The sequence below is a fragment of the Schistocerca americana genome, chromosome 3 (assembly GCF_021461395.2).
Source record: "Schistocerca americana isolate TAMUIC-IGC-003095 chromosome 3, iqSchAmer2.1, whole genome shotgun sequence".
In the NCBI taxonomy this organism is placed as follows: domain Eukaryota; kingdom Metazoa; phylum Arthropoda; class Insecta; order Orthoptera; family Acrididae; genus Schistocerca; species Schistocerca americana.
Window position 1 is genome coordinate 360,186,703 of NC_060121.1, and position 144,179 is coordinate 360,330,881.

At 41.4% G+C, this 144,179-nt stretch overlaps 1 protein-coding gene across 1 annotated transcript; it reads left to right on the plus strand.

The window, feature by feature from the left end:
- The first annotated feature begins 10,606 nt into the window (after positions 1-10,606).
- LOC124605844 (calpain-7-like) lies at positions 10,607-109,231 on the plus strand. Its single transcript, XM_047137775.1, has 12 exons — positions 10,607-11,117; positions 44,676-44,836; positions 47,919-48,114; positions 61,510-61,823; positions 62,448-62,580; positions 69,647-69,837; positions 75,831-76,058; positions 79,691-79,935; positions 80,306-80,511; positions 91,372-91,580; positions 93,088-93,320; positions 106,717-109,231. Exons 1-12 carry the CDS (start codon positions 10,892-10,894, stop codon positions 106,859-106,861), a joined length of 2,487 nt encoding a protein of 828 aa, XP_046993731.1. The 5' UTR covers positions 10,607-10,891; the 3' UTR covers positions 106,862-109,231.
- Positions 109,232-144,179: the final 34,948 nt, after the last annotated feature.

Below are 144,179 nucleotides of genomic sequence, written 5' to 3' on the forward strand. Positions count from 1 at the left end.
CCAAATCAGATAGCCGCTGTAATCCAGAGAGAATTTCCTCAGATCCAAAGCGACACACGTCGTTAGTGCCGACATGTGCCACCACCTGCAGCTGGCTGCACCCTGTGCTCTCCATGGCATCCGGAAGGACCCTTTCCACATCAGGAATGACTCCACCCAGAATGCACACGGAGTTTACACTGGATTTCTTCCCCTCCTTAGCCGCCATATTCCCTAAGGGGCCCCATTACGCGCCTAACATTGGAGCTCCCAACTACCAATAAGCCTACCCTCTGTGATTGCCCAGACCTTGAAGGCTGAGAATCAACCTCTGAAACAGGGCAGGAAGCTACATCTGGATCAGCCAGAGACAGTGCCTGAAACCTGTTTGTCAGACGCACCGGGGCGGCTTTCTGATCAGCCTCCGGGGACGTCTTTCGCTGCCTGCCACGCCTTGGAACGACCTCCCAATCAACCACAGGCGAGGGCTCAGCCCCACTGCGGGCAGCAACCGAGGCAACTACAGCGGCAGACCGATCTGGGGACAGACGGGACGAGGTTGACATCCCCGTGATACTCAAGTCTGGCTCCCCACGGTGGTGCCCATTGGCAACAGCCTCAAGCCGTGCGACCAAAGTCAGCGCCGCTTGAAGCTGTGAGCGAAGCGATACCAACTCAGCCCTCATCCGAACACAGCAATCACAGTCCCTGTCCATTCTAATCGATCTTGAACAACAGTTACTGAAACATGAGTCCGTGCCTAGATAATGCAAGGGAAATACGCAAAGAATGTATTAACTAACCCGTATAAATGCCTAACGACTGCGCTACAATCTGCCTGAATTTACGATTACAGTAACTAAAACTCGAAATTACGCCACCTATACGAAACTCACGCGCAATTTAAGTAAGAATATACGAAGTAAACACTAAATCGCGATGCTGCAACTCTCAAATACTATAATACGCCCGAAATTTATGAATTAAACAATGCAAGTACCCAAAAACACGCAAAGAAATTAAGAATTAAACTATGTAACAAATAAGTAAGCTAGGGGCTATATGACGTGCTGCTGCAGCTGCTTATCCAACGGTGGCAGGGAGCAGGGAGTTTGGAACAAAATCCGTTATATCCCCCCTTAAAAAGATTTGTTGGCCAATCAGAGTCGCAGGCAGTGGTGTCATGTGAATTTGGGGTGTTCTGGTGGTGTGTATGTGTGGCGCCATCCATTGGAGATAGTGAGTGATGAAAGAGTGAGATCGCTGGCAGCGTGCTAAAGGGACTTTTAAATGTGCCATCTCCCTCGTAGCTGTGTGCGGCACATGACACACAGGGTGCAGTTGATAAAGATACTATCAATACCGTCCTCCCTCCAACAACTGTGTGCCATGCTTGCATGTGTGAGCAGGCAATAACGAGAGGGAGATATGCACCATGGTGGTGCTGCTGTTGAGGTGCCGGCCACGGTGGCTACCATTGCAGGTTCGAATCCTGCCTCGGGCATGGATGTGTGTGATGTCCTTAGGTTAGTTAGGTTTAAGTAGTTCTAAGTTCTAGGGGACTGATAACCTCAGATGTTAAGTCCCATAGTGCTCAGAGCCATTTGAACCATTTGCTGTTGAGGTTGGCTATGGCACGATGGCAGATGGCACCAGCCAACCCACTCTGTTTGTACATAGATTGAACAGATACTGTAAAGGACTTTGTGGACAGGACAGAGAAGGAAGCGAAAAGATTTGAGGATAATCTCCCTGATCGAGGTTTCATGAAATCATTTATGAGGTAACATAAAGATCAATTGGCCAATGTGCCAAAACATGAAGCACTCCAGAGCCAATGTAACAGCAAAGACCACCCCCTCCCCCACTTATGTTGTGATTAAGGCTTTACATTTATATCAAAGCTGGACCAAAGGTGGGCCAAAATATGCAAGATACAATCGGATTAAATCTGGTTAGTTTGATTTGTTCTGCTTCGAGGATTGGGTCCTTACAGTTGCTGTCCCATACCTCAATAAGCTACTAGGGAAAGAATTTCTCATTGGAGACAATTTACCTTTGCACCCATCTATAGATAACCAGTTAAGCTGTTTTAAGACAAAGTCAAGATTTATGTTGCTACCAGCAAATTCAACACACGTGGAACAACCACTGGACGTGACATTTTTTCAGCCTCGTAAGAGTACTTGGCTTCAAAAATTAGTGGAACATAAGTAAGGATCAGGAAGAAATTAGGCAAAGCTCCTTCCAAAAGATAAATTTCTTCTGCTTTTGAAAAAGTTGTGTTACTCCTTGAAGGAAGAAAATTTTATTGCAGGTTCTGGGAAGTATAGTATTGCACCTCTAGACCACAATAACATTAATTCACTGCTCCCAGGTACTGGTATATAGGCAGACAAAAACGAGGGTATGACCTTCGAAATCTTAGGAAAGACTAGACCCCAAAACCAAGGAAAAAGGACAAAAGTAAATGTCCAATGTGGCACAAGTGTTAGTGTTGACTAATTTGAGGATGTGGATAGGGAGGAAGTAGCCCCCACCCCCTCATACTTCACTTTACAGTGTGCCAAGCCTTTGTACATCTAATCAGGCAGGCCGAAGTAACGAAAAAAATGCCAAGAAAAACAAAAATTTCTTTATGCATCATCAGAGGACGGCGGTGCCTACTAAATGTGGTACGGCAATGTACACCTGATTTTGTCATCTTAGGATTCCTCTGATCAAAATGAAAATCCCGGGATCTCCATAAGCTGAGCTGACTATATGGTGGTCAAAGTATATGGAAAAATAATATCTTTTAGAGATTTTGTTTGCAATTTTAGTTACGTTATTGGTGATTTCATTGGAACATGTGTAAAAAGATTTCCTCAAATCAAAAAGTCCACAATGACCAAAGAAGAATTATTTGCCTTGAGAAACGATGTCCTAAAACTGTCATCTCCAGTTCTCAGTTGAAGTGCTCATTTCAAAGGTTTGCAATGTTTTGAAGACAATTTAATAGTGTATTAATGATACAGTATCAGGGTCATGGTAAAGAGTTGGGTTTTATTTGCTCACCTTCAGCTTGAATACGTTGTGACATAAATTTTTTTTCTAAATTTTACTTATTTCTTACATTAATAAACCATTATCTTGTAAAATAAATGTTTATCCATTTATTTCCTAATATAAAAATATTTCATAGTTTCGGTCTACCTCCCTTTGATTTTAAAAGAGACATCCATGGTTTTATAACAGTCTTTCACCTCAGTCTGCAGGCTGATTAGAAACACCATGTTTGTATTTTTTTTAATTTTATTGAAATAAAATAATGTAATAATAGTGTCATAAGCTGATAGGGGCAAAAAAGATCTTTGTTTCTGGTAGTACTTTTTTGTTTTAACTTAACAAATAATATTTAAATTTTTAATTGGAAGTCCAAATTTGTTTCTGTTTGTCTCATTTTGTGGTAAAAGATCGTTTTTACATACTCCAACGCAAAGGCATGACATCATATGTTTTCTAGAGTCAATGGCAGTCGCTGTGGAAGACAACAGCTTTATCCAAAATTTTTGAGAAAGTAATGTATTCAAGAGTAGCTTCACATATCTGTAAAAATGAAGTACTAACAAAATGTCAGTTTGGTTTCCAGAAAGGTTTTTGAACAGAAAATGCCATATATGCTTTCACCAATCATATGTTGAATGATCTGAATAACCGATCACCACCCATTGGGATTTTTTGTGATCTCTCAAAGGCTTTTCATTGTGTAAATCATGAAATTCTGCTAGGTTGGTTGGTTGGTTGGTTGGTTGTTTCGGGGAAGAAGACCAGACAGCGAGGTCATCGGTCTCATCGGATTAGGGAAGGACGGGGAAGGAAGTCGGCCATGCCCTTTGAAAGGAACCATCCCGGCATTTGCCTGGAGCAATTTAGGGAAATCACGGAAAACCTAAATCAGGATGGCCAGACCGTCGTCCTCCCAAATGTGAGTCCAGTGTCTAACCACTGCGCCACCTCGCTCGGTCTGCTAGACAAGCTCAAGTATTGTGGCACGAGTGGGACAGTGCACAAATGGTTTAATTCATACCTAACTGGAGAAGTGCAGAAAGTTGAAATAAGCAGTTCTCATAATATGCAAAGATCAGCACATTTCTCAAACTGGGGAACTATCAAGAATGGGGTTCCACAAGGGTCGGTCTTGGGTCCTTTGTTGTTCTTAATATATATTAATGACTTGCCATTCTATATTCATGAAGAGGCAAAATTAGTTCTCTTTGCTGATGATACAAGTATAGTAATCACACCTGGCAAACAAGAATTAACTGATGAAATTGTCAATAATGTCTTTCAGAAAATTACTAAGTGGTTCCTTGTAAACGGACTCTCACTGAATTTTGATAAGACACAGTACATACAGTTCCGTACACTAAATGGTATGACGCCATTAATAAATATAGGCCTTAATCAGAAGCATATAGCTAAGGTAGAATATTCCAAATTTTTTGGTGTGTCCATCGATGAGGGATTAAATTGGAAGAAACACATTGATGATTTGCTGAAACGTTTGAGTTCAGCTACTAATGCAATAAGGGTCATTGCAAATTTAGGTGATACACATCTTACTAAATTAGCTTACTACGCCTATTTTCACTCATTGGTTGCATATGGCATCATATTTTGGGGTAATCCATCACTGAGGAATGAAGTATTTATTGCACAAAAGCGTGTAATCAGAATAATAGCTGGAGTCCACCCAAGATCATCCTGCAGACATTTATTTAAGGATCTAGGGACATTCACAGTAGCTTCTCAGTATAAATATTCTCTTATGAAATTTGTTATTAACAGCCAAACCCAATTCAAAAGTAATAGCAGTGTGCATAACTACAATACTAGGAGAAAGGATGATCTTCACTATTCAAGATTAAATCTAGCTTTGGCACAGAAAGGGGTGAACTATATTGTCACTAAAGTCTTTGGTCATGTACCAAATAGTATCAAAAGTCTGACAGATAACCAACAAGTATTTAAGAAGAAATCAAAAGAATTTCTGAATAACAACTCCTTCTACTTCATAGAGGAATTTTTAGATATAAATTAAGAAAAAAAGAAAAAAAAAACAAAAAATTAAAAAAAAGTTGTTATATTAACTTAGTTATGTTGTTATATTAACTTGATTACACCATGTATTGGAAAATTTGACTTGTTCCACATCATTACAAAACATCGTATTCATGATCCATGGAACTAGTATTAATCTAATCTAACCTAATCAAGTACATACCTTCTTCAGCACAAGAAACCAGATGCTATTCAGTTCCACACAGTCATTCTTCGCATTAAAATGATTTGCATGCTTAATAGTCTCTATAGTCTCTCTCTCTCTACACACTTCGTAATACCTGCTCATGGCAGATGTGACCTCAAGCTGGGTTCACACACACATCTAATGTGGCGCCATAGCTGGTGGCTTGTTGTAGTGGCGTCGTGAGCTACCATTCACACAGGAGTCCACAAATTATACGTGGTTGCACAACTTTCAATATGATGTCAGTCGAATTATATGGGTGAGTATGAATGTTATAGTGCAGGTTATGGTCTTAAAGCTGTGACAAGAGTCCAATCCAAGAAAGAGGAAATCCTGATATTGGATCCAAAAATATATTTCACACAGGTATAAATCAAGAGAAACAAACTAATTTACAAAAGAAAAAATGGTAAATTAACCAAGAGCTGGCATGTAAATATCATCTGCAGACACAACGGTCTTCCAAGATTTTAGAATCTTATTATACCGCTATTTGTTGATACAGACAATTTGAATAACTAATTTTTAGTTTAACAGCTGCCACTCTGGAGCTGTTTCCTGCTTATAATCCACAGTTTATACGATGTTTGGTCTCACAAATTACAAAGTTTATATGACACACTTTCTTGGTTATATATATCAAGTTTATTTATTTATTCCTTCATAGAATATGTCATTGGTTTGCAAATATTGCACATACACACACACACACACACAAGAACACATACACACACACACATACACACACACACACACACACACACACACACACACACACACACACACACTCACACACACACAGCTGCAGACATAGGTTGCTGTTCTTTTAGTTCTAGAAGTGGACGTGTATCTGCCAACCATTGTTTTCATTTTTTTTCAGAAATAAAACAGAAACGCACTGAAGTCGAATAGAATCCAACAGCAATTACTGCACAATAACTGCGACAGAAAGCTAGTGTTTCGCAATACAGCCGCCAGATGGCAGTGGCAGTAGGAAAATGTGCAGCAGACTACAACCAAGCTGAACTTATAGTGGCCTGACAAAAGTTGCATCCTTTAAGCTACGCCACTAAAATCTGGGAGTTCACATAAGCAACTGCAATGCAACTGTAGTGTGCCACTATCTGTGGCGACACATTTGTTGTGGGTGTGGACCCTGCTTCAGTTTCATTAACTCGCTTCTAGTGGTCTCTTGGTTGCAAAGTGTGTTGTGCAATAGCCGATCTATGTATTCCTCCCCTTCTACAGTTGCCACCACGTTCTTCCGCTGTTCTTTTTTGTAGTACACGTGTACATGTCTCCGCAACTACACTGCATTGTATAAATTCTTACTTTTTCCAGTGATTGGAGATCATCTTTTGCTGACTTACGATACTTCTGAATTTTTCAGGTGGGTTTGTAGTAGAGACATTTGTAGCGACTTGTTGGGCCGAGGTTGACACACGCAACAAAAGTCTCACAACAGATAATGGCATACTGCAATTGCATGTGTGAACTCCAATTTTTAGTGCGCAACTTAAGAGACGAAACTTTTATGACGCCACAAAAAGTTCAACTTTGTTGCACCTCTTTCCTTCCACCACTGGGGGCATTATTTCGAAACACGAGCATTCTGCCACAGTTATCGTGAAATAATTGCAACTGTACTTCATTCGATTTCAGCGAGCTTTTACTTTATTTCTGAAAAAAGTGAAAACCGTTGTTGGCATGTAGAGTTTCGCAGCGTCTGGAACTACAAGAATAGCAACCTGTGTTTGATTTTCTACAGCAGCAATGTGTGTGTGTGTGTGTGGGGGGGGGGGGGCAGTATTTCCAAACCAATGATGAATCTCACAATCTTAAAAGATTTTTAGATAAGTAAATAAATGAACTTAATATGTGTAACCAAAAAGGAGAGTCGCATAAACTTAGTGATTTGTGATGCCAAACATTCTATAAATTGTGGATTATACGCAGGAAATATCTCCAGAACGTAATTTGGCAGCTGTTAAGCTAAAAAATAGTTATTTTAAATGCCTACATCAGCGAATACAACGAGATTCTAAAACTTTGGAAGAATGGTGTGTCTGCAGATGATATTTACAAGTGTTGGTTAGTTTGCCACTGCAAACTCTGAGTGTTATTTCTTTTATAAATGTGTTTTTCCCTTAATTTATCCCTGTGCAAAATCTATTTTCGGATCCAGCATTTGGATTTCGTCTTCCTTGTATTTAACTCTTCTCACAGCTCTAATGCCATAACTTGCACTATAACATTCATACCCGCCCATATGATTTTAATTTACCCCATATTGAAAGCTGTGTAACTACGTAGAATTTGTGGCGTCCTGTGTAAACGGTAGCTCACGGTGCCACTACAGAAAGCCACAAGCTGTGGCGCCAGATTAGATGCGTGTGTGAATCCGGCTTAAACGATAAGTTGCACGAGTGCCTGCATTGACGTCTCGAACTTCAACCAATAAGCAAACCCAATGCCTATCTGCACCGAAGTGCAACTTCTTGTGTGTCCACATGATGGTTTTTTTCTGTTCATCTTTGCACATGAGCTTACGTTATAACAGTGCATCTAATCAGTCGCATTTATGCACGCGTAATTGCGCGTTGCTTCCTGCGTTAGGTGGCAATCTCTTGCGCTGTTTACTAGACGACGGGCATCTGGGGCCCATGTGTATTTTGTTCTGTACCTTGTAGTGTGTTGAGGTTTTTTTTTAAGGTGATATGTTTGCAATAATGTCTAGTGGTTCCAAAGAAAGCTCGCTGAAATTTATATGTGACTACAAAGAGAACGCGTATGGAACACGACTCCTGAAGATCATTTCAATAAAATTTTGAGATATGGAAGATGGGGGACATTGATGATACAAAAAAATACGTAACTGGAAAATGCAACATCCATCCTAGTGGATTCTGAGGTCTGTAACAGCCCTGAATTCGTCCAGTCCAAGGATGTTAATCTGCACAGGATCTTTTATGATAAGTTCTGTAAACATTAAAAAATACAAATGACGTATTGAAAGCCAATTAACCTTCACATAAGGACTAAGAGCCTCCATTTAAGTATTTCTCTGTTTCTGGAATGGCCACTGCAATGCTTTGTTTTGAAATGCTCAAACTAACATAAAGTTTCTGTATGTCCATCTTTCGTAGAATGGTTGCGGGTCTCGGTTGTTCGGTACAGGATGTCAAAATAAACAGCTTTCAGCTGTCCAGTTTCCAAACTTATTTTGCTTGGCTACCAGTTTCGGTGATTTACTACACCATCTTCAGGCCCATGACCGACATGTAGGAAGATTCCACCTCTATTGTGATAGAAACATGGACCTTGATGGTTAGAGGTATCGCTTTAGCAAGCAGAAATCTGCTGATACCAGTATTGCTGGTCCGCGTTTTTATCACATCCCGAGGTGGAATCTTCCTACACGTCGGTCAGAGAACTGAAGATGGTGTAATAAATCACCGAAATTGGCAGCCAAGTAAAATAAGATTGGAAACTGGACGGCTGAAAGGTGTTTAATTTGAGATCCTGATATATCGTCGGTTATCACCTATGAAATGTTATTGCCAGGTGCCATCCTTATCGCCGCAGTTTCCCGAGCAGAAAATCTAAAATCTCGCAAACAAAACGTTGTCGTCACGTTGTATTTCTTGTGTCTTTGTTATTAGTTACTTTTTTACCCAAGGTCGTCTTTGAGTTTTCTGTTTTTGTGGCCTTTTCATCACAATAAACAAAGCACCAACCCTTCTAACAAAGAAGGAGATGCGTTGCATATCTGCGTTCTTTCCACTAATTTTTGTGGATACCCTTTCATTCCTACGCCTCTGCGATTGCGCACGAGGAAATATGCATCGTGTGAACCATGGAGGTAGAACAAGGGGAGATGGCGCTACGGACTTGCGCTGTACGTTGTTTTGAAGCCAGTGGGCGGGGCCTGCCGCCATCTTGGATCCCCCAAAACATTAGCAGACGAGTGTTTACAATTGCTTCTTGTTCGTTATTTATGTCGTGTGCACGTGATATTTGTTTTATATAGTAAATGTTACACGGTTTTAGTGAACAACACAGCATAAGGAACGCAACTTCAAACGTTTTTCTGGTCTTAAATGCGTATTCGATACAGTAATACGTAAAAATATTACGCTTCTTGCCTCAGTATTGTAATTCCTTTTTGTTTATACACTTCGAATAACCGAGAAGAGACGTATGTGCTATGAAAAGCGTGCTTTTGTAATCAATTTCTATTCACTTTCATTGTGTTTGTGTCGATGATTGATAAAGCCAGAACTCCAAAAACAATGATTGATAGTTTAGAGGCACCGATTTGTATTCGTTGCATTTTCAAGTCAAATGCAAATTTTAAATGTTCACGTTTGCAAGAAACTTACCTTATTTCCTTTGGTGTCCCATAGATGTATGCAGGGATGATATAAACAAGTCAGCTGTCATGTCAACAAAGTGAAAAATACGTTAAATTACGAAGGAACAGAACTGAATTTAAGATTGTCAGGCCCATTGCAAATTCCACATCTGCTTTCTTTTTAAATTGTACCTACCAAATGACATTCAGTGTGGCAAAGAACAGAAATTTACAGGGTAATACGACAACACAGTGATTAATGTAATGATCTAAGCCTGGACTTCGATAGGGAACTTTGCTTTAACAAATACGTAACCATTTAAGTACTTATAATTTAACCACTGTAACAGGTGTTCCACACATTTTACTTAAGATTTAATTAACTACATGTAGTTACATTAGTTTTATATTAAATTATTGCATTTTAAAACATTAGTCTCCATTTCCAGGATATTTCTTGCCAGGACTTTTCAGTTACTTCAGAATAAGCAAACAATGAAAACCAAGTGTATTGCTCATTTCCAGAGAGCTCTTCGCCTTGGATTGATAGGAAATCTAAAGTCAAATCACAGAAATAAAACCATACTGTAAAACTTTACAGTGCATCAGAATTTCAAGTATATATAAGAAAATAGCGCTTGAATAAGTCCACTTACGACTGAAATGTGATTTGTTTAAAATTTAGACTACATTCAGAACGATTAGTACACCCGTAAGCGACGCAAGCCGGCATTTTTTATCAAAACACTTCACGAGTACACGGAATCAAACCACCAGAAGCGAATGTTTTGGGGTAGCTAACATGGCGGACCATCTCTTGGGTCGGCTTCAAGTTTGTGACGTCATGACAACTCCTCTTATTTTTACCTCCGTGGTGTGAACATATTTTTCTTTTCTACGAAGCCGCTTTGACTCCGCAAGTTGTTATGGGCGCTGCGCATGCGCAAACGGCTATCAGCTGTTGTGAAGAGGTGTAACCAAAGTATGTTTATTTTTGTCTTCAGTGCTACGGACACAGATATCAACAGTACGCTTAAAAAGTGACATGTTACTTTTTTTATGGAGAGTTGGCTATTAAATGACGAACCGTCTTTTGATAGGAATATTGCTTGAAATATTAGTACATGAAACTTGAAGTGCTTACCGATTCCCTGCTGCCATCGCGTAATGGTGCACGTTTTTACTTTTGTTATTTCTTTAACATGACAGTTTGAGTGAAATGCCGATTTATATTTGTGACTGGTAGCTGTTGTTGGTCTTTTACTAATATGAGTTGCAATCCTGAAGAACTCATTGAGGATGCCGTGACATCCTCCACAAGAGCTGTGCAGTTTGACAGGTCAGGTCAGCATGAAATTGCAGCTTATTATTATCGTGAAGCAGCAAGGTTCTTAAATGTAGCAGCTGGTAGCTCAGCGGATGCAGAACAACAGGAAACTTGGAGGACAAAAGCACGTGAATACGTTTGCAGAGCGATTCAATTAGATAACCTCGGTAAGTCATTCAGAACGACACGTTACATTTTTTCCTCCATTACCAAAAATGCAAAGATTAGCGAAACTCTTTAGGGGACAAGTGCTAGGTTGTAGGACAAACAACAAATGTGTAAAAATACAGCATGATAAAGGAACATTTGAATCCTTGATTTACTTTGTGATAACTCTCTGACACTCCAACTAAATTTTTCCCCTCTCGTGCACTGTGCAAGCTTGCTTAGTATATGTGTAGATGCCTTTCTTGAAGTAGACATGAGTCTTACAGTAAATGGTGTATCAGAACATGGTGGTTAAATCACAGCACTAAAGCATCCCCAACAATCATGTTCAACTAAGGAGGGAAATATATAATTTTGCAGAATCGTGAATGCTGTCACAGTTACACTATGCAGAAAATTTACGGGTTAAACAATGGTAAGATGTTTACCAAGAACACAAAGTATATGAAAACATACTGACTGTTAGCTTTTCTCTGGGGACACAAGATCCCTAGACGAAAGCTAACAGGTAGTATGTGAACAAGTGCCCATAAAAAGCTTGAACAGTTTTGTAGTAGATGAGAAGTGTAATTCATTCCTAAAATATTACTGTAACACTATGTAACCAGAATGAGATTTTCACTCTGCAGCGGAGTGTGCGCTGATATGAAACTTCCTGGCTGATTAAAACTGTGTGCCGGACCGAGACTCGAACTCTGGATCTTCAGCTTTCGCGGGCAAGTGCTCTACCAACTGAGCTACCCAAGCACAACTCACGCCCCGTCCTCACAGCTTTACTTCCACCAGTACCTCATCTCTTACCTTCCAAACTTTACAGAAGCTTTCCTGCGAACCTATAGCACTTGCCCGCGAAAGGCAAAGGTCCAAGTTCAAGTCTTGGTCCGGCACACAGTTTTTTCTGTGAGGAAGTTTCACTATGAAATCAGATTCTCTTCACAATTTGGTAAAAATTGCAGTGAAACCAGAGAAAGGATGGCCAACATTTGAGAGCAAGTAGGCTGTATTGTGCCAGGAAGAGAGGGACAGAGCTTTTGTAATTTGTAGGGCTAGCTCTAGTCAAGACTACTAGAAGGATTGCAAAATTTTTAGTTATGGTGTCAAAAAGCCAAGAACCATACTTTAAGCAGAACAAATTCAGGGTTGACAGAAGCGTCCGATCCCACGCGTCGGCTTTGACCCGTGACGTAAGGGTGTTGTCGTGTGTGACGTCATGACGGCGCGGAGTTTGGTTTGAGTGTGGCTGTCTCCAGTTCTGTTTTATCTTATTTTATTTGCTTTTCTGATCTGTTCGTTCTATCTCGCGAGATTTTTTTTTAAATTTAAAAACACTTATTACTTATTTTAATTATCTGTTTCCTCGAATTTCTGTTTTAGTTTATTATATTTATCTTTCTGATCTGTTCGTTCTATCCCGTGAGATTTTTTTTTTAAAAAGACAAAAAACACTAATCAGCTACTGAAGCATCTTTATCTTCTATGGGTTGCAGGGGTTACGACCCCTGGGGAGGTGGGTGGGTATTCATGCATGGCTGTCTTCACTTACACGTTGTAGCTACACAAGGCATCTAAATTTGTTTATATTTAGTTTGCCCCCCACCCAAAACACCCCATTTCCCGCGCTTGTGCCGTTAGTGTCATTAGGCTTCTTGTGGAAAGTGTGTGTGTTTGTTTTTGTTTCCGCCATATTTGTGACGTCATGGGTCAAAGCAGACGGGTGGGATCGGACGCTTCCGTATTTCCTTACATTCAAATAATAGACCAGTAAATTCAATGAATTCTGCATAACATGAGCAGAAAAACAAAGGGACAAAAATGGGCCATCAAAAGCAGATGCATCAGACATACTTAGAATGATGTAGCCTTCTGTTCCATTTTTGCCCAACCATTTACTAGAGAGATCTTAAAACAATCTTTCTGCCATTGGAAAACAATAACTCTTCAACAGGCCATGATAGTATTTCAATTGGTGTACTAAAATCTTATTGATGTAGCAGCATATTCTCCCACCCCCCACCCCTTCTTTGAACCTCAATTACAAACCCATTCCCCTCCTTGGAAATACGGAAGCGTCCGATCCCACCCGTCTGCTTTGACCCATGACGTCACAAATATGGCGGAAACAAAAACAAACACACACACTTTCCACAAGAAGCCTAATGACACTAACGGCACAAGCGCGGGAAATGGGGTGTTTTGGGTGGGGGGCAAACTAAATATAAACAAATTTAGACGCCTTGCGTAGCTACAACATGTAACTGAAGACAGCCATGCATGAATACCCACCCACCTCCCCATGGGTCGTAACCCCTGCAACCCATAGAAGATAAAGATGCTTCAGTAGCTGATTAGTGTTTTTTGTCTTTTTAAAAAAAATCTCACGGGATAGAACGAACAGATCAGAGAGATAAATATAATAAACTAAAACAGAAATTCGAGGAAACAGATAATTAAAATAAGTAGTAAGTGTTTTTAAATTAAAAAAAAAGAATCTCACGAGATAGAATGAACAGATCAGAAAAGTAAATAAAATAAGATAAAACAGAACTGCAGACAGCCACACTCAAACCAAACTCCGCGCCGTCATGACGTCACACACGATAACACCCTTACGTCACGAGTCAAAGCCGACGCGTGGGATCGGACGCTTCTGTCGACCCCCCTCCTTCAGGTATACTAAGGAGTCTTTTTAGGAAGTACCTTACTACAGAATACTGAAATAATCTTATCAGCAGCTCATTGTATCATCAGTAAAGACTTCTCTACAGAGAAAGCAATGTATGATTGCACAAATTTAGTTCTAATATAATTAAACAAGAATTATTTTGCTGTGGCCATTTTCTGTGATCTTGCCAAGTTATTTGGTTGTGTTAATTGAAAAATTCTGCTTGAGAAACTAAAATGGTATGACAATAAAGCTTGTGTGCAGGGAGACATTTCTTAACAGCAATAAACATGGGGGTCACAGCCTAAAAAATTATACAACAGGAATAATATTAAAATTCAGGGTGGAGAAACATTAAATAAGGGGTACTACAAGGTCAAGTGCTTGACCCACTGATGTTCTTGGTCTACATAAATGATTTTTGCAGGACATTGGTGGACTCTCCAAAAATTGGGATGTTTGCTGTTGCCACATATAAATTGGTAAAGGACCCACACACATCCATACCAGAGACAGGCAGCAAAATATTGGAACAGGCTTACATCTGATTCATAGCAAGTTTAGCACAACTACATTTTTTGGCAAGCTAAATGCACAATAATACAAAACAGTGCACCATCCGAAAACAAATATTATTAAAAAAGAGAGAGAATATCAATTTCCGACATAACGCTACAGCCACAAAACCAATAGGAATCATACACTTCACTCGACCTATATAGCTCAAATGAAGCCCACAATACCAAAAAACCTACATCTGCAACTCCATAAAGCAGAATTGGACGTTTCCTTTGACTAATATGCCTCAAACGAAGACAACGGTACCAAAAAGCAACATCCCCAACTACGAAAAGCGGAATCGGACATTTCCATAAACCTGTACAGCTCGAATGTGTCCCTTGATGTCAAAAAACCAACACCAAAAACTCTGAAACGCAGAATTGGACACTTCCCTTGACCTATATAGCTCAAATGCAACTCTTGATACCTACTGGCAAACCACAAATAAAAAAAACTGCCACCACAAACTTCACTCACCCTGACACAACCAACATCCCCATATACTTCATATACTCTGAACACACCTCATGACAAAAAGAAAACCAATCTAAAACATTTCTATCACTCAGAACAGTCTCATGCACAAAGAAACTTAAAGAGGACCTATAACAAAAGTAATATGTATGCAAAAGTCTCCCGTACGGTCACCCTAGATTTCTCAAACCAGGTTCCATGCCATATCAAACACCAGATGTTGTCGCGCCGACAGTGCCACATGTATAGATCCCTGGTTTGAGATGCTGGGACTCTCGTCAACTTAATGCTTTGCCCGCAGGCATGGCACCTAACATATTCTGTTATTAATACAAAAAGCTGCAGGAAGTTTATTACTGACAACATACCATCACCCGTAGCAGCATGTAACAAAAAGCTGGCAAGCTTATCAGTTAATATTCATCCCTAGCAAAAAACAATAAAAAAATATTAAATTTCATTCCACACGGCAAACACACATCAAAGTAGAGGCCCACTGCACTCTGAGTTCCTCCTGTGAGATCATATGCACTTGGCTGCTTGATGGCCTTACTGAGGCTGAAATAACAGCCTATCTCACTAACCAGGGAGTGATTGCAGTTCACCGCATCATGAAAACGGTTGATAAAGAACAATGCTAACTCACACTCTATTCCTTACATTTAACTATGTGGTACTTTCATCAAAAATTAAGGCTGGCTATGAAGCTATTACTTCAGATGATATATCTTGAATCCCATGCATTGCTATAACTGTCAGCGCTACAGCCACACCTGTGAATCTTGTGAAAATGCTGCCAAATGAATAACCTGCGCCAGAGTCACTAATGAGGATGTGTGTCCAACTCCTTCCCCTGACTGCATCAACTGCACTGGTGATCATGCTGCTTCCTTCTGCGACTGTCCAATCTACCTCAATGAGAGAGCTGTTCAGGAGATCCAGGCGAAGGAAAGAGCTCTTACTCACATTTTTCAGAATATGTTGGCTAGCTGCAAACCTTATACACCACCCTCTGGCTACTATACTACAGTTCTTGCTCTACCCCGACCTATGAAGGACAAGGCTGTGCAGACTTGTGATTTCCAGTTTAGCACCACGTTTGTGAAATTGTCCAATTCCGAGGTCACACACTCATCTTCATGTACTACAGGTGCACGCCATACCAACAAACCTTCACCTGTGCCAGCAAAATTGCGTGCCTCTCAAAGAAAAGTACAGGAATCCAAAAAGGAGTACTCTTGCCACTGTCTGGGTCAACATCTAACAAATGCCAAGTTTCTAAGCAGTCAAACAAAGGCAAATGATCTTCCCCTTCTCCACCTTGGCACTGTTCTTCAATGATGTCACCAGACCATACCCTTACTCGGCTGACATCTGATTCACCAGAACATACCACCAACAAACAGTGTGCTGGCCAACCGAAGGCGAATGCCGACACTTCTGTCAGACTAATGGATCAGGATCCTCCAGTTTCTGTACCTGGTCGTTGTGCACATTCAAATTCTGGCACTCTGTAGTCACTGCGGTGACTGGCCCTTATTTGACCCATCTCCTGTCTATCATTCAACATGGTTATTCTCTGATGGAACTTCACAGCATCAGATCCAACAGGGTTGAATTATAGCTCCTCTTGTGATCACACGTCCAGTTGTTTTCTGCCTCCAGGAAGCAATATGCCCTCACATTCTCTTTCACCTCTCACACTTCATTTCAGTCCATTTTGACCTCCCCCTGAGGTAGGGACAGCAGCTCATGGGGGGGAGTTGTGTCGCTCCTTTGAGATGATGTCAATAGTCACACCATTTGCTTGCACACCTAGTTTCAAGCAGTTGCCATATGTCTCTCCCTTCCCAGTTTCATGTTCTCTCTTTGCAACATCTACTCACTTTCATCTTCTGCTGTCACCAGGGCAGATATTTTGCAACTTATTGCTCAACTTCCTCCTCCCTTTTTGCTGTTTGATGACTTCAATGACCACATCCCCTTTCGGGCTCTCCGTGCCCCAGTCTGAGAGGCTCTTTCCTCGTAGATAATTTCAACAAGCTCAGTTTAATCTGTTTGAGCAGGAGTACATCCACATCTCTTTCCAATTCCAGGCACTGCTTTTACCACTTGAACCTTTTGATCTGTACTGCTCAGCTTGGTCATTGCCTCGAGTGGTTCGTTCTCTCCACACACACTCAAATGACCATGTCCTGTGTGTCATTTGTTTGCTACTGCCTATCCCCTCTGTGCATCCAATGAAATGGCAGCTTTCCAAAGCTGTTGGGCTGCTCTACTCCTGACTGGCTACTTTTGATGAACACCTTTTTCCTACATTGATGACCAGGTAGAATATCTTACAAATGCTATTTTTACTACTGCAGAATGTCCCATACTTTGCACCTCTTCCTCATCATGACATGCCCCTGTCTGCTGGTGGACTTAGCATGCTGCAATATGATCCGCATGCGAAGATGAGCTCTGTGTTTTTTAATGCCATCCAACGATGGAAAACTATATCTGTTATAAACAGCTTCGTGCGCAATGTCGCCGCATTTTCAGGGATAGAAAAAAAAAAAAAAAAACTTGTTGGCTTTCTTTTCAAAGCTCTTTTTACAGTTTTACTCCCTCTTCTGTTGTTGGGGGTAATCTCCACAGGCTTTCAGGGACCATGGTTCATTCCACAGTTCCTGGTCTGACCATAGTGAACAATGTCATTATAGACCCTCTTGATAACTCCAACACCTTGGGCCAATATTTTGCAGACATTTTGAGTTCCACCCACTACCATACTGCCTTCTTCTCTCTCTGAAATGGATGGCGGATGCAAGGACAATATCTTTCTCCTCCCAGAATCCTGACTGTTACAATACTGCTTTTATTATAAGGTAGCTTGAATGTACACTCTCTTCATCCCAGTCATCTGCTCCAGGACCAACTGGCGTTCACATTCTGATGTGCTCTCCTATGAACATATAACCGCATTTGGACAGGTGGCACATTTTCCAGTCACTGACATGGTGCCATTGTCATTCCCATACCTATGCATGGTAAGGACGAACACCTTCCTTCCAGCTGCCACCTAATTTCCCTCACCAGTAGTGTCTGCAAGGTGATGGAATATATGATTAATGGTCAGCTGGTGTGATGGCTTGAGTCTTTGAATCTCCTCACTGACGTCCATTGTGGGTTTCCTAGGCAGCGCTCTGCATATGACATCTGCTGGAGGACGGGCACCATTTATATTACGTACGAGTGGGGCTTACAGGGCTCCTGTCCCTTTTTACCCAGGAATTTTTAAAAGGCCAAGTTTTTGAGGTAAGTGTGGGTTCAGCTCTGTTGGACACTTTTATTCAAGAGAATGGGGTGTCTCAGTATCCTGTGCTCAGCACCATCTTATTTGCCATAGTCATTAACCCTATTATGGATTATCTTCTGCCAGGTATCTCTGCCTGTCATTTTGGTGATGACTGTGCAATGTATTGCAGCTCTCAGTGAACCTGTCTACTTGAGTGGCATCTTCAGAAATGTCTTGATTATCTTTACTCATGAGCATCGACAATGGCTTCCTCTTTTCTGTTGGCAAGACTGTCTGTGTGAACTTCTGGAAGTGCTAGGAGTTTCCTCTCCTATCGCTATGTCTCAGCACATTCATCCTTCCGTTCACTGACACAATGAAATTCTTGGGGCTCATGTCTGATAGAAATCTCTGTTGGTCTTCCCATGCCTCTTACTGGCAGCTCGTTGTATTCACTTCTCAGTGTTGTATGTGTTTAATGTGGAACCTTGTGAGGAGCAGATCGGACCATCCTCCTACATTTAAACCAGTCCCTTTTCCATTTGAAAGTGGATTATGGCTGTATCATATATTCATTTGCATGTCCATCTGTCTTACTGTGTCTTAACACAATCCACCATTGTGGGATACGTTTAGCCACTGGTACTTCTATACTAGTCGCATTAAGAGTCTTTATGCTGAGGCTGCTAACTTGCTGCTATCTTAATGGCGGGAAGTTCTCCTCTATCATTACATGAGCCACCTGCCTTCTATGCCTGATCAACCATCCTGTGCTCCCTTTTCTGACAATTCCCTTGACCACCAGTATGGGCTGCACCCATCTTCTCTTTTGCCTCCCAGAGTTCTTTTGTTTGCTGCTTTGACAGCTTTGCTTTATTCTCCCTGCCACGTTCACCATGGGTGTGAGCTCTTCATCGCCCTGGCCTCATGCTGATGTACCTGTTTATTACAGACTCCATTTGCTCCCTAAGGTCACTACTACTAGTCTGGTGTATCACAAGTTTCTTGCACTTCGTCTGTGGATTGGGTACAGTGGCATCATCTACACTGAAGGTTCCAGGGCTGACCGTGGTGTCGCATTTGCCATTGTACTTGTCCATGATTCACTGTCGGCTTCTTGACCAACGCTCAATTTTTACCGCGGACCTTTACGCCCTTTATTGGGCCACCCACCAGTACCCCGGTGATATGGGCTTCCAAATTATGCCATCTGCTCAGATTCTCTTGGTGCTCTTCAAAGCTTCCGCATGCTGTACTGAGTCCATTCTTTAGTACAATGGAACAAAGACTGGCTCCACTCACTCACTGGGTGGTGATGGTGGTGGTGGCGGGGGGGGGGGGGGGGGCGGTGGGAAGCCGACACGGTGTTCCTGCGGGTCCCTGGTCACATCAGCATGCTAGTAAATGAGGTTGCTGGTACTCCTGCAAAGGCTGTAGCTCTTCTCCCTGTCTGATAGTCATTCTGTTCCTTCAGATGATCTTTGTTTTGCTGTCTGTTATCGTGTAGTATCACTTTGGAGTTCACAATGGTCTTTCTGGTCCAGTGTCCATTTTTTAACTATTTACGTTTACGTCTATGTTTGCCGTCTACTCAGTCAGATGGTTTAATAGATGACATGCATTCTATTGATTGCGTCTTATTTTTTATTCACTGCAGCAGCATGGCAAAGCAAATTTTATCCCTTGTGTGGGGACCTACGCCATCTCAATGATGTTTTGGGAAATTTTCCCAAGGAACATCCTTGTCCTTACTGCTCCTCGTTTGAAGTTGCTTGATTGGGTGTTTGCCTTTTTGCCTGGTGTTTTTATTTAGTACTTGTTGTTTCATATGTTACGATCCTGCTGCTTATGACCATAGCAGTTGTGCACCCCAAAGCACCAACACCGCCCCCCCCCCCCCCCAAAAAAAAAAAAAAAAAACCACACACACACACACACACACACACACACACACACACACACACACACACACACACAACACCATTATTCACGGATCAGAGCAGACTGGTGGAATTGGATGCTTCCAATGACATGTTCACATTAACTAACATATTTCTACATTTAGAGCCAGCTGCCATTCACCACATCGACTAGAAATTTTGTCTAGGTCATCTGGTATCCTCCTACAGTCAATCGATGATATCTTCTCAAACACCACAGTGTCATCAGCAGACTGCTGCTCGCGCTGTCCATGTGTATAGAGAATAAGAGCAGTCGCATCACACGTCCCTAGAACCACTCCTCATTATACCTTTTTCTTCAGTGAATACTTATCATCGAGAACAACTTACAGGGTCTATTTCTGGAGAAATCTTTGAGCCACTCACATGTCTAGGGACCTAATGATCTGCGTGCTTAATAGTCTGCAGTGGGGCACCCTATTTTAAGCTTATACGACATGGTGACCAGGACGTAACTCATTACACATGTGAATAGACATAAATAATAAAAAATATTTAATTTCAGAAGTAATGTGAAAGTAACCGGGCAATCCGGGAATTTAAGTGCTTTTGGATGGGGAAAAACTAAGTATATGACAAAACTAATAATGAAGATGTGCCAAAACAGACACTAAAACAAAAATTCAGCAAACAATATCTTCAGCAATTGACAAAAACACAGAGGATAAAAAAATCCTGCATAAAAACTGGTATCAGAAATTTCACCTGACTTTGTAGCCGAAATGAAATCCACAGTACCACAAAACCACACACAACTCAACAAATCTGGTTAAATAATAGTACACTTGACCTGTGGGCCTATAGATGAAATGGTACCACAAAATAAAAAATTGCCCGTATAACTAACAATGAAAACCTAATCCCATAAATGTAGGTAAAACAAGATCCGTGATACACAGCAGTCACAATCCAGCATAATTACCAACAACAAACAACACAACCCAAAAATTCATAAAGTGCATTAACACCAATTTTCATACACAAGAAACCCACAATTATTCAGATAAACACACAGACCCACATACTGCAATAAAAAGAATAAAACCATAAAAACATACTTACCAACCAAAGTCAGCATAAACATAAATCTAGTGATAGCAAAAATATGTCGTCAAGACAATCCCTTGAATAGTTGGGAATCTCTGTGGATTTTGTTCAACCGATAATTCCATGTATACTGGTCCCTGGTCTGAAAGGCAACAACTTTTGTCAATCTCCTACTTCTCCACAAATGTAACACTTCACACACTGGGGAATTAAACCAAATAACTGTAGGAATTTATTTGTGGTCAACATGTAATCCCCAATTGTGGCATGCAGGGACCTACTTGTGAGCTACATATCCATAACTACAAAAAATGAAACATAAAATTAAATCTGCAACCATAAACAACACACCACACTAATAACTACACACTTAAGAACAAATCTATTGCCCATAACTACCATCATCAAAATAACTTGGTGACTAAACCGCCACAGACTCTTCCGATATTATTCTCACAAACAACACTCAAGAAACTTCCTGGTAGATTAAAACTGTGTGCCCAACCAAGACTCGAACTCGTGACCTTTACCTTTCGCGGGCAAGTGCTCTACCATCTGTGCTACCGAAGCACGATGGTAGAGCACTTGCCCGCGAAAGGCAAAGGTCCCGAGTTCGAGTCTCGGTCGGGCACACAGTTTTAATCTGCCAGGAAGTTTCATATCAGCGCACCCTCTGCTGCTGCAGAGTGAAAATCTGAATCTGAACACTCAAGAAGTCGAGTGAATCACCTTTAGCACCCACAAGCAATTTAGAAACAAGCATCCCACACTAGAGTGCACCACATCATAATCCAACATGCACTCTGCAAACAGGACCAATTTCAACCAAGCCACAGCACCATAACGTCACACAACACAGTTATGTCACAAGTCAAAGAATATAGATGATACCATAAACTTCGAGTGACGCTGTAATTGTTTTAATATTGTAAGCTGTATTGTATCATATTAAGGAAAGTCTTTAAAAAATTCAAAAAGATGCTCACTTCTTCAAAAAATAACTTACACAAGTGAAATGAAATTAGTGTGAAATACTGCAAAAACATAAAATGAAGGAGGAAGCCATGTGTGACCCAACCAGCCTAATTAGGTTCATTGAATCACTAACGGCACTCACAAACATTGTAGAAACAAACATCCCACACTAGAGAATATCGCTCATACTCCAACACACCCTCTGCAAATATGATCAATTTCAAATATGCCACAACACCATGACGTCACACCCAAGATTGCCGTACTGGCAACTATTAATCACACACTTCAAGGTGGCCCCTTACTGATTGGCGAAATTTGCTTTACTTGAGGCTGCTACAGAATGTTAATGCTTGTTGCATCTAAGCTTGTAAGAATATTGTGCACCTTAACAATAAAGTAGCCATTGTGAAAATGATTTTGATTCATGCTTGGCATTGTCCATAGTGATTGTTATTATTATTATTGAGAAAAAAGAGTGAAGAGGCTTTATCTGGTCTTTCTGGTGGCTCACCAATGACTTTTGTGTGATTATGTGGTGTGTGTGTTTATATATATATATGGCTGCCATGAGAAAGGGAGGCTGGGCTCATCCAAGCAGCCAGTCTTAGTACTGGTAGCAAGCACTGCTAGTCCTCATGTACAGTAAGTTCTGGGCATACTTCAGTGACAAATGTGAGATATGCTAACATTGGAAAGTGTGGCTCATGGAAAGTTGTATCAGAGAGCAGAAATATTGGCTTAATTACATGATTTGCAAAGATAAAACAAACTAAGACTCTTGAGACTTGTATTGGTCTTCCCATTTTAACCCCAAAAATTCACAACCGTTAGGTTAGGCTGATTGCCATATTAACACCCAAGCCAACAAGAAAGACTATTAATTCACATGAGTGCTCACAAGCTGAAATCAGGCCTGAAAATTGGAACAAAATATGCACCAATAAGTGTAGGCTGCAGTAGTTATTTAAAGGTAAAGGTAAAGAGCTGTGTCAAATCAGTCTTCTGACTGAATATGCCAACAGTAAACAACAACAGCAACAGCCAATATGTAGTTTAACATCTGAAGAGAAAAGAACAAAGCTTTAAAAACTTATACTGGTGCTCTGCAAAGATTTAAAGATTATAGAAACTAGTGTTCATGTGGAAGTGTTCCCACTCAGGCATCCCAGATGTTGAATATATTATACAAGGGGATTAACAGTAAGCTAGTTTTCAGTGCCTTTCACACTAGTGCCATCGACAGTCTCCTCGCAAAAGCGGGGATTCTCCCTGTAAAAATGTGACGGAGCCAACTCCTGGTTTCTTATCAGTGATGGTTCTAAATCGATAGACAAGGCATGATACATTTTTACGCCTACTGCTGTAATGGAACACCGTTTATTGCTGGGATCATGTAGTGTGTTCACAGCAGAGCTCCTAGCCATTAACAGGATACTCCATTTTGTTACTCGGGCCTCCCTCCACAGTGTTTGTAATATGTACCTATTGTAGTTCGGCACTCTTCATTCCACTCGTCTCTGAAGGAGTCCACTGTCTTACTCCGTCTATGCACCGGTCATACTAGGCACACCCATTGTTTCCTCTTGCATATCGAGCCAGCCCCACAGTGGCACAGTGGGGCTGTGTAGCCAGACTGACAGTATCCCATATATTGTTGGAATGTCCCCTTCTTTTGGCCCTTCGTACTAAGTATGGCATGACAGATTCCTTGTATTTAATATTAGCAAACAATTCATGGGTGGTTGAACTGGTCCTCAGTTTACTGTGTGAAAGTGGTTTTTATTTTCAGTTGTAAGGTTTTTCTTTACTTCTGGAGCAGGGGCAGGGTGGTTGTGGTTGGAATGACCCTTTGTTTTTTCTGGATCTGGGACCCATGACCACTCCCCTTGCAAAGATTGCTCTTTTATCTCTCTGTTTTTCCACTTTTTAGATTTGGCCTACCCTTTTATGCCTTCTACTGTGCATATTTTTAGCTTCCTTGCTTTATTATTCGACCCCATTGTCTGGATCTGACCACTTTTAGCGGATGCCTCTATCTTAAGCAAGTAAGTTTTGAATTGACCTCACCGTTCAGCCCCATAACCTCCGCCCTCTCCCCCCTCCTCAATCAGTCAATAATCAACACTTTTGGTACTTTGTCAATTGCAAAGCGACCAGTATATTACTATGAACATGAAAAGAAAGAAAGCTCCAAAACTCTCTGACTATCCAAAACTACTTTTTCCAGTAAGTCTGGTGTTACCTTACGTTAAGTTTTGGAGTATGAAGTCTGCCTGCAGGATCCTGAAAGTCTCCACTTACTATAATGAAGTCCAGAACTTGGTGTTGAGAAAAGGAGAAAGTAGTAGGAAAAACCCTTTCCATGAAAATGGAGCTTGATACTCTTGTGTAATATTAATGGATCAAAGATTTATCTAGAAGAGCTGCCACTCATGGCACAGGCAAACTGTATGTTTTTATATCTTCAGGAAATATGGATGCCTTTGTGTTAAGGGGGCTATAGTCTCCTTGAAATGATGGCCTCAGCAGGTTAAGAATTAAAGCTGAAGTGGCAATATTTGCCAATTATGAATACCACTACTTGCCTCTTCTCTTTGATGTGAACTTGCATCCAGCTGCTGCAGTAGCAAACATGCTACAGGGGGTGAATATTTGTTCCCAATACCTGTCACTAGCAGAGGTTGCTACTAGAAGGCTCTCACCAACATGGTTACATTGTACCCCTCTGTCTCCTCCTCTGTTGGGACACACAACCTGGTAACATGCTGTGGGGCTCCATACCATCTGTCTCAGGAGTCAAGCCATTGGGAATATCTTCACAACATAAGTTTCTAAACATTGAGCAGAACAAACTGTGGGACAGTCTCTGCTGTCTTGATGTGTACTGCTGACCTCTCAGATGCCGTTCTTTGGGAAATGATTAAAGGCAGATACTCTAGTGATTACTTCCTGATTTGTGTCACCTAGAAGACAGAGCAGTGGCCTAACCAGAGCAGCTAAAACGGATGCACATAATGCCTAACTGGACAAAGTACAGGCAGCTAGCTCTATCTGAACATTGTGACAGTGTCTAGAAATGGATGAATTATATTATGTCCATGTTGTTGTTGTTGTGGTCTTCAGTCCTGAGACTGGTTTGATGCAGCTCTCCATGCTACTCTATCCTGTGCAAGCTTCTCCATCTCCCAGTACCTACTGCAACCTACATCCTTCTGAATCTGCTTAGTGTATTCATCTCTTGGTCTCCCTCTATGATTTTTACCCTCCACGCTGCCCTCCAATACTATATTGGTGATCCCTTGATGCCTCAAAACATGTCCTACCAACCGATCCCTTCTCCTAGTCAAGTTGTGCCACAAACTTCTCTTCTCCCCAATCCTATTCAATACCTCCTCATTAGTTACGTGATCTACCCACCTTATCTTCAGCATTCTTCTGTAGCACCACATTTCGAAAGCTTCTATTCTCTTCTTGCCCAAACTAGTTATTGTCCATGTTTCACTTCCATACATGGCTACACTCCATACAAATACTTTCAGAAGCGACTTCCTGACACTTAAATATATACTCGATGTTAACAAATTTCTCTTCTTCAGAAACGATTTCCTTGCCATTGCCAGTCTACATTTCATATCCTCTCTACTTCGACCATCATCAGTTATTTTACTCCCTAAATAGCAAAACTCCTTTACTACTTTAAGTGTCTCATTTCCTAATCTAATTCCCTCAGCATCACCCGATTTAATTTGACTACATTCCATAATCCTCGTTTTGCTTTTGTTGATGTTCATCTTATATCCTCCTTTCAAGACACTGTCCATTCCGTTCAACTGCTCTTCCAAGTCCTTTCCTGTCTCTGACAGAATTACAATGTCATCGGCGAACCTCAAAGTTTTTATTTCTTCTCCATGAATTTTAATACATACTCCGAATTTTTCTTTTGTTTCCTTTACTGCTTGCTCAATATACTGATTGAATAACATCGGGGAGAGGCTACAACCCTGTCTCACTCCTTTCCCAACCACTGCTTCCCTTTCATGTCCCTCGACTCTTATAACTGCCATCTGGTTTCTGTACAAATTGTAAATAGCCTTTCGCTCCCTGTATTTTACCCCTGCCACCTTCAGAATTTGAAAGAGAGTAGTCCAGTTAACATTGTCAAAAGCTTTCTCTAAGTCTACAAATGCTAGAAACGTAGGTTTGCCTTTTCTTAATCTTTCTTCTAAGATAAGTCGTAAGGTTAGTATTGCCTCACGTGTTCCAACATTTCTACGGAATCCAAACTGATCTTCCCCGAGGTCCGCTTCTACCAGTTTTTTCATTCGTCTGTAAAGAATTCGCGTTAGTATTTTGCAGCTGTGACTTATTAAACTGATAGTTCGATAATTTTCACATCTGTCAACACCTGCTTTCTTTGGGATTGGAATTACTATATTCTTCTTGAAGTCTGAGGGTATTTCGCCTGTCTCATACATCTTGCTCACCAGATGGTAGAGTTTTGTCATGACTGGCTCTCCCAAGGCCACCAGTAGTTCTAATGGAATGTTGTCTACTCCCGGGGCCTTGTTTCGACTCAGGTCTTTCAGTGCTCTGTCAAACTCTTCACGCAGTATCTTATATCCCATTTCGTCTTCATCTACATCCTCTTCCATTTCCATAATATTGTCCTTAAGTACATCGCCCTTGTATAAACCCTCTATAGACTCCTTCCACCTTTCTGCCTTCCCTTCTTTGCTTAGAACTGGGTTGCCATCTGAGCTCTTGATGTTCATACAAGTGGTTCTCTTTATCTCCAAAGGTCTCTTTAATTTTCCTGTAGGCAGTATCTATCTTACCCCTAGTGAGACAAGCCTCTACATCCTTACATTTGTCCTCTAGCCATCCCTGCTTAGCCATTTTGCACTTCCTGTCGATCTCATTTTTGAGACGTTTGTATTCCTTTTTGCCTGCTTCATTCACTGCATTTTTATATTTTCTCCTTTCATCAATTAAATTCAATATTTCTTCTGTTACCCAAGGATTTCTATTAGCCCTCGTCTTTTTACCTACTTGATCGTCTGCTGCCTTCACTACTTCATCCCTCAGAGCTACCCATTCTTCTTCTACTGTATTTCTTTCCCCCATTCCTGTCAATTGTTCCCTTACGCTCTCCCTGAAACTCTCTACAACCTCTGGTTCTTTCAGTTTATCCAGGTCCCATCTCCATAATACATCTATTCCAAAATATTCGTCCCATCTGAAGACTGGCTGTCCCTCGGTACTATGAGGAATGTAGCTCCGCAATCAAAAACAGACATCAGATTTTGTGAAGTTTCTAATACAGACCAGCTATAGAGAGCTTTACAGGTAGCCAGAGCAAAGTGTGGTTGAATTATTAAGAGGAGCAAAAAGAATTTGTAAAGGGAATTTCTGGACTTCCTCAATTATTCCATTAAATCCACATAAACATAGGAGACTATCAGGGCAGTTTATGGGTCATGCATGGGTAATGTTGTAATGCACACTGGAAGTCCAGATCACGCCATGAGGCATAAAGGCAATGACTGAATGCTTTGCAGAAGTGACTGTACCACCTGCCAGGATCCAACCTTCTGGCCGCATTGACGTCATGCATGACTGAGAATGTCCCATCTCGAAGGGGATGCTGGATTCTACATTGTCTATTGCTCATGACATAGCACTTAATCATGATGAAACATGTAATAACATGAAATGGAAGGATATCCCAATTCATGGAGATAAGTCATACAATTGCCATCATGGTGTGCATACGCAACACCTTGCTGCAAATAGTGAACTGGTATCTCTATGGGGTCTCAACTCCAGACAGCTACCTAGTTACTTCCAATGTGTGTTCAGGAAATACAGTTCTGCAATTGATAACATTATATTGCTGGAGCTGTAAATAAAACAGGCTTTTGTATGCCAGCAGTACCATGGTTTGGCGGCTGTCAGGAACTGGTTTTCTGGCCTGCCGATGGGGATGAACAGTGAGGGGAGGGCAGTATTGTTCGTTTGCAGTGCTTTGTACTTAACACGAAATTGGAGGCGACACTCGTGGAAATATTGCCCACGTAAGTGACACTTCTGTCGGATTGGAAATCATCTAATTTGTTACACATTCATGCTAAAGAGTTTTATCTACAATTTATGTATTATTTATTTATCAAAAACAATGAAAAATGAAAGTAGATGAATGTTCAACTTAAGACACTATGAATCACAATTCAAAAATTGATTTTTGTAATCTGTCTGCATATTGCATTTATTAAACACAGCACAGCAGCAGTGCGTACAAAGTGTAATTAACTGTGCCTGAAGAAAATGTCAAAATGATGTTCACTAAAGATCTCTGTCAATTGCTTGATTCAAGATCACCACTACCACCACTTGTGGGCATGGTATCGATGATTACTTCGTCAATGGCCATTTCCGTGATTCTGTCTCATCTCCAACACTGCTGCAGCTGCTGAACTTTCCTGCTGTAGCCTTGCCAAACCTGTGCAGTAACTGAAAGGAAAGCAGCAGTAAGAACACTGAAATTGTCCCCCCCAGGGGGCTTGCCACTCTTTGGCGGGTTCGTGCTTGGCTACCGCGGGCCCCATCCTTTGCAGCACTTTTTCTCTTCCATGCTGTATGTCTATCCTCTTGCCATTCTTTCCCTCTCCCTTGGGGAACATGTTTGGGGTATTATTGGGAATGTTCTGCGTTCTGTCATTGATCTGCGAACAGTCTCAACTTTCTTTTTGGCTTTCTTTGTTTCCCTTCTCTCGTTCCTCCGCTTTGGTGTTTGAGGATCTTCTTTTTCCTTCTTCCTCCCTGTGCGCTCCTGAAGGCCAGTCCACGTGTCTAACGCATAAAAGGTGACTGGATAACACGTAATTCCCAGCCCCAGGTTGACAGGTAGGATTTGCTCGTACCCCCTGGCACAGGTCAGGCCCAGGGAGGGGTGATTTACTGAGCTGTAACCTTCCCAAATTGCCATTTGGTCCCTCCATCAGGTGTTCAGAGGTGTGACCTGAGGTGTGAACGATCACCTAAGGCGGTGCGCCTCCTTGTGAAGGGGGCCCCCAGTTGGAAGGAGCATGCCATCAGTGATGCTGGCAATCATGGGGGTTTTACTCGTGATGAGTCAATCATCCTCTTCATTGATGTTGATGAAACGTAAACGTAATGAGGCTACTGATTCGAAGACCCTTCCCGCTGCACTGCAGTTTCTTGTGGTATCATGTACTGAAGATGGTCAGTCCTTCGCCACGGTCAATCCGTTTATTATTCAGAAAGTCGTTGATGCTATTGCTGGCCCTGTGAAATCCTGCTCTCGTTTATGGAATGGCACTTTGCTTTTGGAGACGGCTTCTGATTCTCAAACACAACAACTGCTTGCTGCCTCGCTTCTCCATGGCTACCCTGTTAGTGTTGAGGCACATAGGACTTTGAATTCTTCCTGTGGTGTAATTTACACCAGGCTGCTTGATGGTCTAACTGAGGCTGAAATACAATCTTACCTCTCTGATCAGGGTGTCATTGCCGTCCATCGTGTAATGAAAAAAGGTCGATTCCTCCTTGGTGCCCACCCGCACTCTTTTCGTCACCTTTGATAGGGTGGTGCTGCCGTCAAAGATTAAAGCGGCTATGAAATCATCACAGTCCAGCCATACCTTTCAAATCCGATGTGCTGCTACCTGTGTCATCATTTTAACCACACTCGAACATCTTGTCGACATCCAGCCAAATGCGTAACCTGTGGCAGGGATGCACATGAGGGCGAATGTCCACTTCCTTCTCCCCGCTGTATCAACTGCAATGGTGGCCATGCTGCCTCCTCCTGGGATTGTCCTGTGTATCTAGATGAGCGGGCTGTTCAAGAGATTCAGGTAAAGGAAAAAAGTGCCTTACCCAGTAGCTCACGAGTTACTGGCTAGTCACAAACCCTGTGTTCTCCTGTCTGGCACCCATACTTCTGTTCTTGTTACCCCCTCGCTCCATGAAGGACATGACCACACAGACGTGCAACCTCAGATTTGGCTCTGAGGTTGTGAATTCACCCAAAGTCAAGGTCGCATCACCTTCCCCCCATCCCACTGTGCAACTAGCCGTTGAACTCTCGCCTAAAAGCTACCCAGGAAAGGACAGAAGGAGTACTCCCGAGAAGACTTCCTCCGTTCCTCCAGCCAAATAATGCCCAAGTCTTCCTCTAACCAGAAGGGTTCAAAGAAGTCCACTAAAGACAAACGGTCTTCTCCTTCCCCAACTCGAAGATCCTGCTCGACGGTGTTGCTACGTGGTCACTTAACCCGGCCGGCCTCTGTCTCGCCAGTGCACGCCACCAACTGTTTTTCAGCATTTGACTCCACAGACCAACCACTCAAGCATGCCAATACTTCTGTGGACCCCATGGAGCAGGATCCTCCTGCTTCTGTGTCCTGTAGTAGCGTCTCTACACCGGCTGTCCCTCGGCGGCCACCAGATTGACACCCCTACATCTCTTCCTCCTCATGACTGTTTTCCAATGGAATGTTCGTGGCCTTTGGTCCTACGTAGAGGATTTACGGCTGCTTCTAGCATCACAGCATCCCCTTGTACTCTGCCTTCAGGAAATGAAATTGCACCCTCAAGACCGCTTTGAGCTTCCACATTATTTACCAATTCGTTTTGACCTTCCTCCTGAGGTCGGCATCCCATCTCATGGGGGCGTCATGCTGCTCATACGGGATGACCTTCATAGTCAACCCATTTCCCTGACTAACTGTCTTCAAGCTGTTGCCATTCACCTTTTCCTTCCCCACCTGACTTTCTCCCTCTGTATCATTTATGTAATTCTGTCCTTCAATGTCACCAGGGCAGACTTCCTTCAGCTTTTTGGGCAGCTACCTCCCCCGTTCCCCCCTGCGGGTCCGGGGTAAGAATAGGCCCGAGGTATTCCTGCCTGTCGTAAGAGGCGACTAAAAGGAGTTTCAACCATTTCGGCCTTCCATGTGATGGTCCCCCTTGGGGTTTGACCTCCATTTTTCAAAATTCAACAGAAGTACGAGCCTTTTGGGGAAGGACGTCTTACGTGGTGTATCACTGGTCCTCCGTGCACTAAGACCTTGGCACTCAGCATTGTAACGGTGTTGTAACCATATCCACTATTCCTCAAATTGGCCCTAAACGCCTGATGGGTTGTACAAGTTACGCCCATAGTGCGTCCCCATCTGCACCTACAATCATGATGGACTTTCCATGGCACCCGAAATCCAGCACGGTAGCCAGCCCATTGTGGTGGGGTCGTCATGTACTCTCTAGGTTGTAGCCCCCTGACAACACAGGGATCGTACTGCCGAGACCTGAGCTGCACCCTCCCACGTCGGCCAAGGAGTAGATGCCCGTCTCTTTGGGGCATCAGGACTCCCGGCAACGATCATCCTGCCAGGTGGCCCTTGCTGAGGCTGGGTGGCGCCCGTGGGGAGAGCCCCTGGTTGGAGTGGGTGGTACTGGGGCGGACGTTTCGCAGATGAAACGTCAACGTGTATCAGGTCACTCTGTGGCCGAGTCTTTTAAAAAGAAAGGTACTGTCTCTGGTTCTGGTTCTCCTGCCCTTTCCCCCTTGGCCACTCCCTGGGAGGAAGGACAGGCCTGCCGGCTTGGGGCGAAGTACTTCCCCCACTATTTGGTCTGTTCTCGGACCGATGGGGGGACGTTCGCCACCTCCAAGCCCAAGTTCTTTGTTCAGCACATTGAGGACATCTTCGGGGAAATCGAGGCTCTCAGTAAAATGCGTTCGGGGTCCGTTCTTATAAAGACCACCTCCGCCACACAGTCGGCGGCGCTCCAGGCGTGCGACCGACTAGGGGACATCCCAGTGTCCATTGTCCCGCATCTGGCACTGAATAGGACGCAGAGGGTTATTTTTCATCGGGACCTCCTGCTGCAATCTGATGAGGAGCTCAGGGCCAACCTGGAGCGCCGAGGCGTGCATTTCGTCTGGCGAGTCCAGTGCGGCCCCAAAGACCGTCGCATCGACACTGGGGCCTTTATCCTCGCCTTCGAGGGGGACGTTCTCCCAGAGAAGGTAAAGGTGATGTGCTACCGGTGTGCCGTGCGACCTTACGTCCCGCCTCCTATGCGCTGCTTTCGGTGTTTGCGCTTTGGGCACATGTCGTCACGGTGTGAGGCTGAGCCCCTTTGTGGCGATTGTGGACGTCCTCTTCGTGAGGAACATATATGCACCCCACCACCTCGGTGCGTTAATTGTCCTGGCATCCACTTGCCTAGATCTTTCGACTGCCCCATGTATCAGAAGGAGAAGAAGATTCAAGAACTCAAAACTTTGGATCGCCTCTCTTATTCTGAGGCGAGGAAGAAGTATGACCGCCTCCATCCCGTGACGTTGACAACTTCGTTTGCCTCAGTCGTGTCCACTCCTTCCACAGTATCCTCACCCCCATCCTGTCCCCCCTCCACCTCCTCCCCCCATCCCAGGTCTACGCCTCCACCTCCCAAATCCCTCCCTTCCAAATCCTCCTCCCCCGCAGCCCCCGCCCCCTCTGCCCCAGGGGCCACCCTTCCTCCTCCTCCCACCCCGCCGCCTGAGAAGCGATCCTCTTCTCAGGCGTCCATCGGGGAAACGTTCCGGACTCTGGCTTCAGAGGTCCGGCGTTCCAAAAAGGACCCCGTGCGTGAGGACCTTCTTCGGGTCCCGCCCACCATCCCTGTGCCTTCTCGGACTTCCAAGAAGGCCTCCAAGAAGAAGTCTCTATCCCCCTCTCCACCCCGGCACGTTTCGTCTGACGCTCCATCCGTGTGTCGCTGCTCCCGGCCGTCCTCAGTTTCGCCGGGACGCTCTGCTGCCAGGTGCTCAGCTGGCCTCTCATCGGCAAATGATGCTGCCCCTCCTACGCAACCCGGGACAGTGGCCGCAGCTGGCGATGACTCGATGGAACAGGATCCGCCTCCCGCCGGTTGTAGCGTTGTTCCCTCGAAACCTGGCCCTCCACGGCCGTTGAAGTGACCAGCTCTTCCCCCGTCTCGTTCCCCCCTTTTTTCTGACTAGCGATGGCCTTGTTACATTGGAACATAAGAGGTATTCGATCTAATCGGGAGGAATTACAACTGCTCCCCCGCCTGCACTGTCCACTCGTCCTTGGTCTCCAGGAAACCAAGTTGCGCCCAACTGACCGTATTGCCTTTACCCACTATACCTCGGAGCGGTATGACCTCACCCCTGTGGACGGTATTCCAGCTCATGGTGGGCTCATGTTGCTCGTTCGGGACGATGTCTATTACCATCCCATCCCATTGACCACCCCACTCTAAGCAATAGCTGTCCATATTACTCTTCCTGCCTTTACTTTTTCAGTTTGTACCGTCTACACTCCATCGTCATCCGCAGTTAGTCGGGCTGACATGATGCACCTGATCGTTCAGCTTCCCCCGCCGTTTTTATTGTTTGGCGACTTCAATGCCCATCATCCCCTTTGGGGCTCTCCTGCATCCTGTCAAAGAGGCTCCCTCTTGGCGGATGTCTTCAACCATCTCAATCTTGTCTGCCTCAATACTGGCGCCCCTACTTTCCTCTCGGACTCTACTCATACCTACTCCCACTTGCACCTTTCGATCTGTTCTACCACTCTTGCCCGTTGGTTCGAGTGGTATGTCCTTTCTGACACCTATTCGAGTGACCACTTCCCCTGTGTCGTTCGTCTCCTGCATCACACCCCATCCCCACGTCCTTCGAGCTGGAACATACCGAAAGTTGACTGGGGACTTTACTCCTCCCTGGCGACCTTTCTGGACCATGATTTTCTCAGTTGTGACAGTCGAATACCTCACGGCTGTTATCGTCAATGCTGCCGAACGTTCCATTCCTCATACTACTTCTTCTTCACGTCGCGTTTCCGTCCCGTGGTGGAATGAGACTTGTAGAGACTCTATCCGTGCTCGACGACGTGCTTTATGCACCTTTCGCCACCATCCTACGTTGGCGAATTGTATTGGATACAAAAGACTCCGAGCGCAATGCTGTAGTGTCATCAAAGACAGCAAAAAAACTTGTTGGGCCTCTTTCACCAGCTCCTTTAATAGTTTTACTCCCTCTTCTGTCGTCTGGGGTGGCCTGCGCCGGCTGTCGGGCATTAAGGCCCACTCCTCGGTACCTGGCCTGACCTCAGGTAATGAGGCCCTTGTTGATCCTGTGGCTGTCTCCAACGCCTTCGGCCGGTTTTTCGCAGAGGTTTCAAGCTCCGCCCATTACCACCCTGCCTTCCTTCCCAGGAAAAAGGCAGAAGAGGCTCAACGACCTTCCTTCCACTCGCTGAGTCTGGAAACTTATAATGGCCCCTTTACTATGCGGGAACTCGAACGTGCGCTTGCACTGTCCCGGTCCTCTGCTCCGGGGCCAGATGACATTCACGTTCAGATGCTGGCACACCTTTCTCCGGCGGGCAAAAGCTTCCTTCTTCGTACCTACAATCGCGTCTGGACCGAAGGTCAAGTCCCCATGCATTGGCGTGACGCCGTTGTTGTTCCTATACCCAAACCCGGGAAGGATAGACACCTTCCTTCTAGTTACCGCCCCATTTCTCTTACAGGCTGTGTCTGTAAGGTGATGGAGTGCATGGTTAATGCTCGGTTAGTCTGGATTCTTGAATCTCGACGGCTACTTACCAATGTCCAATGCGGCTTTCGTCGCCGCTGCTCCGCTGTTGACTACCTTGTGACCTTGTCGACATTCATCATGAACAACTTTTTGCGAAGGCGCCAAACGGTAGCCGTGTTCTTCGATTTGAAGAAGGCTTATGATACCTGTTGGAGAGGAGGTATCCTTCGCACTATGCACAGGTGGGGCCTACGCGGTCGCCTGCCCCTTTTTATTGATTCCTTTTTAACAGATTGAAAGTTTAGGGTATGTGTGGGTTCCGTATTGTCCGACATCTTCCTCCAGGAGAACAGAGTGCCTCAGGGCTCCGTCTTGAGCTTAGCCCTTTTTGCCATCGCGATCAATCCAATTATAGATTGCATTCCACCTGTCTCAGGCTCGCTCTGTGTCGATGACTTCGCGATCTACTGCAGTGCCCAGAGAACATGCCTCCTGGGGCGCTGCCTTCAGCGTTGTCTAGACAGCTTATACTCATGGAGCGTGGCAAATGGCTTCCGGTTCTCTGAAGAGAAGACGGTTTGTATCAACTTTTGGCGATATAAAGCGTTCCTTCTGCCATCCTTACATCTCGGTCCCATTGTTCTCCCATTCGTGGAAACAACTAAGTTTCTAGGGCTCACATTGGACAGGAAACTTTGTTGGTCTCCGCACGTCTCTTATTTGGCAGCCCGTTGTACATGTTCCCTTAATGTCCTCAGAGTTCTTAGTGGTTCATCTTGGGGAGCGGATCGCACTGTCCTGCTTCGCTTGTATCGGTCCATAGTCCGATTGAAGCTGGATTATGGGAGCTTCGTCTACTCGTCTGCTCGGCCATCCCTCTTACGCCGTCTCAACTCCATCCACCATCGGGGGGTTACGTCTTGCGACCACAGCCTTCTACACTAGTCCCGTTGAGAGTCTTTATGCTGAAGCTGCCGAATTACCATTGACCTACCGGCGCGACGTACTGCTGTGTCGGTATGCCTGCCGGCTGTTGTCAATGCCTGACCACCCCTCTTATCAGTCCTTCTTCGCCGATTCTCTCGACCGTCAGTACGGGTTGTATGTGTCTGCCCTGCTGCCCCCTGGAGTCCGCTTCCATTGCCTGCTTCGACAATTGGATTTTGCCCTCCCTACCACCTTCAGAGAGGGTGAGAGCGCGACACCACCTTGGCTCCAGGCTCCGGTTCATATTTATCTCGATCTCAGCTCACTCCCGAAGGAGGGTACTCCGGCTGCAGTGTATTGCTCATGGTTTGTCGAACTTCGTGCTCGACTTGCCGGTCACACCTTCATTTACACCGATGGCTCCAAAACTGACGATGGTGTCGGCTGTGCCTTTGTCGTTGGGGCCATCACCTTTAAATACCGGCTCCTCGACCAATTTTCCAGCTTTACGGCCGAGCTCTTTGCTCTCCATCAGGCCGTTCAGTATGCCCGCCGCCACTGCCATTCATCGTATGTACTCTGCTCTGACTCACTCAGTGCTCTTCAGAGCCTTGGAGCTCCCTATCCGGTCCATCCCTTGGTGCAACGGATTCGGCACTCCCTCCATTCTTTCGCTGATAATGGTTCTCCTGTCAGCTTTCTGTGGGTTCCCGGACATGTAGGAGTGCCTGGGAATGAGGCTGCTGATGCTGCAGCCAAGGCTGCAGTCCTCCTGCCTCGGCCAGCCTCCCATTGTGTCCCGTCATCTGACGTTCGTGGGGTTGTTTGTAAGAGGCTTGTGTCGTTGTGGTGGGATGCTTGGTCATCCCTTCAAGGAAACAAGCTCCGGGCAGTCAAACCGCTCCCAACTGCTTGGACAACCTCCTCCCGACCATCTCGGTGAGAAGAGGTCCTTCTGACCAGGTTGCGGATTGGGCATTGCCGGTTTAGCCACCGCTACCTACTCTCTGGTGACCCAGCCCAGCAGTGCCCTTGTGGTCGAGCATTAACAGTGCGCCATGTTTTATTGTCGTGTCCTCGCTTTAGTCAATCTCGTGTGGTCCTGTCCCTGCCATCTACTTTACCGGATATTTTAGCTGATGACGCTCGAGCAGCTGCTCGTGTTGGCTTGTCCAAGGACATCTAACTCTTTTACTTATTTTATCTGCATCTTTGTAAGGACTTTCTGGTGTCCCCCCCCCCCCCTCCCCTTGAGTTTTACTAGATTCTATGTGCTCTAACGATTGTGACTGGGTGCTAATGACCTCAGTAGTTGAACGCCCTTAAACCCAAAAAAAAAAAAAAAACTTCCCCCGTTTTTGCTACTTAGTGACCTTAATGCACATCATCATCCCCTTTGTGGCTCTCCCAGAGCCTGTCAGAGAGGTGCCCTCTTGGCTGATCTTCTTAACCATCTTAACCTCTTCTGCCTTAACATAGGAGCACTTTCCAGTCCGACTCCTCACACACCTGTTCCCATTTGGACCTATCCTTTTGTACTGCCCAGCTTGCCCATTGTCTTGAGTGGTTCGTTCTTTCTTACGCTCACTTGAGTGACCATTTCTCGTGTGCTCTCTGTCTGCTGACTCCTACCCCATCCACATGCGTGCCTCAATGGCAGCTTACCAAGGCTGACTGGCAGCATTACTCCTTCCTGGCGACCTTCGCAGAACAAGATTTTCCTAGCTGTGATGACCAGGTGGACTATCTTACCAACGTTATCGTTACTGCTGCAGAACATTCCGTTCCTTGCACTTCCTCTTTACTACATCGTGTCCCAGTCCCTTGGTAGACTGAGGCATGCCATGACACAATTCGCGGACAGAGATGTGCTCTCTGCACTTTTAACAGCCACCCTACATTGGAAAACTGCATTCATTATTAACAGATGCATGCAAAGTGTCGTCGAGTTCTTTGGGATAGCAAAAGAGCTAGTTGGATTTCATTCACTAGTTCTTTTAACAATTCCACACCTTCCTCTGTTGTGTGGGCCAACCTCCGACAGCTCTCTGGAACCAAGATCCATTCCCCCATTTCCAGCCTGACAGTAGGTGCCGATGTTGTCATGGATCTTATTGCTTTCTCCAACATCTTGGGCCACCATTTTGCAGAAGTTTTGAGCTCTTCCCACTATCACTCTGCCTTCATCCATCAGAAACAAATTGAGGAGGCTCGGGTGATACCCTTCTCGTCTCCGAATCATGAGTGCTACAATGCCGCCTTTACTATGAGGGAGCTAGATCATGCTATCAGTTTATCCCAGTCCTCCGTCCCAGGGCCAGACACTGTCCACATTCAGATGTGGCAGCGCCTCTCTCTTGCGGGCAAGCACTTTCTGCTTAACACATACAACTGCGTCTGGGCTGAGGGTGCATTTCCTGGATGCTGGTGTGAAGCCACTGTCATACCAATATCTAGGCCCGATACGGACAGAAACCTTCCTTCTAGCTACTGCCCCCATCTCTGTTACCAGCTGCATTTGCAAAGTGATGGAACGTATGAATCATGCCCGGCTGGTGTGGTGGCTTGAGTCTTGCCATTTACTCACGAATGCACAGTGTGGATTTCGAACATGGCATTCTGCAGTTGACCGTCTTGTTACTTTGCCCACCCATGTCATGAATGGTTTTCTGCGGAAATCCCAGACTGTGGCCATGTTGTTTGATTTGGAGAAGGCTTACGACACCTGCTAGAGAACTGGTGTCCTCTGTACTCGTTACACGTGAGGCTTCCATGGGCACCTGCCCTGTTTTCTTCGGGTATTTTTACAAGACTGAGTTTTCAAGGTGCGTGTGGGTTCTACCTTGTCATACACCTTTATTCAGGAAAATGGTGTGTCTCAGTTTCTATCCTGAGCTTCATCCTCTTTGCCATCACCACTAACCCTATAATGGCCTGCCTCCCACCGGGTGTCTCCAACTCCCTTTTTGTCGATGATTTTGCTATCTATTGCAGTTCTCCATGGACCTGTCTCACTGAGTGGCGTCTCCAGCACTGTATTGATTGTCTTCACTGCTGGAGCATCGCTAGTGGCTTTCGCTTTTCCACTGACAAAACAAATGGTTTCTCCCACCATTTCTACATCTTGGGCCTGTTGCCCCTCCGTTCGTTGACTCTACAAAATTCCTGAGGCACATGCTCGATAGGAAACTCTCTTGGTCCTCCCATGTCTCTTACCTGGCAGCCTGCTGTATGCAGTCCCTCAGTGTCCTACGTGTCCTCAATGGTACTTCTTGGGGTGCCAATCGAAGCACCCTCCTCTGTTTGTACCAGTCCCTTGTCTGTTCGAAACTCAACTATGGGTACTTTGTTTATGCATCTGCACACCCATCCCTTTTACGCAGTCTCTGCGTTGCCGTCTGTCAGGAGGTGGCGTCCCTGTGGCATCACCAATGGTCCTCCCATCATGGGAATAAGCTTTGGCTTATTAAGCCTCCTCCGGTGCCTTGGCTGACCTCTCGGCCCTCCCGCCGGTAGGAGATTATTTTAACTCGGCTGCATATTGGGCACTGCCTTTTTAGCCATTGTCATTTGCTAAGTGATGCTAGTCCACCACTTTGTACGCATTGTGCTCAAATTTTAGTTGTCTACCTCTTCCTGCTGGAATGCCGTTTTTTTTTACCAATTTACGTTCCAGCTTGGGTTTGCCATCTGATTTATCAGCTGTTTTAGCGAATCATGCGCGGAGCGTTGACTGCGTTTTACTTTTTATCCGCTGAAGCAATATGGCGAAGGCCACTTAATTTTTCATTTTGCACCTCTATTTTTGTATGGTGTTTGTTTAGCCCTTTGTCCATGTACCTTTTCTAGCTGTCTCCTATTGTCCATTGGGACTGACACATAGTTGTTTCCCTCATCTCTGTGTTTCTGTTCTATAGTTTTGACTTGGGCGAGTATGATCCCAGTTGTTTTTTGTGTTCCCCCCCCCCCCCCCCCCCCCAAAAAAAAAAACACTGATATTGTGTTTTATTTTGGCGCATAACAGTTCTATCAGATTTAGATTTCAGTATTTGGTCGGTCAACAGACTACTTTGTAGCTTCTGCTCTCAGCGATTTTATCCATGACGTACGCTTACACAGCTGGTTAGTTTTCCTTAATTTTAGATAGCAGTTCAGCCTTCCTCATTAATCTGTTGCACTTTATTTACCTGTCTCGCAACCACATTAAAATTGTAAGCCAGAAATCATATTTAGTAGACACTCTGTTCTGTCGACATCCGCTAATTTCAGCAACTTCAAGAACTTTGCAAGTTAGTGTGAACATTTTTGTACTTGAAACTTCCTGACAAATTAAAACTGTGTTCCGGACCAAGTTCCCAGGTTCGAGTCCTAGTCTGGCACACAGTTTTAATTTGTTAGGAAGTTTCAAATAAGCTTTTTGCGTCTGGCTACAAGTACTTGCTGAATTTGTCATTGCTGGATGTTGTGTGTGTACAGTACTGGTTCGAAAATATCATTGTCAAAAAGGAGAATGGCACAAAGACAGATAGATGGAAACAAATGCACCATTGGAACCCCTTAAAACACATAATTGGCACCACCAGAAAAAGAAATGCAAATTGAGTTTACAAATCAATTTGTTTTGCCAGGGAAAGTAGAATGATAGAACATAGGTATTTAAATTTAACTGATTTTTTGATGTTGCTGCAAACATAAATGCATTTCATTTGTGGTAAAAGTAGCAAATACTACTTGCAACAATCGAAGAGTAATTAAGAGATAGTCTCTTGGTGAGACACTGCATCACTGTTTCATTTCCTGTTATTGAATATTTTATACGATAGGCAAGAGGTATTTGAAGTTTGCATATGACATCCTCAAAGTTTTTAATCTTAAGTGGAATCCTCTGGTTTAGTTAATTGAATAGAGTTTCTTCAGAATGGCAATATGTACCCCTCTAACTTTTTCTTTATCTTTTTATCACAATTTGTATTCATTAATAATAACACAACAACAGTGGCAACCACTCTGGTTTTTAAGAATAACTGCACTTCTGTGACAAGTACTTGCAGGAAGTTCATTAAACAAACTTGCCCCAGTGACTTGAAGACACAAGCTTGAGGAACTTAGCAAGTGCTTACAGAAGTTACTTGCCAGTGTACACCAGCCTTTTGTAATATTTTGTACCTAGGGGCAGTTTGACATTGGCAGCACTCAAAGACAAATGAAAAACTGTCAAGCAGTACTGATTTTCTCCACTTCTGGCAGCATTAGTGAAATCACCAGGTTATCATGGCCAAACAATAGGTGACTTTTTTCCCACTTTAAGATCGTGTATACTACTACTACTACTACTACTACTACTTCTACTTCTGCTGTTATTCTTACACTGCTCTGCCAGTGCGGATGTCTACCTGTCATACAATGAAGGTTCTTGGGACTGGTTGTCTTAGTTACTGGTGAATCTTGCAAGTTGGATGTTAAAGATCCATGGAACTTTTTCATTCCTGATGTTTCATCCAGAGCTGCATTGCACATCTTCAGAGCTGCTGGTTCTTCATAGTCTTGCTGACTGATGGGTCAAACATAGGAGAGCATTATAAATACCATGAAAAAGTATGTAGATAAACCATCAAAATTTATAAACATGGGGATGATTATAACAGAATAGAAGCAGCTATGAAACTTGGTGATAAATCGTAGCTCTACAGAATTGAGAGAAAAGTTTTATCTTTAACAATGATTGTCACTACCAATCACATCTAAACTTCTACCATGTCCCCTTTTCACAATACAAACTGTCAGTCAGCAAGAATCTGCGGAACCAGGTGCAAGTCTGTAGATGTCCAATGCAATTCTGAATGAAATGTCAGTAACGAAAATGTCTTATTGACCATGACCATACAACCTGGAATCCAATTTACAATATGTTCTTAATTTATGTTAATTTCTTCCATCTCAGCATTTCTTCACAGTAACTACTCTTTGCTTCACTCTGTTGTAGTTTTCTGCATCTTTCACTGTGTTACCAGCCTGTTTTTCGCCACCCCCCTCCCACCTCTGTTAAGTACAATGCACTTAGCTTTTCATTCTTATTAACTTTTGCATGATGTTTAAGCAGTAATCTCTGTCTGCATATTACCCTGTCTTCCACCTTTAAGCTCTTAAGTTTTCATATCTTGCCCGATGCAGTCCCCAACAATCAGTCTTTCCTTTTCATCTCATGTGGTAAGTCTTCCCTGACCCGCGGTTCTGGGTGACTTTCCCAAAATCTACCCCTTTTTCCTAGACTTCTCCAGTCCTTTTCCTATACCCCTCTTTCCTTCCCCTTCAACCCTTCTGCCTGAAGGGGCTGCTAACTCTGGCAGCTTGCCAATTTACAACAGCCTTCTATGTCTGTGTTCTGCCACTGGTTGGTGAACAGATTTTTGGTCTATCCAATTTAATTATTTTGTGAATATTTATGCAGCTTATTTCAGATAGTACTTATAGATAACTGCATCTCTATGAAAAGCCTGATTTTACTATTAATATTGTCTGCGAGGTCATTAATCTACAACATGAACAACAAGGATAATAGCACACTTCCCTGGGCACACCTGAAGTTACTTCTACATCTGATGATGACCCTCCTTCGAAGATAACATGCTGCATCCTCCCAACCATAAAGTCCTCAGTTTAGTCACAAATTTCACTTGGTACCTTATATGATCGTACTTTTGACAGTAAGGGTAGGTGTGATCGTGACTCAAATGTATTTTGGAAATCAAGAAATACTGCATCTATCTAACTCCCTTGATCCCAATCTTTCAGTACATCATATGAGAAAAGTGCGATTTGGGTTTCATGTGATCGACATTTTTTGGAATCCATGCTGATTGGCATAGAGAAGGTCATTCTTTTTAAGATGCCTCTTTATTGTTTGAGCTCAGAATATGTTTTGAAGATTCTACAACAGATCGATGTCAAGGATATTGGATGGTAGTTTTATGGACCACTTCTACTACCTGGCTTGTAGACGGGTGTGATCTGTGCTTTTTCCCTGATGAGAGAACACTTTTTTGCATGCCATTGTTTGACTTTCTTCAGCCAGCACAAATTTCAAACGATCCAACAATGAAGTATAGTAGGGTCCAGATAGGGTTCTCTTCCAAATAATCTACGAGGATTATGCTTTGGGAATGCCCCCGAGCCCCCAAAAAAGAAAGAAAAGTTGCCATCACTGTACCAGCTGACAAAATGGCCTTTGCATTCTTTGGTGCACTTTCACCAGCCTTTGTCCATTGTTTTGATTCTGGTTTGTAATCACCGATCTCTGTTTTATTAACATCAGTAATTGGTTCAAAAGGTCTTGTGGATTTGCGATTAAACATCGACAGACATTGTGTTAAGATGCGCTGGATGCTCTTTTGGTCGACTGTGAGCAATTGTGGCACCCACTTCGCACACAGCTTCTCTATGGCCATTTTGCGATGCAGGATATTATGTGCTCACTCAGTTGAGTTGCGTACAGTTTCAACAGTTTCATTAATTTTTATTCGTCATCTTGCATTACCATATCATGGATTTTGTCATTGGTTTCCTTTGTGGTGACCTTAGTTACCTGGCCACAGCGGGCTTTGTGTTCGGTGATTGTGCGACCACATTTGAATTCATCAATACAAAAGTAAATGGTCTTCAGTGATGGAGTAGAGACCGTGTGGACTTCATCCAATTCTGTTTTAATTTGTGCGGCAATCCAACCCTCGAAATGAAAATGTTTAATAACAGTATGAAACTCAGTTTTCTCCATTTTCAGTCACAGTTGACACACGAAACAATTCAGAAGGCTGTCGACAGTGAACTGTTCACGGTAAATTGTTGAAATTCTGTATATGATCCTTGCAGTAATGAAGCTTATTGACCATGGAGGTGCAACAAAAATGTTCCATCCTTTCAAGGAAATTCACCAGACGTATCAAATCAGCCTTGTATATGTTAGGGGATGGAAGTTTCTATCGAAATGTCACCACAAGACCTCCAAGGCACGATTGACAAAAACATCTGACTCTCACTACCAGAATTGCTTTGTTGAAAATATTGTGAAAAGGATAGTTGCTAACCATATAGCAGAGATGCTGAGGCACAACAAAAAGACTATCATACAAAGCTTTTGGCCAAATGGCCCTTCATGAGACACACACACCCACCCACCCACAGTCCCAGGCTGCCTTGGCCTTGACAGCCAGAGACTGTGGTCATATGTGTCTCAGTTTGTGTGTGTGTGTGTATGTGTGTGTGTGTGTGTGTGTGTGTGTGTGTGTGTGTGTGCGTGTGTTTGTTTGTTTGTTCTGTGGAAGGACCATTTGACCGAATGCTTTGTTTGACAGTTTTTTTTGTGCCTATCTGTGACCTAGGGTCTCCTCTGTATGCCGAGTAGGAACTATCCTTTGAATAATATTGTCATTATTCCATTCTGGATTTTCCATTGTTAGAATTGGTTTTTGGTGAGAAGTACATTCAGAAATGACCATGCTTCTATAGCCTTCATTTGCATGAAAAGTTTAGAATGTGTTGCAATTTGTGAACCAAATCAGGTAAAGCTCTTTAAAAGTCACCACAACAAATTGGCTTTTCAGAATTGCGTAGAAAAAGAAGAAATTTCTGATAGGCCTAAAATATATTTATAAAATTGTTTTTGTTGTAATTACTACGCAAACTAATCATTACTGAAGACAAAATGGATACCACATTTAAATGCAGTTCTGTGTACAGGAATATCTGTTTGAGATGACCTTGGATACTGTTTCTATAGCGTTAGTCTGTACATGAACAATGTACTTAAGAATACATAAATTCTATTAATTTTTTTTAATGTGCAAATCTTTTAGGAAAAATTGCTGTATTAAATTTTAATACTCTGTCTGCAACTTAGTTTGCATAGACTAGATACACTCTTTGCGCAATGCAAAGATTTACATGCATGTATAACAAATTCAATTAAAAAAACACAAAAACAAAAAAAATTCTGTGCAGATTATACAGTATATGTGAGTGAAGCAGTAGGTGCAAACCTAGTATCACAGTATATTTATTTTAATTTTTCAAAGGTTTTATTGTATTTTTCAGTATGTGCCCAACGCAATGAAAATACTGGCAGTTCTGAAGTGAAGCAGCAGCTTCTGAAGTGCAAGTTTTTATTTCATCAAGCATTAAATGCTGATGAAGCAGGCCACAAAGAAGAAGCCATTGAACTTTATTTAAATGCTGCAGATCTTGGTTTGAAAGCAGTAGGTATAAAAATTTCTTGTTTGCTGTATGTTCAGTGTATACAAATCACTGACAGAACATTCATTACATTTGAGTTACAATGTGTGATCATGTGTTTTTCAAAAATGGAAGATTGTACAGGATCAGAAAATATTTTCTGCCCTTTCCTTCTTGTCCCTAGTAGTACATAAAACGTGCTATTTTATGAAAAAACTCTTTTTAAATGTGATAACTCTACTTTTATAATAATTGAAACTACGGGTTGGAGGTCAGCAATATTAGGAAAAGTATAGATTGCTAGTTACCATAAAGATGGCATTCTAAGTTGCAGAGAGGCACAATGAAAAGACTGTTACACATGTAGCCTTCAGAAAAGAATACACACACACACACACACACACACACACACACACACACGCACACGCACACACACAAGCACACCTCAAGCACACATGACCAACATCTGTCAGTTTGGACTGGAATTCTAGTGTTTTATTTTCTGAAGAATGCTTTGGCTGAAAGCTAAAAGTGTAACAGTCTTTTCATCATTTCAGTCTGCAACTCAGCATGTCATCTGTACAGTGAATAGCAATCTATGCTTTTCATAATACTATTACTACTTTTATAATAATTTGATGAATAAAAAATGTACTCACCAAGCAGCGGCAGCACGTTAAAGAAGATTATAATTACGAGTATATAAGCTATTTTAGCCATTGGCTCCTTCTCCCTGCAGATGGGTTGAAGGGGAAGGAAGAAGGGTGAAGGAAAAGGACTGGAGAGGTGTAGAGAAAGGAGTAGATTTCGGAAAAGTCACCAGGAACCACAAGTCAGAGGAGACTTACCGGACGGTATGGAAAGAAAAGACTGATTGCTGGGGACTGTACCGGATGATATTTGAAAATGTGAGAGCTTAAAGGTGGAAGACAGGGTAATATGCAAGACAGAGATATTTGCTGAAACATCGTGTATGAGTTAATGAGAGTGAAAAGCTGCGAAAAATAGACAGGTCTATTCTGCTACTTCTTGATGAATACATTTTTTACTGTCACTCATCAGTGGCATCTTTTCAGCATAATACTGTATTAACACAAGTTACTAAATGTAATGGAACTGTTGACATGAAAAATAGTGCTGACAGTTGTCATCTTTGCCATGATTCAACAACAGTCATTTGCTGTTAGAATTCATGTATAACTTAAAATAATAAACAGCTCAGTATACTGGTCACATCGTGCAACCTAAATCATGACATTCATCACAATATTAACTGACAGTTACACAATCATTTCTTCAGCATTCACAATGTTTTTAAGGCTATTTTTCCATCTGTGCCAAGCACTACGGTACTGACAGGGTTTTTCTAAGCACATGAGCTATCATAATATGGCCCTTTAGGTCAGCACTGTGTCTGTCCTTTGTGGCTAAAGTCTAGATCAGGGACAGTGGTAGTCATGACAGTGTTTCTCTATTGCTTATAGGTCAGCAACACATCAGTTTCATGTAATCAGTGAGATGATACTTTCATGTAACCATATAGATGTGAGAAAAGAGATAATTAGTTTATAACACTGAATTTGCAACCATTCTCTTGTCCACTGTTAACACAAATATTTGACATTTTTCTAAGTATGTCACGATTTGCAAGGTTGTGGCTAGGTTGGGACCTTATAGCTCAGATTAAATTTATAATCTTGGTTCCCCCCCCCCCCCCCCCCCCTCCCCCCCTTAGTGTGTCACGAATTATGAGGTGGTTTGCTGGAATGTGAGTTGGGTTGTGAGTTGACAAAGCCATCAAATATGAAAGCTAAAAACCTGGTTGTGCTGACAAATATGCAGCATAGCCTGAGGTCTATGTTAGGTCAGAAAGTGACAGTTTTCCATGCAAAAAATTAAATTAATAAGCTCAGGTGTCACATGTATTTGTGGAATAGGAGAACCACATCATCAGTGAGATGGTCACACTGACAATATCAGTACCATGTACTCTTATGGTCTTATAAAGTTGTGCATCTCCCATCCTGATGCAAGGCTTTATATTTGGCACTGCTTCTGTGCCAATTCCAGTGCTTATTTATTCAAAACCTCCTCAATTGAGCATAAGTTGTTTTTAAAATCTGTTATTGTACTGTATAACATGAATTGAACCTATGGTAATGTCATCTCTCTTCAGCAGATTAAGAATGGGGTTGATATGATGTCATGATTTCTCAAGCATGATAGAATTAAGCAAGGAGTACAGAACCAGCATTCAGTTAGAAACTGTGTGTTTGCCTTGAGGCAGTATAACTGACAGTGCACTAATACGTGGACTTCATTCATCGTGTGTTTTAGAATGAGAGCACTTACTGACTTCCAACAAACTGTGCATATAAAATTGGATGTTTATGAAACATTTTCTTGTTGACATTCCCACAGAATGATAAAAGGAAGAAAAGTTCATGATTTCACTACATTTTTGCTGTTCATGCTGTAAAACTTCAGCACCAGACATAACATTTTAATTTATTACTTCTTTATTACTGACTCTAGCTGAAACACTGGTTGGAAACAGTATCCACACATCTTCAGTATCAGGCATGACATCTGTATTTATTACTTCTTTATACTACTAACTCTCTTCACAACACACTTGTCAGACAATATCTGCATATATCACTGAATGTACCTGCAAAAATTATATCATTGTATAACACATAGTTCAGGACGTGATGATGTCATAAACATTAAGAAGCATGAAAAACTTGATTTTACTTAGAGTGAAGTGCAAATTGCCTACATGATGTTCATTCAGTGTTTCATAATGAGAGCACTTAGTGACTTCAAGCAAATTTTAAGAATAAATTCAAACCTTTTCTCACTTCAGGCTTAATTTCAGATATTTGACACTTAATTCATTTGTAAAGTATTCACAGGGGGTGTGATTCTTTAAAGAATAATGGACTGACAGATACCTACTAATGTGTAGTGTTTTAATGGCATACAAAGTTTTATGACAACACTAGATTTTTACTTAAGATTTGTTTTGAAGTATGTTATCCATCACACTTACTGATCATTTCTTTTTGGGTTTTCTTTATTATTTGTAACTGTGTTTTGTAGAGAGCAGCAGCTGTCAATGATCCTGTGCTCCATGCTAAACTTACGGAGGTTACTTGCAATGCTGTGGAACGGGCTGAGGAACTGAAAGGGATTTCTCACAAACCAAAGGAAACTTCAGTCTCTGTCCAACCATCTGTCCCTACAATCCCAGAAGCAAAGAGCCCTAGTATATCAGTGAGAGCTTCATCTCAAAGAGGTAATGTGTGTTTGTATTTATGCAACATACATCAAAGACTGTCTTCCATGCTAAATAATGTCAGCAGACTGTTTTTTTTTTTTTTTTTTTTTTTGTCTTCCTCTAATAAAGACAGACTGCATGATAAGGTCAGTGAACATACACATAGCATGTCTTATCAAATCAAATAGTGGAAATTCCAGGTTGGTATATCAACAATATTAGGAAAAGGATCGATTGCTACTCACAAATTGCAGACACACACTAAGAAAGACTGTTATATGTTTACGGTTTAGCTTTAGCCTTCTTCAGAAAAGAGAAAACACACTCACACACCACACAAAAATAAGCAAGCACACCTCACACAAACATGACCACCATCACCGGCAGCTTGTACTGGTACCAAGATAAACAAGAAATTGAAACATTTAAGTATGAACATGAGTAATCAGCATTTGTTTTTTTCACATTTTGCTGGCTACTTTCATTTTAGGGACACCATTACCCTTTACACAGATCTCAACTGATGGACCAGGTGTATCTATGTGAATGTGTTACAAAGATGCACTTGTCAGTGTGTACCTTTGACAGGTAAAATGTGTCTGATTTTCATGTGGATGATGTATTGCAACTAGACTAGCACTTCACATGAAGTTTCAGAGATTGTCATTACTCTTCTTGAGGAAAAGTAAAATGATCTTCTGGAATTGATATGTACATTCTTTGTATTCCCGTTCAGTGGTGTGAAGCAGTATTTGCCATTGCTTTTGATCACAGATTTCACGAGAGACAATAATTATGGTTGCTTCACCTATTTGTAACTTGTCTGTTGAAAACACAATAGCCTTTAAAGGATCTGAATTAGGAAAACAACCACAGAACACATGCATCACTCTATTCAAATGTAATACATTTAATCTGAAAGTATTTGCTCCTGTATATGACATAAAACTGAATTTAAAGCTTTTCTTATAATGTCTGCAGTATTCCCTATTTTTGGAATGTTTTAACATCATGTGCAGTATACGTAATTATGTTTCTTTATTATTAGTGGGCCTTAATTTCACCCTCCTCCTCCATCCGTCTTCCTCCTCCCCTTATCCTCCTCCTCCTCCTCCTCCCCCCCCCCCCCCTGCCTCCTCCTTATTCTTTATGATTTACTCCTTTATCTTTCTGTAGTTTTCTAACTGTTCAGTTGGTTTTTATTTTTTCAAAATATTTAGTTTCCCTATTGCAAAGAATGAAAAATAATGGGAGATGGTAAGGGAGACTGACAAAATTATGGAGAATACAGACAATACAGAAGTGTCATAATCATAGCGTGGTAAATGAAGATGAAACAGTTTATTTATTTAATTTATTTATTCATCCTTAGACCATTTTTACAACAGTGCTGAACATGCAGATTGATATATTACAAAAATAATGTATGTGTATATAAAACATACACCAGCGTTAAGAAGGAAGCAATGGATTGCATGTAATAAAGATGGAAAGGACCTGCTGATGTAGCAGAAAACATGATGATGATGATGGTGATGATGATATGAAAGGCATGCAGATTAGGATAGGATTAGGTAAGGATAGTGCAAGAAATTGGCCATGGCCTTATCGTTGGAACCAACTCAGCATTCACATGAACAGTTTGGGAAAAGCACGGAAAAGCCAAGTCCAGATGTCTCCTCCTGAATGCGAGTCCAGTGTATTAGTACTGGCTTAACTACTTTGCTTGCTACATGATTTGGAAAGAAAACTGCACATAACTAGTCTACAAGGCGATTAAAACATGCATGCCCAAGAAGTTTAATCAGTGATATAACTAGAACATGAAATTTTGTTATATTACACTCCTGAAAAAATGTGACCACATGAACACATTATATAACACTGCTGAAAAGTATAAAGGCATGAACACCCAAACACCTGCCTACACTATATTCACCACAACTAATCTTGAAATACACTACTGGCCATTAAAATTGCTACACCACAAAGATGACGTGCTACAGACACGAAATTTAACCGACAGGAAGAAGATACTGTGATAAGCAAATCATTAGCTTTTCAGAGCATTTACACAAGGTTGGCGCCAGTGGCGACACCTACAACGTGCTGACATGAGGAAAGTTTCCAACCGATTTCTCATACACAAACAGCAGTTGACTGGAGTTACCTGGTGAAACGTTGTTGTGATGCCTCATGTTACGGAGGCAAAATGTGTATCATCATGTTTCTGGCTTTGATAAAGGTCGGATTGTAGCCTATCGCGATTGCGGTTTATCGTATCACGACATTGCTGCTCGCGTTGGTCGAGATCCAATGACTGTTAGCAGAATATGAAACAGGTGGGTTCAGGAGGGTAATACAGAACACTGTGCTGGATCCCAATGGCTTCGTATCACTAGCAGTCGAGATGACAGGCACCTTATCAGCATGGCTGTAATGGAGCATGCAGCCACGTCTCGATCCCTGAGTCAACAGATGGGGACGTTTGCAAGACAACAACCATCTGCACGAACAGTTCGACAATGTTTGCAACAGCATGGACTATCAGCTTGGAGACCATGGCTGCGGTTACCCTTGACACTGCATCACGGACAGGAGCGCTTGCGATGGTGTACTCAATGACGAACCTGGGTGCACGAATGGCAAAATATCATTTTTTCAGATGAATCCATGTTCTGTTTACAGCATCATGATGGTCACATCCGTGTTTGGCGACATCGCGGTGGATGCACATTGGAAGCGTGTATTTGTCATTGCCGTACTGGCATATCACCCGGCGTGATGGTATGGGGTGCCATTGGTTACGCGTCTCAGTCACCTCTTGTTCGCATTGACGGCACTTTGAACAGTGGACGTTACATTTCAGATGTGTTACGACCTGTGGCTCTACCCTTCATTCGATCCCTGCAAAACCCTACATTTCAGCAGGATAATGCACGACCACATATTGCAGGTCCTGTACGGGCCTTTCTGGACGCAGAAATGTTCGACTGCTGCCCTGGCCAGCACATTCTCCAGATCTCCCACCAATTGAAAACATCTGGTCAATGGTGGCCGAGCAACTGGTTCGTCACAATACACCAGTCACTACTCTTGATGAACTGTGGTATTGTGTTAAAGCTGCATGGGCAGCTGTACCTGTATACGCCATCCAAGCTCTGTTTGATTCAACACCCAGGCGTATCAAGGCCGTTATTACGGCCAGAGGTGGTTGTTCTGGGTACTGATTTCTCAGGATCTATGCACCCAAATTGCGTGAAAATGTAATCACATGTCAGTTCTAGTATAATATATTTGTCCAATAAATACCTGTTCATCATCTGCATTTCTTCTTGGTGTAGCAATTTTAATGGCCACTGTAGCAATTTTAATGGCCAGTCGTGTAGATCTCATCTCTTAGGAGGTGCATATGAAACTGAGAAAACAGGAGCCAGCAATAGAAACATTCTTATGTAAAGACAAACACAGGATGTTTGGTACATTTTTTAACAGAGTAAAAAGTACTCCACAATAAATGAGGCTGTACTGTTTATGTAATCCAACATATTCATTTACACTGCAGAAACACTTCTCGACAAGAAATGAGTTTAATGCTGCTCTAAAAGCCATTCCCTCTCCAACTTCTTTATGTATGCTGGCAGTTCATTGTAAAGAATGACACCAAAGTGCCTCAGAGGTCTTTGAGTGTGAGTTTTTTTTTCTCTCTCTACATGGAGTAACCCACAGTTGCAAGTGTTACAACTACAATAATCACTATTAGTTTGCAGGTTTCCAAGATTAGCTCTTGCCGTCATTACACATTTATATGTGCGTAGGGAGGCTATTGTAAACACACACAACTTGCAGGACTAAGTACTTGCTGTGAGTTCTTGTAGAGCTGTGTAACAAGATTCAAATAGACCCTTCCTGTAACGCAAAAAATGTCATTCAAGAGATTATTTCATTAGTTACAAGGGACTGGAAGTAACCAAAGTAAGCCATTCTGTTACCTTTGAGGAACATACTTTAGAAATGATTTTCAGAGAAAGCAATGCAGAACTGAGTCTCTGGGAATTTACTTACATGGTCTTCCCAGTTTGTCCTGATCAACATATAATCCTGAAAGCTTTGCACATCATACCATTTGTGTCTCATTTCCACCCAGTACCAGCTGGAGATACTGGTAATGATTCATTTTTCCAAAATGAATGTACTTTGTTTTCATTACATAGTCTGTTGGCATTGAACCATGAGTGCAGATACTTTCAATGACTTGATCAGTTGTTGTAGACAGAGATCCTTAACATCACTCACTATTACACTAGTGTCATCTGCAAACAACATGATCTTTTCATATCAGCGCACACTCCGCTGCAGAGTGAAAATCTCATTCTGGAAACATGATCTTAGCTGCAATTTCTGAGGTCTTTGTATCATTTATATAATTATGGCACAGAAGGGGGTCTAAAAGACTACCATATGGTGCACCTATTTTGACTTTCTTTCCATCAGATACTTATCTGATATCATGGTTGGAATGAGTTGATGCAAATTCCACAACCTGTGATCTATTTTGCAAATAAGATTGAAACCACTTATTTTCTATCCCAATTGCTCCCATCTTATCTAAAAGATTTCATAACTGACATTGAAGAAAGTTTTCAAAAGATCTACATTAACTTCTACAATATTATTGTTATTATCTAGATTGATAATTATTTCATTTGTGTTATGCATTATTGCAGTTTCTGGTCTTTTACATGTTTGAAAGTCATGTTGATTAATGTTCAACAGCTTGTGGTTATTTAAGTACTTAGGAGTTTGTTGTTTCATCAGTATCTCAAATACTTTAGAGAATGGTGAGAGGAGTGATATGGGCCAATAATTTTCAAATATATCTATTATCACTTTTGAAAAAAAGGTTTCATTTCTGAAGTTTTTAATCTGTGGGGGAATACTACCTCAGTGAATGATAAATTGGCAACATGTGCAAGGAGCTTTGCAGTTTGTGAAGTCGTACAGATTGTAAGTGACACTGGTAGCTCATATATATGTGCTGACATTTTGCATTTGAGGCTTTTAATCGCCTTTACTGCTTTTCCAATTTGCAATGAAGGCATTCTCCAGGAGGTGTTTTAAAACTGACTAAAGGTTTCATAGATGCTCCTGAGTAGGGCCCACCCAGATGTCATGCACGTAATTGACACAATAAGGAATGTCCTGAATCAACTGATCCAAAAACCATAGATAAATTCAAGGCACAAACAAGGTTCCACAAGGCAAGCAAGTAAACTGGTAAAGTCCAAATGGGTTCTTAAGGACCAAGACAGTCTGAAGAACTGTGTCCAGTGGCAGCTGCAAGTAAGCATGGAACAAGTTGATGCAGTATGCTCCTAACAACTTTGCCAACAATTCCACCTGCCCTGGGATGGAATACTTATCCATGACAAATTGCACATTGATTGTCAGATTAAAATTGCCAGATTAGATTAGATAGCAATAATGTAGAGCTTCCATCCAATGTCATATCATGTGAGCAATTTAATACATCTGGCCTATTGGAACATGTGCAACTGCACTTCAGGGCACAGGAAAGCCTTTTGGAAAGCACATTGCAATCAGTGTTCGAGGAAATTAAACTCCTTTGGTTGCCTGTAGTGTACTGCAAGTTGAATACCATTGAACTTATTTGTGCATTTTTCAAATACAAGTTAGCAAAGGAGAACAAGAATTTCAAAATAAATGGTACTTTACAGTTGTGTCACTAAGCTCTGCTAGTCTTGTACACAACCTTGAAAACAGTTATGCACAAAGAGTCGACTGTCTTGACATAGCAACAGAAACATTGCTGATCCATGTAGACGACTGCAATAGCAGCAACGAGACTACAGCCAGCAGTGAAAGTGATTGAAGTAGGTTTTATTAGATTTATCATTCTGTACTGCGAGGTTTATTTGAGCTAATCGACTTTTCCATTTACTGTTGAACTGTGCCATACAAATGTTCATTTATTGTGAGCTGCTTGCATATTGAGCATTTATTTGTGATTTTGGATATTATTTCCCTTTACTTCCAATAAAAACTGAATGCGGCAATGCTTTACTGGAATTTGACTATGAAATTGCCGTTCTTCGCTGAAGAACACGTGCTTGTGGCGCATTAGAACAATGGCAGCACACTGGTGTAAGCAACTAAGCTTCACCACAGCCTCGCATGTATTGCAGCTACTAACACAATTGCTTTACAAACTCTTAAATAACAAACACAAGGAGAACCTTCAACATCGCAGCGCGTCAGCAATCGTTGGTTAATATATTAAAAAACTAGAAACCCACCTCGATTGCGAAAAAAGCACCTAGTGTTAACTACGCTGAAACCTAGGTTAATAGGTGCTTTTTTCGCAATCGAGGTGGGTTTCTAGTTTTTTAATAAAACACAAGGAGTACTCAGTAGTAAAGACATATGATGTAACCAACAAAAGTTAAAGCTCAACACTGGTGCCTTTTCTGTCACAGTAGCTAGGACAGTAAGCTCAATCGCAGCATCTTGCATTTGATGTTGTTGTGATGAAACGAGTAATCAGAAAATAATGAAAATCTGCCTGTAAATAGAACAAGGTTGTATCTTTAGACTGTGCAAAGGAAATTTTTCTCCTATGTACAGTCTGGTTTTTATGCATATTTAAAGTTGACACTCACCGAAAAAGCTAAAAAAAAAAGCACAGTTTCTCTTAAATATTATTGTGTATGTCGGCCCCCTCTCCCCTCCCCCCCTTCCCCCTCCCCCATTCAAACTAAGATGTAATATTCATACACATTTAAGTAGACATTTCCACAATTATGACAGGGTACAACACACTGATGTTTGTAATGCAATATGACCAGGATATAAGCTCAAAGTCAGGGGTCAATCATTATCAAATGGGTAATAGTCTGAACCTTAGGATCTGGAGCAAACTAGACAATCACATCATGAAATTGTGAGTCTGCATAAAAGGTAGCACATTTGGAATATTAAAAATGACACTTGCACAAGAGGCCCTGTAAATCGGTGATCCAGGCTGCATACGACTGCCCAGAGTGGTTGTGGTGCTAGTGAAACTAAAACTGTGCCACCATCGCGTGGGTTTTATGTCTTAAATACTGCATAAGCAACCTAAAAAGCTCTTCAAAAGGGAGTTTCTCGGGATTGGTGAAGGGTCTCAAATTTTGGACAGCTTCATATAAACTCTCACTGCAGGATGACAAGAAGTTAGCCTTAACAGCTGGATCGAAGATACGCCTTACCTGGCAGTGGATTAAGAACTGGCTCAGGTAATTCTCCCACCATTCCACTGACTCATCAAAACCAGCAAACGGGGCTGGGGTGGTGGGGGCTGCGAAGAAGACTTCACAGCTGACACCTGATCCCCCACTGGTGAGGCAAGGGTGCAAAGGAAGTCCACATTCTGGTTTATCTGTGCCTGCATCTAATCCTGTTGCTGCTGCTGCAGATTTTGCTGCACCTTCTAGAGATGTAATTGTTCCTGTCAGCAGTGCAGAAATGCCAGGTCCATGGTGGCCCAAGTTGAACACCAGGAAAAGTGGAAAAGAAAGAAAGATATGGGCATCACATGCATAAGAACAACCTTCATCACCAGTTGAATATCTGCACCAGTGTGACAATGCCACTACACTAGGCAGTTGGCACGGATACTTCGCAGGGTGATGGTGACTAAATAATTTCTGGCAAAGATAACCCCATGAGAGGAAAACAATCCTGCCATGTGAGTCAATCTATGGGAATCAAAGTGTCTGAACTGACATATGAAGTGGCTAGGTACTCTCGTAGCTAAAAGTATTCATGTCCCATCAGGATGGTGCGTGGATTCTTAGGCAGAATAAGAGGAATGAGAGAACAGAACCTCTTAGAAACTGTTATGTTATACTTTAGTGGAATGACTCCTTGATAAATTCCAGATACAAGTTCTAACCAATTCTGGAGCAAGTCAAACACTTCAACTGTTCACAATGAAGACATAAACAAAAATCTTGAGGCCAGTTCTGAGGTATTACTTTCAAAAGTTCAATTACGCTATGTTGGTAGTAGATGGATGTAGACTGGAGCTACACAACATCTCAGCAAAAACTTGTCTACCACTCTGTAAGAACTGGGTACAACAGCAGTCAGGGGTCACTTTATCCTCTTGATTAATGGTGTCAGTGGTGCCTCACCTCAGGGGGTGTGGCACTTGCACAGCTAGTGGTTGGGCGGCACCAGTTGCTGTCTTACATCCCTGGAACTTCCTGTGCTTACTTCTGCACCTGAACAATTACCCACTGCTGCGATACCACAACATAGAAATGGGCACAGAAATAACTCAGCACATGGCTGGTGTGGAAGGCTAATGACTAAGCACTCTGCAACAACACGTGGCACGAAGTGGAAGCTGAAGTCCATGGTGATTGAACTCCACATAAGCATTGGCCCACCTGACCTACTGCCACCAGCAGGTAAACGCTTCGGCCAGCAGGTCTACTCATACTACGTTGTATACACCCTCCATGGCAGACTTCAGCACTCTGCTGCTGCACTACACATACCAGCTCATCTGCCTCCATCACAGTGTTCATTGGCGAGGATACTGAAACAATTATTTGAAGACAGTTTGAATTGACTGCAGTCATGACCCTTGTATGTGGTGATCCCCAAATGTGACACAGTACCTGAATTTGGCAAAGTTTTCCAGAATTGACCTTTCAGCACCTTGCTGCAATGTATATAGCAAAAGACTTTTATCTGAAGCTGAACTTATTTCTGAGGACAAACAGAACTGCCTGTTATCCATTAATGCAGAGAAATTGGTATTCATTCACCAGACTTGCCTCTAATTCAGTACATGTGCTGATTTATTTTTGTGTTAAAATGAATAATAAACTGTGTTTTGATTTGAAAACTTTGTCATTTTATTTGTGTTTAGAGTATCTTACATGTGAACTAAGTAAAGTCAGTTTTGTGAAATTTTCATAATTTTCATAATAACTTTGTCATTTTATTTGTGTTTAGAGTATCTTACATCTGAACTAAGTAAAGTCAGTTTTGTGAAATTTTCATAATTTATTGAAAATCTGCTATCTAGTGTCAGGCCAGATGGTAAATTTAGGCTCGATACTGGATAGTTGCCTAATGTCATTTTACCTCTGATCTAAGTCCTTATACTGAGTAGATCATAGAGTTTTGTGTAGGAAATCTGATGAGCACTATGGCTTAAATGGTAAAATAGGGATGTGGCTGAAGTCATTTCTAGATGACAGAAAGTGAAAGGTAGTGTTGAAATAATTCTGTTTTGTCACTCTCACAGTGAAAGGTTGAGTATCACAGGGCTCAGTGCTTGCTCCTTTACTATTCTTAATTTTTGTAAGTGATGTGCTGTGCTGTATGAGCCAAAAAGCACGCTTCACCCTGTTTGCAGATGACACAATCATTACAATTGTCAAAGGACCCAGCTGCAGCAAAGAAAAAACTGTTGCCACTATATTCAAATCATCTGTCCCTCAATGTGAACAATGTTCAGTTCATTCAGTTTCAGACAGCACACAAAAAAAGAAAATGCTGAGGTAAAATGTTGTAACAAAGAAATATTGAGAGTGAGTCTTCCAAACTCTGGGAATACCTATACTAATAGCAACCTGAACTGGTCAGTTGACTTCATCGACGTATGTAAGAGACTGAATTTGGCAGCCTTTGCCGTTTTCTCAATTGCATCTGTTTGTGACCAGGAAACAATCAAGGCTACACAATTTGGATATTACCATTCATTTATGACTTCTGGAATTATAGTCTGAGGAAACCAGTCACAACCAAATAAAGTCTTAATGACACAGAAGAGAGTCATCAGAATTATGAGTAGAGTCCATCCTAGATGCTCTTGCAGAAAAAGCTGGGTATCCTCACCATGTCATATCAATACATTTGTGTGTGTTGGTGTCTTGTCAACAAGAATTGTATAATTTACAAAATTAACAGTGCATATCCTGATCATGATACATGAAATAAGCTTAATCTTCATGAAGATAAAAAAAAAAAAAAATGGGATGGTGCAGAAGAGAATAAGTTATTCAAGCATAGAGGAATACAATAAACTTCCAGTTCGTGTCAAGTAAGTTATTGGGGATATGTATTTTTTGGATAATTCTTTCTCATCTTTACAGGAAATTTTTGACAGTGTGTAATAATACTTTGTGCATTGTTAGTAATTTTAAGCATTGCTGTGTGAACTTACTGTATATCACTGGTATCTCACTTTTTAACAAAACATTTTTTTAAAGAATTAGTGTGTTAAAGTTGTTGTTTGTATGTGTAACTATTATCACTACAGTTATCCAAACACTTGGACCTCCCTTTTCTTGTATCTGTTCAATATGATTTAGATTGTAAGCCTTATGACCTTTTACATATGTTTATTATTGTAATAATCTAACACAATCTACACCTTAGTGATACATACACATTAAGAGTCTGTGGAACTTAAAACTAAAATAAATAAATAAAACTAAATAAAAATCAAATACTTTTAGGGCTTTAATTTCTAAACATATTCTGTTCTAATCTTATTTAGTGTTTCCAGAATGAGATTTTCACTCTGCAGCGGAGTGTGCGCAGATAAGAAACTTCCTGGCAGATTAAAACTGTGTGCCCGACCGAGACTCGAACTCGGGAACTTTGCCTTTCGCGGGCAAGTGCTCTACCAACTGAGCTACCGAAGCACGACTCGCGTCCGGTACTCACAGCTTTACTTCTACCAGTACCTCGTCTCCTACCTTCCAAACTTTACAGAAGCTCTCCTGCGAGACATGCAGAACTAGCACTCCTGAAAGAAAGGATATTGCGGAGACATGGCTTAGCCACAGCCTGGGGGATGTTTCCAGAATGAGATTTTCACTCTGCAGCGGAGTGTGCGCTGATATGAAACTTCCTGGCAGATTAAAACTGTGTGCCCGACCGAGACTCGAACTCGGGAACTTTGCCTTTCGCGGGCAAGTGCTCTACCAACTGAGCTACCGAAGCACGACTCGCGTCCGGTACTCACAGCTTTACTTCTACCAGTACCTCGTCTCCTACCTTCCAAACATTACAGAAGCTCTCCTGCGAGACATGCAGAACTAGCACTCCTGAAAGAAAGGATATTGCGGAGACATGGGTTAGCCACAGCCTGGGGGATGTTTCCAGAATGAGATTTTCACTCTGCAGCGGAGTGTGCGCTGATATGAAACTTCCTGGCAGATTAAAACTGTGTTCCCGACCGAGACTCGAACTCGGGAACTTTGCCTTTCGCGGGCAAGTGCTCTACCAACTGAGCTACCGAAGCACGCGAAAGGCAAAGTTCCCGAGTTCGAGTCTCGGTCGGGCACACAGTTTTAATCTGCCAGGAAGTTTCATATCAGCGCACACTCCGCTGCAGAGTGAAAATCTCATTCTGGAAACATCCCCCAGGCTGTGGCTAAGCCATGTCTCCGCAATATCCTTTCTTTCAGGAGTGCTAGTTCTGCATGTCTCGCAGGAGAGCTTCTGTAAAGTTTGGAAGGTAGGAGACGAGGTACTGGTAGAAGTAAAGCTGTGAGTACCGGACGCGAGTCGTGCTTTGGTAGCTCAGTTGGTAGAGCACTTGCCCGCGAAAGGCAAAGTTCCCGAGTTCGAGTCTCGGTCGGGCACACAGTTTTAATCTGCCAGGAAGTTTCATATCAGCGCACACTCCGCTGCAGAGTGAAAATCTCATTCTGGAAACATCCCCCAGGCTGTGGCTAAGCCATGTCTCCGCAATATCCTTTCTTTCAGGAGTGCTAGTTCTGCATGTCTCGCAGGAGAGCTTCTGTAAAGTTTGGAAGGTAGGAGACGAGGTACTGGTAGAAGTAAAGCTGTGAGTACCGGACGCGAGTCGTGCTTCGGTAGCTCAGTTGGTAGAGCACTTGCCCGCGAAAGGCAAAGTTCCCGAGTTCGAGTCTCGGTCGGGCACACAGTTTTAATCTGCCAGGAAGTTTCATATCAGCGCACACTCCGCTGCAGAGTGAAAATCTCATTCTGGAAACATCCCCCAGGCTGTGGCTAAGCCATGTCTCCGCAATATCCTTTCTTTCAGGAGTGCTAGTTCTGCATGTCTCGCAGGAGAGCTTCTGTAAAGTTTGGAAGGTAGGAGACGAGGTACTGGTAGAAGTAAAGCTGTGAGTACCGGACGCGAGTCGTGCTTCGGTAGCTCAGTTGGTAGAGCACTTGCCCGCGAAAGGCAAAGTTCCCGAGTTCGAGTCTCGGTCGGGCACACAGTTTTAATCTGCCAGGAAGTTTCATATCAGCGCACACTCCGCTGCAGAGTGAAAATCTCATTCTGGAAACATCCCCCAGGCTGTGGCTAAGCCATGTCTCCGCAATATCCTTTCTTTCAGGAGTGCTAGTTCTGCATGTCTCGCAGGAGAGCTTCTGTAAAGTTTGGAAGGTAGGAGACGAGGTACTGGTAGAAGTAAAGCTGTGAGTACCGGACGCGAGTCGTGCTTCGGTAGCTCAGTTGGTAGAGCACTTGCCCGCGAAAGGCAAAGTTCCCGAGTTCGAGTCTCGGTCGGGCACACAGTTTTAATCTGCCAGGAAGTTTCATATCAGCGCACACTCCGCTGCAGAGTGAAAATCTCATTCTGGAAACATCCCCCAGGCTGTGGCTAAGCCATGTCTCCGCAATATCCTTTCTTTCAGGAGTGCTAGTTCTGCATGTCTCGCAGGAGAGCTTCTGTAAAGTTTGGAAGGTAGGAGACGAGGTACTGGTAGAAGTAAAGCTGTGAGTACCGGACGCGAGTCGTGCTTCGGTAGCTCAGTTGGTAGAGCACTTGCCCGCGAAAGGCAAAGTTCCCGAGTTCGAGTCTCGGTCAGGCACACAGTTTTAATCTGCCAGGAAGTTTCTTATTTAGTGTTGTTTTATTTCTGGTTTCTACATACTGGAGTTTTAAATATTGGAAACATGATTATTTTGCCCTCTGTGCTTTATTATTTGAGAATCCCATAATCTTGACATTTCCTCTGTGGAAAGTGCATGGAATTCTTTCTCTGTTTGACATGTCTGTAAAAATATAGAATACACATTAAACACACAAAACAAAACAATATTCTTAAAATGAAAACTGTTATGTAACTGCATGACTAAAACAAGAAAGTTAAATTTCGGTGTTTACATCATTATTTCACTAGCTCTATAATGTATATGATGTATGGAACAGTTGAAAATAAATATCCTCTCATGAAACTGCTTGTACACAATAGCACAGCCGTATGTTATTTGAATGGGTTACAACATCTGACGACACTTGAAAAATGACAACATTTCAAAATTGCAATCACAGTTAACAATGTTTTAACAGCCAAAACCAGAAATGATTTCATTTTAAAAAATCTTTTTTTTCTTTTATATCTTAGGAACTGGACCACAGCTTCATCGTGGCAGCAGTGCACATTTGAAAATTACTGGACAAGATACTTATACAGAAGAAGAGAAACGAGTTTTATTACAGACTTCAAATATAAATGGAAAAGAATATGTACCGTTTATGAGTGTTGATTTATCAGAACGATTCCAATATTCGTTACCATACACAGACCGTGATGGTCCACTGCCATTGTCACCAAAACAGCGGAAGGATTTTGCACGATGGGCTCGGCCAGAGGAATTCTGCTCAGAACCAAAGATGGTTGTTGGGTCACATGTTGATTGCTTCAGTATCAAACAGACAGTGAGTACAAAAACATTCTTCTTTTGTATATTTTCTACAGCTAGAAAATGTAGATATAATGTATTCAGATTTACTTTACATTTCCTTTACTATTAGTCTCAGGTAAGATATTTAGTTAGTCTTCAGAAAATAAGCTGAATGCCGTGCATTTCTATTGGGAATTTTCTTTATTTTTTATTTTTGCCTTTTTTTTTTTTTGGTACCATAATAAACTGTGTCAATCAATCAGGCATATGCTGTTTTAGAGGGAAATATATAAGTATTTACATCTGCTGTGAAAGGAGGTGTCTTTCGTTCAAAAGATTGGTACTTAAAATTTATCTTGGTGGGCATGAGATTTTACCTGAGGCAGTTAAGACTAGCATATTGTGTCCTTCATTTTAGTCATTATAGTGACTGTTTTAAATATGAGTATAAGAAATACCATAATCACTTTTAATAATGGTGAGTACTGCTCTGAGTTTTCCTTTTACAGTGAGTATGTTTGAGTGTTTTCCCATTGTTTTTTTTACAAATTTCTATTCTCATCAAGGAAGGTATCAGTCGCTAATCTAAGACACTACAGTTTTTTTGTGAAGAACCCAGCACATTCACAAGAAACTTATGAGATGTTTCTATTTTCAGGTCATATCTGACTGTTCTTTTGTTGCATCATTAGCTGTCAGTGCATTGTATGAAAAGAGATTTGGCAGAAGCCTTATAACATCCATTATTTATCCCCGTAATAAGAAAAAGCAACCAGCATACAATCCTTTTGGTGAGTACTGCATATTGTAAATGGCCATTACCAGTTTGTGCTTGCAGTATTGTGATTGTAGGTAATATTGTGACTGTTGGGTTGGTGACTAAGAGGACAGAAGTCTGACTGCAAATTCAAAGGTTCAGTGTTTGATTCCCAGTTGTGAATAGTCCACCTTTCTATAGATGCCAAAAGTAGTGTGTTCATTTGTTGTATTATGCTGAAAAATATCATTGCGTCCATACTACATTTGCTCATGTCTCCAAGGATAAAGTTCAAGCTGTAAAACATGGTGTAAACATTGCCCACTTGTTGATCTGCAAAACTCGAGCCTGTATTCTTGTGGACTTTACTTTCATATTAGCTCCTTTATCATATCCTTGGACTGTACAATCCATGATGTTTAAATTGTTTTCTTCAAGCGCTTTTATTATAACCTTCGACAACCCTTCTCCAGTTGTATTTCTCACTACTAAAAACTGAATGAATTTTTTTACTATGGTTGGAACTGGAACAGCCGACACCTTGCTGTAACAGATACACAAACTCATTTGTTCTTGATGACTGATGTCTGGGATGGAATTGTGGATGACAGCATAATATTTTGCTGCTCGAATATCACCTAGCATCTTTCCCTTACCTGAGGGAAAAATTCCATGTGGGGGAAAAATATATATAAAAAAACAAAGATGCTGTGACTTACCAAATGGGAAAGCACTGGTAGATAGACACAATAAAACGCACACACACACACACACACACACACACACACACACACACACACACACACACAAATTTCAAGCTTTCGCAACCCATGGTTGCTTCATCAGTAAAGAGGGAAGGAGAGGGAAAGACGAAAGGATGTGGGTTTTAAGGGAGAGGGTAAGGAGTCATTCCAATCCCAGGAGCGGAAAGACTTACCTTAGGGGGAAAAAGGACAGGTATACACTCCAGCGCACACACACACATATCCATCCGCACACATACCCATGAATACAAATATAGTTACAACTTATCTAACATTTCAGTCACTTCATTTTGAATTTGCAGTCCAAGGTAGTAATAATGAGCCTCCTTGTCATGAATACAATGTAGTGTTCCTTCATCGGTGCATCGAAAGATACAATTATTTCTGTCGGTTTCAGGATGTTTCCATTGTCAGGTTGGTAAATTGTTGACAAAGAACCCCGAAATGCTGAATTCATTTGTGCTAAACAGTCTGTCACTGCAACTATTCTTGCTGAAACATCTTGCCATTGTTTCTTTTCTTGACTTATTCATGCTTTGTCCATGTTGTCAATGGTGCAGCTCTTTCTTAGCCTTAGTCGTAATGGAGTAGCTCTTTTTTAGCCTTTGTTTCAATTCCAACCATTCCGTTTGGTGAAGGATAAAATATGATCCTCCAAGCATTCATGTTTTTGAAGGGCATCACTACGATGACTCCATGAGTAAATAGTTCAGGTTTGCAGAGTTTACTTGCTACATGTGGCTTGTATTTAATTTTGAAGATTTGGTAACAGAAGCAGTAGGTGACATCTTAAGATTTAGAGTAAATGAACCAAGTTCTTGAATTAATTTCACTGATAGCAAAAATCTTTGGAAAAGTGCTGACCATCTTCATTTCTTGGCAATGTGAGTGATGAAGGAATTTCTGGAGGACCGTTTTGTACCAGAATTTCCATCACTGAAGCATTAGTAATATCTGGCCAATTTTTCTGCGTAATTCAAATCAATTGCCAGTCCCAAAGATCCGGCTAGATTTGACTGTGAGGGAGCTAGTGAATTTCTTTTCGAATCTAACCTTTCGATGTCAGTTGATAAAAACATCACCACTGGCTCAGATTTAGCAGTAGAATAAGTAGACTGATTGTCGTCCTTACTCAAAGTACTTCAGAAGTTTCTTCCTCTTTGCTTTCATCCGTCATTCACCGATTGACTCTGCTTTTGACGTCTGGTCAAACAACTGCATTGAGCGACTGCACAATAATTTTTGTAGGGCACTTTTTTGTGGTAATTGCAATTGCTCCTGTAATTTTCTTTTATGTTTTTTTTTTCAGCTCCACCTCTGAATCTTGCCCTCTGCCTCTATCAGGGCTTGCTGTGATGCATAATTGATTACCTTAGTCTAAAAGAAAAAAATGATATTAAAACTTGTAGACTGACTCTCTGGACATATCACTGTTATCAGTTTGCATATCAGCAAACAATAAATAAAGAAAAACTGACGTCTTTGATGTTAATGTTCACAAAATCAAAAACTCTGTGCACCCTCAACTTACACACAATGAGGCGTACAAATGTTTCATGTATAACTGCTATCCCGTCGCCTTTGCCAGCTATCAGTTTGGGCTGGATGAGGGACAGAGCCAAAGATAGCAGCATTCCTACAGAAACACCTGTGCTTCTAACTTTTAGCTTCTCACTTTAGCATCACACTGGATCCAACATTGCCAGATTTCGTCCAATATGAGGCTGGTGTACTACGTAAGCACTGGTCCCTCTGTCCACCCATATATGTAGTATTACATCCATAATTAGACCAGAGACAAACTTGCTTAGCACCACAGAGCAAATAAAATTTCATTAGCACAATTTCTTTGCATTCATGAACTTGTACTTCCTGTGTCTAGCACCACTCTCCACAACTTTGGCGTGAGACCGCTTCAACTGTGAGGCCTATAGCTACCACTACAGTTGATACACCCTCATGACGGCCCTGCATGAGGCAAAGGACTGGGAACAGAGCTGGAGTAAGGATGGATGAGGATATTGCGTAGCTTGGGTGGGTGGTGGAAAATCACTGTGGGAGGAGTGGGAAGGATATTTTTCAATTCAGTGCATGATGAGAGGTAGTCGACACCCTGGTATAGAATGTGATTCATTTGCTCCAATTCAGGGTGGTGCTGAGTCATGAGAGAAGTGCTCCTTTGTGGGGGATAGTGGATATGTGGGGAGTGGTAGGTGAATGGAGAGACATGGCACAGGAGATCTGTTCCTGAATGAGGTTGGGTGGGTAATTGGGTCTGTGGTGACCTCAGTGAGACACTTGACGTATTTGGAGACTGGCTGCTCATCACTGCAGATGGGACAACCACAGGTGGCTAGACAGCGTGGAATAAACTTCATGGTGTGGAGTGGGTGACAGCTGTCAAAGAAAAATCACAGAAAGGATGAAATAGAAAAAGATGAAACACAAGTGAGTACGGCCCTTAATGATAGATGAAAATGAGCTAAATTAATGTGAAAACACAGTGAGATCAAAGACAGACAGACAGATAAACAGATGATAATAGTAGGATGCAGGTCGGTGGGTGGAGTTGTGTGAAGAGAGGGCAGAAAGTGTAATTGCAGTAAATTGGATTAGTATGTGCATGCTTGAACAAGGAGATTAAAGGGGAAAGGGTTATGTAGAGGGTGCAATGAAGTGTGTATGGTACAGGAAGGTAACAGAAAAGCATGCGAAGATATGCAATGCTGAAGGTATGTAATGACATAAATTCGAGATTCCGGGAATAATTCGATCAGTGAGAAGAATGTGGGGCATGAGACACTGCACCTACAATCCACATGGGCATGTAGTCATGTTTCGTGTGTGGATGAGATCATTCATAGAGGGTGGGTAGAAAATCAGAGCCTGTGTGGTTCTGAAGGTGACAAAAAAAACATAGGAAAGAAGAGTAGGATCTCCAGTCCTTCCTCCATCCTAGAACAGTTGCCCTGAGTCTACATCTCTCCTTATCCCCACCACTCCCCACACTCCTACCTTCAAGATGATTCCTAAAGCTCATATAACAAACCACCCAGGACACACCATTCTGGATGCTTGCTGCGTCCTTACAGATAGAATATCTGCTCTCGTGGACAGTACCTTCAGCCTATTATGCTGAATGTGGCCTCCTATATAAAAGACACCAATCATTTTCTCCACTGACTCTCCACACTTCCTGCTCCTTTACCATCTGGTGAACTGCTTATCACCGTGCATGTCACCTGTCTCTACATTAACATCTCCAATTCTCATGGCCTCGCAGCTATTGAACACTACTTTTTCCAATGCCTGACTGACTCCAAACCTACAACCCTCTTCCTGCTCACCATGGCCAACTATGTGTTCACTCATAATTACTTATTCTTTGAAGGCATCACCTACGAATAAACTTATGGTACAGCAGTGGGCATCTTAGGAACTCTATCCACATCCCTCCAGAACCTCAACACGTTCTCCCTGTTCACTTCATTTGGTCCTCCTAACCCCAACAAACTTCCCTCCTCGATGTTGACATCCACTTCAAGGATTGCTACATCCATATCTCCGTCCACATCAGACCTACCAACCACCTACAATACCTGCAGTTTTACAACTGTTGACAATTCCACACCAAGAAGTATCTTCCTTCAGTCTAGGCACCACTGAAGCCTTCACAGACCAAAATTACCCTCCCAAACCTGTCCACAAACAGGTCTGCTGTGTGCCTTGTCTCTCTTCCAGTCACTTACCCCACTCACCCGCCACATACCCACCATATGTCTGAAAATGGTTCATATGGCTCTGAGCACTATGGGACTTAACATGTGAGGTAATCAGTCCCTTAGAACTTAGAACTAGTTAAACCTAATTAAACTAAGGACATCACACACATCCATGTCTCCATGTCTGAGGCAGAATTCGAACCTGCGACCGTAGCGGTTGCGTGGTTCCAGACTGAAGTGGTTAGAACCGCTCGGCCACAACGGCCAGCCCATCTGTCTCCACCAGGATTTCGGCTACCCCTTGTTGTTTCTTAAAATGAGAAACTTCCTCCCCACTGTCCTCCCACCTGTCCCACAGTGGCATTTCTGGTGATCTCCCAAATTACAAAATATTCTTGTGTGTCCCTACTCCACCCCTGTTCCCAACCCTTGCATCATGGCTCATATCTCTGCAATAGACCTAGATGTAACACCTGTCCCATACATTTGCCCGCTGCAACCTATTCCAGTGCTGTCACAGGGCCGGCCGCTGTGGCCGAGCGATTCTAGGTGCTTCAGTTTGGAACCGCGCTGCTGCTGTGGTCGCAGGTTTGAATCGTGCTCGGGCATGGATGTGTGTGATGTCATTAGGTTTAAGTACGTCTATGTCTAGGGGACTGATGACTTCAGATGTTAAGTCCCATAGTGCTCAGAGCCATTTGAACCATATGCTGTCATAGGCATCTCCCACTCATTGGAAGGTAGGGCTACCTGGGAAAGCTGGCATGTGATCTACAAACTAATTTGCAACCACTGTGCTGCTTTATACCTGGACACGACAACTAACAAGCTGTCCGTATGTGTGAATGGCCACTACCAAAATATGGCGAAGAGACAGCTGAACCGCAAGCAGCTGTATCCTGTCTTCACCATGTCCCTGCATGCACAAACAGATGGTCAGATGTCCCCCCCCCCCCCCCCCCCCCCCCGTGCTATCCTTCCCCTACCCTGCCTCTCACCTCTCACTTCCCTCTACTATCCATGCCAGGTAGATTGTTCTCATGTCAGATGCAGTTGTGGTCAAGGCACAAATGTGCGGAAACAGTGGCTGCGAATTTGCGCGCACACGCACTCACGCTTGTGCGTTTGCGCATGCACTCACTTGCGCTCATGCGTTTGTGCTTGAGTGCGCACGCACATGTGTGTGTGTGTGTGTGTGTGTGTGTGTGTGTGTTACTACTGCGGGAGGGAAACCTCTCCTGAAACTCTAAATATTTTAGCATTCTTTTTTATTGTGCTGTTGGCAACTCAACACCACCTTTATGTGGTGAGTAGCAATCTCTCTTCTCTGTTATTCCATCCTGGGCTGAAGAAATTTTAAGAAATCATTGTGTGTGTTAGTTAATAAGGCGGGGAAAAAATTCTTCTTCATCATAATGGTTGTGGTCCACAGTGCCATGTGCTTTGTGAGGTTTTTGATGGAGAAGACATACAACCTTTTTCAACACAATAACTCGTACAAGTCAGCCTGACTCCTTGCACACCATTGTGGGTTTTTGGCTCGTTGTTCCAGATTGTTCTGGTGAGCTTCAATGAAACTGAAAACTGGGTCCTGCACAGACTTTTTCAGATATGGTAACAATCCTAAATTCTCCTCATATGAATGAGTCCTGTTCTGACACAATGATTGTGAGAATTGCTGTTTTGTGTGATGAGACTAGTGATTTACAGTCATTAAAGTGGCTGTCACCAAGCAGAGTCTTGGATGGGGAAAAAGCCATTGTGCAGCTCTGCTCTGAATGTTCATCCAGTGCAATTTCCTCTGAAGTGAGAAGAAGAAGCTTTGACATCCTGTCACAATTTCTGCTTTATATTCCAGATTCTTGGCAGTGAGCTGGGTGAACACAAGCTCATTATCTTGAAACAATATTATTTTCTTTTGTGTACATGTATGATGGGACAGTCTTATTGAGGATATCAGGCACTGTCATAAAACTGTGATGGTGCACTTACAGAATCCAGTAATTCCTTATTGGGAAGACCTTTCCATTTCCAAAGGCAGTCAACACCTTTCCCTGCTGACACATTGATACCCTATGAATGAGATGGTCTCTATGTTGTACCAACAGCTCTGTGGATACTATGAACACTAGTCTACACTCCCAGTCAGTTGCTTCACCTCTCTGTTCCATGTCCTCCCATGATCTGTACAACGCACAGAAGTTTTAAAAAAAGTTATGTGTTCAAGTTTTTATCAGAAGTGTAGCACTAGATTGTAATTAGGGACATCTATACTCAAACAATGACCTCTTTTTTTGCTTAAAAATTCCATTATTTTTCTGTGGTGCAATACGGAGATACATAAGGATTGCACCAGTGAAATTATAGACTCAGGGATGCATACTGAAATGTACAGTCACTCCCTTCTTATCAGAGCAGTCAGAATGGATTGGGAAACACTCCCCCCTCCCTCCCCTCCCCCCCCCCACTCTCTCTCTCTCTCTCTCTCTCTCTCTCTCTCTCTCTCTCTCCTCCTCCTCTCCCTCTCACCCATTGTTTGTGTGTGTATCTCTAAATCTAAGCCTCTTGCTATCTTATATTTAAAAAGTTTTAATTTTTTTTAAATTGTCCATAGGTAAATACATGATCAAGCTACATATCAATGGAGTCCCTCGTAAAATCATTATTGATGATAACCTTCCACTGGGAAGAAGAGGAGAACTGCTGTGCTCATATTCAACAAACAAAAATGAGTTATGGATTTCATTGCTGGAAAAAGCCTACATGAAAGTTATGGGTGGATATGACTTCCCAGGATCAAACAGTGTGAGTAACAGTGTATTTGAATTAATAATTGTTGTAGTAATAAATGAAAGATACTATAAAGCCTGAAAACAATAGATATAAATTGAGTTTAAACATGTTAACGTAGACAAAATGGGTGTAAGTGCCAAAATAACGTATAGAATCGATGTAAATGGAATTTGAGACAGTTGATTACATATATTCTGAGCTGTCAGTGCCAACATTACATAATGTATTAGAGAAAAAATTAATTAATAGAAAGTAAAAAAATATGATGTCCATTTACAGTGTTTTATAATTCAACTTAGAGTATTTGTAGTGAATCCTGCACGCTTGGTAGAACTCCGAAAGTTGCACCCTCCCCCTCACCCCTTTCATCTTTCTGCATTTTTTTATGCACATCTGGCAGGTTTTATGATTTTGTGAGAAAGTTTAATAAAACTGAAGCACAGTGAAACCGATACAAGAAGTTCACAGATTGAACTTTTAGCCCAGTGACCAGCAAAGAAACCTAACCATTTTAGAGTTTCACTGAGCGAGGTGCCACAGTGGTTAGCACATTGGTCTCACATTCGGGAGGATCACTGTTCAAGCCCACTTCTGGCCATCCAGATTTAGGATTTTTGTGATTTCTGTAAATCATTTCAGGCAAATGCCGAGATGGTTCTTTTGAAAGAGCATGGCTGACTTCCTTCCCCATCCTTACCTAATCTGACAGGTCTGCTGACATTGCTGTTTGGTCCCCTCCCTCAAATCAATCAATCAACCAACCTTTCATAGTTTCTTTCACCCTAGACTAACAATAAAATACCTAATACATAAGTAAGGCCTACTTCCAGTGCCACTGAGACTTGCTGCGACCACAGGAATGTGTATTTGGGTGTCTTGTGTGGTTGCATTATGAATGTATCTACTGTTGCTAGAGTATGAGCAAGAGGCTGAAAACTAGTGTGATTACTATATCTCTTATGTGTTTCTATGCACCATGAATTGGAATGCAGGAGGTGAGTGTTTTCCCTTCCCTTATTCCACATATTTTTCCAGCCAGGGATTTCTATTGTTGTTAATCATTTAACAAAAATATTTAAGCAAAGAAAATCTCAAACAGAGCAATGCAACTCTTAAAGAGAATGTGAAAGTTTCAAGCAAATGGTAATATGAAAGTTATGCAATAATCATGCTGAATCAAGAGGAAATGATTAGCTAATGCGAAACACACAAGACAAGTGATTTCCTCTGTTTGAGTCTCCAAACACTGCTCTGCAAAACTCAGAAATGAAGTAGATAAAGTAACGTAAGATATTGACTACTGGTCGATATGACTGAAAGTGCAAGAGCACGTTGCCAGAGGTGTCCCTTCATGCACAGAAAGTTGGATGTCACATGGCCTAAGGCCAGTATGACTATAGCCCCAAATGGACCTGTCCCCACAACACAAGGCAGTCTGTTTCAACCAGTGAGCAATGTAGTGCACTGTAGTGGTATCCTCCATTACAACATGACCAGGAGACAACATTCAGATGACTTCACATGGGAAACAATCATTGGTAAACTGGAAGGAGAACAAAGTCTGATGAGTGTAACCCAAGAGTTTGATACGGTTCACAGCATAGTTTCATATGGATAGGGAACATTCCAAACCACAGATACTGCTGTCCACAGGAGAGGATGTAGTCATACACAGTTAACTACAGCAGTAGATGACCACTACTTTGCGCAGCAGGCAAGAAAAGGTCCACTTCCAACAGCAGGTGCAGCTGCAACCACGATTAACAGGACTGCAAAGTGTACAATCTCATGCTCCACAGTGGCATGGCGACTGCTGGAGATGGTCTCTTTGCTGAATAACAAGTATGTTATGTTCTGTTGATACCAGCACATCAGCAACATCATTAGCTATGGTGCCAAGAGCATAGCAGCTGGAACAAGGAGGAATCTATTCGCTTGCTGTCTTCGGACGGGAGCAGATCCAGTCTGAATAGTAATTCTGGATGTACCCTCATATGGAAAGATGTGGGAACGTGTAATCACACAGGAGCATTGTCGAACATAATCGTTTTGGTAGTTCAGGCATCATGGTGTGGGGAGGCATAATGTTGCATGGCATACTGATCTTCAAATGTTTGGACACTTAATACTCATTGGTCAACTAGTCACTCTGCTCCTTCCCCATGTGCATCTTTTCAGTGGTGCATTTTCCCTTGACTTCATTTTTGTGGATGAAAATGTAAAACTGTATTGAACAGCACAGATGGAGGAGCTCTTGGAATGAAAGGATATTCAGCGAATGGACTTAAATTCTGTTTAGCACATGTGGGATGTGTTGGGGAGACTTATAGCAGTCAGCATGTTCACATACACCAATGACCATCCAGCAGTTGTCTGCCATGATGGTGGAGGAATGGAATGCTCTATCACAATAACTCCTTACTAATTTTGCGTCCAGAATGCAAGCTTGTTGCAGAGCATACATTACTGTCTGTGGTGGTAACACACCCTATTTAGAACCTTGTCCCACTGTTTGGAATGTCTATGGGACCATCATAAATCATGGTGACGTCAGTGTAATTGTTTTCCTTGAATAAATGTGTCAATTCTGTTTATCTCAATATGTATTTATTTCATTTACCTTCTGAGCTATACTGTAGCAGTTCTTCCCATGTATGGTCCAAGTTTCATTGAGCTATGTTACTTGGCAGTGAAACATGATGCGTAAGTTGCCTTCGTCCTTAAGTTTTGCACATCGATGTATCATTGAAAGCAAAGTTCAGAATCAAGATTAAACTATAGTACCCACCTTCCCTCTGCCCCATCCTTTACAGGTGTGTACATGTCCACGCGCGCGCACCCACACACACACACACACACACACACACACACAAACACACACACACACACACACACACACACACAAACTGATTGGATAAGTCACTCAATATTTATGGGAAGGCAGAGTCATACATATTGGACCATGCCTAGTAAAGCATTGCTGCGTTCAAATTAGCCTTCAGGGAGAAAACAATGATACCTTTTTGACACGCCGTTTTTGTGCCCTCTGTCATGTGAGCATTAGACTGGACATAGGAACATACAGTACTGAGTATACTTCCAGCCTCTGTGCCAGGGTCAGTCTTGCCACTCAAGTGAGAGCATCTCTTCAAAAACAACTTTCTGTCACCATTGAACTGTAGAATAGTAGCACCACAATTTACCTGAAGCTATAAATTCATATGAATTTTGTAGAGGAAGCAAATATGACTAGTCCCAAAAGAGTGAAACAGGGCTTCAACGAGAACCCTACCTGGGCTGCCATGAAGCCTTGGCTTATTTTGTGATAGTTATATATGTCTAAAAATTAAGTTTATCAGCAATGTTTCCATTGTTTAAAAATTAAGTTTGTGTAAGTATTGTAGGTTCAAAATTACTTTAAACAATTGCATCCAAGCAGAAAGATCTTGTAAACTCTTCTGTTGTTTTCCCTCACTGTTTTTCCAACATGGACTCACCCAAGTGTTTTCTCAGCGTGTTTTGCAGAACTGTAGGTGTCCTCGAAGTTCTCAAAGAATGATTTTTATTTAGCTCTTATTTTCCCTTAGTGCATACAAGCAGTTCACCAAACGTACCCACAAATAATAGGGTTGTCTGTAAAATAAGGTTCCCAAGCTCAGCCTTGGCTTGGCAGCTGTATGTGATGGATCTCCCCCTTGCTTCGCCCGCCAGGTGTGAGCTGCACTCGGTGATCCGTTTCCTGTCTGAAAAAAACATTGCGCCGGCAGAAATCCATTCCCAGCTGTGCGAAATCTGTGGAGACAAGTGTATGAGCATACAGCATGTGCACAAGTGGCGCAGAGTGCTCAAGAACAGACATACTGACATCCATGATGAGGAGCGTTCCAGACGGCCATCTGTTTCTGATGAAACAATTGCAAAAGTGGGGCAGTGGTGCTCTCAGATTGAAGAGTGACAGTTTGTGAGCTCTCCGAAATGATCCCTGATGTCAGAAAAACCTCTGTTGACAAGATTTTGATGAAGCATATAGGGTATGCTAAGGTTTGCGCAAGGTGGGTGCCAAGAATGTTGACTGAAGACCACAAACATTAATGCATTGAAGCGGCCCAAGAACTTCTTCAAGATCACGTAACTATGACGAGGAATACCTCGACTCCATCATCACTGGAGAGGAGACGTGGGTGCACTACTGCACACCCAAAACCAAAGAACAGTCCAAACAATGGAAGCACCTAGAGTCGCCGAGTGAAAATTCAAACAAATGCAAAGTGTCGGCAAAGTGATGGCAACAGTGTTTTGGACCAGGAAGGGGGTATTGTTGTGTGAGTTCTTGCTCACTGGTACAACAATCAATGCTGCCGGGTACTGCGAGACACTACAAAAATTGCGCTGTGCAATTCAAAACAAGAGGAGGGGTATGCTGCCCAAGGGGGGCGCATTTGCATCAGGATAACGCTCAACCACACACTGCTAAAGCCACCAATGAGCTCATTGCAAAATTTGGATGGGGTATTTTCAAACACCCACCCTACAGCCTGGACTTAGCCCCAAGTGACTACCATCTCTTCTCTGACATGAAGAAACACCTGGGTGGAACACATTTCGGTGACAGAGAAGAGCTGGAAGAAGCAGTTCTCAGGTACCTGCGTGGCTTGGCGGCAGATTTTTTTACTCTGGCTTTCAAAAGCTCATACACTGCATGCAAAAATGTATTGACTTCAGTGGCAACTATGTAGAAAAATAGGTTAAAGTCTGAACTTTCCAAAAATGTATGCATTCGTGGAGTAAACATGTTTTACACTGTGAAAAAAAAGGGAACCTTATTTTATGGACACCTGTCGTAAACTGATGCAAATAATTTAAGACATAAATTCCAACCTATGTAAGCAGTAGAGGGAAGAGCTAATGTGCTAGGTGCCAGGATATCTGAAGACAGTGCGAACTGAGTTATACGACAGAATATCTTGTGTAATAGTATTATGGAAAGGATGGTTGCTACTCACCATATAATGGAGATGCCAAGTTGTAGATATGTGCAACAAAAAGACTGTTGTGCCTATCTGTGACTAAGCATCTCCACTATATAGTGAGTAGCAACTATCCTTTTCATAATATTGTTACGTTCCATCCTGGAGTTTCCATTGTTAGAATATGTAATGTAGTTCACAAAAAGATCTCACAGCATGTTGTAGAAGGGAAACGTAACTCTTTATCCATTTCCATGTTCTCTGTTGTCTTTGAAGAGAACTTCTCTTGCAAAGACGAGATACTGGTAGAATCAGCAGTGTCCTACTCACATTGTACTGTTTTGTAGCTTCCTTTGTTTTATCTGTAAAAATAGGAGAAAATTGAGCTTATTAGGCACCTTATGCTTTATTTCAAGTGAAAATGTGGTAAGTGTGGCACAAATTTAGAATTTTGTTCTAGCACCAGAGATATTCTGTAATTTAACATTTAATTTTTTAAACTAATGTGATGGCTGGCAGGATCAACCAGCCACATATACCGGCATTGTTATTTTAAACGTGAGTTTCAGTTCCTCTTTTAAATAAACATTTAATAGTAAGAGTTTTGAGAGTCAGTGGGGATTTGTGTTTTGCTATTAATATAAAAGTGCAAATGAAATGCTTTACTGATTGAAACTAGCTGACAGATTAAAACTGTTTGCTCGACTGAGACTCCCACCCACTGACATGTCTTTCATGAGCATGCTGTATTGACTGAGCTGCCCAAGCATGACTGATAATCCACTCCACAGCTTCAGTTCTGCCTGTACCTCTGCTCATTTTTAGAGTTTTGGATAATAGTTTTTGGTGGTACATTTAGCACATCTTAGGTACATTAATGACACTCATTTCATTTTGTATGTCATTAGGCAGTGATGACTGGGCTTTTAGCATCTGATCCAAAATCACCAACAAAATCTTTTAAAAAGTTTCATTTGCATATTACATTTGTAAAAATGAGAGAATTTCTTGCAACCACATTGTGATATTGTGTTTCAGAATATAGATTTACATGCACTGACTGGCTGGATACCTGAACGTGTGGCTATCAGGCCCGGTGAACCTGATTTCAACAGTGATGCTCTGTTTGATAAATTGTTAACTCGCATGTCAAAGGGTGATGTACTTGTTACTGTGGCAACTGGAGAGTTGTCAGATGCAGATGCAGATCGCACTGGACTCGTTCCCACTCACGCTTATGCGGTACTTGACACCAAGAAAGTGAAGGTAACTTAAAGAAGAAGCAAAGAAAATTTAATAGGTTATAAAATGGAGGATAATGCACAGTACTCTTTAGAGGGATGGATGTAAAATACTCACCTGCAAATAAAAAATAGAAAATTGGAGTTTCCATTGTTAGAAAATTGGAAGAATATTTATAGGACACAATAATTATAAAAGTTCATCTGTTCTCTTTCTTGCCATGGACAGTGATGCCTACTCTCCAAAGCTACAAATGCAAAGTGAATTTCATTTGTATATGATGTTACAGTACTTCTATGCTGTTTTCTTACTTTACTTTAGATCTGTTGTGTGTTTTGTTTAGTGGAAATGTAGAGTAACAGATGCACCAGAATTCAGTATTGCTGACAAAAACAGATGTGCCCAACTTAAATAAGATATCAGTAAAACTAACTTTTATTTGTATTTAAGTGACGTTCAAATGCTGTAGCATATTGTACTTCCATATTAGTACCTGCTCTGCGTTCTTTATTCAAGTTGTGTTTTGCTTAGCCAGGCTTTTAAGCTGCTTTTAAAGTTATGATAAAAAATAATCTCCTCAGGGGACACTGCCTTAACCTGGCACTGTTTGTGCAATTGAGGTGGTCTACAAGCTCTGTATTTGAAGGACTCTGCTGTTGGTAGCTTAGATACCAGAAGGGTCATCCAAGCCAGATAGGCCAAGGGTGAAGAGCCAGACAAAGTGTGCCCCACAATGACCTGTTGGTGCCTTTCTTCCATCTTAAGCCTGTCCTTACTATGTCATTTTCCTGTTATCTCCAGTTATAAGCCAGTGTACCCGAGTGAATAAACTCTTAAAAGAAATCAAGCAGGGTGGAAGGCTGCAAAGTGGCAACTCCATATCCAAATATACTTGCATAACTTTGTAAGGTGACCAGGTGAATTTTCCTAATTACTACTAGTACTCGAAACAACCTCAATCTGGGTCAGACTTGCTGATGATGACCCGGTGATGAGAAAGGTTAAGAATAAAAGGATTGCTAATACAGTTAAGGTAGCAGCATGGAATGGCAGAGGATTAGTAAACAAAGAAGAGTTGGCAGTAATTATAAATAAAACCAAGCCAGATATGACTTCCATAACAGAAGAAAAGTAGAAGCTATGTAGGAGAATATTTGATGTTCTGTAGGGAACAGGAAAACAGGAAAGAGAGCAAGCAAAATAATTGTCATTTACATACATAAGAGATGGTAAAAGAGAATTATGGGGTATAGTTATATCAGTGAAAGATTTATAGTTTTAACTGTCAAAGAAGAGACACACAACTTGACTGTCATTGTAATTCATACATCTGAGGAGGGAGGAAAAGGAGTTTAGATTTCTGTGACCAACAGCGATCAGTTTTCGGCAGTTATAATTACAAACATCAAATAGTATTGATGAGGGATTTAAATGCAAGGATAGGAATAAACCTATCTCAAAACTGTAGGAATGATGGGAGAAAATATCATAAATAACAGTAGATTAGTGCTTAGACTAATCATGTTAACAAACTAAAAATAGCCAATACTTTTGCATGCAGAAAAGATATCTATGTGGTACGCTTTCAGCTCAAACATTTAAGTCTCTTATTGACTACATTATTATAAACAAAAAACTGGAAGGCAAAGTAAGGGACGTAAGAATGTTCAGCGTATATGACACAGGTTCTGGCCCCTCTTTGGTGATATCTGAAATAGATACAGAAACTACAGTTAAGAAAGCAACTGGAGAACCCTTATGAAACAAGAAAAATATGAGAAGGAAGAAAGGGTTAAAAATTTTGACACCAGAATTAAAGTTACAAGAAAAAAAACAAGATGCATATCTTAAGCATCTCAAAAGGCCAACAGAGGAAAATCATTAAATTTACAAACAAGAGAGAAATGCAACAAGTCAAGCAGTGGAATGAGCTCATCAAGAACCTTGGGATAGGATTGCAAGCCTAATAGAAGACAGTATTCTCGGAAGGCAAATGATAACTTATAAAACAACAAAACAGAAAAAGAAGTTGCTTGTAAAATAACATTTAACAACCAAAATGGATACCACATCCCAAGATCTTGGGGTATGAATCAACTTGCTCCACAGAGAATAAAGAGGATGAAATTAAAATACAGTGAGTAGATGGTATGGGTGAACTAAGAGAAGCCCTCAGTTCCACGCTGAGTAGAAAAGCTACTGGTTTGGATAGTGTAAACACTGACCTGCTGAAATACAGAGACATTCTACTACACAAGGGACTACTACATTAATTTAATATGTACTGGCAGAATAGAGATTTTCCAGAAGCATGGTCACAAGCAAAGATGATACCATTGTTTAAAAAGGAGACCACAGTGATTGCAAGAACAGTCAGCTTGGGGGCGGGGATTGGGGGGGGGGGGGGGGGAGGGACCACATATAAAGTATGTGCAGGAATAGTAAACAAGATGTTAAAGTTTCTGGTTGAGATTTAAAAACAAATAGGATTTTATATGGGCGGGTCTACAACAGATGCACTATTTATAATTAAGCAAATAATAAAAAAAGAGATTATAAGTAGGTAAACCATTAGCATTTACTGATTTTATAAAGGCATTTGATAATGTTTACAGAGGGAAACTCTGGAGCTTTATGAGGAAAAGAAGATATCCACAACACCTAATAAACGTTTTAAAGAGTTCGTTCAAACACACAACTGTAATTTTAGACATAAATGGTACTCTAACACAGCCTATAATTACAAACAAGGGAATTAGACAGTGTGCAGCATTGCATCCTCATTTTTAACAGTTATTTATATGATGCAATCTGGAAATGAAAGGACATTTTAAATGGGAGAATAGATTAACAAAAATTCCTGCTTGAATTGCATTTTATATGCAGGTGACACCACATTGCTGGCAGAGAATGAAGATGACCTACAAAGGGAAATACAGCTACCAGGTAATATATATGAAGAGTATAATTTGACAATTTCAGAAAAGAAGACAAAGTTAATGGCTTTTAAAGGAAAACACACAAATTTTGTAAGACAATGGCATTTCCAGTGCTTGTTTATGGAATTGAGTTGTGGATTATAAATAAATTCCAAGGAAGTTGCATACAAGCAACAGAGGTGAGATTTCTGAGAGTAGAAAAATGTGTACAAGAGCTGACAGATTTTGAAATTGACAAGTTAGGGAAGAACTAAATATATTTAATATCCTTAGTAATATACAAGGAAATAAGATAGCCTAGCATGAACATATGAAAAGAATGAGTGGAGAAAGGTTACCTCTCCACATAAGACCCAATATTTGTAGACCTTGTTTTGCACAGTAAACACTTTATCTCATTTAGTTGCATTAACCCGGAAATAAATGCTTAGAGTAACAGCAAACTAAAGTATGCAGATGAAGATAGAAGTTTTTTCTGCAAGTCGACTCATTGAGATATGTTTCTGAATACAAATCAACTGAACAGACATTTATGGCTGGTTTACAAATGTTCTTGTAGCTGAATACAATGAATTTAGGCCAAAGTCTTTTGTTTGCTGTGTGACCATGGCTATTTCTGGTACAAGCATGTCATTTTTATTTGTTTGAAATTTGTGATATGGAATGAATGTAACAATATACCAAAGTAAGTCGATAATGTGTTGTATTATGTAACAGGGTGTTCGTCTCCTACAACTGAAAAATCCATGGTCACATTTAAGGTGGCGTGGCAACTATTCAGAACTGGATACAAGACACTGGACACCAGACCTTAAAGAAATCCTAAACTTTGACCCGAACAGTGCAGCAATGTTTGACAATGGTGTTTTTTGGATTGACTATGAAAGTATTCTACGTTTCTATGATGTCTTCTACTTGAACTGGAATCCTGGACTTTTCAGTTACACATACTGCATCCACCAGTGAGTAGTCTTAGTGAGGTCAGATATTCTGCTGTACTATTTTTGCAATGCATATTACTTCTAAAAAGTTCCAGTTTCTTTGGCATGTTTATATGAAGTGTTGTGACAAAAATGTTTGCGCCTATTTTGCAAGTAAACAACTGGTATGATATGTCTCACAAATCCCCTTATAGGTGTGTGTGTGTGTGTGTGTGCACAAAGGACCGTATGAGAACTTGCCAATAACAACAGAGACAGACTTTAGATGTATGTAGTGATTGTTCACCTAAACTGTAGATGCAGAATGATGATTTATTTTTTAACATTTGTTTTATTTCCATATAAATTTTATTAAATATTGAAAGAAATATGTGTTAATGGTACATTACAGGTCATGGAAAGCTGGTGCGGGCCCTGTGAAGGATGCATATAATGTTGGGGACAATCCACAGTTTTCTCTTGAAGTAGAGGGTAACACTGGAGCTGTATGGATCTTACTTACTAGACATATTACAGAGATAGAAGATTTTAAAGAAAACAGGGAGTACATTACAGTCCTCGTGTATAAAAATGATGGAAGGCGTGTGTACTATCCTCGTAAGTTTTCTCTTCAATCACCCGTGCGTGCCGTGTGTGTGTGTGTGTGTGTGTGTGTGTGTGTGTGTGTGCGTGCGTGCGCGTGTGGGCGCGCGATTGCGTGTGTGTGTGTTAGTTGCTAACCTTTTTTCTTTTCCAGGTGTGATTTTAAGTATAATTGCATTTGAGTATTGTATTGACAAGGAAATTTTTAAAATTTTTGTTTCACAAAATCTTCTGTAATGTATAGAAGACACATGAGCATATTTCCCCATTTTTATTGTTCACTTGTTTTCCTGTGCCTCGATTGTGTGTGTGTGTGTGTACAAGAAATTGTATGAATTGTGCCTTCAAAAGCTGAAACAGGTATTACGCAGGCAATACTAAAAGTAGCAACAAGTACAAGCTGCCAAGCACTTTTTTGTCATCCATGTTAATTATGCCTTTTTCTTCAGTACTGAACAAGTGTCTGCATGCTGTTAAAAAAAAAAATTGTTGACTCCAGCGTGTATATTGGTAGTACTTCTATCAGTAATGTAATTATGGTTTTCTCTCTCTCTCCCCCCCTCTTTTTTAACTAACCTATTGAAATATTATGTTGTAACCCTGAACCTAATTCTGACTATTTAAGTTATATCACTCCATGTCTTCCACCTGCATTCTGTAGCTTCACTTTCTCCCTCCCCCCTTTCTGTTCATCGTCTCCTCCTCCTCTCTCTGCCCATCACCTTCTCCCTCCTCTCTCTGTACTTCAGCAAAGTATTGTACCCAACCTTGCTCAGTGAGCTAAAAACATGATAAGAAATTGTAAGAATTAAGTACTAAAGATTAGAAACTGTATGGAGATGGCTGTATAGGTAGAGACATAAGTGCCAACAAATGAAAAACCTATTAAGTTGGGCAATGAACACTCTAGGATGACAAACATTTAATCATAGCTTTGAGGGAGATTACCAGTATGCAATATCTGACTATGATTTAACCACAATAAATTTCAACTTTACAAATCCATCACATTTTCTTGGAATGGGTGACAGTCCATACTAATATTATAAATGTGAAAGTAATTCTGTCTGTTACACTTCCATAACTAAACCGCTGAACCAATTGTGATTAAATTTGGTATGGAGATAGATTGAACACTGTAGAACAACATGGGCCACTTTATAAAGTGTGTAGTTCAACATGTTTATTAATTTGAAGAATATATCGTGAAATATGAGACAATAATTACTCTTTGAAAAAGCTGTTTACTCTTCGATTTTTGAACTTTATCATAGTTTTGAAAATTCTTTTGCCTTATACGGTCTACATAATATGATTCAACATAACGAATACAATGTTTATACAGTCCTCTACATATTTAATCCTTACTTCCATTCTAATACCAGTTACAAACCCGTCACATTTTAGTCACTGAACATCAAGGATCTCTTATAACTCCTTTGTTGCCTTCAAGATTGTTTGAACAGCTCGTGGTAATATGGTTAGCATTCCTGTTTCATTACCATTAGTACCTGGGTTCAATTCCTGCCCCTTTTTTTTCCTCTGCTCGCGTCTTGATGTGTGCGTTATCCTCATCATCATTTTATCTTTGTCGATGTGCAAGTTACAGAAATGGCTTCAAATAAAATGACTTGCATCAAGCTCCTGAACATCCCAACTGGGGTCTCCCAGCCAGTAAAGCTATACAAACATTTCGTTTCACTGCTACGCAAGTGCAGCTGTGGGTAAAAGCTGGAATACAGTGCTTATGCAGTCCTCAATGAGTTTAATTCATGCCAATCCATACTTCCATACTGATGTTATAAATGCAAAAGTAACTCTGTCTGTTACATTTTCGTGACTAAACTGTTGAACTGATATCCGTGAAATTGGATGTGAGATAGCTTGAACCCTGATGAAGAAGATAAGGCTACTGTAGAAAGTTACTAGATTTTTATTGATTTGAAGAATATTAAGCAAATTGAGGAAAAATATTTGCTATTTGAAAAAGCTATGTACTCTTTCACTTTTGGACTTTTATCATAATTGTGAAAATGCTTTTATTGGTTGATATGTCCCGCCTCCCTCTGCCCCCCTCCTTCTGACCGTCTCCTCTGCCCTCCAACTCTCTTTCTCCATCTCCTCCACCCCTCCCCTCCCTCTCGCTGACCATCTCCTCTGCCCCCTCTTGCCAACCATCTCCTCTGCCCCCTCTCGCTGGCCATCTCCTCTGCCCCCCCTCGCTGGCCATCTCCTCTGCCCCCCCTCGCTGGCCATCTCCTCTGCCCCCCCTCGCTGGCCATCTCCTCTGCCCCCCCTCGCTGGCCATCTCCTCTGCCCCCCCTCGCTGGCCATCTCCTCTGCCCCCCCTCGCTGGCCATCTCCTCTGCCCCCCCTCGCTGGCCATCTCCTCTGCCCCCCCTCGCTGGCCATCTCCTCTGCCCCCCCTCGCTGGCCACCTCCTCTGCCCCCCCTCGCTGGCCACCTCCTCTGCCCCCCCTCACTGAACACTCCTCTGCCCCCCCTCGCTGGCCATCTCCTCTGCCCCCTCTTGCTGGCCATCTCCTCTGCCCCCCTCTCTCTGCCACCCTCCTCATCCTCTTCTCCCTGTACATCTCCTCCCCCCTCTCACTGTACATCTCCTTCTCTCTCTGTACGTATCTTGTCTCTCCTCTCTCTCTTTGTACATCTCTCCTCCCACCTCTGTCTGTCTGTCTCTTTCTCTCATCGATCTCTGTATATCTCCTCCTCTCACCTCTGTCTGTAGAACTCTTCCTCCTGCATCTGTCTGTACATCTTCTCCTCCCCCATCTCTCTGCTCATTACCTTCTGCCCCCCCTCCTCTCGGTCCATCACCTCCTCCTCTTTCTTTCTGTCTATCTCCTCCTTGCCCTTCTGCCTGTCCATCTCTTCAACACCCCCCCCTCCCTCCCTCCCTCCCTCCCTCCAACACCCCTCCCTCCCTCCCTCCCTCCCTCCCTCCCTCCCTCCCTCCCTCCCTCCCCCTCTCTCCACCTCTCTCCCCCTCAATCTCTTCACTCCCTTCTCTCTGCCCATGTCTTTTCACCCCCTCTCTACTGCCTCTCTCTTTCCATCTCCCCCTCCTCCCTCTCTCTGCCCACTTACCTATTTCACCATGTTTTCATCCCCACCCGCAACCCAATAGCAGGTGGGAATTTCTCCTTTCAAAACACTAAATGACATGTGTACCAAGTTCATTTGAAATCGATACAGTGGTTTAGTGGGAGATGTGACACACACAAATATATATACAGGGTTATTACAAATGATTGAAGCGATTTCACAGCTCTACAATAACTTTTTTATTTGAGATATTTTCACAATGCTTTGCACACACATACAAAAACTCAAAAAGTTTTTTTAGGCATTCACAAATGTTCGATATGTGCCCCTTTAGTGATTCGGCAGACATCAAGCTGATAATCAAGTTCCTCCCACACTCGGCGCAGCATGTCCCCATCAATGAGTTCGAAAGCATCGTTGATGCGAGCTCGCAGTTCTGGCACGTTTCTTGGTAGAGGAGGTTTAAACACTAAATCTTTCACATAACCCCACAGAAAGAAATCGCATGGGGTTAAGTCGGGAGAGCGTGGAGGCCATGACATGAATTGCTGATCATGATCTCCACCACGGCCGATCCATCGGTTTTCCACTCTCCTGTTTAAGAAATGCCGAACATCATTATGGAAGTGCGGTGGAGCACCATCCTGTTGAAAGATGAAGTCGGCGCTGTCGGTCTCCAGTTGTGGCATGAGCCAATTTTCCAACATGTCCAGATACACGTGTCCTGTAACGTTTTTTTCGCAGAAGAAAAAGGGGCCGTAAACTTTAAACTGTGAGATTGCACAAAACACGTTAACTTTTGGTGCGTTGCAAATTTGCTGCACGAATGCGTGAGGATTCTCTACCGCCCAGATTCGCACATTGTGTCTGCTCACTTCACCATTAAGTAAAAATGTTGCTTCATCACTGAAAACAAGTTTCGCACTGAACGCATCCTCTTCCATGAGCTGTTGCATCCGCGCCGAAAATTCAAAGCGTTTGACTTTGTCATCGGGTGTCAGGGATTGTAGCAACTGTAAACGGTAAGGCTTCTGCTTTAGCCTTTTCCGTAAGATTTTCCAAACCGTCGGCTGTGGTACGTTTAGCCCCCTGCTTGCTTTATTTGTCGACTTCCGCGGGCTACGCGTGAAACTTGCCCACACGCGTTCAACTGTTTCTTCGCTCACTGCAGGCCGACCTGTTGATTTCCCATTAGAGAGGCATCCAGAAGCTTTAAACTGCGCATACCGTCACCGAATGGAGTTAGCAGTTGGTGGATCTTTGTTGAACTTCGTCCTGAAGTGTCGTTGCACTGTTATGACTGACTGATGTGACTGCATTTCAAGCACGACATACGCTTTCTTGGCTCCTTTCACCATTTTGTCTCACTGCGCTCTTGAGCGCTCTGGCGGCAGAAACCTGAAGTGCGGCTTCAGCTGAACAAAACTTTATGAGTTTTTCTACATATCTGTAGTGTGTCGTGACCGTATGTCAATGAATGGAGCTACAGTGAATTTATGAAATTGCTTCAATCATTTGTAATAGCCCTGTATATATATTTTAAAAACAAAGATTCCATGACTTGCCAAACAGGAAAGCACTGGTAGACAGACGCAATAAAAAACACACACACACACACACACAGATTTTCTAACTTTAGCAACCAACGGTTGCTTCATCAGGAAAGAGGGAAGGAGAGGGAAAGACGAAAGGATGTGGGTTTTAAGGGAGAGGGTAAGGAGTCATTCCGATCCCTGGAGCGGAAAGACTTACCTTAGGGGGAAAAAAGGACGGGTATACACTCGCACACACACACATATCCATCCACACATATACAGACATAAGCCGACATATTTAAAGACAAAGAGTTTGGGCAGAGATGTCAGTCGAGGCGGAAGTGCAGAGGCAAAGATGTTGTTGAATGACAGGTGAGGTATGAGTGGCGGCAACTTGAAATTAGCGGAGATTGAGGCCTGGTGGGTAACGGGAAGAGAGGATATATTGAAGAGCAAGTTCCCATCTCCGGAGTTCGGATAGGTTGGTGATGGTGGGAAGTATCCAGATAACCCGGACGGTGTAACACTGTGCCAAGATGTGCTGGCCGTGCACCAAGGCATGTTTAGCCACAGGGTGATCCTCATTACCAACAAACACTGTCTGCCTGTGTCCATTCATGCGTATGGACAGTTTGTTGCTGGCCATTCCCACATAGAATGCATCACAGTGTAGGCAGGTCAGTTGGTAAATCACGTGGGTGCTTTCACACATGGCTCTGCCTTTGATCGTGTACACCTTCCGGGTTACAGGACTGGGGTAGGTGGTGGTGGGAGGGTGCATGGGACAGGTTTTACACTGGGGGCGGTTACAAGGGTAGGAGCCAGAGGGTAGGGAAGGTGGTTTGGGGATTTCATAGGGATGAACCAAGAGGTTACGAAGGTTAGGTGGACGGCGGAAAGACACTCTTGGTGGAGTGGGGAGGATTTCATGAAGAATGGATCTCATTTTGGGGCAGGATTTGAGGAAGTCGTATCCCTGCTGGAGAGCCACATTCAGAGTCTGATCCAGTCCCGGGAAGTATCCTGTCACAAGTGGGGGACTTTTGGGGTTCTTCTGTGAGAGGTTCTGGGTTTGAGGGGATGAGGAAGTAGCTCTGGTTATTTGTTTCTGTACCAGGTCGGGAGGGCAGTTGCGGGATGCGAAAGCTGTTTTCAGGTTGTTGGTGTAATGGTTCAGGGATTCAGGACTGGAGTAGATTCATTTGCCACGAAGGCCTAGGCTGTAGAGAAGGGACCGTTTGGTATGAAATGGGTGGCAGCTGTCATAAAGAAGGTACTGTTGCTTGTTGGTGGGTTTGATGTGGACGGATGTGTGAAGCTGGCCATTGGACAGATGGAGGTCAACGTCACGGAAAGTGGCATGGGATTTGGAGGAGGACCAGGTGAATCTGATGGAACCAAAGGAGTTGAGGTTGGAGAGGAAATTCTGGAGTTCTTCTTCACTGTGAGTCCAAATCATGAAGATGTCATCAATAAATCTGTACCAAACTTTGGGTTGGCAGGCCTGGGTAACCAAGAAGGCTTCCTCTAAGCGACCCATAAAAAGGTTGGCATACAAGTGGGCCATCCTGGTACCCATGGCTGTTCCCTTTAATTGTTGGTATGTCTGACCTTCAAAAGTGAAGAAGTTGTGAGTCAGGATGAAGCTGGCTAAGGTGATGTCGAAAGAGAATTTAGGTAGGGTGGTAGGTGATCGGCATGAAAGGAAGTGCTCCATTGCAGCAAGGCCCTGAACGTGCGTGATATTTGTGTATAGGGAAGTGGCATCAATGGTTACAAGGATGGTTTCTGGGGGTAACAGACTGGGTAAGGATTCCAGGCCTTCGAGAAAGTGGTTGGTGTCTTTGATGAAGGATGGGAGACTGCATGTAATCTGGTTGAAGGTGTTGATCTACATAGGCAGAGATACGTTCTGTGGGGGCTTGTTAACCAGCTACAATGGGGCGGCTGGGATGTTTGGGTTTGTGAATTTTAGGAAGTAGGTAGAAGGTAGGAGTGCGAGGTGTCGGTGGGGTCAGGAGGTTGATGGAGTCAGGTGAATGGTTTTGTAGGGGGCCTAAGGTTCTGAGGATTCCTTGAAGCTCTGCCTGGACATCAGGATGGGATTACCTTGGCAAACTTTGTATGTAGTGTTGTCTGAAAGCTGACGCAGTCCCTCAGCCACATACTCCCGACGATCAAGTACCGCGGTCGTGGAACCCTTGTCAGCCGGAAGAATGATGATGGATCGGTCAGCTTTCAGATCACGGATAGCCTGGGCTTTGGCTGTGGTGATGTTTGGAGTAGGATTAAGGTTTTTCAAGAAAGATTGAGAGGCAAGGCTGGAAGTGAGAAATTCCTGGAAGGTTTGGAGAGGGTGATTTTGAGGAAGAGGAGGTGGGTCCCGCTGTGATGGAGGGCGGAATTGTTCCAGGCAGGGTTCAATTTGGATAGTGTCTTGGGGAGTTGGATCATTAGGAGTGGGATCAGGATTATTTTTCTTCATGGCAAAGTGATATTTCCAGCAGAGGCTACGAGTGTAGGACAGTAAATCTTTGACAAGGCAGTTTGGTTGAATCTGGGAGTGGGGCTGAAGGTGAGGCCTTTGGATAGGACAGAGGTTTCGGATTGGGAGAGAGGTTTGGAGGAAAGGCTAACTACTGAATTGGGGTGTTGTGGTTCCAGATTGTGTTGTTTAGAATTTTGAGGTGTTGGGGGGAGCTGGAAGTGGGAGATTGAGTAGATGGGAGAGACTGGGTCTGTGTGCAATGAGAGGAGGTTGAGGTTTGTTGGAAAGGTTGTGGAGGGTGAGTGAGTTGCCTTTCCGGAGGTATGAGTGGCGGCAACTTGAAATTAGCGACCCCATTAAATTTTATTTACATTCCATCCGCAAACATGCCTTCACCATAGCCAGATTACACTCCCATATTTTATTTACCCAGGCTTGTCTGACATTTGGCATTACCCCCAAAGGCCTCACACTTAAAGTTCCCATCTCTGGCTGTAATCCTTCTTTCCATCAGTCCCTATACCAGTTCCAAACTGCACAATCCATAGCCCTCACCCACCTAATCCTTCACCTACACATCGACTCAGCCAATGAACACACCCGTCAACTCCTATCCCTAATCAAAGTCCTCAATCTTTCCTCTCCCACATCCACACCGGCTGTTCAGAGCATCCTCCTACAGGCCAACCGCAAATTAGAACAGCATGCCACCCTCCACCTCAAAAAAACTATCCAATCTCATGGTACTTGATCGTCGGGAGTATGTGGCTGAGGGACTGCGTCAGCTTTCAGACAACACTACATACAAAGTTTGCCAAGGTAATCCCATCCTGATGTCCAGGCAGAGCTTCAAGGAATCCTCAGAACCTTAGGCCCCCTACAAAACCATTCACCTGACTCCATCAACCTCCTGACCCCACCGACACCTCGCACTCCTACCTTCTACCTACTTCCTAAAATTCACAAACCCAAACATCCCAGCCGCCCCATTGTAGCTGGTTAACAAGCCCCCACAGAACGTATCTCTGCCTATGTAGATCAACACCTTCAACCCATTACATGCAGTCTCCCATCCTTCATCAAAGACACCAACCACTTTCTCGAAGGCCTGGAATCCTTACCCAGTCTGTTACCCCCAGAAACCATCCTTGTAACCATTGATGCCACTTCCCTATACACAAATATCCCGCACGTTCAGGGCCTTGCTGCAGTGGAGCACTTCCTATCACGCCGATCACCTGCCACCCTACCTAAATTCTCTTTCCACATCACCTTAGCCAGCTTCATCCTGACTCACAACTTCTTCACTTTTGAAGGTCAGACATACCAACAATTAAAGGGAACAGCCATGGGTACCAGGATGGCCCACTCGTATGCCAACCTTTTTATGGGTCGCTTAGAGGAAGCCTTCTTGGTTACCCAGGCCTGCCAACCCAAAGTTTGGTACAGATTTATTGATGACATCTTCATGATTTGGACTCACAGTGAAGAAGAACTCCAGAATTTCCTCTCCAACCTCAACTCCTTTGGTTCCATCAGATTCACCTGGTCCTACTCCAAATCCCATGCCACTTTCCGTGACGTTGACCTCCATGTGTCCAATGGCCAGCTTCACACATCCGTCCACATCAAACCCACCAACAAGCAACAGTACCTTCTTTATGACAGCTGCCACCCATTCCATACCAAACGGTCCCTTCTCTACAGCCTAGGCCTTCGTGGCAAATGAATCTACTCCAGTCCTGAATCCCTGAACCATTACACCAACAACCTGAAAACAGCTTTCGCATCCCGCAACTGCCCTCCCGACCTGGTACAGAAACAAATAACCAGAGCTACTTCCTCATCCCCTCAAACCCAGAACCTCTCACAGAAGAACCCCAAAAGTCCCCCACTTGTGACAGGATACTTCCCGGGACTGGATCAGACTCTGAATGTGGCTCTCCAGCAGGGATACGACTTCCTCAAATCCTGCCCCAAAATGAGATCCATTCTTCATGAAATCCTCCCCACTCCACCAAGAGTGTCTTTCCGCCATCCACCTAACCTTCGTAACCTCTTGGTTCATCCCTATGAAATCCCCAAACCACCTTCCCTACCCTCTGGCTCCTACCCTTGTAACCGCCCCCGGTGTAAAACCTGTCCCATGCACCCTCCCACCACCACCTACTCCAGTCCTGTAACCCGGAAGGTGTACACGATCAAAGGCAGAGCCATGTGTGAAAGCACCCACGTGATTTACCAACTGACCTGCCTACACTGTGATGCATTCTATGTGGGAATGGCCAGCAACAAACTGTCCATACGCATGAATGGACACAGGCAGACAGTGTTTGTTGGTAATGAGGATCACCCTGTGGCTAAACATGCCTTGGTGCACGGCCAGCACATCTTGGCACAGTGTTACACCGTCCGGGTTATCTGGATACTTCCCACCATCACCAACCTATCCGAACTCCGGAGATGGGAACTTGCTCTTCAATATATCCTCTCTTCCCGTTACCCACCAGGCCTCAATCTCCACTAATTTCAAGTTGCCGCCACTCATACCTCACCTGTCATTCAACAACATCTTTGCCTCTGCACTTCCGCCTCGACTGACATCTCTGCCCAAACTCTTTGTCTTTAAATATGTCGGCTTGTGTCTGTATATGTGTGGATGGATATGTGTGTGTGTGCGAGTGTATACCCGTCCTTTTTTCCCCCTAAGGTAAGTCTTTCCGCTCCCGGGATTGGAATGACTCCTTACCCTCTCCCTTAAAACCCACATCCTTTCATCTTTCCCTCTCCTTCCCTCTTTCCTGATGAGGCAACAGTTTGTTGCGAAAGTTTGAATTTTGTGTGTATGTATGTGTTTGCTTGTTTTTCTATCGACCTGCCAGCGCTTTCGTATGGTAAGTCACATCATCTTTGTTTTTAAATATATTTTTCCCGCGTGGAATATATAAAAAAAACACAGATGATGTGACTTACCGAACGAAAGTGCTGGCAGGTTGATAGACACACAAACATACACACGAAATTCAAGCTTTTGCAACAAACTGTTGCCTCATCAGGAAAGAGGGAAGGAGAGGGAAAGACAAAAGGATGTGGGTTTTGAGGGAGAGGGTAAGGAGTCATTCCAATCCCGGGAGCGGAAAGACTTACCTTAGGGGGAAAAAAGGACGGGTATACACTCGCGCACACACACACATATCCATCCACACATACACAGACACAAGCAGACATTTGTAAAGGCAAAAAAAAAAAAAAAAAAAAAAAAAATATTCTGTCTGTGTATGTGTGGATGGATATGTGTGTGTGTGCGCGAGTGTATACCTATCCTTTTTTCCCCCTAAGGTAAGTCTTTCCGCTCCTGGGATTGGAATGACTCCTTACCCTCTCCCTTAAAACCCACATCCTTTCATCTGTCCTGATGAGGCAACAGTTTGTTGCGAAAGCTTGAATTTCGTGTGTATGTTTGTGTTTGTTTGTGTGTCTATCGACCTGCCAGCACTTTCGTTCGGTAAGTCACATCATCTGTGTTTTTAGATATATTTTTCCCACGTGGAATATTTCCCCATAAGACTTACCTTAGGGGGAAAAAAGGATAGGTATACACTCGCACACACACATATATATATATATATATATATGGGGAAATATTCCACGTGGGAAAAATATATCTAAAAGCACAGATGATATATATATATATATATATATAAACACGGATGATGTGTCTTACCATACGGAAGTGCTGGCGTATACGAACAATGTAATAAAGTCAACTTTCTTTTTTTTTCCTTTTAGATGATCCACCTCCATTTATTGATGGTGTCCGTATAAACAGTCCTCATTATCTCTGCAAATTGGTCTTGACTGAAGCCAGTGCTAAAAGATATACTTTAGTTATTTCACAATATGAGAAAATGAACACCATCTATTATACTCTGAGAGCATATGGCACTTGCCCATTTTCATTGAGGAAGATTGGTGATCCATATGAGTACACCAAACAGGTAAGTTTAAGTTACTTTCACAACCAATTGTAAAGTTGCAGAGTCAATTTGAGAACATTTTTCCACACAAGCAATATATCAGTTTGTTCCCCCCCCCCCCCCCCCCCCCCCCCTCTCCAATCCCCTTTTTCTTAGACATTACTTAGCTTTCCTTGGGCTCTTGATAAGACCCACAAAGCTTGGAGCCTCAGTTAGCCACTTGTATGGCTTGGGCCTCAAACCAGCCCTGCCTACGCCACACTTTGATAGTGACCCTTTTGAGAAATAAGAACAGTAATAAACCCTTCTTGACCTTGCAGTTGGCCTTCATGGTGTATGGGATTTGATTTAATTTAATTCAACAAAACAGATAAAATATGAATATCCATATGTTTACAGGCATATTATTTATTGTGTATGTTACAAGTACAACTTTTTGTATGTAAGTAATAACCAAATAGTTTTGAAAAACAGTTGAAGAAACACTTCCATAATTTTGCTAGTCTGAGTTGTACATGAAACAGTTCTCGTATTTTGGCAATCTGTAAAAGCACGGTGAAACAAAGCATAAAGCAAGCTAAAAAGAAAAAAAAAGAAAAAAACTAAAACAAACAAACAAACAAAAACCAGGCTTGCTACCGTAAGGGGAGACTTTGACCATCTTGGAAACATTGTATTTTTTTCGCCTCGAATCACTCAAATGGTATTGTAACTGGTCTCAACTTCTTAGAAAATCATCATTGGATGTTTTGGATATGTGACATAACAAGTAATCAAAGTACAACTGAGGTGTGTTCTCTCACATTAAATATATTTGCTCTCTGACTACTGCCATGACACACATGAAAACATGCCTTACCACTGAACAACTAATGAGTACTCAGTGGATATGTTGTGTATTTCCTGACAAATGGCTCACTGTATCTCTCAAACTCTCTCTGTTAGTTCTTGGGCTAAATTCATTTTGTAGGGATATACTGAAAGTCTTGATGCAGGATTTTAGGAGATTTCCAGGAGAAACAGGGGCCAAATATCCATCAGATCATGCAGATTTTGGTTTTCCATGTTTTCCTAAATTTTTTAATGCAAATGGCGTGGTGCCAAAAGAGTGAACACATCTGCCTTTCTTTCCCATCTTTGTCCAATTTGAGCTTGTGCACCCATCTCTAATGACCTAGAAATTGATGAGATTTAAATATTCCTTCCTTACTTCAGGAATAGGAGGGGTGCCCGTCCAGTTTGTGGAGTATGCATAATGCTACATCACATTAACAAGGTTGTTCTTGAATAACCTTTTGTCAAGAAAATCATGATAGTTAAATGTTAATGAATAATCTTTTGTCAGTCAATTCATAGCTGAATCATTTGTTTCTGGAAAATGGCAGTGTCATACGTAATCACAAAGCAATACCCACCCATTTCTGGAATGATGATCCATCCAGATGTTAAAGTTATGTTAGTCCTATACTGTATTTGTTTGTGAGACAGCTGAAGTCTGTTAATTAACTAAAATCCTCCTCTGTTTCAGGTTACTGGCAAATGGGAAGGACTGACAGCTGGTGGTTGCGCTAATAATCGTGATACATACAATAACAATCCAATATACCAAGTAATCATTCAGGCTGCTCATAATAACACACAAATGTTGCTTGATCTCAAAGGGCCAAAACAGTATCAGATTGGTATGGATGTCATAAGTGTTGTTGTAAACGATCCAAATGCACCAACAGCCTTTAAACGAAAAGATTCTGGACCATTCAGGTACAGTTAATCATAGTTTTAAGAACTCAAGAAACTAAAATACACATTTAATTTAATGTTAAGAAAATTTTATAATCACACTAATCATCTTTTATTTATGGAATCAGTTCTGTTGTGGTGTACATTAGGCTGTGTGAGGCTGAGGGGCAACTTTCCTGGTAGCAGTGACAGATTGTTTTTTGATGTTGAAAATAGCATAGTCCCCAATTACAAAAAATGCACTTTGTTCAACATTTTTCCAGATTATGTCTCTGAAATGGAATTTGGGGAAGTCTTCAAATTATTGGATGTGCATTTGCATTGTCTTCAAAATATATTGCAGCCATAAATTGCTTTATGTTTGGGAAAGGTGGAAGACAAAATCTATCAAATCTCAGGGTGGGGAGGGTATTTCAACAATTTGTATTTTGGATACCCTAACATTCCTATTGCTGAAAACTTCAGTGTTCAGGTTCATTGTTGAAAGTAAAGGCAGTTATTCGCAATCCCTGGCGAATGAGACAGGAACTGAAATTGAAAGTACCAAAGCAAAAGCTGAAATGCTGAACTCCGTTTTCATATGTTCCTTTACAAAGGAAACCCAGGAGAGCTGCCCCAACTTAATCCTCATACCACTGAAAAGATGAATGAAATAAGTATTATTGTCAGTGGCATTGAGCAAAGACTGAAATCGTTAAAATCGATGTGGCATTCGCTGTGTTATTCAGTGGTTTGGTATTTAACTAATTTGTAAATGAAAATGATAATGTTATTTCATTACAGTGAGTAATTACAAAATAATTTTATCTCCCTGTTAAAGATTTGGTCAAGTTGCTAAATAAATCCAAGTTAACGTTGTGTTAAAGTGTTGTCTGTAAGTTGTGTAAGTGTCACTAAATCACAGTTCATACAAAAGATTCTATACAGCTATTGATTATGATTTAAACAGTTATCTTCAGGAAAATGATCATTAAAACAACTGAATATCAGCTGCGCACAAGACTGACGTATGTTACCTGAAACAATATTCTTCGCAACTCGTGCGTAATTAATTTCGACTCCATACATCAGCAATAAAAGTTTGTTATATTGATCAGGCTATGAGCACTATCTTTAAAGAACCAATCTGATTCGAATTACTTTCATTAAAATGAGTTTTGGACCACTGGTGCATATTTATTTTTACACATTTTTCTTACCTTCGGCATTTATGGCTGCAGAGTTGCGTAATTTGAATTTGCCGCTGAGGTAATTGTTAAGATGGCGGCAGACAATTGACAGAGACTTTCTATTGTTAGAGCAAATTTCCTTTCCTTTGATACTTTCATAAGAAACACAGATAAAAATGCGATACAAATCGCTATCATCAATGGCTACGCTCCTTGCAGCGGAAAGAAATAATTAACACAGATAATGCTTATTGAGAGAGGAATTAAAGTTACAGATAATTATTCATTCATATTTATAATAATAATGAACTCTATTCTCAAGTAATAATTAACAAATAATTACAATTTCTTAACAGACCTCAGTTTGATACGTGTCTTGCGTCCGCAACCTACAAAAGCCAACCAAAAAAAGGTAAAAACAAAGGAAGACGAATGCAGATCATAAAATGAATTTACAATTATCATTGTCTTTGTATGATACACATCGATATGTCCAATTACATCATAAAATATTACATAAATAATTAATATTTATCATCATTTTGTTTTATTTCACTGTTTTTCTATATGTCGGATAGATAATGTTTATAACTGTTACAGGCATAATATCCTCTTGTTGCACTGTAGCTAAAATTTATCTCGTGGATGTTACATCGAACTAAGCTCCAGGGCCCAATAAAATCCCTGTCAGATTTTATACTGAATTTGCAGTTGAGTTAGCCCCTATTTTAACTATAATCTGTCGTAGATCCCTTGAACAAAAAACTGTTTCCCGTTTATTGGAAAAAGGCACAAGTCACACCCATCTACAAGAAGGGTAGCAGAGCAGTGATCCACAAAACTACCATCCTATATCCTCGACATCGATTTGTTGTAGAATCTTAGAACATATTATGAGCCCAAACATAATGAGGTGTCTTGAACAGAGTGACCTCAGTGCCAACCAGCATGGAATTTGGAAGCCATGATCACGTGAAACCCATCTTGAGCTTATCTCAAATGACATACTGAAAGCTTTGGGTCAAGACAACCGAGTTGATGAAATGTTCGTTGATTTCTGAAAAGCAGTTCACTCAGGACTACACCTACACTTACTGCTGAAAGTATGATCACACGCTTATTGTTGAAAGTATGATCATATGGGGTATCAAGTGATATTTGTGACTGGATTGAGGACTTTTTGGTAGGGAGGGCACTATGTGTTATCTGGGATGGAGAGCCATTGTCAGATTTAGAAGTAACTTTGGGTGTGCCCCAGAGAGGTGTGTTCGGACCCTTGCTATTCACGTTGTGTATTACTGACCTTATAGACAATGTTAATTGTAGCTTCAGACTTTTTGCAGATGAAACAGTTATCCATAACGAAGTACCGTCTGAAAGTAGCTGCATAAATATTCAGTCAGATCTGAATAAGATTTCGAAGTGGTGCAAAGATTGGCAACTTGCTCTAAATGTTCATAAATGTAAAATTTTACACTTCATAAAATTAAAAAATGTAGTATTGTATAACTACAATATCAGTGAGTCACTGTTGGAATTGGCCAACTCATACAAATACGTGGGTGTAACACTTTGTAGGATATATGAAATGGAATGATCACATAGGTTCAGTCATGGGTAAAGCAGGTGGTAGACTACCCTTTATGGTAGAATACTGGGGAGTGAATCAGTGTACAAAAGAGATTGCGTACAGATCACTCGTGCAACTCATCCTAGAATATTGCTCAAGTGTGTTGCACCTGTACCAGATAGGACTAAAAGGGGATATTGAACATATACACATAAGGTCAGCATGAATGGTGACAGGTTTGTGTAATCCGTGGGAGAGTGTCACAGAGATACTGAAGAAACTGAACTGGAAGACTCGTAAAGGCAGACGTAAACTATCCCGGGAAAGTCTATTTACCAAAGTTTCAAGAATCAGCTTTATATGATTAGTCTGGGCATATACTGCATCCCCCTATGTATCATTCACATAGGGATCATGAGGAAAAGATTAGAATAATTACTGCATCTACAGAGGTGTTCAAACAATCATTCTTCCTGTGCTCCACATGTGAATGGAACAAGAAGAAACACTAATAACTGGTACAATGCATCTCATGGTGGTTTGCAGAGTGTAGATGTAGATGTAGATATAGATTGATCTGAAAAAGGTTTTTCCAGAAGACATTGTCTGCATCTAGTTTGTACGTCACTGCCTATTGCTCTTTAATTCCAATGTGAAACAGAGGATCCACATATTATTGACAATAAAAATATTGGTGCAAAAAGTAGTTTGGATTCTTTTTAAAGTGTTCTAAACATTGCAAAGAACTTTATTTTTGCATTTGCTGTTGGCCAGCGCACAACAGATGCAGTACCCTCTTTCTCAGGTTTATCATAGATAATTCCTCATATAAAAGTTACTATGCTCTTCCTTGCAGGATGCTTGTGGAGTCAGCTATTTTGTACATATTCAACTGCTTGTCATGCAGTACCACATGGTACACTTTTCTCGATACTTTTTTCTGTGATTTATGTTTTGATGTTCTTTTCTATTAAAGAGAAAAAGGGACATATTGAATTCAACAGCCCATTTCTTGACTGTAAAAATGAAGATGTGACATTCCTTGTAAATGATTATCAATTTTTGCAAATTTATATTGACAATAAAATGGCTGAAAGAAAGAATGTTTGGTGTCTCGGTATTAAATTTTATCAATTTAAACAAAAAAGTCATATTAAGATTTTTTTTTTGCAGATTAAGTCAGCACTTTTTATTATAATGCAACATGTAGTGACATAACAAAATTTCATTTTTTTACAATGCCATCTCCCTGCCAGACTAATACTTATTCAAATTGCCCTTGTATTTTTGTAATTATGTATTTATTACTTACTTTATGCTGTGGGTATTACTTAATTCAGTGAGCCATAATCCTTGTTACTGTGCTTATGAGGGCTGTTGAAAAAGTAAGGTGACTTTTCAAATAGTGCGGGCAACGTACATTTGATTATTGATCTTTTTTTATGTCGGTATGCCTGTCCCAAACATATTTTCACTGTTTCAAGTGTACAGCTTACTTTGTTTGTTTTTAACAGATAGAAACGTTAGACTTATTTTAGTGTGCTTGGAGATTTTTGATTATTTTAAAAAATGGAGCAAAGAATTTGCAACAAATTTTGTGTGAAAAATGGAAATAAATGCTCTTAAACACTTGAAATGTTGACAGCATATGCTGAGTCTGATGTAAGTAAAAAAAAAAAAAAGAGAGAGAGAGAGAGAGAGAGAGAGAGAGAGAGAGAGAGAGAGAGAGAGTGTTTGCAAGTGGTACAAGCTTTTTCCAAGATGGCCGAGAAGATGCCAATGATGAACTTCGGTCTGGACACCGTAGCACATCAACAACAGATGATAAGGTCGAAGCTGTGAAGAAAATTGTTTTGGAAAATCATCAAATTACCATCAGAGAAGTTGCTGAGGATGGTGGCATATCGGTCGGCTCATGTCATGCAATTTTTTCGGATGTTTTGGGCATGAGATGTGTGTCAGCCAAGTTCATTCCCAAACGTCTCAAATTTGATCACAAGAACCGTTGCATGAGCATCGCATGACTCAGTGATGATCCTGATTTGCTCAAAAGGGTCATAACTGGTGGGGAAACATTGGTTCACGATTATGGTGTCGAAATAAAAGCCCAATCGTCCCAATGGAAACATCACGAAGAACCAAGACCGGAGAAAGCATGCCATGTTCGATCAAATGTCAAAGCTTTGCTCACTGATTGTTTTTTTCTTTTTTTTTTTTTCTTTTCCTGTTTCTTCTTCCCCAATTACTGTGGCGTAGTGCATCATGAATTTTTGCCTCAAGGTTGTACGATCAATAAGGAGTATTACCTTGATGTTATTCACCGCTTGCAAGAACTAATATGCAAAAAAGTCTGGAATTGTGGAAAACCAAGTCATGGCTTTTGCATCATGACAGTGCACATGCTCATTCATTGTTGCTTGTGAGAGATTTTTTGGCAAAAACCAACATGACAATCATGCCTCAGCCACCAAATTCACCAGATTGGGCCCCCTGCAACTTTTTCCTGTTCCCAAACTGAAGAGACCTATGAAAGGATGAAGATTTTCAATGACTGGGGAAATAAAAACTGCATCACTGGAAGTTCTCAAGGCTCTACCGAAAACTGCTTATAAGAAGTGTTTTGAAGATTGGAAGAAGCATTGGCACAAGTGTTAAATAAATAAATATTTTTTCATATAAATATAGTCGCCCTACTTTTTTAACACACTTCATACATTAAGTCTTCAAGGAATGTAGGCCAACATTTACAAGATATGGGCAGTGGTTGGCAAATATGTGCAGCTGTCACCAATTTTTTTGTATGGCTTTGTCATTATAGTACAATGTTTATTTGAGTACTTTATTTAGATCAGTGAAGCTTTGTATAGTAACTGTACAAAGAAACTTGAACCATCCAGGCTCACATCTAAGACTGGCTCTCAGCTGCAGGAAGCCACTAGTCATGCATTGTTAAGAGGAGAATCTTTCCAAAGTTTGGAATGAAAAGGAGGGATATAATAGTAAGGTAAAACACATTGTCAGTATGAGAATTGTATATTTGACACAACTGAAAGTGGACCACCGGCAAAATGCAGTTATTGCGATCAAGTCATGGAGTGATACTCAAGTTTTACCTATCATTATGTCAATACATTTCCAGTTACAAGACTTCAGCCCATTGCTAACCTTATCTTATAATTATTTTCCTTATGTTCATTGTACCCCACATAATTCGAAGTATCCACAGTTATGTGTGTGATGGTCCATAATTCCTTTTATATAGATGTTATTCATTCATAGTATGCCATTTCATTAATGTGTCACACAGGCCTATTATTGTGTGCACTTATGCAAGTTAACTACGCAGATTGATGGTGCTGTAAAAACAAGTGCAATAGGTAAATGTTCTCCAGTCGTATTATAGTATAGATTGTGCTCCAATCATAAGAACTAAAAGCGCATCAAACAATGTTGTTTTGTTCACAATTTTTGTCTCTGTGGGAAATCTTGCCTTCCACATTTCTCCTCCATTCCTGACACTGCTGCACTTTAATAATAGATCTGGGAAAAATCTTTAGTGGTCAAGAAAACTGCCATAAGGAATAGATGCATCTCCATGAATAATTTTCGTAAACCTAAGGATGTAAGAGGTTTCTCCATAACATTCTCCTTGCATTATTCCATACATGAAGGATGCACCATGTGGGATTATCCAGTAATTATAAATGCTGGGCTTACATTCTGAAGTACTGATGTTAAAAGTTTCATCTGTTCATAAGGATTTAGGTTTTCTGTTACCTCTTCAGGTCAACTTTGGAATGGTTCCTTTGCTAAGACTGTGGCTGATTCTTTTCTCCCTATTCCTCCCAATGAGCTAATTCTCCATGTCAAATGACTTAAAAATCAATCATACACTAAGCTGTAATATTCTTCCCTTACAAAATATGATCTACATCTTTGATCATAGTAGTGGCTTTTTTTCGTGGTTGTGGATATTATTTTAACAGAATGATAAATGATAAAAGGAGAGATTTATCTGAGGTTTATTGAAAATCAGGAGTTGGCTAACACACGGAATTGAAGCAGATAAGATGTGTGCCCAGGCGCTTGAGCACAAAACTTCCAGTTCTCAAAACCTTCAAGCTATTAAATTTTTGCTATGTAAGCCTCAGTAGTTTTCTTGAGTGATATTTGCAGGGTGGAGAAAAAAAAAAAAAATTTTCAGGGGCTCATCTGTAAATTTATTGATATTCTGAGTTTTTTTAGATTCATTTAACACACATTTAATACAAAAATTCCAGCAGCATGTTAAAACAAATTTTACTGTCCTTGCCAATGATGTGCATACTACAGTAAATCATCTAAGTGATGGTATCATTCACTAAACCTGTTTAGTGATTTTCTGTATTGTTTGAGTTTGCTTACAGATGGTGCACTGCCCCATCACTCTTCTTCAATTATGATATACTAGTACATGACATAATTGCAAAATCATGTTGTAAATCAATGATGATAATATCATCTTTAAGTGTAGTAGGGAAGTTCTGCTAGAAAGTAAATACTTTAGAAGTAAAGGTGAGAGACACACACAAAAAAGAAAGAAAACTTGCTAGCTTTTGGAGTAAATCTTTTCTCAAGCTAGAGCCCACACGCAGGGTGTGCTTACACACAAACATGCGCATGCACACGCACACACGTGTGTGCAACCCCCCTCTCTCCCCCCCCTCCCCCCCCCACCCCCCCCCCCACACACACACACACAGCACCAGCTGGACGCAGTTGTGCTGTGTTGATTGCTGTCATGTTGATTTTGTAGTCGATAGTGCATTGCAGTAGAAAGCTGTCTGAAGCATACCCAACTGTGAGAACTTTCCTTATACTGTAACGACTATTGGGGAGCCTTTCACCATGGTATGTGTCCAGGGTCTATTTAATTTGTGTACTGTGTGCCCGTATGTCTCCTTCACATCAATCTTCCTGGCCATCTATTCTCTGTCTCTGTCTGTCTCCTCCTCCCCCCCCCCCCTCCCGCCCTCTATGCAACAATTTTTCCCTCCCCCTCTCTGTCCATCCCCTCCTCTCCCTCTCCCTCTCTCTGACCAACTCCTCCACTTCCTCCTCCTCCTCCTCCTCCTCCACCTCTCTCTGTCCATCTCCTCCTGCCTCTTTTAACAGATAATCTCCTTCTCCCCACACTCTCCATGTCCATATCCTACTCCCTCCTCTGTGTGTCCATTTCTTCCTCCCCCTTTCTGTGCCATCTCCTCCCCCACCTTTCTCTGTCCATCTTGTCCCTCTGCCTCACACAAACCATCTCCTCCTGCCCCCTCTCTCTGTTCAGCCATGCTCGTATGCACATATAACCCCTGCAACACATGACAGTACTAGGGGCAAAACGTGCCTGTCATGCAGGGCAGCCTAGACGTCAGGAGTTGAAAAACCTTTTCATCCTTATGTCTTCTCCTATAGGAGCTAGGAGGTTCAAACCCTCGTAATGCTGATTCTTATGTAGCAAGCAGATGTGTAACAAATGCGGTTGAAATCGACGCAGTGATTTAGTAGATACTGGTCACACACACACACACACACACACACACACACACACACACACACATCCTATTTTATATATACGATGGTGGTTTGATAAGTCTGGTAAATTTCCATTAACCAATGGAAATTTTTGTTGTGCTTTCTGGTTGGTAAGCTTGTGATTATTCCAAGAATCATATAAAGAATTTCAATAACGTACAGCATAAATTTCATTCTAAGTGGCCATCTGAATTGTTCCATGTGTTGCCTGCGACTGAAAACGGAGAAAACTGAGTTTCATTTTGTTATTAAACATTTTCATTTGAAGGGTTGGACTGCTGCACAAATCAAAAGAGATATGGATAAAGTTCATGTGGACTATGTAGCACCCTTGAGACCATTTACTTTTGGATTAATGAATTTAAATGGGGCCCAGCTGTCCAATTGATATCACCACAAAGGAAACCATTGTATAACCCGTGATACAGTAATGCGATTTTGCTGAATGAAAATTGGTGAGATTGTTGACACTGTAGGCAACCTAACTGAGTGAGGGCATAATATCCTGCACGGAGAACTACCCGTGAAGAAGCTGTGTGCGAGGTGGGTGCCACAATTTCACAGTCAATCAAAAGCGCATCTGGTACAACATTTCAACAATATGTCTGGTGATGTTTAATCACAATCTCCAAGACTTTTTGTGCTGATTTGTGGCTGTTGATGAAATCTGGACTCATCATTACACACCAGAGTCAAGACAGCAGTCAAATCAATCTACAAAGGCTAGTGAAAGTGCTCTGAAGAAAGTGAAAGGCCATTTTGTCAGCTGTTAAGGTGAGGGTCAATGCTATTTTTAGGTTTCCCGAGAAATAATCATCATAGATTGCTAAAGTTTGCATCATGTAGGAAGGCAGCCCAATTTTCAGCTGTTCTGTGCATCCCCCTCCTCTAGCCACTGGCAGCCAATAATATTCATTCTCTTTCCGAACAGCTAGCAGCGATTTATAGCTAGAGAGTGAGAATCTCTCACCTGCATGCTGCACTGTTGCCGTACCTCACGACAACCAAGTTATTCGTTCAACTGTCAGTTTTGTTTTTTCTTCTTTTTTTCTTGCAGCAGTATAGCTGTGAATGTGTGTCTGTAAATGTTTAAGGACAATTAAAAAAAAGTCAGGTGATGGCAATAAACTGAAGTGCTTAACAAGCAGGCGAAGGGTATTATTTACTGAGTTTATAACTTTTTCAAACGTGAATTTGAAAGCAGGTCTCCTACTGTTGACATTTGAAGACATAAGAATGGACTCCGGAACCATGTAGTGTCAGCAAGAGAACTGTGAAGAGAATCATAAACAAAAGTGTCATAGCTGTAGGAACTGTAGAAAAATTTGGTTTCGTATCGCCTGGAAAGCATCGAAATCGCAAGCAACCTGTTACACAAATGGATGTTTTAACAATGATGTTTTAAAGTGCTCCATGTGAATGATGAATGCCCAACATCACAAAAACGTGTTACAGCTATACAGGAGAAAATTGGCTGTAGCGGTAAGCTCTTCATCAATGTAATGAATTTTAAAAGACATTGGTTCCAGATAGAAGAGAGTTTTTAGTTCAAAGAAGTGACATAGGTGCAGCACGAACTACATGCCATATAAAGATTCACGATACAAGAGAAGGAGGTAGCTCAACAGTGTATTACCTTGATGAAACTTGGGTCAATTGGAATCATTCCAGGAAGATCTGCTGGAAAATGAGTGATGGTACTGGCGGTTTTAAAGTTCTCATAGAAATAGGTTCTTGGATAATTATTCTGCTTGCTGACTCTTTTTCTGGTTTTGTTTCTGAAAATAAACTTGTACTTATGTGTAAGAAAAACAGCAGTGACTACTATTCGGATATGAACACTTGTCAGTTTTGTGACATGATTCACAATTCTTGTCATACCCTGCTTCGAAGTTGGTCAATGACAGTTATAATTCAGCTATTGCTGACAAAACAGCAGGTACAAACACCAGAAAAACACATATTTTTCCCTGGCTCAGAAATAAAAATATTAAGTACAGTATGAACCAGACTCGTGCCGTTCTCATTCAGCTCTTTAATTTATACAAGTCAACAGAACGTACAAACTTGACTTCCTCGCACGTAAATGGGGTCACACAGTTTTGCGGTTACCCATGTGTCACTGTCAGTTTAGCCCCATGGAATTAATTTGGGCAAAGGGTTAAGGCTATGTTGGAGAAAAAACAAAACATTCAAGATAAAACCTACTGAATCGCTTGTGCACGGACACAGTCTGTGCGGCATGCTGAAAAGCTTCAGAAAAAGAATTTGACAGGGAAATGATGATAGATGTAAGCCTTGATCCTATCATCATAAATTTACAATCAGATTGTTTGGAAACAAACTCAGATAGAAGTGATGATGGTAATTATGATGCAGACTTTGGAACAAAGTAATAATATATCTTAGTTTTAAAGACTCATGACTTGCCAAAGGTGTTTGTCAACATATCAGTTGCATACATAATAATGAGAACTTCGTAGCCTTTTTGATTAAGACTTTGTATTCTTTTAATTATTTATAATGCTCAGCGTATCACCCAAGTTAAGCTTCTCCTACCATGCTGTACACTCAAACAACATGCAAGAATGCAGCTGGATAAATACGTCAGAAGCCTCATATTTCCATCTGTAAACCCCTATCATTTTCAAGGCATGAACTGGATAAGGCCCTGAAATGACAGTAACTGTTACTTGTCAAGATATCGGTGATTTTTGATGTTATGGGTCAACATTCCCTAGAGTTATTCACAGACGATGGTTAATTTTTTCACACACACACGCACACACATATACATAAACCTTACACATTTTAAAAAATTCTATTGAGTAGAAGCAGTTGTCAAGCAAATATAATGATTTTGGTTTCTGCTTGAAGTTAATTTTGTTGTTTATTAAATTTTTACTTATAACACAGGTCAAATCACAATAAATAATAATTACTGCAAGCAGTTTCAATGATCTTGTCATTGGACAATCGTCATTTTGAAAAAAATGTTCTTCACATATTCACTAAGCTGTGTCAGCTGTTCTCACCTTCCAGTGTCACACAGAGTAAATCGGTGTAGCAATGGATGCAACACCGTCAAGACGTGAATTAATATTTCTCTCGTGATGAGTGATCGAAATTGGTTTTAATATTTTCTATTCCTCTCATAGATCTGAATGTATAATACGATGGATAGTAGACAAATGAGCCTGACTTTTGTCCGCAGCAGCTCAGTTCGGCAGTGTGGACTTTGTTTGTCCACTCTCTGCTGCCTCGCATGCACCATTCTCATCCCCACATGCTCCCTTTCTGCTCTGCCTCCATGCGCAGAATTACCGTCTTACGGAACACGGACCATAGTGTGGTTGGACCATGTTATGCTTTGTTGTTGGATTGTTTGAAACTTGTGTTAGCTGGAAAAAGACCAAGGTTGACATACAAAAAGTGCTCTTTTACCAGGATAATGCACCATCCCAGATATAATAGGTAACAATGATGAAAGCACATGAGTAGGGCATTGAATTGGTTCCTCACCCACGAATTCATGAGGCTCAGCCCCAAGTGAACTCTTCCTGTTTCCTAAATTGATACTTTATCTTTCTGGGCAGAAATTTTATCAAATGAGGAAATGATAGTGGCTATCAATGAGTATTTTGCAATGTTTGACAGAAACTATTTTTATGGTGGGATGAAAAAGCTGGAGGATCATCAGGCTATTACCATACTTAGCAAACTACTCTTGTATTCTAGCCTTTCCCCTGTATCTTGGCCTGCGTACATGTTCAACACATATATTGCACATATCTCCTCCTCCACTCACCCTCTGTTTATCTCATCCTCACTCTGTCTCTCTGTGCAGGAGATGGGGAGTTTTATTCATTCCAATCTGTCCATCTCGCTCTTCCCTCTCTATGATTGTCTTATCTTCATTCTGTCTGTCCATGTCCTCCTCCCCATCTCTCTGTCCACCTCTTCCACCCTCTTCTCTCTCTGTTTGACTCCTTTCCCTCTCTCTGTGTCCATACCCTGCTCCTCCCCTCCTTTTCTGCCAGTCTCCTCCTCCCCAGCCTCTGCCGATCTCCTCCTCCCTATCTCCATGACATCTCATCCGCCCCGTGTTTAATTATCCATCTACTCCTGCCCTTCTGTCTGCTCTGCCTGTGTAGCCCCTGCAAAGCATATCAGTACTAGCCACACAACATGCCTGTCTTGCACAGCAACATATGAGTCAAAGGTTGAGAACACTTTTGTACCCTTGTCTTCTCCCCAATGGGAGCTAGGAGGTTCTACCCCCACAGTGCTGATTCTCATTTATGATTCTGTGTAACATATTATTTGATGAGTAGATTGATAATATCAAATAATATGTTGCACAGACTCTGACTTATTCACATTTTCTACACAGTAATGGAATCTATGTAAATAAGTGTTGTAAATTGCTTGTTGTCTAGTGATGCTTTGCTACATTTACATGTTTGCGACAAGTATGGTATTGTTTCATAAATGAAAACATGTTTAATATTTTTAACTTATTCCCTAATCACGAGGACCATTTCACTTAAAGTCTGTGGAAGTAATAATTTCATCTCTTTCTTTGTTTAACATATTTATTTCTTTGTTATGTTTTACATTACTGAGGCTCTCCTTAGTATGAATCTATGGAATAAAAGTATATCCAATCTAATCTAAAATTAAATTAAATTTAATTTAATTTAAGAAGTAGGTATAAAATATATGATAAACGTGGCTTCTTTTACTGAAGAGAGAAGATAAGTTGTTAATAAACTCAAAGACAATCAAGTAATATTAATTTTGAATGTATTATAACATTTATTTCATGTTCCATTCGGATATTGTTACACAATTTGTTGACTGATCATAATAAAGTGATAAACATATAGCAAAAATTGGGTTGAAATGTAAGAATGTATTATTAACATGGAAATAAGTTAATCCAGTTAATATGCTCCATTATTTAACATACCCAGCCATCATTTTCAAAAGCCAATGTGTATAATTAATTATTATATGTCGTTTATGAGTTGTTTTCAAGGTAGATAGTAATCATCTTGTGTAGAATTCTGTATTAGAGTGCTGACAATGTTTTTTTTTCCCCCTCCAGATCGGGATTTGTGGTGCTTGACTTACAAGATGTTCCTGCTGGCACATACAATATTATTCCAGCCACCTTCTTGTCTAGGCAGGAAGGACCATTCTTTCTCACTGTGAAATCTTCTTCACCTTTTAAACTGTCACACTTACAGTGAAAAAGAAACATTTGCTGTCCCTTCTGATACTATGCACAAATCCAGTTTGCATTTAAATTTTTAACGCACATTAGTGCAGCAGATATTATTTTTAACAGATGATTTATACTCTGGCGGCTTAACATAAAAATAACATTTTACGACTGCTTAGTAATTCTGTATTTTCATGATCATTACACACAATTAAAAGAAAAGAAGACACACAGTCTCTCATGTGTGAATTTGATAATAGTATAAACTGTTGTGTATATCTGTTTATTTTGGAGTGACATCTAGAAACATTTTCATATTTGGAAGTAATAAGCCTATATGCAACTCTGTTGCATACTTCATTTTGGACAACATGAATTTCCTTTACGTTTTATGATTTCAGAATGTTGATTCATATCTGTAAGTATCTGCTACATGTTTCAATTTTATCTTAGTTTTGATGTTTCTTTGTTGGAACAGATTCACAGGTACTTTCAAGTGCAAAAAAGTGCCAATATTCTTGCCTGTCATTTGGTTGATACAAAAAGCATAATTATTTTAACTGATCCTGATAACTGAAAGCAATTTCTTAAGGTGTTTGTTGTACTTATTTTTAATGCACACTGTACAACTCCATAGTAAGTTTTGTAGGGAGGGTGGCATCCACCAGAAAAGCCAACTGTTGTCTGGATTAAGCTGGTATGCTACAAGAAACCGAAGTGGCAAGCATTTTTTATCCTTATTATGAAATGTTACAAACAGTTGATTGTTTTCGTTTATGTACTAGCATCAAGAATGTATACAAACTTATTTTTCATTCTGAGGTTTCTCTGTGCCCCTTGAATGTTATCTGTTCCCCCTTCGAGAACATTTTAATATGTGCACAAACAATATCCACTGTTACTTTACAGTATTACTCATTGTAACTTCTGTATTTTGCTGTACAATGTGTAATCACATTATGGTCATGAATATACATGGACAATCCTTGGATTTCTTTTCTGTACACACTTTAAAATTGTTTTCAGAGCATTTGTATATTATGGTGACACTGATTCCCCCAAAGTTATAAGTAATGCTCAGAGTAATTTAGTTTACTTGATGTACATTTTTTGTAATCTCAAATGTACTGTGGAATTTTCCTTCGGAATTTAAAAAAATATCATTGTCATTTAGTTGCCAGTGCTGATGATTTGAGTGAATGGATCAATTAATTATAATATGTGAAATGCTGCGAATGTCTACAGCTTATGAGTCATCATTTCATTTGCCATAATATAGGGATTTTGTTGCACTTTCTTTCCTCACCAAATGTTTTTAGTGGGGCTTGTCTGTATTAGTGTACTACCTTATGTGTTCTTACATAAAAATTCCTAATTATTGTTTCATTTTTTGTTTAAATGATTGAAACTAAAAAAAAACTTAAAAACAACTATGCAGCATTTGTAGATGTTCAGTGTACAGGCTGCTTATGAATGAATTACTTTTATGATTGCATTTCACAAGAAGTCAACTGTGTACTGTAAAGTCAGCATCAAACACTTAACTTAAGAAGAGAAAGTGTGGTACTGTTGCCAGGAAAAAGGAAACCAGAAAGAGAGAGAGAATTCCCTTAGTGTGCATTGCATTTTTGTTTCTGTTATAAAAAGATTCTTACATAATACATGTCGTGTGTGTGTGTGTGTGTGTGTTTTTTTTTGGTGGAATAACCATCGAATATTTTAGTGTCCTTGGTCAGGAGATAAAAGGCAATATTTCGAAGAAAGATAGAGGAGTATAGTTCTATTAAGGGATACCATCTGTTTTTATTTCTATACTTATTTGACTTTCATTTCAGCTTTTATTACCCTTGTTCATCCACATTGTTTAACACAGTATTGTTAGGAATTGTGTTTTGGGGATAAAATAAGAGTATAAGAAAACAATGAGAGGTACTTTCTCTGTGTTTGTCAGTCCTTCACACAGTGTTCTATTTTTCTCATTTGTCAGATATTGTAAGCTCATACAGGCAAGAAATTTCTGTAACTTTATTACATTTCACTAATTCATAAAATTAGTGAGATTTAAAAAATCAATTTTGTCTCAGTGTAACTGAAAAAGTAATGTGGAACCACATGAGGTAGAAGAGAAGACTGAATCTCAAGCTTAAAAAACATAAATGAGGAAGGATATCTTCAGTACTTGTCTGCCTTCTGGCCTTACTTTCTAAGTGACTTGTTCAGTATTAACCTTTTATTCCATCATGTCAACTCTGTCACTTCTGTCTGTCTCTTCACACACAGTGTGAGATGTATTCGTGTTTCAATGAAAAAGAAACCCCCTAATGTAAAAGGCTGCTAAGTAACTTGTTGTGGCATTTCACAAGTGTTACAAAATGTGATAGGTGTGATCATTTTAATGAAAACTTGTGATCATTTTAATGAAAACTAAGTAATACTCCCTGAATAGGTGACAGACCAGATGGCAATATCACATTCAGTGATATAGAAAACAGTGTATTAAAATTCACCAATTCTTTTTGGACTCAGAAACAGAAATATTTCTACTTGTTATATAACTTGGAATGTAATATGTTACAAAACTTAAAAAGTGAAATTGTGCTCATTGAAGACTTAAGACAGGAGGCAGAGGAGATATTTACACAGTAAAATTGCAGAACTTTGAGTTAGGGAAAATCACATTCTCTGAATGCACATTTGGTTACATTTCATTGTTCTTCCTCACTTGAGGCAGAGTAATGTGATGCAGTGGTAAGATACTAGAGCCTCAACTGAAGGATGGCAGTTCAAATCCCTATCTGGCCTGCTAGCTGTACATTTTCTATGCTTTTCATAAATTGCTTAATCCAATGCTAAGGTGGTTCCTTAGAAAAGGATGTGCTCCATTTTCCACCTTATCCTTCCCTAACCTCAATTAGAGCTCAGTCTCTGATGACCTTGTTGTCACAGGGGTGTTAAACAATAATCATTCTTCCTTACTCATATTACTTCAGAATACTCCTGACATTGTGACACTGAATCGTGAACGTCCATTTCTTCAAAAATATAACGTGACTGTAATCTCCGCAACAGGTGTAGTCTAGTGCAGCTGTGCAACAATGTAAATAGTACAGTCTGTGATAGGTCCCTTACAATTAAAATCTGCAGATTATTCTGAAAACATGTTCCAAAATTTCACACTTGAATCCAAAGATTCTTAACAAATTGTTTTTCCTCAGCTATTCCTTTTGTTGCAAGTATTAAATTCCCTATCAAATACATGACAAGGCTGGCTGATTGACACATCAGTTTGTTGCCCACAACATTCTATTGCACATTAAAGACATCAGCTGTTTCCTGAGGTTATCCATTACTGATCTTGTCTCCTTCCCAAAAAATGCATAAATTATGTGTCTACTGATAGGCATCTACCTCCTGTGACCACATTCGTAATCACTCCTGTAAATTAATTCCCTCTGAAACATCCTGTAACGGGAACCCATACAAGTTGTCAGAGGAAATGATAGTGTTAAGAGTAGCATGGCATCCTCTTATGCTAAAATTTTGTTGATTTGTTCTAAGCAATTTTTGTGAAGTATTGAGACAGCCATTTGTCAGTTCTCAGTCTCCACTATGTGGATTCATAATCAGTCAGGACTTAAACTACCTGCAGTCGTTACCCATTCTAGCCTCCATTCACCTCTAAGAGCAATTAAACTAACCAGGAAACAGCAACATATGTAACTTTTACATATTGCCAGTGACTTATATTTTAAAAATTATTTTAATGGGATTGGATATGTGATTGGAGATGTGTCTGGTAAGTAATAATTTATAATTGCCTCACATCCCACAATGAACAATTACACCAAGGAGATTTTTTTCCCTCTTTCCTGGTTTAAAAAAATGGTTAGTTAACAGTACAGTTATTTCTACCAGTATATCTTTTTATGGTCTGGATTTTTTTATGGTTGACGTTTTTGAGATTGATTAATAGAAAATAAATTTCTGTTTGTACAGGCAAGATGGCAATTTCAGTTTCATGTTGAATAAATCAATGTGTGATCTTGTCATCCATGCCTGGTTCAGTGACCTGTAGTCTTACTAGAAGTGCTTGCTGCCTAGACATAGTCCTATTGTTGTTGGAGTAAGTGTTTCTCATTTTTGCAAGATTGTTGCAGCTCTGACTACTACTAGGTTTGATGTTGGCACATTATGCACGCCTGGGCACTTGGAGAAGTATCTTACATATTTTTATTGTGAAATTGCAGTCAATCTGTATCAGGAGGATAAACATGTTTGTTTGAATTATGTGTATAATAGCTTTGAAGAAAATTTTAACTTTTTATGTTTGCCTTTACCTACCATTTTAATCATTTGGAATAATAACTAATCTGTAGTAATTTATAATATAACATTGTTACTGCTCATACAGAAAAATATAAATGTATGATGGCTGTGAACACAGTAGTTTGTAATTCTTGTAATGTAATAAAAACCTTAAAACTATTACATTATTGTTACAATATGTTGCTCAGCAGACTGTTTGTTAGTATTTATTTTATGGAATTAACTTTAAATATTTGTTATAGCAGAGAAATGTCTCTCTGATTCAAATCTAAACTATTTTTTTACATTCATGCAGAATATTGATTGAAAATGAAATACAAACCTTTTAAGTTTATTTGAAATTTGTTTATTTATTGCATGTTCCCTTCCCTACAAATTGTTAAGTATCTGGACATTTCTTCTGATAGAAGAAATTGGAAAACACCAACACTTTACATAACACACTCAAAAGCCACTTCGCAGTCCATATCTGAGGCTATAATAAATAATTCAGATGTCCTCATATTCTGTTCTAATTTCATCATAGTTCATTTTCACACATTTTTTTTACTTGAAATTATTTTGCTTATGGAATCTTTTAATATCCAGTAATATTTAACTTTGCATAGATTTGACATCAACACATTTTCATGATGCCCATCATATATGCCACTCACCCAGCTCACAAAATGGGGAGAACTAAATGAGAGCACCATATTAGGAGATATCCTGATAACGAAGTTCCCAAGATGTAGGGAAATTGCACTAGTGTCATGACTGATAACTAATCAGACAGCCACTTATCTTGGGCACTTCTTTTTTTATGTTACTAAATGCTTATCACTTCCAGCTGGAAACTGTGTTTAAGATTGAGAATTGAAAATATGTACAGCTAATTAAAAATAGTATTGTGAGAATATTAAAAATCAAACACAATCACTATCACTCAAATTTACCATTTTTCCAGAATGCACGTGTTATGTTATTCTTTTTTGGGAGTTGTTTAGCTATCATAGATTGTGGGAAAATTTTTGAATCTGTTTGATTAAGTTTCAGCGTTCAGGTATGATGGTTCCACAGGATGAAGTGTAAAAGATTTTGCAGGATGATATTATTCAATGAGTGAGTTATTTCTCCATTAGGTATGAAGTACACCTCCGTAAAGTAAGTTTCCCACTCCCACAGCTAGCATATCATATGTTGTGCAAAGAGACTGCATGTGTATGATAGTGTATGCACCATGCCACATCATTACTCTAGCAGAACTTCCCGAGGTCTCATAGTAGCTTCATAGCATTGGTTGAAAATGGAGGCTTGCATTCTGGCTCCCAGTTTGTGTGAATGCAGTCAGTGATAAAGTTTTTGAATGCACAGAACAACTGAAAATTGTCACCAGCTGTGCCAGGCCTAACATCATGTGTAAACAGATGGTGTATTGCTGGCGCAGAGACTTCGCAGCATTTTGCCAAAATGTTCATAATGAAGTAAGTGACAGGCCAGCAACCATTACAGATGACCTTGTGGAGATTGTGCAGGAACACTATATGGAGAATCATCACTTTGAAACCTTGGTACACTGCAGTCCGTTCCACAGATGCCCCCCTTCTTGTAGCATGAAATTGTCACGGAACCCATGCACGGAACCCATGTCCTGGAAATTGTGCACCGGTGTCTGCTGGATCGGTTGGCTCTAGAACACAAAGCAAAGTGCATGGGGGGCAGCTTTGACTTTTCTGCAGCTACACCATGACAACAGCAATTAATTACTGCACTGGATCTTCACAGGTAATGAGATGTGTGCAGAACACAATACCCCAGAAACCAAGCAGTACTTATTGTGTTGGTGTCACAGTATCTCTGCCTACAAAACTAAATTCAAACAGACTGTGTCAGCACAAAAAGTGTTGTGCTCAGTATACTGCCACAGATAGAGTTCTCCTCCTCAAATTCGTGACCAAAGGTGAGACAGTAAATGCAGAGTGTTACTATGAAAAAATGTGGAAGTTGCAACACGCAATTCAAAACAAGCCATGAAGGATCCATAGGCCTGCCATACACTGCACGCAGCAGAGGCCTGGTAGAGCAACAGAGTCTCTCTAGATCAGCACGCACTGCCAGCAGGAGAGACATGTTAAAGGCAATAGTGGCTCAGGACTTGGAAGCACAGAGAACCCTGCAGTGTCAACTGCAAATTTTGTCTATGCAGTTAGATTGAATTCCGACTCTGATTCATGACTTGGGAGCCTTTTGCATTTTCATAGGTGATGAGGCATTTCTGTTCTTAAAAAAACTTAATGTATCCTTACCCTAAATGCAGAGTAACTGCTAACGACAAAAATAAAGTTTTTAGCTACAAACTTTCTCATGCTCATCAAACTGTGGAGTGTGCATTTGGCATATTGAGCATTTAAACAGCCTGAGTACTAACCAGCTTCTGTCGCCAGCTCCAAATAGGTGTAGAAACATGAGTGAAGCTTTTCTTACAAGAGAAAGATATAATAAGTGTTTTAGTTCACCAGAAGGTTGCGTTCAGTGGCAGTATGCAAACTTAAGTGAAAACTTAATATCATAACTATTAAATGTTTATTGTGAAGATGCGTATAAAGTAAATAAATAAATCAAATAATAAGTAAAACTCACAGTAGTTGTAATGCAATTCCTCTGCCACCTCCTTCCAGTTTCTTGTTTATTATTTCATTGAAAAAATCTGTACTTGCTTGAGTATTGCCACAGGTATCAAAGTTTCACATATTAATTATATGCCAAAACATGCATCTCTTTGTGTTCTATCATTTGCCAAAATCTTGTTTCAGTATCTGAAATCTTTTGAGATATGATTGATTTATGAATATTTCATTCTGGCTTTTTCACTGGTATGACCTTTCAGGACAGAGCACTTTACATACAATCGATGTTCTCGAGACTGGAGACAAATAGTGGTATCTTTCTAAGTTTAAACAATATTTCAATATTTTTAGCTACATATCACCTAACATGCAACAAACACAAATTCATAGGGACGCCTATTTTTCAATGCAAACTTTGAGAATTTCTTCTAGTAATTTATATGATCTTGAAATATCATAATTACTATGACCATTAATGAAATGAAACACAGTTTGTCACGAAGCCAACAAACTTAAGCTATGAGATGTGTGACAATCAAATTTTTTAAAATGAATAGTTTCTTTTCAGTCATTTGAGAGTGATTGCAAATCAGCTTGTGTGCCTTGGGTTCACACAGAGAAGTCAGCCTGTTAGCTACTGTGGTGAAGCAATGGCTACCAAGAGGATGCGCAGGCACTGGCAGATAGAGGAAAGACTGTGCAACTTGGACAAGGGGACTGAGGGCTGCCCAGCTATTGTCCTGCCCTGCTCCTTGGCTGTGTGCTGTGTGTGGTTCCTGATTGGAAAGCATTCTTTACTAAAGCCTCTACTACATGCAGTGTGTGACAGGCATTAGTGCTGGTGTTGTCTTACTGTACGATAACGCTCAGCACCATGCAGCTTGATGGACAACAGAGCTACTGCATTCATCCTGCACCCTGGACTTTGCTTCCAGTGATTTCAATCTGTTACAGAATGCCAGAGTCAGCATTTTAGAGAGGCAGCGATAATTGTCACACAGTGGTTCCAACCCCAGGCAGCAGAGTTCTAAGACATAGCGATACAGAAGTTGATCCCGCTGTACCACGGATGCCTGAATTCTGCTGTGAATATGTTGAAAACTAGCTCAACAGTTCCTGTATGTGTTCCAATAAATCTTCCAATTAAATTGTGTCTTGTTTCTGTTCACGATCTGAGGGAAACTTACTTTCTGGATGTGCCTCGTATATGTAGACTGGCTACAGACAACTCAAGATTGATCCATAGTGCTCAGAGCCATTGAACTCAAGATTGATCAGGCTGACCAGTAAACAGAACCATGCCCACTGCATGTGGTGGCATCAATGAATTCACAGTTATGCTGTTTAGTTAAAGGAAACAAGATTGTTTCAACATCTCAGAGAGGAGAAGAACTGGGCGGGAAATCTGCTTTAAGGACCATTGCATCAGGTCAATTGCCTTGATCACTTCTCGGAAACCATAGAGAACTTAAAGGTAGGCATCACTCTCCCAGTGAGCCCCATGCCTTTAATCACTGCCTTCTCACTTGACTCTTTTTACTCATACCAACTCTGTGGCCACTTCAGTACACTTGTTGAGGAATCTGCTTTTCCAACCAAAGCCATGTCTCTTATTGTATAGAGTTGATTACCAAACATCTAACAGACACATCTTCAGTGACCTAGATAGTCTTACACTTATCTGCCAGTACATAAACTTCCCAGTGGTATTTGTGATTAACAACAAAAATGCATTTAGGATTAACACTGCAATTCACAGTCACAATACTGGAAGTAGTAATAATTTCCATATGCACAAAGCTTTGCTGTCTGGTGTTTAGAAATGAGTTTTACATTATGGGGAACAAGTCTATTACTGGTTATGGACAGACATTGGGCAGGAAATTGAAAATCACTGGATATTCAAAAGCAAAGTAGAAGAAGAGCTCATTAGCCACATCTACAGATTTTCAGAATATTTCACCTTTAGTATGTAAATTCTGTTCGTCTCCAATGTTCACAATTAAAAGATCTGTACTTTTCCACATTATAGACAGCTTATCATAATCTGTTAAGTTACATAAATGCTATGTTTCAAATATTTGATAAAACCAGCAGCTAAACATTATAAGAGAAGTATCAATGTCAATTTTTTTCCAAAGTAACTGTTTACTCCTAAAATATATATAAAGTAATCTAGAAATAATTTGCATAATTACCAGTGACAGTAGACTAGCACTGGTAATAAGTTTTCATTAGTATACTTTAAGGAAGTAGCCTACAATGGCTGCATCTGCCTGTTAATGCATAACTTAACTTGTTCATCATCCCAGAAAGCTCACCACAATAATGGTGTTTATGGAACATGATGTGTTACTGAATGAATGGTTAGACACTAGACTCGCATTCGGGAGGACGACGGTTCAATCCCGCATCCGGCCATTCTGATTTAGGTTTTCCGTGATTTTCCTGAATCGCTCCAGGCAAGTGCCGGGATGGTTCCTTTGAAAGGGCACGGCCGACTTCCTTCCCCGTCCTTCCCTAATCCGATGAGACCGATGACCTCACTGTCTGGTCTCCTTCCCCAAAACAGCCCAACCCAACTTAATTTCAATAACAAAAGCTTTACACATGTTGAAAAACTGTAAAGTCATCAGTAAATGCTCTTTAGTACACCGTCCATCTACAATTTCAATAATCTGTTAGCATAACTGCAACTAAAATGGGAAGATAGTGGAGCTCTGTTGGAACACACTGATGCCAATTCCATCTGTGTACATCGAACAGTTGTGAGTTTGAGTGATTTAAATGAAATGTAAGATTATGTGTATTTGAAGTGGGATGTGGCAACTCTGTTCTGCACCTCCATGTGCTCCTGCTGAAATGCCAATCCTTAAGAAATTTTTAGCAGGGTACAGTGAGCATTCTTACCATCGAGAACTGACTCCCTGTTATGGGGTGCAGAAGCCAGCACACCCCTTGTTTGCCACTGCTTACTAAACATAACAGAGTACACAGATAAGTACATGCAGAGGAAGGTCAGGTCAATTAGTAAGAGCAGCAGCGTACTTGCTTGCTATCTGTAATGGATCGTGCAAGTGTAGATAGGTTAATAGTGGGTAACATGCTGTTTCATGTCATTATGATAGCCATCTGTTAGCCATAAAGAGGTCATTCCAAATTGAGCGGCAGTGCCATGTGCTGTTGCACAGCCCCCTCTGCTGCACTCTGTCAATGCTGACTGGGCACAGCAGCAGTCCCAGGTTGGCTGCAGCTGTAGCTTCTTCCCCGGCATCATCCCTATTACCCATGTCATGGGCTGCAGCCACCTCTTTATCATCCAGTGCTTTGCTGATGGGGAAGCTCTGCTTGTGAAGCTTCACTGTCAGCTGTGCCATCCAGCTCTTTGGGCACTACTTCTGCTTCTGCTCTATCTTCTCCAAGGTGAGCTCAGGTGCCAAGGGCAACTGTGCAGTGTTTTAGAAGATTTCCCCACAGATACCTTCTATCTTGCTGTGCTGCTTCCACTGGATATTGGCCACAGTGTCAGCCACCCATCTTGCGGCATCTGTGGCGGTCAATGTTGTCTTCTCCATCAGTCTGAGTGGCCGGCCAATGAAGACAAAGATAGGTGTCTGCTGCCTGGTGGTGTGTTTCCTTTCCTTCTGCTCTGGGAAAGTGACAGAGGGAGGCTCCTCTCCTTTTGTTGCAGCTCAGAAGTCATGCGAAGGAGTAGCACATTGTTACCGCAGCTGGTGGGATGCTACCTCCATCTCAGCAGCTGAGGTGGCTCAGAATGCTGTGATCTCTGCTACCATGCCAGCTTTGTAGTCCACAGTTGCCCACCCATGATATGGTGCAGCATGGTGTGCATGTCATCATCCTACTAGTGCCTCTTCTCAGTCACAGGCAGTGTCTCCCACCCTCACATTTTTTTTCCTGTTGCACTAGCTTCAAGTTTTACTGAGATGGTTGCAGTCCCTGAAACCTGGACAGCCTCACCAGTTGGCAACATGGGGATCACCACAGCAGGTACACATTAGTGTCTCTCCTTTGTTATGGCTGCAGGCACTGCAGTTGTGCTCGCCTGAGCACTTGACCCATTTGTGACATTGTGCCAGTGCTTGGTAATGTGTCCTTGTTGGCACTTTAAATACTGGGGCTTATGGTCAAGACCTGGTAGGAGAGCTTCCATCTTCACAGGAAAGCCAGAAGCTTCATGATTTGAAGATGTCACTGCTGTTGGACACATTGATGACAAACAATGGCGGCCTCTTCTTGTTTGTTCAATTATGCAACTTGATTGCTTCATCCTGGAAGCCAGCACTAATGACCCTTACTGGACTGCCCATATCGTCATAAATCCAAGGCAGCCCCATGAGGAGTGCTGTGGTTGCCTCCTCTTCCTGCTTTAATGTTGTCATCTTCTTCATGGGCACCTCTACGATGTGGGTGACCACAGCACTCTTGAGTGCCCAGTAGTCAGCCAAACTCACTGCCTGTTGTTCAGTCCTAGCATCAAGCATTGGAGTCAACAGACTAGATGCCAACTTTTGTGCTTGCTGAAACTGGCTATCTTGTCATATGATCTGTCCATCCTGTACCTCTGCATTGAATATATGGATGAGGGAAATGTGTGTGGTTATCTTCTGTCGTCTGCTGAACAACAAACTCACTGAGTTGCATGATGGAAGGCACTTCCACTGTCTCAGTTTTCTCCCATCTGCCTCATCTGCCCATGATGTGGTGCAAACATCCGACATACACTAGTGTTGTAAGAATGACATGACAATTTACTTTGCACCAATGCCACAGCGCGAGCACGCCTTTTCAGCTCTCTGTCAATCCAAGCTCAAGAGTGTGCAATGGCAGTGATTGCTCACCTTTACTGCTCAGGCTGAACTATTGATCAGTTAGCCCATCAGTTGTAGGTTTAATAGGAAGATTAGCAAATGTTGCAAGTTTAGCAGCTAACAGTAGTTTTGATCCCCCGGGGTATCATGCGACATGGAGAATGAGAAGTTGCCACCACCTCCAAAACTTACACCACCGTGAATGTCAAGTATTTTTCTTTGCTTTTGCTTGGTGTCCAAAACCTGCCTTGTTGTTGTTGTTGTTGTTGTTGTTGTGGTCTTCAGTTTGAAGACTGGTTTAATGCAGCTCTCTATGCTATTCTGTCCAGTGCTCTTTGTCTCCCAATAACTGCTGCAAACTACATCCATTTGAACCTGCTTCCCTCCACAATTATTAGTCCTCCACCCTTCCCTCCAATAGTAAACTGATGATTCCTTGTTGTCTCAGAATGTGTCCTATCAACTGATCCCTTTTTTTAGTTAAGTTACACCACAAATTTCTTTTCTCCCCAGTTCTGTTTTGTACTTCCTCATCAGTCCTGTGATTTCCTCATCTAATACTCGGCATTCTTCTACAGCATCACATTTCAAAAGATTCTATTCTCTTCTGAACTGAACTCTAAATTTATCTGCGAAGGTTGACCATTTCTTTAATCACATTATCAATATGAACCAGATCTGGTGCTGATTCATCTTTGTTTTCAGTTGTGAAAAAAATGGACACAGTTTTTCAAGACGCCACTTAAAATTTTTGTGAAATTTCATTCTAAGATGGTCGAATAATTCTCACAGCATCCAAAACATTGAATTTCTTCCAAATGTCTTTAACAGAGAGCTCGTTGTTTTGCCACAAAGCTTCATGTAGATGCACAAACAATCATTTTGTGTAGTAAACTTTAGATACGTTAAGGACTCCCTGGTCAGTCGGTTGAAGTGAGCCTAGCTATATTCAATGGCAAAAATATAACTTTCATATGTCAGTTGAAATTAGAGTAACAGGAGGATGACCTAGTGTGTTGTTGATTAATAGCATCATTTTAAATTTGATTTGTTTTAATTAAATAACATTCGACTTCAGATATGAAGTGATGACCAAACACATCCTCAAAAAGGAAAGCTGCCACCCAAGCTTTAGCATTCAACTTCCAAGTCATGGGCAACCCAGTTTTAGATGTATTTTTTAAAGCTCTTGAATTTTCTGAGCAATAAACTAAGAGAAGTTTTAGTTTACAATCACCAGCTTCATTCATGCCAAGTACCACTCTCAATCAATCTTTGGCAGCTTTAAAATCTGGAAAGGTTTTCTCTTCATTTGCAATAAGATTTCTTTCAGACATCTTCTTCAAGAACAGACCACGTTCTTGTATTTCTGGTATAGCCTCCTTATTCTATCAATGCTTTGAGTTTCTCTGGTTAGAGTGACACATCTCTTTATAAGCACTTGTTGCCTCTCCACTTTCTGCAATGCTGTGCCAATTAAGTTGACTTTTGAATTGGCTAAATCAACCATTACTAGCTTTAAACATTTTATCTTTGCCCACCTTCCCAGCTGCTTCTCTCAGTCTCTTTAAAATCAGCTTACATTGAGAGCACACCATGTTCTGCTCAACAGTTTAATTTTTCACTCTCATGTGATTATCACACCATAGTTCGAACATTATTTCCATATGGGCAATAATCCCATGACATTTACGAATGATACTTGAATTCAAAAACTGAGCATTTTTCACAGCTTCAAAAATTTTTCCTTTACTTTTCATAATTGTTCTGACTGTTGATTCCGGTAGATCAAACTTCTTCGCCAATTCATAAATTTTAATTTTTGAATCAAAATCTTTGATAATATTAAGTTTGAAATCCAAAGATAACGATTTTCTTTTCTTGCTTGATGCAAATGAGTCAGTACTGCTTCGTTTGGATGATGTAGTTAGAATCTATCAATCAAGCAAGCTCTGTAGATAAAATTATTCCACACAAAACCTGTCTGATCCTGATATACGCTTAACACTGTGTGGGCGGAGTGATGGAATAGAACTGTATGGTGCTAAGGCAGATAAATTACATAGCTCTGTATTTGCTTAATGTGGGGTAGTGTTAAATCAGGGTATTACTGTATATTCTGTTACCCTTGTTTGGGTTGTGTTATTCATCTTATATCCTGTTCAGTTGCTCTTCCAAGTCCTTTGCTGTCTCTGACAGAACTATAATGTGATCAGTGAACCTCAAAGTTTTTATCTGTGCTCCTTGAACCTCAAAACTGCCTCCTCATTTTTCTTTGGTTTCCTTTACTGCTTGGTCAATGTACAGATGGAATAACATCAGGGATAGGCTACAACTCATCTCATTCGCTTTTCAGCCACTGCTTCCCTTTCATGCCCCTTGACTGTTAGGACTGCCATCTGTTTCTGTAGAAGTTGTGTGTACTCTTTCAATTGACGTTCATAACCTACTAAAGGTCTACCATTGATCTCCATCTGTAAGAAAGGCAATGTGTGAAGCCCCCAATGATTCCCTCAGATAGATTCTGTGCCTTCTGTAGAGCCAATGAACGGATCCAAGTTTCCATTCAGTCTAATAGCTCAGTGTGGTGATGAAACTGAAGACAGTAGATAGAAAACAGAGTAATTAGATTCCATATTATTAATGCATTAACACTTGAGGGTATTATTCCACAAATATTTTACTGCCGCCTACCCAGAAATGTGTGATATTCATATAAGCACTCTTCAGTATGAAAAGAAAAATTAAGACTAATAAAAGGAAACAAGGCATTAGGCCACAACAGCATCCAGTTAGATTTTACATTAACTACACTGTGGAATTAGCCTGATTTGCAGCTCAGTTTGCAAAAATGAGCACAGGTCTCTCCCGTTTAAAAAATGGTAAAACAACAGATTCACAAAACCACAGATCGATATTGCTGACATCCATCTATTTCAGGATCCTAGAGTATGTTCTGAGCTATAACACAGTCAAAGAATTAGCGCAGATTCAGGAAGAAAAAAAACCACTCGTGTGAAGTACTACTTGCTTTATTCATACACAGTAACTCGCAAAAATAAAATGCATGTGAACAGGTAGATTCCGTCTTCCTTGGTTTATGAATGACATTTGACACTGTACTTTTCATGTGCAATTAATCAAGATACACTCATATGATATATCTTCATAAATATATAGTTGTTTGACTAATAGTGTGCAGTACATAATACAGAATGTTCTACATGAACTTAAGTAATACCTGGTGTGACCCATGGAAGAGTAATAGGATGTTGTTGTAACTCACAATATAAAAAAGACATGAGATGGTACTGCCAGAAAAAGTATATTTAAGACCTCACAGGATAATAGTTCACAAGGGATACAATGTATGGTGTAGCCACATGTCAAGATAGATACAGTATAGTTCTGTCTAACAAAGTGAATAGCATGATGAGCAGTCAGAGCCTTGGTGATTATGACACTTGTAGTGGTGGTTCCTCCGTGTCCATGTCAGGTTCTGACATAAAAGGGAGCTTCTGTGGTGGGGTTGTCACCAGTGGGGACAGTAGCACAGCCTGATTTTCCAACATCTGAACCATACTGGGCAGCCTATAAACAGAGGTAGCTGAGGGCATGGCCAGGATTGGAAAACACAGCTGAGAAAGAGAGGGCAGAAACAGCTCAGGACAAGGAGGGGAGATAGCAGAGAGTCCAGCAGAAGAGAAATGAAATGTGATGACAGTGCAATGTGTCCGATGGGGGGGGGGGGGGGGGCAGAGGCGGCAGCAGCAGCTGGGTCTCCCACTGCAGGCAGAGCTTATTTTGTATGCATTTCGCCATACGGTCCCCTGTGGCTAGAATGAACATACATTGTCCCCGGCGCTGCTGGCTGATCGCCTGAACCCACTTGTCCTGGCATCCAAAGCCCCACATCCACAGGTGGGTGCCTGGCCAGAAGCATGGAGACAGCACCATGGACAGCCCCACAGGCATTGGCAGCATGAGATGGAGCAGTGTGCGGGGCTGATGGCCACGTAGAAATTCCAATGGAATTCTCCCCTATCAGTGTTAACCTGTAGGAACTCAGAAAAAGCATTAATGTCTCATCTGTACAAGCATTGGCCACGTATTTATTCATCTGCGTTTTACAAGTTCCCATGAGTCTTTTGGACTCACCATTTGATTGGAGATAGAAGGCAGAGGCAGACAGTGTTGAATTCCATGTTTGTGGCAAAACTTGCTGAAAACCTGGGAGCGAAATTTTGATCCATTGTCCAACGCCACCATGAGAGGAAGTCCTTCAATAGCGAAAATTCTGCTAAGTGCTGTGATCGTAGCTACTCAACTTGTGGACTGACTGTTGACCATGTACAGAGACTTGGAAGAGACTTGAGGACCATCAGCTGGGCAGTATCCAGGAAGGGGTCCATGAAGTCGATATGAACCCAGTCCTACAGGCACGAGGGCATCAGCCCAGGGAAAATATGCGCTGAAGGGCCACTTCCTGTTGTTACAGTAATGACAGTTGTGGACAAGATGGTCGACCTGTCGGAACACATGGCGCTGGGTGAACTGTTCATTTCGCAAGATGCCCCTGTGACCTTGATGCAAGATCCGCAAAGTTGTGGGGATTGTCGGGAGCAGAGGTTCCAGCATGACTACCCAAGGAGACCGTTGATCCATGGTTGCTAGGGTAACTCCATCCACCAGGATTAGTTGGTTGCAGAGGTGGAAGTAATGCCCCAGTGGATTCGAACCGTGACCAGGAATGTGGTCCAGCCAGCCCTGTTTATGTACTTTCTTACTTGTTGTAAGAGGGTGGCCTTGGGCATGGCTGCCACACAGGCCCCATGATGGGAAAAGCATCCACCACCTGTTCAGGCTCTTCATCCAACTGAAAGAACAAGATCTTGTCTTGCTCAGACTCCAGGTCGAAGCCCATCAGGAGATGGTACAGGGCATTTGTGCTGTCATGTTGAGTGGAATTATGGAAACGAATTTCGTAATTGTACCTGCTGAGAAAGAGTGCTCAACACTGGAGTCAGTGGGCAGTCCTCTCAGGTAGCTTTGCTGAAGGACCGAAGAGAGAGATCAATGGCTTATGATCCATAATGAGTAAAACTTTATTCCGCTTAGGAATACAAAGAATTTCTTCAATGCAAAGAATATCACAAGGGCCTCTTTTTCTATTTGTGAGTGTCTCTTCTGTGTAACTTTGAGCATACTCGGTGCAAATGTGATCGGATCTCCGTATCTTTGTGTGGGAATGGCCCCCAGACCCCATTCAGAGGCATCCACCACCACCGCTAGCTGTTTGCCCCGTTGAAATATGGCGAGACATGATGCCAGGAGGAGAGCCTGTTTCGGGATCTTGAATACCTGTTCACATGCCTACAACCATAAAAAGGCATGCCCTTGTTCCACAGGTAGTTGAGTGGGTGTGCAATTGATGCTACGCCAGGGATAAATTTTCCTTAAAACGTTATTTTTTCCCAGGAAGGACCAAAGCTCCTTTCTTCTTTGGGGGCCAGGATGCATGATGACAGCTTTGACCAGCTGCTGTATGGACTTAATACCTTCACGAGAGATGATGTGTCCTAGATTTTCGTCTGACGATTCACAGAAGATAGATTTTTCCAGATTGCTTTCGAGGCCTGTGGACTGGAAGGTGTGGAATAGTCGCCACAAGTTTCCTAAGTGTTCTTCCACTGTGACCCCTCTCAGCACAATGCTGTCTAGATAATTTATGCAGCCTGGAATAGCCTGCAGCAGTTGCTTGAGGAACCTTTGAAATATCGCTGGGACAATGGCTACCCCAAAAACTAAATATTTGAAACAATATAATTTAAGTGGCGTGTTTACTACCAGTATTTCCCGTGATTGCACAACCAGGGTAATTGTAAATAAGCTTCCGATAGATCACTGGCCTCTCTAGGAGCAGAGGAAAGGTAGCCTGGTTTTGGAGTGCAATAAACATCAATCTTTGACTAGGAACTGACTCTAACCTTAAAGTCTCCACACAGGTGGAGTTTCCCCATGGTTTTTTCACAATAACTCACTTGCACACGCAGGTTCAATGACGTCCAATGGCGTCAATCTATTTAGCTCATACTTGATGGCATTCTGCACTGTGAGGGGCAGGGGTTGTGCACAGAAGAACAGAGGATGCGCTGATTTCATTCATGTAATGTGCACCATAAAGTTCTTCGCTTTCCCATGACCCACAGAGGAAGTCGGGGTACTCCTTACTGAGGGTTTCCCATCCTCGATATGGTTCTTGCTCCAAGACCAGGAGGACTAAGTCATGGATGACAAAACTGAAAGCAGAAAAAGCAACAAGGCTGAATAGATTGTCAGTATCCATGTTGTTAACGGCAAGGAAGATGAGGTGTCTTATAACGTTTTTATATGTCACTGTGATTGTGACCTGTTCTTTGAGAGGAATGTGTTGATTGCTATATGGTGGTACCAAGTGATGAGCTGTGGATTGAAGGGGCGGCATTCCCAGCTGGAGATTAACATGGATGCAGAGGGAACATTGTCAACCTGTAGCTGAACTTTTTTATTGTGCAAAGTGAGTGTGATGAACAGTTTCTTAGGTGATACCACAGTGATATGAAACTCTGATGAAATCATGTTAATGTTCATTAGATCGTATCGAGGTGAGTGTTTTTTGTCCAAAGTGTGGCAGACAGACGCAGGATGTCCTTCTATCCGGCATACCACGCACTGTGCCCACCCGTCAGGACAGTCCTCTCTGGCGTGTTAGAAAGCAGTCTGGGCACACTGGAAAAGAGTGCTGGTTGGGGGGGGGGGGGGGGGGTCAGGCGACGGTCAAGACTTCTTTTCTTGTTTATGAGGTGGCGCCAGAGAGAAGCAGAGTTTGTGCTGTACTGTTCCACATTTGTTGTGTCGGCAAAGTCAGACGTCTCTCCCACGTGGCCTGGGAAACTTTGAAGGATTGAGTTCATTTTACAATGTCCTCCAATGTACGGTCCTCAAATGGTAGAGTTTTCTGATGCACATTCTTATCCAGAGCCATTCCAATGACTGCGTCCCTAATCATCACCTCTGCCTGTGATTCCTTATTTACCAAAGTGACAGAACGGCATTTCTTACAGACTCCCTACAGTTCAGCCACCCATGTGCGGTATGACGGATATGACTGTTTACGACACTGATAAAATTCCACACAGAGTGCAGTGACGTGGCAGTGTTGGTGAAAGTAAGTAGTTCATAGAGCACACATTTCACGAAAGGTTAGTTGTGCTGGTTCTGTGAGACAGGCTAGTTTGCACAAAAACTGGTATGTACTGGAGGAACTCAAGGACAGGAAAGTGATTTTACCAGATCTGGATCCGTTACCTGGAACGTAGTAAAATGCTGCCAGAGGAACTTCTCATACTTTACATATTCTTCCGCCATCTCGTCATAAGGTGAAACGGTGGTGGGTTTGGAGCCAATGGCCAAGAGAGTAACATGAACAACAAGGCTACCTGACGTTTCTGTCCCTCTCACTGCTTTCTTTTATATTAGAATATAATGAATATTCGAATCGAATCAAAGTTCCCATATGCAATTTTCATTACTTTTTACAATCGTGGATATTGATTTGCTACAATATATTACTTCTACAAAAACATGTGTTTCATTACCGTAGGTGTCATAAAAGGGTGGAAATTGAGAAAAAGAAGATATTTGACAGGCATCGTCTAATTGTAAGTCCTGAAGACATGAGAAAGTATAGCGAGAATTGTCAGTAGAAGAATTACAAGAATTATCAGATTCATGTGAATCTGACTCGGAAGAGACATCAAGAGTTTGTCACAAACTGTCTTGCTCACTATGTCAGCAAGTTTGTCACTATTGATGAGATAGTGCATCCTTTCAGAGGACGCTACAGTATATCCCTAATAAGCGTGCAAAATATGGGATCAAGATTTATGCATCATGTGATACCAAAACATTTTACACCCTGAACAGTGAAATTTACTGTGGCAAGCAGATGCCAGGACCCTACCTGAAGTCTGACATTGTGCAACGATTAGTGACAACGATTGAGAAAAGAAACAGAAATCTTATGACTGACAGTTACTACAGAAGCTGCCCTCTGGCTGAAAATTTCCTCGGCAAAGGTTTGACTTTCTTGGGAACCATGAAAAAAAAAAGAAAGAAAGAAATACCTCAAGAATTCCAAGCAAATAAAACCCGAGAAGTTCAGTCATGTCTCTTCGGTTTTCAAGACGATTTTTGTATGGTCTCGACTGTTCCTAAAAAGAACTAAGCTGTGATTTTTTAATCGACAATGCATAGCACAAATGAAATAGATCAATAGACTAAGAAATCGAGAGTAGATCTGGACTACGATGGCACCAAAGGAGGAGTAGATACTGTAGATAAGATGTGCTCATCCTACAGTACTTCCAGAATAACGCGACAATGGCCACTTGCACTTTTCTACAGATATCTAGATTTGCTGGGATAAATGCAAACATTATTTTCAAATTGAACAATCATGATAATAAAGAAGGAAGGCGAATTTTTTTTGAAACATCTTGCTCTGGACCTATGGAAGAACATTTGAATCAATGAGCGTTACTTGAGACACTTGCCAAGAATATTCACCCCTTCATGACCAAGTATAGGCACGAAGAAGAGAAGACCAAGGCGCCAACAGAACATGAAATTTGCTACATATGTGGCAGGCATAAAAACAACAGAACCAAAATAGAATGTATGAAATGCAAGAAAAATGTATGCAAGAAACATAATGTCATAGGTACAAAATCCATGCAACGTCAAAGTGAGCTGCAGATGGAAGTTGACTAATTTATTCACAATCATAAACAGGAGTGAGAGTTTATCAATTCTCCATCCCACAATGTGTTCCGTTGTTACTTTCTTTTCACGTGAATCATTACAAAGTGATGTAATTAAAAGGACCATGAAGGCAATAAAGAATATCGGCTTGTTATAAATTAGAGTGACAATAATAGACAATTGTGAAGGTAACAAATAAATAAAAGATTATTTTTATAGAGCCATGTAATGTTATGTTATGTTTTATCAAATAAAATGTAACTGGCGATTATATAAAGATTATTTTTCGTTAGGTTAAAAATGTAATACTAATTGTGGTGAAACAGCCGCAACGTGCCCACTCATGGAAGTATGAAAGGCGTGACCACCGAAGGGTTATAAAACAAATTTGATTTTTCCACACTAGTTTATAAAATTATGTAATAGCAAATCTATTTCTGTGTTTGATCGTCTGTATTTAGTTATCAGTTCGTGCACCGAAATCTCTATTTCATTTTCATTTCTTACGCTTTCTTATAGATTCACATTTAATACCGAACGTGTTTTTTTTGTCTGCTACACATTCAAGTCATTAGATCATAAAACGACAGTTTAATTTTAATTTTGAAGGAATCTCTGTAAAAGTACATATTAATTTCTAATGTACGACTCGTTCGCTTCAATTTTTAGATCATAACACAACTTTTTTATTTTCATTTTCAACGGTTCGTGTAAAAGAACATATTAAAAGCGAATGTATAATAAAAATCCATTATCTCCTACACGCTCTTCTGAATTTTTAGCCGATAAAAGAAAAGTTATGTTCCTTGTGTTCGTTTCTGTTGTCTTTCGACAAACGAATGTGTTAACACGATGCTGTTTTCTTCTTTTTTTTTTTTAAATCCGCTGCCATACACTAAGTACAGTTCAGGAAGCACATTACATTTTGATTGAGCACGACTAGACTGCTGAGGTGTCCTTCAGAACAAAGAATAGCAGTGTACGGAAACAGCTCATAGCGCTCCCATCCAAAACGGCAATTGTGAAGTGATCGGGTAATAGTTATTATTTAAAACATGTTTTTGGGGGGGATGCATATAACATGGTTTGCACCGACGCAGTCATTGGAATGGCTCTGGATAAGAATGTGCATCATAAAACTCTACCATTTGAGGACCCTACGTTGGATGACATTTTAAAATGAACCCAATCCTTCAAAGTTTCACAGGCCACAGGCAATCAGCTATATTCTGGGGCGAGGTGGCAGCTGCCGTGGCATACTTGGGAGAGAGGTCCGACTGCCAACACAACAAATGTGCTACTTCTAATGTTGAACATATTGCCCAAGGAGAAGTTAGGCCTCTCTCACCATGTTGTATGCTCTAATAACACGTGAGAATGCAGCTGGTAAAATTAGTCAGAAGTTCGATATTTCCACATTTAAACCCCTGCCACTTTCAAGGCACGAACTGGATAAGGCCCTAAAATGACAGTAACTGTTACTTGTCGAGATGTCGGTGGTTTTCGATGTTATCGGTCAGCACTCCCTGGAGTGGTGGCTGTTTGCTTGTTCAATGGATTATAAATGTTGTCTCTCGCTGTAATATCGAAAGAGTTAGTTTACACTCATAACGCCCATTAACAAGGAAAAAATGACAACTTACTGACCATTTTTACGATAATCTTTTACAGTAGTCTTTTCTATCACTAATTCTTTTTTACGCGCAGTGATTACACTTGAATATAGTCAAACACATCCACACACGCACGTTACACATTTTTAAAAATTCTATTGATTAGAAGCAGTTTCCAAGCAAATATAATAATTTCAGTTTGTGCTTGAGGTTAATATTGTTGTGCATTAAATTTTTACTTATAATACAGTTCAAATTTCAATGAATGATAATTATTACAAGTAGTTTCCATGATCTTGTCGTTAGGCAGTTGTAATTTTGAGGAAAATTGTGCTTCACGTTTTCACAAAGCTGTGTCAGCCGTTCTCGCGTCCCGACGTCACGCAGAGTAAATCTGTGGAGCATTGGATGCAACGTCTTCCAGACGTGAATTAATATTTCTCTCATTACGATTGATCGAAATTGGGTTTAATATTTACTATTCTCCTCGTAATTTTGAACGTATAATACGATGTACCGTAGGCAAATGAGCCCGACTTTTGTCCGCAGCAACGCAGTTCGGCAACGTGGACTTTGTTTGCCCGCTCTCTGCTGCCGTGCATGCGCAGTTCTCATCCCTCCACGCCTCTATGGGCGGAAGCGCCTTCCTACGCGAGGCGTGCTATAGTAAAAGAGAATCTGGTAGTTGACAGTGTTTGTGTTGGGTCAACAACGACATTGTGCGCGGGGTTGGAGTCCCAGGCAGCACAGAACTGTGCCAAACATGTGCACATCTCGCCACTGGTGAAGAAACTATAAATATTTCACGTCTATTCATAGCTATAAGACAATAGCGAAAGGTACAGGGTTCGAATCCCTGTCAGGCAAAAATCATTTGTATCGTCATTTCAGGTTCCAATATCACGCTATTGATGAACATAAATATTTGACATCTGATAGTGCTTAGTTAACAATTCGTATAGATCAGGCTCTACTCCATGTCCATCACCCCAACTTTACTTCATGGCGTTTTACGCTTGTGGACGATCCTTTATTACATACCTTTTGTGGATACTTCTCAGGGGCAATATAAGCTTCATGTGGTTCCAGTGCAGTGCTAAACTTACAATCTTTTAGTTCCAGGTTCGGACATTTGACCTTTATGCCCGGTCGAGATTCGATCAGACATGCAAGCTTTGTTTGTTTAACAGAGGGTTCAGTTTCGGAGCACGACAGTAACTCGTCATGTCATTTAATGCGTATGATAAGACTTCTGAACTGCCACTTACTGTAATGAAGTTTAATTTACAAGTGTCAAGGACTGACTCATCACTAATAACGTGTTTTCTAACATTTGTTGTATGACGATATTGGTTTACACCTTGCCTGACTGCCATAAGGAGCAGTGTTCTCTAGTAGTCTCTTGTGGTACCCATTTTGTATAGTCAAATGACTGTAAGGGGGAGCGTTATAGGAGCTGCGACACAGCTATGCTATGTTGCTTGCATACAGTCAGGTGGTGCTGACACATTGAAATTCAGGGGTAGCCCGCTTTTTGTGCTGTTAAGTATACTTCCCTGTACTTCTGGTCCAGGCTCTATGGCCTCACAACAACGCCCAGTGTCACCCAGCAGGGCAGATACTACTGCACCTGAATCAATATCAAGCATGGAAATAGCGAAGGGTGCAAGGTTCGAATCCCTGCCAGGCAAAAATCATTTGAACTGTCGTTTCACGTTCCAATACCACGCTGCTGCTGAACACATTTAATATCTGACTCTGCTTAGTTAACACCCCGTCCATCACTATAACTTTGCTTCATGGCATTCACGCTTGTGCATTGTACTTTATTACATTCTGTTTGTGGCTGCTTCACAGGGGTAATATAAGCTTCATGGGGTTTCCGGTGCAGTGCTAAACGTATCCTCATTTAGTCCAGGTTCAGACATTCAGCCTTGTAACCAGATACTTCCATATTTTACGTCTCTTTATGCCTAGTTGAGCCTCAATCCGACACGCAAGCTTTGTTTGCTTGACAGTCGGTTCAGATTCGGATCACGGACAGGAACTCGTCATGTCATTTAATGATTGTGATAAGACTTCTGAAGTGTCACTTATTACCGCCCGACCGCTACGGTCGCAGGTTCGAATCCTGCCTCGGGCATGGATGTGTGTGATGTCCTTAGGTTAGTTAGGTTTAAGTAGTTCTAAGTTCTACGAGACTGATGACCTCAGAAGTTAAGTCCCATAGTCCTCAGAGCCATTTGAACCATTTTTTGTCACTTATTGTAATGAAGTTTGATTTACAAGCGTTAGGGACTGCCTCATTCCTAATAACGTGTTATCTAATATTTGTTGTATGTTGGTATTGGTTTACATCTGTACTTATTGCCACAATGAGCAGTTTTCCCTAGTGGTGTCAAAATGGTTCAAATGGCTCTGAGCACTATGCGACTTAACTTCTGAGGTCATCAGTCGCCTAGAACTTAGAACTAATTAAACCTAACTAACCTAAAGACATCACACACATCCATGCCCGAGGCAGGATTCGAACCTGCGACCGTAGCGGTCGCTCGGCTCCAGACTGCAGCGCCTAGAACCGCACGGCCACTCCGGCCGGCCCCTAGTGGTGTCATGTGGTAACCATTGTGTATAGTAAAACGACTGTACCCTACAGGGTTTCGGCATTTAGATGACCTGTGACACAGCTGCATTACGTTGATTGCATTTAGCAGTGGCTCACTTTTTTTGCTGTCAAGTGTACATGTGCCAATGATTTTTGTGTCATGGAGAGAGGAACTGCAGACAATAATTTTTTGTAGATGCTGCAGAGGGTGCACGGGAAGCTATTGATAAAGTTAACTATGTTGCAGACACTGTGGGTAATGAAGTAGCATAGACGTGGATTCCTTGCCAACTATAGTTGTGCTGCCTCCTCACAAGGGAACTTCCCCATCGAACCCCCCTCAGATTTAGTTATAAGTTGGCACAGTGGATAGGCCTTGAAAAACTGAACACAGATCAATCGAGAAAACAGGAAGAAGTTGTGTGGAACTACGAAAAAAATAAGCAAAATATACAAACTGAGTAGTCCATGTGCAACATAGGCAACATCACGGAGAGTGTGAGTTTAGGAGTGCCGTAGTCCCGTGGTTAGCGTGAGCAGCTGTGGAACGAGAGGTCCTGGGTTCAAATCTTCCCTCGAGTGCAAGGTTTACTTTCTTTGTTTTCGCAACGTTATGATCTGTCCGTTTGTTCATTGATGTCTCTGTTTACTGTAAGAAGTTTAGTGTCTGTGTTTTGCGACCGCACCGCAAAACCGTGCGATTAGTAGACAAAAGGACTTGCCTCTCCAATGGGAACCGAAAACATTTGATCGGAAGGTCATAGGTCAACCGATTCCTCCACAGGAAAACATGTCTGATATATTCTATACGACACTGGCGACGGCATGTGCGTCACATGACAGGAATATGTTGTCGACCCACCTAACTTGTACACTTGACGAATGGGTAAAAAGATTCTTCTCCCTTGGCCGATTTTGGTTTTCTTGTGGATGTGATAATCACTCCCAAAAAAGTGATGAAAACATAAGAGTTTGTCACATAAACTGCAACAAATGAATGCAACAGTTTCACCGTCGCAGTTTTCCCTGTGCTCTGTCAAAACATATGTTTTTAACGTTTCAATTTTTCCGTGTGTAGACCGTCGAATCCTGCATATGTCCAAGCAAATCCGAACATGTCCTGGAATTTTGGAGAGCGAAGTTGATTATGTGTGAGTGCCTGAACTTTGATAATTGTCTGAAAATAAAAGATTAAACTTTTCACTCGAGGGAATACTTGAACCAAGGACCGTTCGTTCCGTAGCTGCTCACGCTAACCACGGGACCACGGCGCTCCTGAGCTCACACATGTCCTTGATGTTACTTTTCTTACGCATGGACTATTCAGTTTGTATATTTTGCTTATTTTTTTCATAGTTCCACACAACTTCTACCTGTTTTCTCGATTGATCTGTATTCAGTTTTTCAAGGCCTGTCCACTGTGCCAACTTATAACTAAATCTGAGGGGGGTGCGATGGGGAGGTTCCCTTGTCAGAAGCAGGGAGAGGGTAGGAAAAGGTACTTGTAAGACTACTGTTCAGGTCAATAAGTCCAAATCCTTGATACTATTCTTCTCGGGTGTGCAGCCGGATCATAACGTCATCTTGACACTATATTTCAGCGGTCCAACTGGCCGCCATCTTCAGGTGAGAGTGCTGGTAGCAGTAGGCCTCAAGGAAATGTAATATTACAAGAGTAATTCAGTCTGTGGCTTGCATTACTGTGAGGAAAAATAAATAGAACTACCTGTAAATATATTGTTTGTGGTAATACTGTATGTGGTTTATATGTGATCATCGTTTTATAAGTGTGTTTTCTGGGGGAACATAAGGGTAACTTTTGCCTCACAGACAGAGTTCCGAGAGGTGTACCAAACTAGCGAATCAAGAATCCGGCGGACAGACTGGAAGAAATGTCGAACATAAGAGATCAATTGAATAGGATCAACTGCTGTGAAAAGTCGATTTTTAAGAAAATTCGTTAAGAGAGAAAGAGTTTTACAATTTTATTTCTCATTTGTTGGGTGATGGGTCAGTTGAGTCTTGTTTATGGATGAGAAATGAAGGAAGTTCGACAAACATATAACTACATGAGACAGTCGCATTTTTGCAGAGCATTTACTTCAACACGAGCAACAGTACAAAGATAACCAGCATAGTACAGTCATAACAATTAGTGTCACAATATTTGGCACCTCTATGGCTCTGACTCTGCTTTGTGCAGCATTCATCGATGTTAGGTCTAGAACCGCCAACCCACCTGAACCCCCAGTATATCTATTACTGATGGACTGGATTACCCATAGCTAATAAGGAATAGATAAGTGAAGGTTTAATACAGATGCTGTTTGATAAGCTTAAGAAGTTTCGCCGGCCGCTGTGGCCGAGCGGTTCTAGGCGCTTCAGTTCGGAACCGCGCTGCTTCTACGGTTGCAGGTTCGAATCCTGCCTCGGGCATTGATTTGTGTGACGTTCTTAGGTTAGTTAGGTTTAAGTAGTTCTAAGTCTAGGGGACTGATGACCTCAAGATGTTAAGTCCCATAGTGCTTAGAGCCATCTGAACCAATCTAAGAAGTTTCTAGTAAATATATTTATTATAAGTAGTCATTTGGAGATGATTCGAGCCTAAGGAGTCTTGTGACATTTGTTTGCTACTTTGCAAGCACTCATATGATGGAGTAATGGTCACGTATAAAAACAAGACAGTCCAATGGGATAACCATGGAATAATGCCATTTACGTTAGGTATGCAGCCAACGAAGCTACTTATTTAAAGTGACTTATGATCAGTAGGAAAAAATGGTCTAGGCTGCAAAAACAGCATAAGTTTTATCGATACACTTCGCCCTTTTGAGGCATCTTCAGAAACGATAGGATCTATGGGTAACACATTAGTCATAAGTAATCGAAGTTTTGGTGTACCTTTGGCGAAGACATGCCGCTATGCATTCTGTTTCTACAACAAAGAATGATTTCGTACTGAAAATATATCATGGTTGGTGCACTATGGCATAGAGAGGGAGGATTTATATGACTGTTATAAGGAAAAAGCTAAATGTATAGTACATAACTGTCAGTTTGCTGGGTGTTATTTGAACCTTTGCATAATTACCACAAGCTGAGATCCACAGGCTCGCTCTACTGAAGAGAGGATATGTGTAGCATCACCGCTATTTTATGGCAGGACTGAATAAAAAAAGGATGCTACCACAGCTAATGCAAGAGGCTGTGGAAGGGAGTCAGACTGGAGCTACCCAGACACACTTGCATCAGCGGCTACCTGTTGATCTGGCAAGCACTGTCGAGACAGTTACCACATGATACAGACAAGAGGACACACTAAGGAATCATAGCAATGACGCAGCAGAAAGGCAGAGGCCATGTGGCATGGGTGACCTAATTTCTTGAAGTCCAAGCCACTGTTCTGATGTGGTTTATGTGATGAAAACAGATTCATTAGCAAAACAAGGCCGGGTCAAGTCTATATACATCCTCATTAAAGTCAAGAGTATCGTAGTCTGCCAGCCACCAGTCCTGCAGGGGAACCTACAACAGTTTACGAGTCTACTGAGGTCAACAAATCACCACCCCTGGACTCTGCCACTGCTAGATGCGGCCCTGATTTTTGCGCTGAGACCAGTCCTGTGGATTTACTGCTATCCTACTATTAGGTCACCTGCAGACTTACCTCAGGTGTTGCCGTCCTCCTACCATGGAGGCCGACAGTTCGAGCCTGGGGCCATGGAGCCACTCCACTGCCATCGCAAACTCTTTGCTGCCTACATATGTTCTTGTGGGCAAACACTGCTGTTGCTATGAGTCATCTCATCCATGCTGGGTCCTCGACATGATACTGCGTAACTCAGGGTATCCCTTCCAATCGGGGCGCCTTTAGTCAGCATTGTCAACTGTCGCCGTCCGATGTGATCAGTATCCTTGCAAAGTTGCTGCCATCATCACTTCCTCATTCGTACAATGGTGCATGCCACCAGGCCACCTGCTGACAGCCATACAACTTCACAGGCCGTCCACCACTTTTGTCCAACATATGTTGGCTCCTCAGTGTATTGTTGTAGTTTATTGAGTAATAAATGAACGTGCTAACACTGATATTGATACATCAGACGACTACCAGGCTTTCTCTCACCGCTCCACTGCTAACCTGCCCAGGTTGGTGAACTACTGGCTTCCTGACGCCAACATCTCAGCTCGACCGTCCATCATAGCGGCCATCCACTATTAAAACTGAACTGGTCATTTCGGAATGGGGACAAGTTAATGAATGCGACTTTTGAGGTAATGAAAGAAAATATGTTTCCTCTTCGAATAATTAAGTATATCTATAGTCTTTCTCCCACACTTAGTCTTCAAGAAGCTTAACTGTGCATGTTTGAAACCTGATGTATCAAATACGTATCCAAAATGTTCTTCAACTGAATCTTGACGTCCCTACATTCTGCAATGAAGTGTCAGCTATGTAATAAGAATGAGCCATAACAAATCTGTTTCCTAGCAAGTTGTTGTTGTGGTCTTCAGTCCTGAGACTGGTTTGATGCAGCTCTCCATGCTACTCCTAGCAAGTATGATTGAAAAAACCTAAATTAAAACAGTAGAAAGTTGTGCGGTTTCTAAATTTTAATTCCCCAGTAAAAATAATATGTGAGGCACTTTATATGAGGTAGGAGCTATGTTTCTGTTTTCCAGTAAAATAAGAAAACTTTACACTACAATAAGGTGGAACAAACACACAGTTCAAATGGCTCTGAGCACTATGGGACTTAACATACGAGGTTATCAGTCCCCTAGAACTTAGAACTACTTAGACATAACTAACCTAAGGAAATCACACACATCCCTACCCGAGGCAGGATTCGAACCTGCGACCGAGCAGTCGCGCGGTTCCGGACTGAAGCGCCTAGAACCGCTAGGCCACCGCGGCCGGCAACAAACAGTCAAATCCAGTTTAGCCAAAAGTACTTTAAGATGAAATGGTTTAACATTAAAGAAACAAGACTTGTATAATAATTAATACAGCTTAATAAAGAGTTTTTTCTGTCTTACAGTAAGTATTTCAAACCGAACGTCCGTCCACAGTTAGAGGTATAACATTGGATACATCTTGTCAGACCTAGTCCTCAGCACATTCCTCCTCACAAGACAGCGAAATCGGTATGTGTTCATAGAAGGAACCGTATTATGTTGGAATGTGCTACTTCATTTATTTAATTCTCTGGAGTTTTTTTCCTATCAGTGAGAATTTTCCCATTGTATGTCTTTTGTGTGGGCTATGTTATACATCCAGCGCCAGATTTTCACAGACAAAATACGTTCTGAGTAACATCATCGCCAATGTAAGCACTAGCACTTTCTAATCCAGATTCAGTGTTCGAGTAAACAAATTCACTAAATTGTGCTGGAGAAAGCGTTATTTACTTTTTATCACAAGTGCGACTTCTGAGCAAGAGGTCAGCTAGTAAAATTCTGGCCACCAGTCTTTAAAGTTCAGAACATCTTTAAATTGACTGTATTTACACGAATTTATTGTTTATGTTGCATGGTTGATTAAAGCAGTGTGCTGTTCTGGCACAGTATCTTCTGATCTTTCATCTCACCACATTAAAACCACGGTCAGATAGAAGAAATGAATTACCTCGTTGTGAAAATTAGTGAACAACAATACGAAAAATTCCCAAGGGAGTCAATGGGAACAAAGATTGTGTGACAGTACGATTTTTATTTTTCCTCCAAAGTTGTCTGAAAAAATACACATTTCTCTTACTGATGAGAGGGTATTATTCTGAATGTAATGAGGCAGAAATGAACGAACCTCAGTTGGAGATTTATGGCCAGCGCCATCATGATAAGCATATAAGTGTACCTTATTCTCTTTAAGTTATTAATATTAATTACATTCATCCACTGTTGCTTATAATAAAAATGTATTCATCAAAGGAAAGTTCTGAATAAAATCGAAGAATATTCCTTGTGCATCATCTCATTCTTTACACTTTTTTTGGTACTTCTTGCATTTTAGAATAAAATTTCTTACTGTGACGTTTAAGAACCAAAATGCTCTAACAGCATCTCCATGGGTAGATTCTCACAAATTTTAAATTTTTATATTACCTTTAGCTTCTCACACTTGCTGCACATATTCATTTGTTGTCAGCCAAAGTGCAGTGAAAAATTTTCTGAAAGAAGTTTAGACAAAATTTTATATTTTACACCACATTTAGCAATAAAGAGGTCACCCACTAGTTACAGATTGATATGAACATCCACAGTAGTGTATATCTAAAGTTAGGAAAAACTGAATACGGTACTACATCAGATACAATTTTTCTCCTAGTATGGTGAGTAATGGAGCTCAGCAGTTAATTGGGCCAGCATGAATTTTTGCGAGATCTCCCGCGAGATCAAAGTCAAGGTCACCCCCTACCTGCTGTCTTCTTCCACCCTCCCCTTCCTCTTCCCCCACTCCTCTTGGTCAACTGGGATGTGTATAAATGTCTGGGAGTTCAAAATCGGATATGGGATGTTGTCATATTGGCTGAGGGTGTTGGGCCAGCCTTCATGGCTGCCATATTTCCTGTGTTTATTTAGGACCCTTATCACTCTGATTTGTGATCCAGTATGGCTGCCAGATCTTTTCTGTTAATTAATATAATTTACGACTCAATAAGAGTATAACGTGTCTGCCCAAGACATTAAAAACATGCTTCAGATGTCACCAGCACTGTGCTACATAGAAAGTGGCATGGAAAGATGTATGTTAGTACTGTATTTAAACAAGTGCACCATTGCTACATAGCATTTACACTGTGGACACGTTGGGATTCATTTTAGTACACTCTTCCTGGGTAACATTAATTCTGTATATGCAGACTTCACCAAAGGTCTTACTGTGGTGGTAACACTGATTCCCGTCAGATCACTGAAGTTAAGCTCTGTTGGGCTTGGGAGCACTTGGATGGGTCACCTTCTGGGTCTTGTCAGTGCTGTCGGCAACTGGGGTGGATTCAGCCCTTTTGAGGCCAACTGAGGAGCTACTTGACTGAGGAGTAGTGGAACCTGTCACTCCTGTATCCACATCCAGCGATGGCTAAAGCTGAGGATGAGACAGTGGCCAGTCGGAACTGTTAGGCCTTCAAGTCCTGTTCGGACGATGTTTTTTTTATTTACAGACTTCATATTTTTAAGCGAATTATGCTGATATCCCATGGTTTCATATTTAATAATTACTACAGGTATTTATTTATGTTATCCCACTGCACTGTCAGGTTTAGTAGAAACGAATGGAACTAATAAATCTTTAACATAAACATCCACAGTGACCTCCAAGCACTGTCTGCCAGTGGCACGAGATGTCTACGGGGTAGGAAACACTAGGCGCCATAGTGGTTGCTACTACTCCAAAGTCTCCAGCCATCTTGCCCTTGCCTTGCCTTTCTGCGTCTATCTGGCTCTGAGCACCACTATGGATTGACTTTAATAGTGTGGCCAATTGCACTGCAACAGGATTCAGGGGGTGGCCGGCACGCTCGTGCATAACCATATTAATCTCCCCACCTCACCAAGGACTCACACCAGGAGCAGGTAAGATACACTACGGGCCATTAAAATTGCTACACCACGAAGATGACGTGCTACAGACGCGAAATTTAACCGACAGGAAGAAGATGCTGTGATATGCAAATGATTAGCTTTTCAGAGCATTCACACAAGGTTGGCGCCGATGGCGACACCTACAACGTGCTGACATGAGGAAAGTTTCCAACCGATTTCTCATACACAAACAGCAGTTGACCGGCGTTGCCTAGTGAAACGTTGTTGTGATGCCTCGTGTAAGGAGGAGAAATGCATACCATCACGTTTCCGACTTTGATAAAGGTCAGATTGTAGCCTATCGCGATTGTGGTTTATCGTATCGCGACATTGCTGCTCGCGTTGGTCGAGATCCAATGGCTGTTAGCAGAATATGGAATCGGTGGGTTCAGGAGGGTAATACGGAACGCTGTGCTGGATCCCAACGGCCTCGTATCACTAGCAGTCGAGATGACAGGCATCTTATCCGCATGGCTGTAACGGATCGTGCAGCCACGTCTCAATCCCTGAGTCAACAGATGGGGACGTTTGCAAGACAACCATCTGCACGAACAGTTCGACGACGTTTGCAGCAGCATGGACTATCAGCTAGGAGACCGTGACTGCGGTTACCCTTGACGATGCATCACAGACAGGAGCACCTGCGATGGTGTACTCAACGACGGACCTGGGTGCAAAATGTCATTTTTTCAGATGAATCCAGGTTCTGTTTACAGCATCATGATGGTCGCATCCGTGTTTGGCGACATCGCGGTGAACGGACATTGGAAGCGTGTATTCGTCATCGCCATACTGGCGTATCACCTGGCGTGATGGTATGGGGTGCCATTGGTTACACTTATCGGTCACCTCTTGTTCGCATTGACGGCACTTTGAACAGTGGACGTTACATTTCAGATGTGTTACGACCCATGCCTCTACCCTTCATTCGATCCCTGCGAAACCCTACATTTCAGCAGGATAATGCACGACCGCATTTTGCAGGTCCTGTACTGGCCTTTTTGGATACAGAAAATGTTCGACTGCTGCCCTGGCCAGCACATTCTCCAGATCCCTCACCAATTGAAAACGTCTGGTCAACGGTGGCCGAGCATCTGGCTCGTCACAGTACGCCAGTCACTACTCTTGATGAACTGTGGTATCGTGTTGAAGCTGCATGGGGAGCTGTACCTGTACACGCCATCCACGCTCTGTTTGACTCAATGCCCAGGCGTATCAATGCCGTTATTACGACCAGAGGTGGTTGTTTTGGGTACTGATTTCTCAGGATCTATGCACAAAATTGCGTGAAAATGTAATCACATGTCAGTTCTAGTATAATATATTTGTTCAATGAATACCCGTTTATCATCTGCATTTCTTCTTGGTGTACCAATTTTAATGGCCAGTAGTGTATGTCTTTGCGCTGCCAGCTTAAGGCAGTGTATAAACCAACGCTAATATCATAAGAACGTTCTATGATACTTAAGAAAATCATCGATAATCATAAAATTTTTTGGACAGTGCACATGCAAGCTTGTAGTGTGCTTTGCAATCTATATTGTGCATACATTATCTGACCAAAAGTATCTGGACGGCTGCTAATGGACGGTAATATGCGACGCTGAAAACACAAACTGTTTTTAAAATGAAGATCATGACTGGTGTTAGAAAAATGTTACTATACCACTCTTCCTGTTATTTCTCTGCAAACAAAAGGGGGTAATGCTAATGAATTTTTTTTAAAAAAGTCACACATTTGCCATTGCTATATAGATCATATTTAAAAAATAAAATCCTGACTGGTGTAACCCCCATCTCCATTCCAATCGTGAATGGCACTTGCATGATTCTTGACAAAACGGTGTAGAAACTCCCCTCGTTTAAGTTAGTAATAATTATGCATTGCTTAGTGTGTTTTTAGTTCTAAATAACATCTGTACATAGACATAAGGGGAACGAAATAACGTGTTTTCTCTCTACATCTGTGGATGGGTCATATGGAAGTGGGAGCCAAAGACGGCGTTTCATTGCCAGAACATTTTGAAGAAGCAGCAAGTCTAATAAACAGGCTGCCTACACTACGCCTGTCGCTCTTGTACACCGTACAAGGTGGTACAGCGGTTAGCACACAGAACTTGCATTCGGGAGGACGACAGTTCGAAGACGCGTCCCGCCATCTAGATTTAGGTTTTCCGTGATTGCCCTAAAACGCTCCAGGCCTTTGAAAAGGGAACGGCCGATTTTCCTCCCTATCCTTGACACAATCGGAGCTTATGCTCCGTCTCTAACGATCTCGATTTCGACGGGCGTTACACCCAGTCTTCTTTCCTTTGCTCCTCTTGTATAACAGTACAGAATAGTATGGAAACCGTACAAGTTAATATCGATGGTTTCGTAGAAGGAATGACGCCACTGATTTATTTTTCCATCTGTAATTAATCCGCTCTTGTTTAACCCTCTCTACTGTTTGAAACAATGAAAACTCCATGTACGGTATGATTGTATGATCCCATATTGTTATAGTAAAGGTGACATCCATCACCTTTAAAACATCACATATAAATGGAATAATACACAAAAAACGCACTTGAAAATCGGAATCATTTCCCGAAACATATCATGCAAGGGATAAATAAAAATAAGATTGAGACTGGCAGTGAAAAAAGGTACTTTACCAACAAGTCCATTGCTTAGATCTTACTCATGTTAGAGATTTATAGTCATTAAAAAATGGTTGACCTGAGATCCTGCTACCTGCACATTAAGTACGTAGCAGATTTTATGAAGTAACCTATACATCAGGTCTACATCGGCATCTACATTTATACTATGTGAACCACTGTGAAGTGCATGGCAGAGGATATGTCCCATTGTATCAGTTATAAGGGCTTTCTCCCGTTCCATCCACGTAAGAAGCACGAAATGAATTATTGGCTAAATGCCTCTGTACGTGATGTAATTACTCTAATCTGGCCCTCACGGGAGCGATACGTAAGGGATATTCGTATATTCCTAGAGTCATAATTTAAAGCCAGTTCTTTAAAACTTTTTAGTAGAATTACTCGGGATAGTTTCCGTCTGTCTTCAAGAGTCTGCCAGTTCCGTTCTTTCAACATCCATGTACCAGGCTCCTGCAGGTCAAATAAACCTGTGACCATTGGTGCAGTCTTTCTCGGAATACGTCCAGTAGGCGTATGCTACTTGCTACCTGCTTCACACACGACTAAGCCAATGTGATCGTTCCATTTCATGTCCCTACTATATGTTACGCCCAGACATTTGTGTGAGTTTACCGATTCCAACTGTGACTCGCTGATGTGATATAACATATCAGCTTCTGTCAGAGCACAACAAAGGAGACGATGTTCATCTTTGAAACACTGACAGAGAAGTGGGAAACCATTTGCTTTCCCCAACAAAAATATTGCCATGTGAAGATAATCGCTCAATTTTAACTCAGAACATTCTACATCTTTTTACATATGTTCTCTTTGTAGGTAAGCGTTCATACTCATCATCTACTTCTCACTGCCATTGTGTATATATGTCCCCTCCCACTGTCTCCTTTTTTCCATTCTTTACTGTATATCCCACTGACACTGTCTCCCCACATACTTACACTGCCTCCTTTGGTCTTTCTTCCCCGCTGGAGCTATCTCCACCATATCTCGGCAGCTCAAAAATTCTGGTGGATCTAACTTATTTTTTTCCTGTACTAAAGTGTTTAAAATTTCAACCCAAAATGCGCCCTCCCCTATACACACGTGTTGAAGTAGGCCGGTCTGGAGGTGTGCAGATCCTCGTAACCTACGCATAATCTCCACTGATTTGTATTTTTCATTTCCACTTCCGCTCCCACTTCTGTCTCCGTCCATCTCTCTTTCTGTTTTACTGCCGCTGTCTCCCACTGACCGTCAATATCTTGTCTCTCTTTGGCTCATTGTCTTCATCCATCTCTCTTTCTCTTTCTAAGCCACTTTCTCTCTCCCACCATTACTGTCCCCCACTCTCTTTCTCCTGTACCAGAAGTATCTCCTCTCTGTTCCATCGTCACTGCCTCTCTGGTACGCTCTTTCAGCATAAAAAAGCGCGAATATGTTCGCACGCCAAAATTTTTGGAGAGAAAGAAGGAATGATGATTGAGGCAGCTGGTTCCCTACTTGTCTGTCAGAATCTTTTCCCCTCCTTTTCCCGCTACAGCAGGGTTTGCTGTTTATATAAAACGATTTCTTTAGGTAAATAAAGTTTCGAAAGGTTATTTCCATATTTAGTCATACTTATATACTTTGATACACATAAACAACAATTCAGTATGCATAATATGAGATTAAAACATTTTTTCTGGAAGCTTTGCTCATCGATCACAGTTCACCGAAAACACCCGAGTTATGATTTGTATCTTAAAAGAGTAAAAACGTTATAGAAATGTGAGACGCCCTGCTAAACCCGCAAGACAGGACAGGTAGTTTAAATAGTGGAAAGGGGCCAAAATAAGAGGCTGTCAGTTACACTCGAACATACTACTTTATTTATTTGACCAAACATTACAAGAGCCAAGAAAATTAAAAAAAGAAAACACAGCATTAATTTTTGGAACTTAATAACCGGCTGAATACACCATACAATTTCATGCCTTAAGGGCAAGACCACATTAATTTAAAATCGGCTGAAAGCCAATAACTTAAGATTCAAACCAAAATCAGAATTTTTAAAAGTCAAAAGGCCTAATCTTAAAACAGTTCTTTAATTAGGCTGTAGGCCCAAACAATCTGACACCTTAAGAGCAAAACAACTTTAATTTAAAAATCGGCTGAATGCCCATCACTCAAACCAAAATAAATTTTTAATTGGCCAAAGGCCTTACCTTAAAGCAGTTCTTTAATTAGGCTGAAGGCCCAAACAATCTGACATCTTAAGACCAAAACAACTTTAATTCGAAATCGGCTGAATGCCCATCACTGAAACCAAAATAAATTTTTAATTGGCCAAAGGCCTT

Excerpts from the sequence above, each read along its gene's own strand:
- LOC124605844 (XM_047137775.1), top strand. The coding sequence starts at position 10,892 with ATGAGTTGCAATCCTGAAGAACTCATTGAGGATGCCGTGACATCCTCC. Across the intron at positions 48,115-61,509 it reads GAGAGCTTCATCTCAAAGAG|GAACTGGACCACAGCTTCAT; the intron begins GTAATGTGTGTT and ends TTTATATCTTAG. Across the intron at positions 93,321-106,716 it reads AAAGATTCTGGACCATTCAG|ATCGGGATTTGTGGTGCTTG; the intron begins GTACAGTTAATC and ends TTCCCCCTCCAG.